Here is a 121,896-nt window from a genome sequence, read left to right on the forward strand (position 1 = left end):
CATTCATACTTTAGAGTCCAATTCACCTGAGCTGCATGTCTTTGGACTGTGGGAGGAAGCCAGAGAGCCCAGAGGGAACCCACGCTGACACGGGGAGAACAGAGTGGGAATCGAACCCTTGCCCCTCTTGCTATGAGGTGACAGTGCTAGCTACTAAACCACCGTGCAGCACATTATATGTATTATTTATACTAAAAAGACGATGCTACTTCGTCCATAATCCTATTCAAAAAAAAGTAGCTATTTAACATGCACTTTGTAATCTTACATGCCAAGTAACCAATTCAAGATTTTCCTTCATTGTAGTTGTCTTTCAGCGGCCATACGAGTCTTCATGGCATTCATTATTTTTGACTGTAATGTGTAATATTAATATTTGTAATATGTCTTGCATTGAATTATATCCGGATCTTTTTTTAAATTCATTGATATAGAGAAAAAATGCCAGTAGTCTGGCTGAGGAGGGATACCTTATGAAAAAGGCATCAAATATTTTTGGATTCAATCGAGACGAATCTTCACACCTGGCATCAGAGATGTCTCTGGAGTGTCCACCTCATTGGATTGCATTTCCACGCTCATGCAGAGAAACATGTTTTTATGAACCAGGACCTGTGCTCAAAACGAACACAAGACAGACCTCTACTCTTGGCTACCGCTATTTTGGGCTTTTTTAAAGCTTCCTGGCACCTATGAACTAACACCTACTCAGTCACATTCACATTGCACCACATCTGTGGCCACATGTGTTGTCCCTGGTCACCGGGAAATGTGGCTCACAGAATTCAGCCCCAGTGCATCCTAGTGGCTACATTCACACCTGATATAGAGCTGTTTACTTGAATGTTGATCAATTAGGACACATGTTGGTGCTTAGTGTGACTCTCTGAGGTGTTGGATAAGCAATAGTCTCCAGCTTGAAAGAGTGTAGATGTGCAAGAATGGAAAGAGTGTGGAAATGAGGGGGATTACAATCTGGGAGGATATGAAGGAAGAAGGACAGGAAAGAAGACAGTTGTGCCCTGAGGGCCAGGTGTGACCTCAAAGGGATTATGAGAGAGATGAGAGGGAAACAAAATGAGGATAGAGCTGTTATAGATGGTCCATTTGGGATGGAAACATTGACATGGGTCATGGAACAGAAATTACTCAGAGCAGAAATACTGTGCACATAACTTCAAATGAATTCTGGGTTTGATGGAAAGCAAAGATATTTGGTGTTCACAAAGCAAAGTCAGCGAATTGAAGACCCCCATACCAACAACGGTGGTGCCCATGACAAAAGCGCTTCAGGGGGTTTGGAGGAGTTGGCAGCAGAGTCCGATGCACTTCTCATAATTCCGATTAGAACTGACCCTGGGAAGACACTGCGTCCAATTAGGATTCACAGAGAGGAATTAAAAGTAAACAGCAGGGCCTGTCTGCTGAGAAGAGTTCCCAATATATGTGAGGAGAGACAGAGTGAGCCAACAGAGGAGGAGGACAGAGGATGAAAGAGGGGGAATAATAATCTCACCGTTGTGTTTCGAAGGAGGGAGGGTGGCAGGCTACTCTGTATTCCTGGCTGGTGGAAAAATACTTTGTTGAATCTGTATGTCCAACTCCCCACACACTGTCTCCCAGCAGGCCACGTCTCACATTCCCTGAATATGTTATCACACCCAACTCTACTAACCGTGTGTGCGTATGTCTCCTCCAGACATGTGCATGCACGTGTGTTCGGTAATCAAAGGAGATAAAGTGGTCACACTCCAGCGGAGAACTTACATACCTTCAAATGATTGTTTTATAAACCACACGTATTATCTTAAAATGTTCTAGTTCCATTTCCATAATAATATTCAACTTGCCATATCCATCACACGCAGCAAATTACATCTTGTAGGTTGTCTTTTAAAATCAAAATGTAAATCCCTTTAATAAAATAAGTTTACGGCATTCTATGTAGCCTGGGAGAGCTCTCAGGTTCCTTCACACGTTCACAAGTCTACGTTCATCCCACCTCGGAGGCCCATATGTTATGTCTACCCAGCCCCCTGACCGAGAATGCAATAAATAAATGTGTGTGTGTGTGTGTGTGTGAGAATGCTGCATTACTTTTATGTGTTTCCATTTGTTATTTGATGACACACAACACTGAATTATGTACACGTTTTTCAAAGTGCTGATTCAAGAATAAAAGCAATCTCCAGAGAAAACCGACTGTATTTCAATATGGCTGTCTAATGTATCGTGTGTGGCCCAAACAGGCTGAGGAGAAGCTATTATTATCACTGTTGATCAGAGATAACTATACGCTTTTTAACCTGGTTTTTCCGAGGCCAAGGACAGTGTGAAATAATTAAAAGTGTATAGACAGGAAGGGAAAATATGACAATAAGACTATATACTGTATGTATAGAATGAGAACATCTTGCCTTTTCTTTAACCTGATGTCATTTGAATCGGTTGCTCTCCTCTCCCAAAATATGAGATAACGCAACAACCGGAGACGAGACTATGGCCACGATGCAGCTCATTAATTCCAAGAATAAATCTCAATGTAATTCACAGAGCGCTTCACGTACAGAGATGTAAGTGCTAAAGATGTAAGAGTAATGTTCAAATATCATATTTGTATGTGCATTGCATCATTTATAAATGAGGTTTTAACAAATGTATGGTTGAAACCATTTGCATTATTTCTGATATTTCTTTCCGGGAAAGATTATGCATTAAAATAGATTATACTGTATGTGTAGTGGAGAAACGTGGCTCAGGGTATATGACTCTTTATCTCATACTTTGCCCTGTGGTGCATCTGGTTGGAGTCGACACTATGTTAGATCCCTTGCCTTAACAGTGAGTCACACACAGACATGGTAACATGCAAACACACACGCGCGGACATACATTAGCAAAGTGCGTGACTCCCAATATCTAATGTTTGTACCTGTTGTGGGAACAGATATCATGAAGTGACTGATGCATATGTAAAATGAGTATAGCACATTAACCTTTCCTTTATCTAGCTTCTGTCCTTTGGAGTCAAAGCAGTGAACCGGCATCAGATAGCAAACTGGCTAGTAATGAAGGGGATTTAGCAGAACTGGAGATATTGTCTTTTTTATTCTGCGCTTTCCCCTTGAGTGAGAATCAGCATGCAGGCAAATAGAAGTGGATCGCAATAGACAACAGCTCGGATTAATCATAATAATAATAATAATAATACATCAAATTTCTATAGCGCTTTTCATAATACTCAAAGACGCTTTAAATCATCTTGTGGAAGTGTGTGTGGATGTTTCAATATTTTTCTTTTCGAGATTCTATTTTAAGAGATACATTTGGTGCAGACATATCTGAAATGTCACTTGTTAAAACTCTGCTCCCAAAATGTAGCATTCCACTGTTGGACTCACAATGGTGAGTTGAAAGTTGATTAGAATTGATGGAGCAGAACCAGAGATATTGTCTTTGTTATTCTACGCATTCCCCTTAATTGCACTTAATTGATCCACAACGCAACTCCACGACTGAAAGTCCAGTCAGAGACGTGTGTTTATGTCACTGACATTCCCTTTCGCTCACTTGTGTTCAGATGCAGTTGCGGTACAAATGCTGGACATCCTTTGCTGTAGTTGCCCCCAAAACGAAGAGCTCTCAATAAACAACACGACTCCACAACACTCTGTTCCTCCATAATGTTTTCACCAGCTACCAAAGGGAAGCGACCAGCGGCTGAGCTTCACACTCTGACGTTTGCAACAGTCATCTGAAAAAGTCCTCTGTGAGCATTTGACTACTAGGGTCTTGGTTCCTGGAGAATTTAAGGAAGTTAATTTGAAGACACTGTTGTACTGTTATTGTCGAACTGTAGTGGTGCGACAGATCCTAAAATAATAGTATAAAAAAGGGGGGCAAATATAACTTTTAGAGATTTCTTGATTTCTTTTATATAAGATTATTTAATAAAATAATAAATAATCAACTATTGTGATTTTTTTAGAGATTAAATCTAATCTTTCCATTAGTAGTTTCAATTATGTATTAGCTGCTTAGAACTTGTGTAAACAGCTCATCGTTCATCTCTAATCTATTTAAATTGGTGATAAACTTGAATAAAGGTTGTTCGAAGGGGATGTTTCCACGACAACACGACATCTTCTACAAGATCACATGTGAACTCAACACGATAACGTTATAATTTACCTTCTTCTATAACTCATTTCAACTGAACGGAGCCTGAATGCATCACAATGTAACCAAACGGAACCTTCATTCGTTGACCATTAGCAGTGCTGCCATGGTTACCAGCTCTCCTGTTGATTCAAACACAGATTGGTTGTTTACAATGTTACTTTATGAGAGATCGGCGATGAGAAAAGCATGAATGCCGATGTCCTTATTGCATTTTTTATTGAATATTGGCAGATAACATTTGTTGGGAAAACTTTGGTTTTAGTTGCAGACACTAAAAAGCATACACGACCATATATGGACAGCGTGAGATCCCAGTATGCTTCTTCAGTAGTAAGGGCTTGTGGAATAGCTTTGGTTTGAACTTTTCTCTCCATCTCGCCCTCCAGATAAAACATGTGCTGTTATCCCCATATTGGAACGATATCCCATCTCCCTCCTCATAGCCAGCTAGTTTCTTGCTTCGACTCCTTCGGCCGGGGAACAAAAAGTCTAACTCTGGGCGCATCCTGTTTAGAGGTTTTTCCAGGCAGGCCCAACTTGCAAGAGGCCCCGGGGGTAAACACAGAACACGCTGGAGAGATTATACATCTCACCTGGCCTCGGAATTCCTCGGAGTTCTGCAGGAGAAGCTGGGAAACATAGCTGGGGAGAAGGATGCCTGGAATACCAAGCTAAGCCTGCTACCCCCGCGGCCTGGCCCTGGATAAGTGGTTATGATTGGATGGATATTGCTTCAGCACACGAAGAGTTTTATTTAAGTGGCATGTGTTCACTCAGTTTTGTAGCCATCTGCTGGCTCTGGTCTACTCAGATGCTGGCGTTTTTTCTTTATTTGGCAACTTTGATACTTGCATCTCAGATAAAGATGACTTCAAATGGGATAACGATAACGTTATCTCTCGAATGGGTATAGATCTCAGCATGAATAGCCATAAGGACTGGGTCCTTAAGTTCCTCAGGGCTTGTACATGACTGAATCCTGCTAATGGCAGTTTTACATCATCAAGAGGAAAAGATGTTCATTATGAAATGCAAATAATATGACGGACAGAATGTGTTGAATGTGGTGTTATAGATATAGAGATTAGCAAAAACCTAAAAATGCATTTCAGGAATAAAAGTATGGTAAGAAGTACACAAGGATGTTTTGTCTCAGTCGCTTTAGAATACAAATACTTAGGTTTTTCTTTTGATGCATTTCTGAATTATGAGGTTGGAATTGGGTACCCCGTTGACTCTGCTGCAAGCACACGAGGAGCGGCAAGATCATCATATAAAATGTTGTAATGATCTTGGCTATTCAATATAGTCTACTGAATGGATAGTGAATAAATAAGAACGTGTTTATGTTAAGTTAATCACACTTTCTCCATCAGGCAAAAGAACGTTGCTCAATCTTTGTGGCTGTAGATGCTGTACCCAACAGGACTAATGCGTGTTTCTTTACAGTCAGTAAAGCTTTCCTTCAGGTTTATCTATACGGCATAGAAGGTACATTGCACAGTCCATTAAGGTTGGGAGATAAATAAATAAAAACATTGAGGGGGAAAACGTAATGTGTGAGCTGTGTGATTTGAGTGAAGTGGACAGTGAATTCTATTTTTTGTTTGTATTCGCCAAATTATGATACATTAAATTACTTTATTACTTAAATAATAAGTTGATATTCCAATTCATCCAAAGTGGATTGTTTAGTTGTTATCTGTCCTGATTTATCCAGTATCATATAACACAACAGACAATGCTGGTCTGAAAAAATTGGATTGCGAAAGATTGTGACGTTGCATCTCTATTTTTTGTAAATGTATTGTGCATGGATGTGTTGGGGCCATTGTGGGCTGGCCATAATTATAAGCATGGCACAATAAAACTATTAAAAAGTATTAATTAATTCACAATATTGCCACTTGACATCCAACATCTCTCTTTCTCCTTCCCTCTGCCTCTCTCACTCAAAAATAATAACACAATTAAGAATGCCCGAGCTGACTGACTGGAACATGCTATTCATCTCCCCACAACCATGCTGTTTTATTAGCGTGTTGACGTTACTCAGATCCGTTCCAGCATCCGCACACAACATAGAGATGAAGAGTAAAGAGAAAGAAAGCAGCGAGGGACATTGTTTTCCTCCGATTGTCCTTAATATCCAGGAGAGGCCGGCTCTGAGAGCCACATTTCTGTCACTTACGTTTCACTAAGTGCCTCTTTCTGTCTTCTCAAGACTGTTATTTGCCTTCACCTCCACACAAACAAAACTCCCATTGAGGCAGAGCGCACAAGCCTCCGGTGATGTCATGATCGCCATGGTAACTATTCTCATGCCCCCCCCCTAACCCCCTTTCCCATTCACCCTCTTTGATACTTTAAAAAGCTCCTCCGAGTGACGTTCCATCTGCACACATACAAGCGACACTGTGCCACTCTAATGTTGCCAATAATTCCTGGGACAGGGTGATGTAACTTCCGGGTAATTTCCATACTGCATGTTTAAAAAGCAGAAAAGCATATTTTACTCTGTCATTGTCCTCACACAAACAGCTCACACAGGTGGTCACTCTGCAAACTGACACCTGCTCACTTGAGATTCATGTGAGGTTCCTTTTTTAGAGAGAACTGAAACCGGCTCGTGATTAAAAGCAGGACGAGGTAGTTTGAGGATAACCAAACAAAAAAAAAGAAGAAGGAAGACAGCTGCTGTTTAGTATGCATTTGTCTGTTGATTTATGAGGGAGGGATGAGGGAGGGGGCATTGGCCTCTGAGACGGATGAGATAGATAGGCAGTGGTGATGGATGAGGGACTCAGCAGTGGTGAACACTGCACAGATGCAATGATGGAGAGAGAATGGAGGAGAGGAGGCATATGCAGAGATATAAAACTATTTTCTTATGTTCAGTATCAGAAGCTTGATCCTGATTTGCATCAGCATTACCCAGCAGCTCTTGCTCGGTCTGGTCGATGGTGACGGTGGAAAATATGCTCATTCGCTTTCTGGTGAAGAGTTGGATGATGAACGCCAATCTCATGTTTGTACATTAAATATGAAGCAATATCCATTAGCCAGGTAGCTTAGTTTGGCTTAGTGTACATACAGCTAGCCTGCTCTTTATGAATGTAACACATTCAGCCTACAGCGCCTCTAAAGCTTCCGTTAAGATATATAAACAAGCAAAGTTTCATCATTTTTTCTGCCGTATAAAGTTTTTGCTTGTAAAATGTATATCAGCAATTTAACTTGCAATTATAGCTACCAAATAAATGTAGTGACGTAAATATGAAACATATTAATAAACATTTCTTTCTGAAATTTAGTGAAGTATCATTATAAAGTCACATAAAACGGAAGTGCTTTATGAAAGTACAAGTACTTCAAATGGACTTTAAGTACAGTGATGATGTCAATGTTATTTTCCGACCCTGTACTGATGAACATATTGTGATGAGCAGCATGGCGTCGTGGTCAAAACCTTTCTGGGTTTGGTATATTTAATAAGTCAGCCAGGGCTGTGAGGCGACTTGTGCGCGTCACGTCCACTGGAGCCGGTCGGAGTGAAGACCTGCTGGCTCACACAGACTCCGTTATTGCGTAAGGGCACAGGTTTATTTTTAGAGAGCGCTCCCAGAGGAAACGCCCACTTTCCTCAACCCCAGGCTTTGGCCCAGTTGTGCTGGTTCCACCATGTGGGAGGAATATGTCACGCTGGTGTATTGCAAATGATTGATGTGCTATGACCTGTTGGCAGGATGTTAGTGGGGTTCATGACCGAATGTGCTCTGATGGACCTCAATAATTAAACCACATCATACAACTGACAACCATATTGTTGCAATAGGTATATCATAACATATTAACAAGCATTCACCTGTTTTTGTTTCTGTTCTTTCTTATCAAAGACCGGGTCATGGCGACTGCAGAGCGGTCATTCAGAGGTCGGGTCTTAGCGGCCGTAGTCATATCGCATGTGTAATGAGATGGGGGACATACACCGACCTGGTTAGCACAATTGTGCCGCAGTTATTCCCGATGTATGTAGATGTGGAATATGTATTGTTTGTGTAAATCGAAATGCTTTTAGGGAGATCAGAAACATAGTATTTAAAACAATTTACAGACGCCATGCGAGATGTTGGCAGACACAAGACAGAATAACCAGGAGAGCCAGGAGAACGAACAGTAGACAATTGCAATGAACAGACAGAGTGTGAGAGACACTCTAAAGGTGGAAGAGATGGGGAAGGCACACAGGATATAAACAGAGTCAGAGGGAGGCGATTCGAACACACGCAGAGGCCGACGATTGAGGTGGCGGCCAGCCAAGGGCCATGTGAACAGAATCCAAAATCCAGTCATGAAAAAACGAAGGCGCATGTATATACAAAATAAATGTACGTTCCTCACAAGTTCAGAAACAGATCAGACAATTTGTCGCAAGTGTGATGCGTAACATTTGAGTGGCACAACTCCATCCATTAACTGAATATCTCTTTTAAACAAACACAAGCGCATTCCCAGTAATGACAAGTGTTTCCGATACACATGCCCAGTTCAGTTCAGTACATCTCCCTCTAGCATTCTGCAGCCTGTGTTACAGACCGAGTCTCACAGCCTTTTGATCAGCCCTCTGTCAAAGACTCCCCCCCCCCTTACCGCACCGCTCAATGGTCCCCTTGTTCAGAACCAGTGCCCTAGAAGTGAGGCTGTGTGGAAGCAGCATTTTAACGTGTTCCTTTGTGCATGAACAGGGATGGATGTGGAATGATGGCAGAGTGATGAAAAGTAACAAGGAAGCCAACGGAGGAGCGGTCGCTTGGGGATTGGTCCTTGTGAACAGTCAGCGAGGATACAAACTCTGCAGAGAACAAGCAGCAGCCCCCAGGGACGAAGAACCCGAGAGGGGGAGCACGTGAAATAATCATTACCTATGCGGTTTCAGATCAGATTAATATCGGCAATGAAAAGTGAAAAGGCATCACAAAAAAGGAAGTACAGTGGAGATGTGTGGAAGAGAAAGATATTTTGTGTTTTACGAGTGAGTGCTCTCTGGCTCAACTGTGGGTCATGGGACAAGAGGGAGAATGGAAGGATGGAGATGGAGTTACCTTGTTTGGGAGCTTGGGATGCGAATGGGTCGATGACAGGAGGGTGAAGAGGAGCAGAGAGGAAAAAGCAAATATTGGAGGAAGGACATTGTCTTAGTTTCTGGGATGCTGATGACGCCAGATATTACTGTGCCCATTGGGAATCAGTAGTGAACATTATGCTGTTTCGTTTCTTGAACATCTGCATCCTGTGTACAAGCTGCTGGATCCTGTCATTATGATGTGTGTGTGTGTGTGTGTGTGTGTGTGTGTGTGTGTGTGTGTGTGTGCATGTGACCTGCTTTACCTCTCCCCTGAAACGAGTCTGTTTAATGAAACTCTACAACTGAATAGACTAAATGTGCATGCACTAGTAAACACCTACACACAGTTTTAATGTCATATAATTAAACAAAACATAAATGCTGTGCATACCACCCTGCATCTCAGCGTCTCAAATAACATATCAGTTGTTAGCTGTTAGCTGTTAGACGTATTAATATACAACACCACTGCCATGATGCTCAGGGAAGGGAACATGTGAGTGGCTTTGATAACCTCTGGTTGGAAGACGAGGATCCCATAATGACAGGTTACCCTCAAGGACAGTGGAGGACCAGAGGGATGAGGCTTAATTCCAAGTTGCCCACAAAAAAACACAAGAGCTGATACAATCAATACCAAATGGGGCTTGGAGCTAAAAATAAGTGCGGCCAAGCAGCGGCAAGGTGACATATGACCACCGGAAATAAGAAGAGGGACAACAATAAAGGGAGCGCTTAGTGATCTGACCAGGGCTCGATTCACATCTGGACATCCAACATGCGGGACAAGAAAGCACTCCATGCACCACCAAAATAAGTAACACAAATTTCCTTCCTAATAATATGTGTCAGATGAATTGGTATATAGACTATGTTATTATGAATCTGCTGTGAATGAAGACTTGGTGAGACTTTGCAGAGTGCAAAAAAACCTCTATAAATGAATATAGAACCATCTATTTGAATGTAATTGGAGTTATAAATCTATCTTGGCTTTTCCAGGATTCATAAAACAGCTTCCCTCGTTTATGTGGAACCATCTCTTATATTTCATGTGCTGTGTGCTGTCATACATTTTTATGACTGAAATTGTCTCAGTCTCCCTCTCGCTGTTGATGAGTATCATATTATAGCGAGCAGATTACATTTCAATCTTTTATTACACCTACGCCAATACATAGAATAATAACATAATCAATTAATGCACATTGGACCAAAGGTTCAAATGTGGTTATGATATGAATCTTTGCTCCTCAGCTTTATTTGTTTTCTTATCATTATTGGATTGCTGACATGGTTAGGCTGATGGATTTGTTTCCCCCGTAATTTCCACAAATGATAGATTATTCATAAATGGATTAAAAAACAGACGTAAGTGACACTAGTTGCCATCTAATTATTTAAGATTGGGAGGAGACTTTTGAGTAGCATCTGAAGTACTTTCCTAAAAAAACGTAACCCATTCCAAGTTTGAACTCAACTTTACTCAGCCATCAGCGATTCTGCCCACTGCCTTGTTCCAGCTGTGTTTTTCCTCTGGTCCCTCCAGGGTATTGCCTTCAGCTCCCACAGCTCATCCGGGATGCCGGAGCCAGCCTCGGGTGTGCAGGACGGAGTGGTCCCTCCTGCACTTCATCCAGCGCTGCTGGCTGGCTGCTCATCCCAGACTCGTCACCTTGCTGCATGGAGCTGCTAAAGGAGGTTCACTCCATACAATCCCTGTGCTGCGACCCGGTGCTCTCAGGTACTGACTTTGACAGAGCTTATAGTTAGAGCTGAATCAGGTTCACCTGGTCCAGCCCCTTGATATGCTGCTATAGGCTTATAGCTGCCGGGGGACGTTTTAGGATGCACTGAGTACCTCTCTCCTCTTTTTTCTCTCCTTAAGGATGAATTTTCATCTCTCAATCACACGTTACTAACTCTGCTTTCTCCCCGGAGTCCTTTTGACTTCACGTCTCATGGGGTCATCGGACCCTATGAGACGGCATAGATCATATCTGCCTGATGGATCATCGAGGTCTGGGTCGTGGAATTCCTGCTACCGACTACGCCACTGTCCTGTTGAGACTCCGCCCACTGTTGAGACTCCGCCCACTCCTCCTCCCCACCGCCATCTGCCTGATGGATCGTGGAGGTCTCCATCGTGGAATATGCCTACTCTGAACTATTCATACACTCTGTCATAGTCATTGAATGTATTTTAACTCTAAATCTGTCCTTCTGTACACATTACATCTATTGCACCTGTCCATCCTGGAGAGGGATCCTCCTCTGTTGCTCTCCTGAAGGTTTCTTCCCTTTTTTCCCCCCTGAAGGGTTATTTGGGAGTTTTTCCTGGTCCGATGTGAGGTTTTGGGGCAGGGATGTCTATGTGTACAGATTGTAAAGCACTCCGAGACAAATTTGTAATTTGTGAAATTGGGCTATACAAATAAACTGAATTGAATTGAATTACTTCCTCCTTCCTTGGTGGGAACCTGGTGAGCTATTCCTCTGTATACTGGGATTTTCTTTCTCCTGCCTCTGCTACAGCACTCACAAAAAAATCACTGTGTAACAAGGTTATGCAGTGTTGGACGATAAAGCAGTGACACAAAGTTAACTTTGCACAGCTCCAATGAGTTGTGTTGAGCCTGTGTGAGTAGACTCCCCTGCAACATGGTATTTAAGTATACTCGCGTAAATATTCTCACCGAGATGGACATTGTTATTTACATTTGTTCACTTATTGGTCGAACTTTCCATTATTATCTGTTAACGCTGTCTTGAAATAGAGACCAATAAACAAACAATGTTAAAAAGTAGTTTAAAGTTTGAAAGTGTTGCCTTATTGTCCACCATCAACATGTCAGCCAGGTTCCCATCTAAATGCAGCACGCATTTTAAGTGCTCCAGTTGAATGCTAATAAACCGCTGCAGAAGAAGACACATTTCCTTTTTCCCTAAATCTGTTTACATTCAATGTTGTTGTTGCATTTTGCTTTTATTGATACAAAAAGGTTTCAAATAAAACCTTTCTATCAAATGTTCTGCATTTAAGGGTTCGAGATTAAAAATGAGAATAGATTGAAATGCAGCTTTTGACCTATTATTCTGTTGTGGACACAAAACAGCAACAGCTTAATCCAGATGAGCAGCAATATTAACACACTCCTTATATGCAATGTCAGATTTGAGTAAATTATCTAAAATCTCCATCTAATTTTCATGATAATTTAAAGAAGATTTACCGATTAAAATGTTTTAAAAAGATGTTGTGACATCTGCTTTTGATAGTCTGTATTCATACTGTGAAATATGAAACCAAAAACTACTTTCAAAACCGGCAAGGCTGAATATTGTGAGCTGTTCTTAGAGACTTGGTGGTCTAATGAAGTGCCGGCTTCTTCAATCTGGTGAAAGGAAAAGATTGTCAGTAACATTTACTGTTGCCACAGTTACAGACACAGGGTTCATGTCACCTTGTGGAGGGTCACGTCAAAATAATATTTTTCCTTCGTTACATATTCAGCGAGGTAAATGGTCGAGATGAACATCACAGATTCAGCAACAGGCTTGAGGAGAAATATCTCATGCAGAAAGAAGGGAGAAAAAAAATCATTCTCTGTTAGCTGCTGCTGATTTTAGGGATTTCCAAGTTATTTCCCAGTGCTGTGTCTGAAAGACAACAACCTCCCCGTGTTCATTTAGAGCCATGAAATGTCAACCTACACCTTTTGAACAGCTGCTTTGAGCCAATTCAATTACTCTCTTTAAACACACACACACACACTCGCAGTACCACATGCCAATTGCTAGAAGTGTGCGCTAACTAAAGTGATGTTTGATGTTCAATACGGCGTCCTTGGTGGCAGGATATTTTGGGGTAAAATAATCCGCCCTGTGGTGTTGCATCACGGGCTCCCAATGTCATTCTTCCTGGAGATTATTTAATTTACTGCTTTTGCCCGGCCCGATCACTTATTACATCACAGTCCATCTCCAAGGACACGGACATGCATCCCGTTAGGTGTGTTACTCCGCCGTGTGTTCTGTTACTCGACGTGTGTGCCAGATACACGAGTATTTGCATGTGCCACTAAATGTACAAAGTGACTCCCACGCCGCCGCTTACCGACCGACATTATTACCCTTTTCCATTACACCCTCACTAGAAAATGTATCTTCTATTTACTTTGTTACCACAGTGAGTGAACAACGGCAACGTCGACGGCCTTTGTGCCGAGCGGTGCCGATCCCCTTTAGTGGCAGTGGCACAAGATTGAAGAAGCCGGCACTTCATTAGACCACCAAGTCTCTAAAAACAGCTCGCAATATTCAGCCTTGCCGGTTTTGAAAGTAGTTTTTGGTTTCATATTTCACAGTATGAATACAGACCATCAAAATCAGATGTCACAACATCTTTTTTAAACATTTTAATCGGTAAATTGTCTTTAGATCATCATGAAAATTAGATAGAGATTTTAGATAATTTACTCAAATCTGACATTGCATATACAGAGTGTGTTAATATTGCTGCTCATCTGGATTAAGCTGTTGCTGTTTTGTGTCCACAACAGAATAATAGGTCAAAAGCTGCATTAAAAAAATTAAAAAATAAAAATACAGGCCTCATCACTACACTAAGCGTACGAAAATCGACAAGGCTGTAAATGTCAACATAATGTATTAACACCATATTCCCTGTTCAGTGGATTTCCTCTCCATACGGTATGAAAGGACAGCGTGGTCAGGCCAGAAAGGGGAGATCGTCCCCAGTGGAGGAGAGGTAAATGCTGAGTCATTCTTGTCCCCCAGCTGAGAAATTCTGAACATATAATCAATACTTCAGGGCATCAGACAGCACCGTTCTCTTGCTTTGTTAAAATGCCAACAAGGCACCTGAGGAGGGGTCTCACTTCTGACCCCGCCGTGCCAGGTTTCCTCAAGCAGCCCCTGCAATGTACTTCTTCTGAAATAATTATTCTGACAAATTGGTGTTGGATCGAAATATTTTACAAATCATGTAACCGCGATGTAAACAGAGGGAATGATTATGTTTTCATTAGCACGGCGTGTCTAATGTTGCAAAGTTGCAGTTTTTTGGGGGGGGTTTTGGATGTTATTCTGAGAAACCCACTCATTACTTTTGACTGCCATGCCTTCATACTCAAAGGAATATGTAATCAACGTGTTACATAAACCACTGAGACTTACTGCAGACACACTGAATAGTAAATAAGGCTGCTTGCATAAGTAGCAACATCCTTTCTGGACACAGGCGTTCACCGTCTTCAATGACACTGTTTCTTTCTCAGCATCATGCTTCTACTCAGACAAATGCATTGTAAGAAGACTCAAATCCTGCATTGTGCACGCTGTATGTTTCAATGTCACGGACATGTGTTCCTGTCTCAGTGAACGCAGTGGTAGCAGATGCCTCAAATCAAATAGATATCTAACAAACAAATACAGTTCAAATTGTTACCACTGAATTCATTAGCGGTTATTTAATTCAGCTCGTCTTCCTGATCCAACGTTAATTCTGACCTAAAATGTCACCTGTATACTCTTGCTAGAGGGTATCAAGTGTTGGCCTGACGTTATGCTATCATCAAGCCACTGAGCATGCAGCACCCATGTGCACCTTTGGGGAATCTAATATATTATCCTCACCCTTATCTTTTAATTGTCGGTAATGACAAAAGACAAAAAAGGAAATTAGCCTTGTTTTTATTGTTGGTTATCTCTGTGGTCGTCTACTAAGTGCTCATGTTTAACTGTGAACTGATGCAGGCCCAAATAAAGGACGCTTCTGTATCTGTGCTGGGGGGCCTTTTAGGAAGTGACCCTCCGCCACACATCCTGTCGACTGAGATATTCTGTGTGTGGAGGATAGAGCTGCAGCTCAGGCCGATGCCATGTTTGGATAAGGAGGAGAAATCTGCAGACCTCCACATTCACACAATAGAGTCTTTGAATTCATGCAACACCTTAGACCGGGTGGGACCCGTTTTTATTACTGAAGTTATGTGGCTTCGATTTCCATCCCCAACCTGATTAAGAGATCTCCAGAGCTGCGTTGTTTCTATTTAGCCAGCTTTTTCAGAGTCAAACTTAATTCGTATTCCTAAATAAATAATTGGAAAACAGAAGTGTTCTCATCTCCATAAATTAAGGCATGGATCTCTTCAAGACGCATCGCCACTCAGCTACGTTTTCAAGCAATGTTGTTGTCCAATTAATGTCAGGCTGTGCACAGTGCTGCTACTAGAAGCCCTGAGGGGGCAATCGGTATCATATCTTTGCTTATTTCTCTCTTTTTGTCCGGCCAGACGCCAGCCTGCAGCTGCTCTGCTCTTCTACAGTCAGTTGATGAGTTCTTGTGCGCGGTAGCACTTGTGTCCTGACACTTGACTGAATAATCAAAAGCAACACATTTCACTCCGTCTAAGAGTGACTCCTCTGGCTGCATTTCTCTACTACACTTTCCCCTCAATTTGGAATGTCCAATTACCCCGCCCACAGCACAGCTCACCCCACCGCAGGCCCGAGGAGTGACAATGATTAGCTTCACCAGACAGATGGAGGCCGTCTTCCCCAAGAGGAACCGCGGTAAAGAGCAAATGTTTAGGTTCAAGGGACAAAGCCCTCTAGTGGCCACAGTCATTCGGATGGAAGGAAACAAGCGACGTGATGTTGTTGAAGAGCGACTAAGTCTGCAAAGGGTCAACAGAAAGTCAGTCGATGTTGTCTTTAATTAGTATGACCACGATCATTTCCCCTGCCTCAACCTTGTGTGTACTGTTGTAACCATAACAACAAAGCCTCTTATCAACAAAGATATAATCTTAACCCAAACCATCTCACTTATTTCATCATCGTCTTTTATCATTTATTTTTTAACAGTGATTTATCAAATTTGTTTAAATCACAAATAAATAATGTCTTCTTGCAGATATACTTTAGTACATAGGGGTGAATAATGATCTCTGTATTGTTCTTCGTGTGGCCCAACAATATGTTCTGTCTTCTAATTTGGAGGTCTTCTACAACATAACCAACTCTTTCTGTGCAAAAACAGTCAATGTGTGCAGAAACAAAGACATTGGTGAAGTATCTTGATCTGTGAAATTCATCATAAGCTCATGTTTTCGGACCACAGGCGTGTCCTTCACTCTCTAAAGTTGTTTTGATATTTATCCGTCTCCATCTTATTCTCGTCTTGCTGCTCGTGTCTGCTCCAGCAGAGTGTACGCACCATTGATGGACGCAGTAGTTACTGTGTGAGGGTACTGACATTTCTGTTGAGACATCAAAACAGCCAAAGAGAAAGAAAACTGCATAAATGTATAATGTGTCGATGTGTATATTGTGAGTGTGTGCTCAGCAGCCTCTGTTATTGCATGAATTGGTAATGTCACCGCTGTCACCCTCGCTCAGTGATTTACAGTTTCAGCATTAAGAGAGGTGTCAACACCAAAAACAAATGGTCCAGGAGTTAATACGCTGGCGTGCACAACATACGAGCTGCACTTTCAAGGACAAAGTGTTCTGCATGCATTAAAACACTTTTTAATGAGAGAATGTCTCTCCAAAAGTGAACACAATGGAAAAGTTCAGAGCTATAATTGAAACCCTGAAGCAGAGACAACATTACAAAATAACCCACAGGATGCTTTGGGTTATTTTGACTCTTGATAAGGGATGGGAAGGCAGACCGGGCGAATTGGTGGTGAAAGCAAATAGAAAGATGGCTATTTCCACATTTCATCACCTTCGTTTGTGCGTACATGCGCACAGCAGTTGTGCAGCCAGGGACACACAGAAGCAGACACACACATTGCATTTGCAGTCAAACACACACACACACACACACACACACAGACATTCTCTGAGTTCCCTCCTTGTCTTGATTGCAGCTGTAGTTCTTTTGGCAGTGACAAAGGTTGAGGAGTGTTAATGTTTCACTCACTCTGGCAGTCTATCTGCCAAGTTCCTAAAACTGCACTGTAGGGCGTCCTGGAGAGAAAAACTGCTTGTGCAAACACAACCTCTCTCTCCCTCTCGGTTTCCTTCCTGACACTTTCAATATCTGTCCCTCACAGACTGCAATATGTTCTTTTGCTGCCTCATTTTCTCCTCCTGTCCCCTAAAAAAAGCACATCAGCTTGATTGAAACTGCTGAAGCCTAATTCAGTGACTGCTTTCATTCACTAATACTCGGATCAAAGCTGAAAAGCATTTTATAGATTCAGAGTGTTTTTCCTCCTTGGGCACAATGTCTCAGCATTCCTCATGCACGTCGACCTATGTGGTGAGACAGGGTCAAACCGAGTTCCTGTCAGGCCTAAGGCGGTTCTGTCAGCCCACCTGAGTCCTCTTCTTCTGTTGCTGGGTAGAAGCACATCTCCACCCCTCGCTGTGATTGGTCGATGCAGTCTTGGTGGCCCCACCGCTTGGAACGCTGACGTCTCCACTGAGCACAGCCTTCTGTCACAAACAACTGCTCTGCGGCCAGTTACTTGTGCTCTGTCGGCTGCTAAAGTTAGAGAACACATCGTTAGGTAATCTGATCTGACATCTGTCAGTAAACTCTCCTCAACAAAATGTTAAACCGAGGTTAACTTTGCTAATAGTTATTGTCCCTCCTGCTCCATCTCTCTTTCCATTAGTTTTCAGATACTTTAACTTGTGTATAAAGATTTATATTTAAAGACAGAAATGATTTTTACTCTTTACATATAGTCTTACTTTCTTGTTGTATTCAGCAACAGTGTAACCAGAGAGACAGACAACATGACCCTCTCAATAACAGCCCCTTGACAGAGAGAACATGGTGCTGTGAGGAGAGTTAATCATCCATGGCCTCTGACATGTCTTTCAATATGTTCGTTTGTCTTTTTGCTCCCTCGGGAGTCAGCTGGAGAGAGAAGGCAGTGTGGTGGGGTGGTTTTATTTTGACTTTCGACATCATCCACCCTCTTCTCCCAAGCCTGCTATATGGAATAAAGATAAATGAGATTGACAACATTTAAATGAAGACAAATGATGTAGTGACACACACCTCAAATGAAGGTGAAGTCTCACGTTGGTGTTGTGTGGAGGATACACTGCATCACTCTTGCCTTCTATAACTGGTGATTAACTGTTGAAGACAAATCCAGCATGAGAAATGTACCAGCTGCCACACACCACACTGCGTTCATCCTCAGCTGCTGAGCTAACTCTGTTGGTACAGAAATGACAGAGTGGTTGGGATGTCGTCCAGAAATGTACTTCAATTGAAAAAATAATAAAGCATTCATTGCTGGAGAATCATATACATCCTTTTATTCATAAAAATAAGAAATGCTATAGTGTAAAAACACTTTATAACAAGGTTAAGTTCTGAAATAAAAATATGACTGAATACTCCTATATATTCAGTCTTAATCTGAAATTGAGCTCTTATAGTTCAGCATAGTCCTTATTTACAATGAGCATTGCCAGTGTAGAGTCAGCGTCAAACATTACCATGCAAGCTTGAGGGCACGGTCATGTGTGCACGCTGCTTTAAAATATTTATAAATTGAGAGGAAACAGCCGCTCATGAGAGCAACAACAACACTTTTTAATAAACCATTTCATGGCAAACATTTTGTCAGGAAGAGTACAGGTGTAACATCTGTGTTGCCGCTGATCCACCTCAGTGCCAGTACGCTCTGCCGTGACCAAGACAGTACGCCGGGGCTCAAAGCTGATTGGAATGCAGCCGTTGTTCACGGTGTTAGTTACACGAGTGTTTGACAGATCAAAATGTGTACAAATTGGCAAAATCTGTGACGGGGGCTTCGATTCAGGCCGTCTGCTCCCTCTCGACTCTACTGCTCTGATGTTGACCATCAACTGGACAAATCTGTTTGACCTCGGGTGCACCCAGGTGTGAGATTGCATAATGTAATCCCCCCTCAAACAGCAGCTAGTCCTGCCGTATGTGCGGGGCTTCCAGAGAGATTAATTTCTGTGAAAGAGGAGCGTTCCTGTTGTAAATCGGTGGCTCGGTCCTCTGCTGAGTTTATGCCATCTGCCCTCTCCACACTCAAAGAAATGACTCATTGGATGAACTCAATTAAATTGTTGGCAGGTTTTCCATCCAATAATTATATGCAACTCCAACTCAAATTTAGCACATCAGTGCAATAAAATGTAATTAAGTTAGTCCAACTCATTTGTATCAAATACATCTAAAATAAAATAATGATATTCATTAAATTAAATTAATTTGTGTTTGTCCAACTCAAAATATAAACTAACTATTTTTGTAATTGATTTATTTAAATGTATCAAACAATATTTAAATGTGTCACCTCTAAGAAGGGCTTGAATCGTTTTTGTGAGTGTAACCTAAATAAATCTAATAAATGAAAGTATTCATACATTTTGCATTCAATATAAATATCTTCGTTTTGTAATTGATTTATTTAAATGTATCAAACAATATTTAAATGTGTCACCTCTAAGAAGGGCTTGAATCGTTTTTGTGAGTGTAACCTAAATAAATCTAATAAATGAAAGTATTCATACATTTTGTGTTCCACCCATTCACTATAAATATCTTCGTTTTGTAATTGATTTATTTAAATGTATCAAACAATATTTAAATGTGTCACCTCTAAGAAGGGCGTGAATCGTTTTTTTAAGTGCATCATGACATGCAACCACCCATCTCACCTCAAATACTCTTTCTTTCATCCTAATCCCTCGTGCTCTATCTCTAATTAGTTGGCATGACTATCTCGGCAATCTGTGGGGGTTTTCACGGATGGAAATGGAGTCTGCTTGTTGATGTTAGTCTGAATTCTAATCTCTCAAAATCAGGGCAGTGTTGATTCGAACAACTGATAATCATGTTACATCACTCTGTAAATGGATGCATGTCATCTCGGCCCTACCACATAAACCTCTTTCCACAAATATAATCATTTCTGGAACAACTCGTTGTTGGTTGGATAAACACCTGGATAACGCTTTTATTGCTTTTTCTCTTCTTATTTTTCTATCGGTGTTGGCCTCTAGGATGCAGACGGTTTGGTTGCATTGTTGTTTACTGACGTGTTTAATGCATGCTGGTTCAGGTCAGTGTTGAATGTGACTTTTAACTTTATGTCCAAAAACAAAAGAAAACAACGAATGAGAAGTGACGGGGCTGTCTTGGTTTGTCCTCAGGGAGATGAGGAGACAGGAAACAAGGACACACACCATCTCTCTCTTATTGAGCATGCATGCTTTCTAAGAGAAACTAGTTTTTTTTAACGATTTGTCTTGTGCATTAACAAATTGCTAAAGTCCTGAAAATAAAGCGTGCAACAGCTCGGCAAATACTGAATCTGCAAATCTAACATTTGAAACAACATGAAGCCGGATCTGTCAAACAAACAGGGCAAATCTGTTTGGAACAAACAGTCACAAAGGATGAATGAAAAACACACACATCTCCATCATATTTTGCACAGTGGCCAGTGCACATGTTGTTGAGTCTCTAAAACGGGGAACTGGAGAATCATTTGATGGGTGAGAGAAAGTGGGATTCAACACGTGAACCTAATTGTAGTAAACATCCTGTTTAAATGACTTTGATATTGATTCTTGATATTCTTTAATGGTAAACAACTACCTTATTGTGTCATGTTTGCAATTTCATAAAGATAAATCCTTATCATTTTACCTTTATGGTAAATAACAGCAAGGGCTGCAGTTGGCTTAACATTTTCATGTAAGTAGAAGTTGTTCCCTGCTGGTACGTGTTCTGCTTCCCTCCTTAATGGGCCTCCTTCCAAAGGGCGCTGCATCACTTGACATGACGCTGGCGTGCTCTTACCCATCAGCTAACATACACACATAGACACACACACACACACACACAGAAATAGGCTGCCAAAGTCCTGAAGCGAGGGTTGACAGTGTGAAAGAGGGAGGTGCTGCTTCAAGAACCAAATGATCCTCCGGTCTTCCTCCTCACCTCCCTGCACAAAAACAGGGTAAATAAACTCCCCTGGGAGAAAACCTTTTCAAAGATATATGTTCAGATATTGCGTGTGTGTGTGTGTGTGTGTGTGTGTGTGTGTGTGTGTGTGTGCGTGTGTGTGTGTGCCTGGGCTGTCAGCATGCCAATGTGACATCCTTCCAGGCTTTGAGTTGATCCAACAAGAGGACAGGAGCAGGGCAGTAGACGGTGGTACAGAATACCTTCATGTTTAATGTTATCCCATGAATTACATAGAGCCATGTAATGCAGAGAAACATATTTGTTCTAGACGACAGGGAGGTAAAGCCAGCATTCAGAATCAGCTTAGACATTCCTCTCCCTATGTTTTATTCATCATGGCGCTCGCTTGTTATTCTATGAGACAAGGGAGAGTGTTGTGAAAGTAACTCTTGAATCATTTGATCTCTTGCTGTAAGAAACGGCTGCCCTTTTCTTTTGATGGCAGCTCATTAAAGTTTAGGGAAGAATCACATTTATGAGATTAATGAGGAATAGATGACACGCATGGGAGAACATACAGGGATTTCTCAGCCATCAACAGCAGGCAAGGTCAAAGATCTGGAAAAATCCACATGATTTTCCAGGGCCGCTCAGGGAAGGGTCACCGCTGTCTTATCACAGGTCGGAGCAGACCGCACCGCTGTGCCGTGACCGCAGGAGTACACTTTGGCTTCTCCTCGCTCCCTCCCCTCCATCCATCTCTCCTTCCCTCCCTCCCTCTATCGCTTGACCTCCTGGCATCAGGCAGCATGCTCCCTTTCCATCTGCTCTTATTCTCAAGCAGAGGAAACAGTGGGGGACAGATGGATGGTTGGAAAAGTCAACATTTAGGTCAGCAATGAAAGCAGCTGAGTATCCTTTTTCAGCATTAGATTAACAGAAAGCCTCAGCACTATACACTATACATGTAATACAAGAAATGAAATGGATGGAGGGGAAACATAGCAATTTAAGGTCCCGTTTCAAAAAAATCTCTGCCATTTGTATTGCAAGCTTATTGTTCTTTAAGTCCAGATGAAATGAGCTGGATACTTACTCAGTGTTATTAGACACGTCTCCTATCTCCTGCATGCATGAGAAATGTCAAAAACAACATGCTAAAGTATGCAGTCACAGCCCACCATCATATTGATTGCCTGTGGCTTTTCATATTTATTCACATTAAAGCACATTCCTCATCTTAATGCCACCCGTCATTTTTCATAATTTAATCTCAGAAAGTGGCTTTTTAGGCAACGTCAGCCTAATGAAGTTGCCCCGATTGAGCGTGTTGACGGGCCTGCATTGCTGGAATTGAAAATCATACATATATATAAGCTGAACATATATGCGATCGATGTGAGTGTGTGTGTGTGTTTGTTCATATGGTGCTTAATTGATGTTGCGGTACGCGAGGCTGAACTAACAACGCTTTGAAGTGTACAGCATGTACTGACGATTGTTTGCCATAATCATTCAGTGTGTGTGTGCTGAATGGGAGTATGGCAATTGTCTTACTCTGATGTCAGAGACACAACCTGGCAGTTTAATGTCTCAATTAATATGTGCAGTTGAAGTGATCTGAGTGAGAACACTGCCCCTGGTGGTTTCTTGCCCCTCCCTTTCATATTGCCCAGCAGCCATAGAAATGTAAATCAGTTTAGGTGGTAAATATATTCGCAGATTGCACATCAAGGGATTTAGAATTCACATCTTTGAAGGGATTGTCAGAGGTTCAATTTGCCACGTTTGTAGGTTGATCAAAACATAACAAGATACGTGGAGAAAATGAGCCTTTCAGACTTTGCTTTTGCATAATTAATTTAGTGCTGCCTGTTTCTCTTCACCTGTGCAAAGCCTCAACTGAAGCTCAGAGGACAGAGACCAGGTCGGGCTCTTTAAAGTAAAACATGAGCGTACTGCTGAGAACATACATGCAATGGCTATAAGTCAGATTTCTTTAGAGTCTCACAAATCAAGTCTCTTCAATCTGCTTAAGGCTTCTTGGTGCAAACTGGCAAATAACTCAAAACCAGTGCAGGACTTCAGTCCCTCACTGTGGGACGCTCCATCCTTTCATAAAAGCAGTGACTCCTCTCGCCTCCTGCCTCTTTAGATGGACAGGTGAGGGTTTTCCATTTCTAGTTATGCAAAGCCAGCTGTGACTGTGCAGCGTTGTCATGGCAATATAGATAGTGAAGAAATCCAGAGCTAAGAATATCATGCAGAGGCTTTGTATTTTATTTATTTTTAAACTAAAAGCAAACTTGCATTTCCTTGTTTTCATCCAAGTTTAGGGGAAAACAACAAAGTCACAAAACTCCTCCACACATAATGATTAGACTGCCTCGATCACAATAAAGTCCAGTGCTCTATTGTGTGTGAGTGTGTTATCTATGTTGGACTGGTTTGTTAGCTCTGGTTTTGTGACATCTGTGGTGATATGCGGTCATCACTGATCACATGGCAACAGTGTTAGCACAATGTTGTTTTGATGCACTGAACCCCAAACTAACAGCATGCATTGTTTTACTGGAGCTGATAACACCACAATAAATAATGCAGCACCAAAACACAGCAACATGAAAGCATATCTGCACTGTCGGAATACATCAAATAATTTATGCTTAGCATCCGTGATCTCAGTAAATGTTACAATTAGTGGCTAAAATCAATGCATTATATATTAGCAATTCTTAACATTACTGCTTCTACACCAGCGGCCATGGAGGAACTGCATTCCACTAAACTCATTTTCAGAATTTAAATTGAGATTTGATTTAAAAAGTATATATTTATATATTTGTTTGGAGGAAAATAATAAAAAGTAGAGTCAACATATTTCATTCCACTTGAATAACCACGAGATGCTCCCCCAGCTGAACTCAGAGCATCAGTGGGGAAGCAGATGGGGGTTTGAAGAAGCATTCAACAAACCAGGAAGCTGGTGCTATGAATTACAGCTTTCATCATCAATCAGATCAAACACATGCAGAAGCCGTTTTTTTCATTTAAAAGTCAATAGGAACAAAAACAAATTGTTGGGATGCTGGACAAGTGTTATTATGTTGTTTTCTTTCCTAAACAGCCCTCAACACGACTCCCGGTGATGATTCTAGTCATTTATATGAATTTACTTTGACTTTCCTGGAGCATTTAAATGACTTTCACAGTGTCATAAAACATCATCATTATCTATCGTCATCATCATCATCATCATCTACTTGAATGCAGAGACCCATAGAAGACATGCACCAGACACACGGTTGTTTGTGCAAAGCCGTAAATGGATCATGGGAGACACGAACGGCTTAGGTATGATGTGAAACTAATATTCAGCTTGTCTTTGGTGTCATGAAAGCTTTCAACGTTTCATTCTGAGCCAAAAGTCGACAGGGTGTTCAATATAGAGAACTAACTGTTATTCCCAGTGCTCAAGGTCTGATTTAACTTAAAGTGAATTTGCCACATGAAGCTATATCACTTAAAAAGACATTTTCTACTATGAAGTTATACATGTCTAGATAAAATCTAGATGCAGTATAAAATAATTTGGTTCGAAAGTCACTATATGTTTCGTCCATTTGTAGCAGCGATACACTCTGATGGGAACCTGCAGTGAGGGCATGATGAGCTGACTCGCCGGTGGACATATATTACTCTTCCATGCTCTTTGCACACCAACTCTGATTCATATTAGTGCCATAAAGCACGGGGCGAGGGCACTTTTCGACATGGGCGGCATAAATCCCACAGTACAGAGCTGATAAAAAAAAATGCTGCTTACACAAAATAAAATTCATTTTTAAACACTGCTTTTTGTTGTTGTTTATCTCTGAACTACAGCTGTGACCAAAGTCCCAGGCACTGTTGAACCCATGCTTGTGTTTTTAGTTGTTGTTTTTGTTTTGCGTTAGCTCTAGAGTATGCAGCAAACGGAGTCTGATGACAATAACACAAAGCTAACACGGTGACCTTCACGGTATTACGGCGTGTCCATCCAATCTTTCAGACACCGTCATAAAGCACACACTGCTCTGACACCTCAGGGTGCGAGGTGTCGGCGCAAGAGTTATTATATGCTGTAAAAAAAGAAGATCTAAACATGACTGACTGTACACTGAGCAGTATGTTTATGTTCTATTACCCAGGCTTCACCCTCCAGCCACGGACGTTATCACATCTGCGTGGGCTGAAATTGAAATTGACCCTGAAATGGACACAGTCAGTCGATGCTGCAGTGAATGCATGGATCGAAAATTACTTTTCTTTTCAGACATTCTGTCAGAGACACTCACTCATAACTCGGCTGGTAAAAAGTCAATAAAATCATATGTTGCAAATTCATACAGTATGAAGAGTGTCCAAATATTTCATGTAATGGCCTCTATGCATCTGCCTCTTTCATTATGTTGCACATCTCAGCACACCAGTGTTTGATCTCACAACAGGGTGTACTCCATTGAATGTGCTTAAATTAACAACTCCAGCAGTAACGTCACACAAGTTATTTCTCAAGTCACACACGCTGGAGGGAGAGTAAAATAGAACCTGCTTTCTCTGTCAAGATATCTAATCAACGTTTACCCAGTAAAGTCAGGAACACTTTAATCGCTAATGTAATTTTGCTAATGTTTGCACTGTGCCCAGCGTCGGTCAGACGGCATAAAATGACCCGCGTTTAGATTAGGAGGCATGGTGTCAAAGAGGTGGAACCTGATAGCAAGAATGCTCTTTGCATAATCGCATTACATTGTACATTATTAGTTTTTTGTTATGGTATTTCTTTCCAGTATGGAAATAATATCACCACCCTATTTGATCGGTGATCAAATATAAATGAAGAAGAAGAAGAAGAAGAAGAAGAAGAAGAAGAAGAAGAAGAAGAAGAAAGAAGAAGAAGAAGAAGAAGAAGAAGAAGAAGAAGAAGAAGAAGAAGAAGAAGAAGAAGAAGAAGAAGAAGAAGAAGAAGAAGAAGAAGAAGAAGAAGAAGAAGAAGAAATGACTGAATATCAATAATACACAAATGTTTTTTTATATATATCCTGCTTGCTTCTCACCTTGAGTATTTCTTTAAACCATCATTATATTTCCTCTTGGCAGTTCAGGCATGAAGAAGAAGAACTGCGTAGGCTGATTCTAGCCGGGTTTCTGAAGCAACAATAAACTGAATTACAGCTAATATGCACTACATTTAGAGACGACCGGGTCATGGCATTTACTGATGCAGTGACCAACCTCCTCCCCCTCATGTTTTCCTCGTCAACACAGCACATAACTGCAGACTGTCTGCAGCAAACAAAATAAGTTAGCAGGGCTGCAGGAGCAAATGTTCTTTATGGTGATTAATCAACAGTCACTTCACTGGAAATGTCAAATGTGTACAGTATTCTTTTGGATGGATGACTTTCCAGCATTACATTTGCAGCATTTGTCTATCACACTTGCATAGTGTTTCATAAATGTGTTAATTTCTGCTAAAATTATCCTCACATGTTCCTGTCCTTCCTCAGAACTGTACAATTAATCCATAAGAGTAAGATATGTATTAACAGTAAGCACAACTGTGATAAAGAGGAAAAGAGAGTGTCAGTTAGTGTGTATCCCATCCTTTCTTTCTTTTTTATTCCTCAAATTCCCTTCTTTGGCATGAATATTTGCTATTTTTTTAAAAGAAAAATGAATGAGAAGAGCTTGACAGAAAAATGGAACCAGCAAAGCAAGAGAAAGAGATCTGTTGAGGGAATAGCAATGAAAACCAGAAAGGTATGATGCTGAAGAGAGGAGAGGGTGAAGGGGAGGGAGAAAGAACGACAGATTGAAGGAAAGAGAAGATGGGCAAGATGCAGCTGTCAGAGAAACTCAGCACTCTTTCTGCTGATGATTATTTCTCAAGCACCCTGGCACACTGAGGGCGGATGGAGCGTGGTCGTTAATAGCTCTGATGGCGCCTCCCAATGTGTAGTGACCCGGCACGTTCACAGGTCAAACTATCGGCCAACAACCCGCATCGCCTTCCTTACAAATGAGTTCCTTTTATATGAGCAATAATATATCAATGTTCTGCGATCATGCCTGACCTGCAATCTGCAGCAGGACGGCGTGGCGTTTTGTATTTTCTCTGTTTTTTTTGCAGGATGCATTGTTGAATTTGAATCAAATAAAGTGAATGTGTTTGAGACAGAGCAGAGCGAGCAGGAGATATGGCATGGCTTTCTTTTTCTTATCTCTTTTGTTTTTTTCTCCCGCTCTTTCTCTTCCACTACAGCTGTCGTTGCAGATCATTTCTCATATCCAAGAAGCATACAGATGTTTGCCCAATGGTGCCTCACATTTTTACAGCATTTCATGTTTCACACAATGTGCTGGTCTTGATTGAATCTCCTCCATGCATAACATTGTGAGTTGTTTTGGTTGAAGAATAATGTGCTCTTTGGATTTCCCCAAAAAATGTCTGCAGGGTTCATTAGAATGGCGCTCAGTTTGGCCGCTATGGCCTAGACCCCCGGGCCTTCGTGAATGTTAAAGGCTTCTTTACGTATCAGAAATATTGGTAGGAAGAGTCGATAGAGAATGAAAAATGTATGGACAGAGACTGGCTAGAGGGGTTGAGATGCAGCGGCCTCGTCTCTGATGCAGAATGACAGGATTCAATTAGAAGCAGCATGTTTCTCGAGTGGGGAGGTGATCATCGGAGGTCGCATGCTGTTGAGATTTCTTCCATCCTGAAGGAACTGATAATGATTTTCTCACTGCGAGTATTGATAGTCAGCACTAATTCATTCAGAGCGACTATTCAGTATGAATGCCTTCAAGGATCTTCATTTATTGTGGATTTTAGCATGACCTGCTGCATTTCTTTCTTTTTTTAACACTTTACTTTTGTCTTTTCACCACAGACAGAACACATTCATACAGGAAAAGAAAAAAAACAACAACAGCATGAGAAATGATAATAAATAAATAAAAAAGGAGTCTGGTTTGCCCTGTCCTCTCAAAAGCTAAATATAAAGATAAATCCTGAGAAACAATCAAGTGTTCTTATCTTGTGTTATCATTGGCGTGTAAACATCGTCCATTTCTCCCACTTCTCCCGACTTTGTTCCACTTGCAGCATTTCTTGTAATGCGAGAGGCCACCAAAATCCTTTTCAGAAGAAAAAAACAGGACTTGATGTTCACTGTGATGGATTGTGAGTCACGCTTCAATTCTCTGCAAGTTGCTTCTGGTACGACAGGAATGTAAAGCATTGCGCTAAAACAGTAACACATCTAAATCACCGTGGTGTCCTTTGGGAATTGGGCAGCAGCAATGTGAAGTGATCTTTAGCAAATGAGCTAAAATAAGCCAAAATCCAGGACACGGCTGTCTTTAATGCTTGTCAGCAGATTTTAAACAAACAAGCTGTGAAAGACAATATGACCTCTCTGAGCAGAACCAGCGTATCAGAACACGACGTATACATTATTAATATACAGCGCTGCTGTGTGTCTCTGTGTGCAGCAGCATAGGAAACAATTACAGGAGGGCAAAGTTGTCGATAGCCCCAAGTTCTCTGTTACACTTTCTATAAGATCACACTAATCTCACCCTTTCCTTCACACATCTGCTTTGTACGCACTATACTAATAACATCCAGTTTAGTTTAGTTTAGTTGAGTTTATTAAGGATCCCCATTAGTCTACACCGTAGTGGAGACTATTCTTCCTGGGGTCCAGGCAAAATAACATTACAATACAATACAAATACATAAAATGCAGTATAGCATGATCAATTATCACAAAAACATTTAGACTTTGAAAACAACATTTACATTAAAAGTAAAATAATAATACCCAAATACCTTAAATACCTAAAATAATAACCTAATCTACTGTAATTTCCTTTCTGATTATTTCTGCCTTAAGTTTCCTTTCACATTTATTTCTTGTGAGAGTCACATATGAGGGGAGCACATTCCAGTATGCAATGGCTCTGTACATTACTGATTTCTTAAGTGCATTTGTTCTGGGTAGAGGAAAAGTAAAGTGACCATTTAGTGCCTGTCTAGTATTATAAGTGCTCCTTATTCTCCTTGTATAAGCTTGAACTAGCTTTGGTTGCAGAAAAAGTGTCGAGCTGACCTCCATCTACTCCCACTGGGGGTTCACCGTCTTGCCTGGCAGAGCCGCTCTCTAACTCTCATATTCTTAGCCCTGCAGCTAACTGGTTCCCATGGCCCGGAGCGATCAGCCTTGATATTCATACCCGAGCAAAGCTACACTCTCAAGCTCCCGTCTCCTCAGCCGCGAGCCAAAAAGGATGTGACTGGTCAAATACTCTCGACAGCAGAACTACCTCAGCCGAGCGGCTGATTGATACGGGTTGATGTGCGAGTCCCTAGTTCCAAAAATCATGTGCAACCCAAACTAAAATCAAGAGCTAGTGGCCACCCGGCACACATAGAATATACACTTTGACTCACAGTGAGTGAGGTGTTGCTCTTTAACAAACACTTCCACCCACAGGCCTGGTATTTAAAATTCACACCGCTCAACCTTCCTCTCTCACTTCTTGATGCTGTGCAGCAGCCGCGTCGAAAACAATCTTCTACCACGGGAATTAATTAGAAGGGTCTAAATCGAGACTCCAGATTCCTTTAAACATACATCGCAGAATGACAAAGTCTGGCAAAGAAGCATGAGATGAGGTGTGAGTTTACACAAAGACACGCAGACTTAGAGTGAGACAGAAAAAAACAGAGAGGGATGTAAAAAGAGTGATGAATCAAAAAGGTTTTAGCATTATTAAGCTCATTAAAAAAAAAAGTAACACACACACAGGTCTCAACGCGACGTTAAAGCCACGCCTCATCTCGTGATTGATAATGTAATATTAGCTCTGATATCATGCCGCTGGTTCTCGATCAGGCTGGCAGAGCAGGACACTGAAGCACTATATTGCACAAACCAACTGGAACATCGCTCCTGCGATGTAAAAGAGAAAAAACACTGTTATGCAACTTAAATTGCTGGGTCGGCATTGTGAGGAGCAGTCACATTCAAAGCTCAAAAACGGTTGAAAATGTGTTAATGGTGCCCACATTCCCAGAAAGGTAGAGTGTCCCTCGGGGTTGGCACAATGTCCCCTACACCTCACTGCACACAAAGTTTCTCAAACTGGCATTTTCACGCCCAAGCAGCGCTCCGTCACTAAAAGGGCACGTGCACCACAGAGAGAACGGAGGGACGACACACTGCCGTGTCCCCACTGCCAAGCAAGACGCTCTCGTAATAGGACAACAGCGAAAGCCGCCATATTTATTTAAGATAATTGAGTTTGTAACATGGTTATGAGAATGAGATTTGATCAGATGGAATATATATTTTGTGATAACCTCTGGCTGTTAGCTCGGGGCGCACAAACACTAAATGTGCCCAGACACTGCAGAGTCACACATGCATCAGTCCATATCACATTTCTAAGATAATCAAATGTAAGTCTATCTTCAGCTATTAAGAATTTTCACACACATGAAACAGAATCTGACCATTTTCAGCTCCAGACACCCGATAACACCGATGTGACAGCGCACCGCGTTGCTTTCCAATCGATCATCAATCTGTTCCTCGCAATCCTTTTACGAACCCTCGCAGAGACCTCAAGGTACTATGTCACATAAAAAATGTCGCCACACACTGAAATGCGATTCTCCCCTTTGGCCAAGATGTACAGGTTCTTCACCTCAACCTGTCATAAAGGAGACTGATGTTCTCGTGAGGCGTCCCAGAGGTCAGGCAGCCATGTTGCACCACTGCGGTCCAACCTTGGCAGAGACATTAGTACATTTAATTCCTCCTCTCTGTCTTTTAGTTGTGTGTACAGCGTCCAGTAAAACCCAAGAAGCCGTTGTTACTTCAGCTGTATTTCATGAGAGATTCATTTAGTTTGACATGTACATACGGGTTCACGTCCCTGGAGGGAAGGTTTATGAATTGGAGTTTCAGAAAGATTGTATCTCGAAATTGCAACTTTGAAGATGCGCTTGGTTTCGCAAGAGTTGTGTGTAAAAGAAAAGAAGAAGAAAACACCTGCAGGAGTTTTTGTGGGCTGTTTATTAAAGAAACTGAATGTCAAAGAATATCAAGAGATTTGGAAAAGGATTTTGCGCTTCCGTGTAATGGAGGTATGAAGACCAGAAGGCACAGGGAAAGAAGGCTGGATGAGAGCGGTGAAAGATAGAGAGAGGGGAAAAGACCAGAGTGAGACTGAAAATGACTCTGACAATGAAGGAGAGAGAAATAAAAAGGGAAGATAGGTAGGAGGTGCAGGGGTACAGTGTGAGTGAATACTTCAGGCCACGAGCTGACAGGTGCCAGAAACATGTCACAAGATGATTTATTTCAAAAGAAGAGGCGAAATCACTAAAACTATGACCTATTTCTCAATTATTTTTTAAACTCAAGATACTAATCTCAAGGGACGGTTTTATGAACGCTTAGAAGATAATGTTACATCAGCACGTTGTTTTTGTTGTGCCGTCCTCTGTGTACAATGTTAATTATATTCACTATTGTGACTTCTCAATGAAAACTCTTGTAGCATAGCAACACTTGTGTAAGGCCTTCAACGTCGAGCTGGACGTGACGCAAATAACAACACAAACGCATCCAGCACAATCTGTTTGCTACTACTTTATGTTGAGATATATTATATATTGATATATGCATACATGCATAAATACATATGTACATATATATATATATAGTTATGCATGTGCATACATTTTTATTTATGTTTGCTAACTGGCTGAGAAAAACTGTCCACTGCAAATCAACAGTGACCTTTTACCCACATTTATTGATTCTATGCTTCATTTGAAGTTGCTCTCTCTCTCTCTTTCAATTAAATCAAATTCAATTCAATTAAATTCAATATTTTTTTTATTGTCATGCATGTTGCAAAAGACAGTATTGCCAACAACATACACATGTACAATTTATACAGCTAGGTATTAATAATATAACAGAGTAAATTACAGTAAATGAGTGAAAAGAAAACACAGTTGTGTTTCTTGACACACAATAAAGGATACGTTTGTGTGTTTTCATATGGGTGTGCGTGTGTGTGTGTGTGTGTGTGTGTGTGTGTGTGTGTGTGTGTGTGTGTCTGAGCCGGTTTAAGAAGTTTCTCTCTCTCTCTCTTTCTCATATACCCTGACACTTCAAGTTGCTATCGCTGGATGGAGGTTGTCATGGGAACACATCTTTGACAGTTTTCTCGGCTCATTCGCGGGAAAAACAAAGAAACTCACTCAGGAGGCGGCAGACGTTCAGGCATTGGACGGAGGGAGAGGCATCAGGGCTGAGTAGAGGGGCACGAGAGGCAGCGGGGGCTTCAGGGACAGTGAGATACATTTATACTGTATATATTGCACTGCCGATGGTCAGTGACCCTCAAACATTTTGATCTGGTTCCTCAGGTCTCTGAATTAAAACAACCCAGATATCATGTTATCATGTTCAATGCACCTTTTTAATGGCATGCCATCAGTTTAGGGTTTGTCACAGATGGATGCCATGCTTGTCGTGTGCGTGCAGCTGGAGTCAAGAGGTGGCGAACCTCCCTTATCAACGACTGGAGACTCGCTGCGACCAGTTTCCAGGCAACCAGAGGAAACTCCAGGAAGTTGCTGGTGCTGGCCAAGAAATAGTCTGGCACATATTCTCTCGTTAAACGAGGAATTATATGAATTAGACAACCAATACATAACGTGCTAATTAGCGACCTTGCCTTCTAAACCGATTGTGTTCCCTTCAGAGTCTGGCCCGCTGTGTCCTCTTTGTTTCCGCGCTTTGTCAGAAGCTCAACGAAGTTAAAGCCAGATGCTGAATCCAGCAACGTATTTACAGACGCGAGAGTGTCTCGTCTCACTCCCGGTAAGATAAGCAAATCGTCCTCGTATATTGTGGCGCTCTCACAATAAATTAATTGCAGATTCTGCTCCCATCTGTCGGGTTGTCTGTCTCCCTGTCGGGGATTTATGACTCTCTCTCACCACGAGCCTTCCAGTGCACAGCAGCAACACGTGCTCATATGTGTGTGTGTGTGTGTGTGTGTGTGTGTGTGTGTGTGTGTGTGTGTGTGTGCGTTGAACCTATACCAAGACTTGTTATCACATTTTTACGATAGCTAACCTTTACTGACTTTTTATGGCATACTATGCTTTTTTATGGGATACTATACTATGATTTATGACTTTTTGAAGGAATATTCTGATATAAATGTATAATAACTTGTTTTTTGGGATATTACACAATGACATTTTAATAGCATGTGACATTGAGGTAATTTCTTGACTTTTTCAGATCATATTATATTATTACTTTTTTGCATTTTAGACTATGCCTTTCTTAATAATAATTATAACCTTTTAATTATTTTGCATGAAAGTAAACTACTATTATTTTATTACTTATTTTTTTATGGCATATTATACATACTTTTTTTTATTACTTTATAGCATCTAATACCATGACCTTCTGAACTACTTAGTTCACAATGCCATTTTAATAACTTTTTTATGACATACTGTACGAACTATTTGTTGTGTGTTTTCATGTCATATTATACAATTACTTTTCATTAAGACATGCTATGCTGTAACTTGTTCTTGACACTTCTGGATCCCTCTTGTGTAACATCTAACACTGCAGCCACATCACAGACGGATTCATCATGAAATACACAGTATTTACCCAGAGTGCCAGTGGATTACCTGCTGGATTACCTCTGCAGGTGCAAACACTCTCTTCTGTGCCAGCGAACATTCACGGAATGGAAATTGAGGCGGTGATAACAGTGAAATCGATGGACAAAGCAGTTTCGAGGCTGACTACTGGAGGATGGGCGCTACCATATACCTTTCCATTCGGTCCTGTGAGCATCTGAAACACAAACTGTACATGTTTTCTGAGCCATCAAAAAAGTGCATGTAGACTAGCAGATTATCTGCTATGCCTACAGCCTTCTGCTCAATATGAACCATAATGCACAGGAGGGTGGCAGAAATATGAACACGTTAAAAAGGGAGGTATTACAAGTAGCTGTGAGTGGCTGAGGGAGGGTGAATAGTTTGATATGTTTGTGCTTCATCAACAACAACAAATGCTGAATACGTCATGTGACTTTTGACTGACAGAATACCATCTGTGAGATATGACACACATTATACCTCTTGTGCCTCCAGTTGGGAGGTTTAATGTGACAATGAGAAGTCGATTAGGGAAGACATTGTTTGCAGAAGCTCAACAAGATGACCCCTGAAAAGTAATGCCACAATCACAACAAACCTTTGATATGAACACAGATAGTATCAAATATATTCGGCATTGTTCTCCTCGCAATTCACAAGCGCCCAATTATCTTTTGTGTGTCTTCCAGTTGCCTTGACATCGCAGTAACAACTAACCTCGCAGCATCAGTCCTGCGTATCTCTCTGTGGCGCGGCGAGGACATGGACACATATTGTTGAGGCAGAATCATTCTCAAAGGTGTGAACATAAGACGATTGGCCTTTCTCTCCCGCACGTACCAACCTCAACCCTTTTGATTGAATAAATACTCCACTGTGCAGCAAAAAGAAGATGACACGTTCGTGAACCCCAGTTCTTGCCTGTTATTATAATTATCACTAGAGCTCTAGTATAGTAATTATATTTATAGTAAAACAGCATACACAGAAGTTACCACCCTGAAAGGATTCGTGAGGTCACATTAAATGACAGGCATTGTATTAGTTGCTCTTATGAACATATATACAAATGTAATTAGTCATCTCATTAATCATGAAATATATCTCTCAGAAGAATATAGATCATCTATACATTATTTCTTTAAATGAGCAGCATTTGATGATATTCAATAAACGTAGTTAAACTATTAATGTGTCCTGCCTTTACACATATCGGAGATCATAATGGCAGGTACTCAGTCAAGAAAATGTATAAATACCTTTTCTTTCAGTCATTACATAATATGATCTTGATATTCAATGAATTGTTATGATCAATACTTGTTCATGCAGTTATTTAGGAAATTTGGATTTACAGCTTATTGGAGAACATATGGTCAAGGGCCAGGAACATAATGTATTCATTAGTCTGTTTTATGTCAAATTTAGCCCCATAAGTTAATAATATTCAAGCTCAACCAGAAAATGATGAGTTGAGAGCTTGAGAACCCAGGAGGATAACACCTCAGTGAGATCGAGACGATATTCGGGATTAATCAGCTATTGATGACTTCAAAACAAACCTATCCTCTGTAAGATGGTCACTTCATACACACACATGTACACACACACACACACACATTTCTGTAGATAAAAGGAGAATGTGGTCTGTTCCGTCACAAATGAATAAACATGTCCGTATAAACACATTTAACACAACAAGACAAGTATGAACACACAAACAGCCTGCACACAGAAAGCCGTCAGCTGCTTTTGATGATAGAAGATGTCAATATTTTCCCGAAACCTCACTCCAGGGGTCTTCGGCTAAGCGTGACTTGGGAAGGGGGCCCATGGAAAAGGTCAGTGCAGCTCAGAGCCAGTGGAGACCCATCTAAGACAACAACAAAGGATCAAAAGCTAGGATGTAACCCACCAGTCAAACCTGGCGGGGGAGCATCATGGAGGTCTGCGATGGAGGAGATTGATGATGAGATGAGACGACACGGAGAGGGTGTGGTAGAAGAGCGTGAAGGAGAAGGAGAGACGCTGTAGACATGAACACTGGGAGGGCAGCAGATCCCTGATTGTGCCCTACGCAGCAACCCTCCCACAGCCCCTCCGTGGGCACATTGTGTTTGACATAATGCGAGGCACAAATCACAACCCATGTTTTGCTATTTCCCCTTTCACGGCAAACGATCTGAGACGGGGAAGTAGACGCCAGTGTTAAGCCTTCCAAAGTGACACACGTCTCTGCAGCTATTGTCACTCCACTAATTTGTGCAGTCCGACTCCCACACTAATGCAGTTAGACTGTGGCAGGTGATAAATGACTGGATACGGAGAGCAAGAGGCCGGAAGCAGTGCGAATACTTCCTTCTTGTTGAGGGCTGAAGTCCAGACAGTTATGTTCCACTCACCTCTGTTCAACCATGTGTATTTGCATAAGCGTGTATGAAACAGTGTTTCAGAAGGAACATTGAGAAAAAGATTATTCTGTACAAATGGAACAAGGCTGCTTTAATTGAAGTGTGAATGTCAGCACGCCAACATGCTGCCTGACAATGTTAACATGCTAATGTTGTGGTGTGACGTGCACCCTCTTATGGCAGCGTCTGAGCATGCAAGGCTCAAATTCATTGCAGAGCAGGGTCTACTCTTTTTTTAAATTTCCTTAATCTTTGGTGAATTAGCAAGTCTATGTAGCATTTAGGAATGAAAATCCTTATCGACCAAGAAGTTCCCACGCACAAGAAGTGGCTCAGCTCTCTTGTCTAGATGTGTGCGTGATGGCAGAAGATATACATACATCTCAAGGGTAGCATCCATGTCAGAAAGAGTCGTCTACAGAGTGCCTGACAGCTTAAAGGGCCTCTTCAGACAGAAAACCACTGCCAGCCACAAGAATCATAACATCATAGAGAACGTCACTCATGGTCCAGTTTCTGCCTGAATGCAAGAATAACACAATAGTACAAAAATAAATGACAGGGAGAAAAAGGGAGGAGGAGAACTATAAGAGCCGTATGCCTACGTCATCGATGAAAGAGTAACCAGACCCTCGGGGCGGAGGGGATAAATAAAGGAGCGAGGAGTGTGGGTAAAATTACCCACACTCCTCGCTGCTTGTGGGTGCCTGTCATGCGCTAGCTCGGCAGTAGTGTCACTCACAAACATAAACACACAAGAGTATGTAGAACTGCACACACATACTGCAGGTGCTTACTTATTAAACCAGATATATGTTTACACACACACACACACGATTCTTCATATAATCGTGTAATAATTCATACTACACTGCAGCGATTACCAATGACTGCCTTTCACACTCACTGATAATCTATTTCTTACTCCCTTCATGTTCCCTGAAGTTACAGATGCTGTAAAAAGAAGAAAAAAAACTCAGATAACATTTAAGTCAAACTTCACCACGTAGACAGAAAGAGGGCAGCAGGATGTACACGTTTCATTTATTTCATTCCACAAACTGAAAACTTCTGTACTTCAAAAGTGCTACCTAAGTATAGGAAAGGAGACAGGGAGAGAGGATCTAACTGGTTTGCACCCTTATATAACCTGTGCCCCACTGCGAGCCAGCACGTAGTGTCACACTAAACTGTGTCCCCTCTTTCAACTCTGGTTCAGTCCCCTAAGCACTTTGGACATGCTTGCTATAGATAGGCATCCACACTGTTTAAGATTTGAACTTGAAAATTCACTGGTTGGTCTTGAACTTTTAAAAAATCTATAATTATTTATTTTTAAGTAGCAGATTTGTGTGAAAGGCACAACCTGGCATAGTTTATACTGCAATTCATACTAAGTATGGTCTGAAACAACTTGCTAAACATAACTTAGTCACTAGCGTCAATTTTGTTTACTGCCAATCTCGTAAATCTGGAGTATATAAAGTATCCAGAGTCATAATTCTCGAGGTACCCACGCTTCCTAAAGGCAACGTAGTTGAAGCAGGTCCTCAGCCTTCTTTGTTATGCTGTCACTCATGATACCACGCCCATGTAGTTGATACCACGCCTATGTAGTTGATACCACGCCTATGTAGTTGATACCACGCCCATGTAGTTGATACCACGCCCATGTAGTTGATACCACGCCCATGTAGTTGATACCACGCCCATGTAGTTGATACCACGCCTATGTAGTTAATACCACGCCCATGTAGTTGATACCATGCCTATGTAGTTGATACCACGCCTATGTAGTTGATACCACGCCCATGTAGTTGATACCACGCCCATGTAGTTGATACCATGCCTATAGTTGATACCACGCCCATGTAGTTGATACCACGCCTATGTAGTTAATACCACGCCTATGTAGTTGATACCACGCCCCTGTAGTTGATACCACGCATATGTAGTTGATACCACGCCCCTGTAGTTGATATCACCCCCTGTAGTTGATACCAAGCCCCCCACGCCACATCCCTGGCAAAAGAAAAAAAACTGAAAAAAAGATTTTAACCTGAAAAATAAGATTCAAAACTGTAAAGAAAGAAAAATAAAAGTTGAAAATATAAAATCTGATACTGAAAAAAAACTCCAACACACTCAATGCTAATGATCTAATATGTGAGTATATCTATGATCTCCCTCCACAGGCCTTCATTGAGAGTCATGCTTTGGAATCATACAAATATATACACAGAAACTGTTCATTAGATCATGCAGACACTTTAGCTCAGTGGGGTAAGAGGGCCGTCCTGCAACCGCAGGGTTGTGGGTTCGATCCCCGCTCTCCCCATTAGTTGCAAGTCGAAGTGTCCTTGAGCAAGGCACTGAACCCGCAGTTGCTTCCACACACATAAACACACACACTGCACACACATAACTAAGGATGGGTTAAATGCAGAGAACTAATTTCCCCTTGGGGATTAATAAAAGTGTATATTCTTCTTATTCTTCTTATATCACACACACCTCTCTTCTTGTTTACCAAGCCTTTCAGCTGCACTACCTGCAGGGGGAACCCTGTTAATTTGTAGCAGATGCATCTCTTCCCCTCTCTCCAGTGTCCTCTGGTGGGCCTCTTCTCGTTCCCTTAACTCTGTTGACTTCCTCCCTTCTCTCACTCTCTTGTATTTCTCACCTTCCTTCATCTAGCCCCCTCCACCACCAGCTAAGAAGCCAGGAGACTTGAAACTCCCCTACACATACACACACACACACACACACACTGCTATGTGAACATGCCACAGGCATCCTTGAATGCATTGCAACTATCTATGAACCTCAGCCCATGGAAGCTCCCATGAAAATATAAGGTACCACATGAAGCTGTTATACAGAAGAGAACATGTTCTCTTTCACCGAGGAGATTCTACCCCCGTCTTCCCTTCTCTGACGTTCCTCTCGACCCTGAGATCACAGAGTAACAACACGGTGGATCTGACAGCCTGTGTTGCATCTCACTGTTGAGACACCAGCACGTTTCATCAAACTCAGCAAACATGCACAAAGGGGCTTTAGCTTTTAGTGAGGAATATATTTAATGTAATCACAATAACAAACAGAGAGAAAAGCCCATCATAACATTTGACTTTCATGAGACGGAGAAGGACAGAGAGACACAGAGAAGGCACCGGGGAGTGGTGTATGACAGGTGAACCCTGCCTCCATCTCTTGGGGCCTGTTGGGTTTCTTTGAATGTCATCTGCATATGAGTAAAGCTCCACACTAAACAGTGAGCCAAATGACCACAACACAGCAACCCGAGCCATCCCTTTCCTTCTGCCCATCCCTGCTAATTGAAGATAAGTCATCCATCAGATTTGAAATTCTTCTTCTCCATCTTTAATACTTGTGTCTATGAAACAAATTAAGATAAGGATGAGAAAGTTTAAAGCTAACCTCTTAAGCATTGCTTTTACTGAAAGTCGGTAACTGCCACCATTGAAATGACTTCTTCACTCTTATTCATTGAAAACAGCTACAGACAGGAAGTTTGGATCAGCTCATCATCACAGCTGTAATGCAGCACAATCCTGGCATGTTGGAGTCTGAAGAATCCCCCATCTGGGTGACAACAAACTCTGTGACGTCAGAAAGCTCTTTGTATGCCTGAGCAGGGCTCGCTGTCAGCCCCCGCATGGCTTACGAGGAGGAGGAGGAGGAGGAGGAGGAGGGAGGCCGAGGTAGGATGGAGGGACAAAGAGAGAGACTGAGGTGGGCTTTACGCTGTGATGTAATGTCATGGAAACGGTTGTGTGGGGTGATGCTGCATCCTGCAGGAGCATTGAGCAGCACAGCCTCCTGCTGGCCGAGGAAAAGACCCCATGAGCAGAGGTAAACCCAGTAGAGGGCAGATGGCGTGCAATGAGTACTGCTGCATTGCTAAACCCTCATCTAGACTGCAGGTTACAGTAAATATGTTAATGTGTAAAACTGAAAAAACGAGGAATAACTGTCTCTAGCTGATCGTCAAAACAAGTGAGCAAACTATTCCCCCTCCCCCGATGTGTCTCTGGTCAGCTGTGGGCTGGTTCAGAAGAGTGAGCAGGCAGTCGAAAGTATATCTGCTGGCAGAGATAATATCCAAACTGTGTCCAACTGTAAAATATGTTTCTGTTGCTATCTTTGATTGTTGATGGTCAGGAGGAGTGTTTCCTTATCTTGAGCATCGACAGCGTTTGTTCGATGAGCAAATGGCAAAATACGTCCTGGAGCTTCAGGGTATCATTCGTGTCGAGGGGATTCACATTTTTATAATTTCTTCGGTTCTTCACATGAGCTGTAAACAGACAAATGGAATAAACCACACAGATTTCAATGTGGTGACCACTGTGGGACTGAGAAGACGCTTCCGCTTCCTATGTTAGAAAATAGACCTACAGCACCATCTAGTGGTTATATGATTACACTAATTATGCTTTAAAACAGTGAGCATTAAATTGTCACTCTATGGTTGATACACTTGCATATCTTTCATTCTAAACTGAATATTTGTCATTTAGCCATCTTTAACGATGCATTAAGTAATTGGATGGATTTTAGTAACTGCAGCATAGAAACCAAAGGACACACAGTAAAGTCTCATACACACACATATACAGGACTGTCTCAGAAAATTAGAATATTGTGATGAAGTTCTTTATTTTCTGTAATGCAATTCAAAAAACAAAAATGTCATGCATTCTGGATTCATTACAAATCAACTGAAATATTGCAAGCCTTTTATTCTGATTTATTGCTGATTATGGCTTACAGCTTAAGAAAACTCAAATATCCTATCTCTAAATATTAGAATATCATGAAAAAGTATACTAGTAGGGTATTAAACAAATCACTTGAATTGTCTAATTAACTCGAAACACCTGCAAGGGTTTCCTGAGCCTTACTTACTTGGTCTGAGGAAATATTAAAATTTTATGAGATAGGATTTTAGAGTTTTCTTAAGCTGTAAGCCATAATCAGCAATATTAAAAGAATAAAAGGCTTGCAATATTTCAGTTGATTTGTAATGAATCCAGAATGCATGACATTTTTGTTTTTTAAATTGCATTACAGAAAATAAAGAACTTTATCACAATATTCTAATTTTCTGAGACAGTCCTGTATATGTATGTAGGTATGTATGTATGTATGCCGCTAGAGGACAGAGTGAAGAAAGCATATACTGTAGGACTGTCCTGAAAACCTGTCTTCAAATCTTTAAGTATTCTTTATATTTCATATTCCTGAATAAATACGCAACAACAAAAGTTGCAAAACTATTTTTGAGTTTTAGTCATTTTCAGTAAATCTGCTTTATTTAGATTCAAAAGTCGCCTCAATCTGATTGGTGCACAGAAGGAAATAGCACGTAGGAGCTCCTTACTCATCGTAACAGGCTGATTGAGAGCATCGGCTTTTATGGCCTGAACACACTTTGCTTCATCTTTCAGTGGAATTTCTTTTTTTATAATAATCAGACGCAAAAATAACAGAAACGTGTCCATGAAATTGAGTTTAATAGATTGTTAAAAATAAGGCTATGATGCTGTTTTAGCAAACATTGACCAGGAGGAACCACGTCCAGAGAACGAGTAAATGTGACCAGTCTCTGAAGTACAGATGGACATACAGTGAGCATACACACACACACACACTTCAAATCAAACACACATGAACAATCTGCGTCTTGCATTCGCTCTCCTACACATGTACTGTACACACAAAGACACGTATAGACATCCACCCCACCCAGAACGGTGGCAATAATCTTATTTAGCTGAAAACTGAGCAACGTCCTCTTAAAAAAACAAAAAAAACATGCATAGCTTAGTACATGAATGTGTTGTTCTAAAAACATTAAGTTTGCACACTTTAATTTCATGGTTTATCAAAAATGTCCAACATGATGACATTCATTTCTTTTATTTGACCATTATTAACAATCACGTAAACTCATTGGACTATTTTGTTTACAATAGCCTCCCAATTTAATTAGCTCATGTAGAAAGTTACATTCTGAACCGAGATGGCTCGTTGACAAAGGAAATAAATACTGGAATGGCAAAAAACAAAATAGAAGTTCCTATTTTGTAATGGATTGAAGACCAATCTTGGCCCAACTTTTCAGATATAAAAACAAATTAAAACACCTGCTTAATATTGGTATCCTGTGATCTGTTACAGTCATCAATACTTAATAAAAGTGTCTCACATGAATTCAAAATTCAATTCAAAAACGCCCTAAAATAACCAAAACAATGACAATAATTGCCTTCCAGGCCTCAAAATGTATTTGTAACAACAAAAGGAATGAAGCGATCAGGAGAGACTCCCTTTAGTGCATTAGAATTAGTCGGTGAAACAAACACGGATTCCCTTCTTCAAGCTTATTTCCCAAAAGGGCAACGCAGTGAACATGCATACCCTCAAATTATTAGATTCACGAGACGTTTTTTTGTTGGAAAAGATGAAAATAATAAAAATCGGGTCAGTTTCACGGGGCTTTTGGTTACTAGGGTGTGACACATCGCAACGGATATTTTTGTACATTTTGTTCCCTCCAGTCGGTGAGCGCGCAGTATGGCCGGGTGCATTACTACGGGTGTTCTTCCAAACCTCAAGCGACTAACATTTCACATTTTAAAGTGCCAATGAGCCGAAGCAAACAGGAAGCACCGAGACACAGACAGATTTCCTTCACACGACTTGAAAACGTCCGAGCAGACACACACATACACACACACACAGACACACATGCAGGCTTATGCTAACCTGTAGTACAGTACGCCGGTTCTTCTATTCAGTAGCAGGACCCAAACTGCTGAGACATTTATTCATGTTATAAAACATAAACCTGTGGGGAATAGGGCTCAGTGGTAATATGAACACAGCCTCCTACAACCTTTGCTGAATAAAAGCACATTGAATTAACCACTGCTAGGTGCAAATAGCTTTGCTAGGTGCAAATAGCTTTTCTAATAATCAGACCATACAGTATGGTAATTGGTCTCTGGTCACACATTCAATAAATGTAACCTTTTAAAAATGTTGGATAAGTTTTGACTTGTGAGGAACATATTCTGACACCCAGCCTTAATGCTTAATATAATAAAAAACACTCAGTGACTGCATACGCGCACCTGATGTTCACACACATACAGACATGTGGTTTTACAAATGTAAAAGTCTTATTTGTGTCGTATAAAATATACTTCTGCTCCTTTTCAATGACTGCAAAACTGCTTCAAGCGCTTTTCCCTTTTATATTTCCCATCTTTTTAGCATTTTGGAGACCGACTTCCATACATTACCTGATCAAACTATGCCCTCAACATCCAGTTAACTCGGCCCGTCTCCATTGCACACCAGCTTTCCAACATGCAACCCAGCAGATGGGAACACGTGGACGGATTCTTAAAGTTAACATAAACTGCACTGTATCTAATTCAAACTCACAAAGAATAAACTGTACAAAACATGGACTAAAAATAATTGTTGTTTTTTTACAAAGTAGTAAACTACCCAAGCATTAAGAACAATCAATAATATCAAATAAAAAACTTTGAGAAGGACATGCAGCTGTTTGGTGGGCGGCCCTGGCGTTGACACAACAGTCTTGTTTTCAGTCATGGGCGGTTGCGACCTGCCACACAATGAGGTGGCTCTGCTCGGCCTTGGTAGGAGGTGACTGCTGGCTGGCCGTTGACTCTGATAAACCGTTCAACTCACCGCCTTCATCGCCTGAGGAGGAGGAGGACGATGAGTCAAACAAACAGCATACCAGGCGGGTCACAGGGAAGACATGTTGGGCTTTGAAACCGCTTTAAAAGTTCCATTGTGTACGATTTGGCTACAGGAATCGCTGAGGTTGCAGATTGCGACCAACTTAAACGTCTCCGTGTGCAAAGCCTGTAGGAGAACTACGGGGGCCACAAGCAAATGGCCCCATCTAGAGCCAGTGTATGATTGGTCTGTTCTGGACTGCTGTAGCAGCAGCAGTGCAACATGGTGGACTCTGGACCTGCTGCGTATGTAGAGACTAACGTCTCATTCTATGGTCACAAAAACACAATGATTCTTATTTTCAAGTCATCACACGCCGAATAGAATGTACTTATTTCTATTATATTCCAAATCTACCAATAGATCCTAAATGCTATACATTGGCTATTTTAACCCTCCTGTTACCTTTACATTTACTAACATATTTTACCCTCGGGGTCAATTTGACCCCAGCAATTAAAATCTCCAGAAAATTAGAATTAATATTATTTCCCAAATTTAAGTGTGAGGTACTTTATGTTTGTTTGTTGACTACCTAAATAGCCCTTTAAATATATAAAAAAGTTGATATTTCTTATATGTTTGACACAGTGAAAAACAGCCTGGGGTCAAATTGACCCTAAAGGAACACCGACATTAAACATTGAAAGGGGTCAAATTGACCCGAAAGGTAACAGGAGGGTTAAGTGAGACCGTACAGGAAGCGGCTGCATTACTTTCATGTGGATTCAAATGTAGTCGTTTATATTTTGCATGTGTTATTGTTGTGACACACTCACCCATTCTGAAGTCAATGTAGCCTTCGCCTCCGCTCATGACCAGGTACGTGTTAGGCTCAGAGGTGGCTGCGTCTGAGAATTCAGATGGAGGGTCGTCAGAGCCTGAACCTGCACTGCCTGGAGGGGGCATCGCCTGACCTGTGACAAAAAGATCATTGCAGCTCTACATAAATACCACAGACATAAATGGTCGTTTGTCATATTACTAACATACGGTAATTGTACCCAAACTTTCTCTGGTTTCATGGATATTCATCTTGCAGCATTTGTCACCATTTCTGCCACTTCATCAACAGGTGCCGCTTACCTGGCACCGTGACAAAGAACTTGACAGCATCTCGATGTCCATGGAAACACAGCTGGGCGTGGGCCATGGAGCAGTACGGCACAAAGCTGCCCTGCACGGCGCAGTCTGAGCCGTCGTCCCCGTAAACCCGTACAGCGCTGCCGGGACGATTTGGCACGATTCCCGCCGTCTTGTTGGCTGCAGAATACAAACAAAATGAATAAAAGCTACAGATGTCACATCGTGCTTATTATTCTAGTTTGGCACAGAAAGGTCAGCGGTGAGCAAAAGACAAAAGGTGAGGTCAAACAATCAAATCTTGGTCTCTGACAAAAGGTTGAAGTAGAAACTGCTTAAAAAATCATCAGTGCATACACACGCATACACACACACACTCTCAAGTAGAGGAGGAATGCAAACCGTCTCTCAGAGAAAGCAGTCTGAGGGTTCAAATCAGTTTGACCTCATTGTTTTTGAAAACATCAATAGAGCGAGACACCCAAGCAAAAGAAGAGGGGAGTATATATATATATATATATATATATATATATACACGTCACATATATATATAAATATATATATATAAGCAGTGTCATGTGAGATACAAGGTGACTGTAAGACCTGTATCCATGGCAACCCAGTTTTCTTTTATTCAACAAGGAGCACCTGTGTGGTAACAATGGCTGCACTGTCTGAGAGAAATCTAAGACACAGATGCAGAGTGGGACATGAGATGCATGGCAGCCAGGATTTAAAGTCAAAGAGAGCTTTTCACTTGAAAAAATGGTTTTGGGAAATTCCCCCATTTTCTTTTTTTGCTAAGAGCTTGATGATTGATACCACTCTCCTCTCTGTACGGTAAACATGAAGATACCAGTTAGCTTAGGTTAGCACACAGACTGGAAAGCAGCCAGTCTTGTTCCAGCCAAAGACAATCACATTCCCCCACTGCCGTCTCTAAAGCTCACATATTGTATCCGCTTAAGATTCGTGCTTTGATGTAGCCTCACAGAACCGAAGTTCAGCGTGTGTCATACCTTCAGACAGCGGGATGGAGACGATGACGCCGTTTCCTGTCCCTACCCAGAGTCGGCTGCAGGACACCACCAGAGCTGTGATTCTCACAAAGGAGAAGCCCAGTTTACCCGTACCTGCAAAACACAAACACACGCACACACACACATGCACACACACACACACACACACACACAGTCAGAGAAGGATTCCTAAGAGAAGGGACTCGTTGTAGGCGGAGTAAAGTGTGCGTACCCAACATCTTGCTGACGTAGGGCTCGATGTCCACGTCCTGGAGGTGCTGGTAGGTGTGGGCGTGGAACAAGCGCAGAGTTGAATCCAGTCGGATGGACACCCAGATGCCGTCTCCAACCCAGGCCAGCTGCCGCACTTGGCTCTCCTTGCGAGGATGAGCGTCAAACGACTTCTGCTCAGACATGAGGGAACGAGGCGATGCGACGTTACAATATTATGGAAATGTCAAATGTGACCATAAGCCATGTTTTAAATAAAGGTTATACAATATGTTGTTGGTTTGGAAAACTCATTTGCATGTCATTTGATCCCAGCTTTACCTCTATCCTCATGGCCTTCGGCTGGATGACATAGATCTTGTTCCTGTAACCGCACCACACCTTGTCATGGACTACTGTCATACAGCGGATGGAGTGGTGAGGCCGGCCCAGATCCAACAGGTGGTAGTTGGTTAAATCCCACTGACCGTCTGCATGGGAGAAACAAAAGCTTGAGAATCTATGATCTTTCGAGATAACCATCCAGCAGTATAAACACTGTACCAAATATTAAACATCTTCTGATATTTTCCTTATAAATTGATAAAACATTTACAAACAACAGAAATATGGTCACAATGAAGGTGCGGTCCATTTAAATTCATACGAAAAATTTAATTAAATGCAAAAACTGGAATTAAATTGTTCTGAATTCTGCACGTCCAAACCAGTGTTTTTCCACAGCGAGTGCCAAGCCACAGACTCACCAAGGCTTCTGTGAAAGATTGCTAATGTCCCATCAGCCAAAGCCACCAGGATTCTCCCTTTAACGTGCCTGTAACAAGACATGAACACACTCTTTTTTGAACACTTCTTCCGATGGGTATAACTCTGGAGCTGGTGTATGTGTGTGTGTGTGTGTGTGTGTGTGTGTGTCCTTGCAGAATTACACAACTGACTTTGTACTCACACTATGCTGAGGATGGAGTCTTTCAGCTTGATGGCATGGAGACACTTCCTCCATCGAGCCACAGACGAGTGCACATAGAGACTTAAGAGGGAGAGACAGAGAGATGAAAAAATGCTGATCAGAGTGCAGCGCTGCCGACACGAGACAAATAGAGCTGCTGAAAATACATTTGCTCAAACTAAAAGAAACATCAATGGATAAAAACAGGCATGATCTTCAGTAATGTCATAAACAATGCAGTAAATGCTCACACCAGTGCACATTGTAGGTGTGCGAGTGTGTGTGCGAGTGTGAGTGCGTGTGTGTCAGTCCTTATGTGTTGCTGCTGCCCTCTAGTGGCTGTTATCCTGCTTACCATCCATTCTGAGCTCCCAGCCACATGGTGGGAAGTGCGCTGCTCATCCTCAGGACTTCACCATCTGATGGGTCCGAGTCTCCTGGAAAGGAAGTCTCGCCATCATGTCCGCAGCCCCTGGATCACAGAAGGTAGAAAAATCATCATCAATGCCCCCGTCATAAGAAAACTGTAACACCGATTTCTTTAAATAGCAATGTAGTCCGGGTTGTTCTTGTTGACATTTTCTAAATAAGCTAAATATCCGATCAATGTTTATTTCATATGTATTGTCTAACAGGGGAGGAAACACTATATACTTGTTTTTTATGTATAATAATAAGTCTATTAGTAGTATACACAGTTTGTATGGTTCCGGCACATCGGCTCTTTATAGATGGTAAAAAGAAAAGAAGGGAGAGACACAGTCACCTCGTTTAAGAGTAGACTTAAGACCTTCCTCTTTGACAGAGCTTATAGTTAGGGCTGAATCAGGTTTGCCCTGGTCCAGCCCCCCTTGATATGCTATAGGCTTATAGCTGCGGGGGGGACGCTTAGGACGCACTCTCCTCTTTTTCTCTCCCTTTTTCTCCTGAATTCATCTCATTTCATCTCATCATCACCACGTTACTAACTCCTTTTTCCCCGAAGTCTTGACTTTACGTCCGATGGGGTCACGCATAAGTGAGACGGCATAGATCCCATCTGCCTGATGGATGGTCTGTGCTCGTGGGAATTCCTGCTGTTGACGCTACCACTGTCCTGTCCTCGACCCCGCCACCTCCTCCATCTGCCTGATGGTCTGCCTGATGGATCGTGTTCATTATGATGAAGGCTATGATATATTCATACTATTCATCTGTCATATCATATGAATTTGTCCTCTTTAACTCTCTGTCCTCTGTCACATTACATGCATATTACCCTCCCTGTCCATCCCTCAGGATCTCTTCTTCTTTCCCCCCCTGTCTTCCCCTTTTCCCCTGAAGGGTTATTGTTTTTTTTTGGGGCGAGATGGTGTGAGATGAGGTTTTTGGGTGTGATGTCTATGTGTAAAGCACTCCGAGACAAATTTGTAATAATTGAATTGAATTGAATGTGAAACTGACATAAATACTCACTTAAAAAGCCCACTTGATCATAAACTACTGAAGCTATTTTTGTTTTTTTCTAACTAAAAGTTCTGCATCGGGCATAACATTACTTTTCTAGTTATCTAAAAAATATTATTTGAGATTTGCACCTTGAAAAACCTTTAATAAAATAAGAGATCGCACTTCTGCATATATTACTATATACTAAACTCACCAAACAATTAAAGAAGAGTTAAATAGAAGCTCATTGCTGACCTCTGAGTGTGAGCAGAAGGAGAGTCTGTGGGTCCCACCCCCAGTGGGTCGGTGAACACATGCTCCGTGTAGATTCCTGGCTGGTTTGGATCCGCCTCCTGGTCCTCGTCTCCTTCTTCGCCCACGCCAGCGTTCGCCTCCGTTGCTTCCGTTGCCTCTTCTGCTGTAAGAACGCTGTCTTCTGCTGGACTGGTCGTTGTGGACAGCTCGACTGTGGGCATTGTGGATCACAGGGTTGATCAGAGAGTACGCGAGGGATACGGGAAGGTTGGGGTGGATAACCTCCATCACATAGATGGAGCCTCCTGGTGGCCACCGTTGTGTTTGATGCTCGCAGTATAACAAATAAAGACATACTCTATTCAAGTATTTTTTCAGCAGGAGACTACTGCACCTGAGCTAGCGATGCCGCTGTGCTCAGCCGGCTGATCCGCGACACCTGCAATGGCTGTATGGGGAATGGCGGTGGTCCCCTCTGCTGCCATGGCACCGTCGCTGCCTGCTGAGCCCGCACTGGCCACACTTCCGGCCAGTGACTCCACGTCCCCTTGGCTAGCCTCAAGGTCTTGGGGTACATCTTCACCTGCCGAGTCATCCGTCTCCAACACACCTGTAAACAAAAACATTCATGAACTAGAATGGGCCCTCAGTAGAGCGTATACCTTCGCATATCACACGATTGGGCATTGAATTATGAACATTTTGGCATTAGTAGCATGCCAATTGTATACAAATTGACCGCGCTATGGTAAAAAGAAGATTTTGACCTTTTCATGACATTGACCTTGACCTTTGACCCGATTGATCCCAAAATCTAATCAAATGGTCCCCGGATAATAACCAATCATCCCACCAAATTTCATGCGATTCGGTTTAATACTTTTTGTGTTATGCGAGTAACACGCATACAAATAAATAAATACACGGCGATCAAAACATAACCTTCTGCATTTTCAATGCGAAGGTAAAGATGCAATCATGCATGACGAGGACAAAGGAAACTACTCATCCCCAAACCAACCATGTGCCCACTCAGCCTACCTGGCACGCTGGCTATGCAGACGACGTGGGTGTTGCAGGCGTAGAAGCTGTCAAGTAAGTCAGAGGGCTGAATGGCGTCCAGCACCATGACCTTGGTGGAGGATTGGGTGCTGGTGCACACCCACACCCTACTGGATGTCTCTTCCTGAAGGACCAGCTCCTTCTCCTGCTCCCCCTTCTCCTGATCCTTATGGACAACACTTAAATCAGCCAACAGCCTCCACAGACACGAAGCCAAAAGTCGAGGAACTCACTGAAGAGCAATACCTTGTCCATAATTAACTTACTCTTACCTTACTCTCTTGCTCTAACTGGTCCAGACTACTCTGAGAACCCTTTGTCTGTTTCATGAGCTCCGATAATGTCTTTCCCCCAGACAGGCTGACCCCTGCAGCACACCACAGCTGGGGAACAGAGAGAAAAGACATTGTGCGTTTCACATTTTATTTAACATTAAGAAACACAGTCTGCAGTTTATATCCGAGTGGTATCTAGGTATTGGCTTATTTACCTTCATAGAAGCATCTTTCTGATCCAGAGGTCTCAAGTATACTGGTACCGGTAGGTTAATTTTGTTCTCCACTTGTCCACCATTTGCCACCTGTCGGGGAATAACCAGCACATGCAAAACAAACAAGTTTTCACTCAAATGTGGACAGAAAGGCAACACAGCTTCAAGGTTCTCTGTAACACTCTGCACACGGTGACCATCTGCAGTCGTGGTACAGTCAGCAGAAAATGTCTTGGAGCTGTGAACGGTTTTTCAGAAGTCTGACACCAAATGTAATCCGCCACACAGATACGAGGTTCAAATGAACCATTGGTCCAGTCGGCTTTGAGGTCATATTTAGAGGTGGCTTATATTTAGGAGGGTTGCAGTTGTCTTAATCTTGTCTGAGGTTGGACCCACATAAACATGCACATACACATTTACAATGTTAATTTTTGTGTCACTGGTTCCTTGACGTAATCTCATGGTTAGAATTGAGAGTCTTAATAATTATCACGTGAAAAAACTGCCATATGTCCTCTTATTTGTGTCCTCTTCTAACGTCCTACCTTGTATTTGCTGGGCAGGCTCCAGCCGTGTGCAGTGACTCGCCCATCCTCCTTCTGCATGTGGGCCTTCACTTGTCTGTACTGGGCTCTCTTCTGCTCTTTACGCGACGGCGAGCTGCACTGGTCCTTCCTGCAAGAAGAGCAAAGAGAGAGAAATGTTATCAGCTTTCGGATACATTGTATACATTGTATACATGTACATTATTGCAGGCCATACGGTGAAAATAATATTACTACCAATATTTTTGGAATGAGTCATGACGGACATCAAACACAAATGGAAAAACAAACCGTCTAATGATAAAAAATAAAATGTCCAGTCATGTTGTATGTTTGGTGTTTTGTGTTCACATGATCCCTTTGAACAAATACACCAAACTCACAGTCATTGACTGTGTTACTCACTCTTCATTAAGGAAGTCAAACGTCTTCGACTTCTCGGTTGGGAACTGGGAGAAGGTGCTGCTCCGCTTCACCATGCTGCCCGGGGCGCTGTATTTCATGTTGGAATGGGACTCCACCTTCTTTATAGCAGGGGAACTGGAGGAGGAGCTAAACAGTCTGCTGAAGCTGCAGGTGGCAAAGTTACAGAAAGCGAAAGAGGGTAACAGAGCAGACAGGAGTAGGGGAAAAGCAAGGTAGGGGGTCACCAACCAAACAGACAACAAGGACACCAACGTTTACTGTGACGTAGAGCATGCTGGGAGTCGAGAAATAGCCGAGCATTGGACGGCCAATGGGCATTGAACATCAACCCTTTTTAAGCATGAACCAAATTATGTCTTCAGTACCAGGTATCTTAAGTGTCACGTGAGTTGTATACTTAAGTAGAATCAAATCATTCAGCATGTTGAGCAAAAAGTTTGAATAGAAACATCAGTTCCAGAAAAGCAACAAAAAAAATATCTAAATTTCTCAGCGATTATATTTACTATACAATGTTGAAAACAGTCCATTCAGTACATGAACACATAGCAGACTGAACGGGAATAACTGAATGTGTCTCCAGTGATATATGTTGTTTTTATGTGTGACTATTGTGCTGAACACGAGGCGTTTGATCACCGCTTAACATTTTCAGTCAATATCTTGTTGATGTCTACTCCAAATGAGCCGGATAAAACAAGGACAACACATGTGCTACATCTGGTAAAATGATCCTACTGATCTGATGGTGCAACCTGACTTAAAACAGGCATGTACATGTATTTAAGCTGCAGGGGGAACTCTGTCACTCTTAAGCTCCCTGTGAGCCGACAGAGGAGGAAAACCAAGGCACACAGCAGGCAGGAGACAGGAGAGCCCGGGAGCACAAGGAGAGTCACGTCTGAGCAGTTTGACATCTGATGCATCGCTCGGAGAGAAAACATTATGGATAAAGACACATTGAAGTAGAATCTATATGTAATGGAGGAGCAGTTCTGTGTCGGTGGAGGGAAAAAGAGAGGTTTGGCTGGGGGAAGGTTTATTAAACCATCTTTACCTAATGCTGCCAATTCAATTGCACATCCCAAGAAAAGAGAAAGAAATGTATTTGAATAGTTGAGAGAAAATGTCACAGCAGTTGACCTTTTTAAGTTATTACAAATGCCCTGACGAAGATAGTAAACAAAATAAATACATTTGGGAGGACTTACAACTGCCAGATGCTGGATTTCTTTTTTTCCGAGAGATTTGGATTTTCTCTCGAGGCCCTAAAAAGGGAACGAGATGATATCACGTTAGCTGTTGACAGTTTGAGGATGTCCAAACTGTCTTTTACATTAATAGGATGAAATCTGCTACATTGTTTAGTTGATATGTCATTATGGTATTCATCTGTTTAGAGTGTGAAACACCTAAAACTAAAAAATGCTTATGTTGCATAAGTCTTGTCTACAGCAGCAACGCAGTCTAAATTCATAAATTCATAAGAAATAATATACCAGTGTCACATGGTCATGCTGTCATTTTTACAGATTATGGATTTCAGCTTTATGAAAAACAACAGACATCATTCTCACAAGAGGACACTGGGATTACGTTTGTACGGGATGAATATTAACTACGAGTGAGAAATACTTTACCACTGCCTGGTACAATTAGTGACAGCCAATGAGATACTCCAACACTAACCTTAATGTAAACAACAACGTGGTTATGCACAGGTGTTGATTGGCAGCCTGTTGTTCTGTACCTGATCATCTCCGTCCACCGCACAGCTTCCTGCAGCTCCATCAGTCTCTCTTTGTACTGGTTCCTCTCCATCAGCACTCTGGCCATTTCCACTCTGGTGAAGCGCTTCCTCTGGGCCGTCGGCACGTCACTCTGTGGTAGCACACAAATAAGACCCACACGTGACCACTCAGACATAGCTACGTGTTGACAGAAACAGGACAAACATGCTGTGTACTGTGTGTGTATATATTATAGACACAGAAGGTCTACTGTTTCAGACATTGAGCAGAATACTCACATCTTCTTCATCTTTAGTTTTGTGTTTCACTTCCTCCATCTCCAGTCTCACTCTGGAAAAGACCATTTATTACACTTTCAAGGATATAAACCGAATGAAATCAAATCGTGTTGCTGTGTTCTGTTGTTAGTCTATCATGATTACAACACGGACAGTAGTTGACCGACCTTTTGAGCTCCTCCTCCATCTCTCTGCTCTTGTCCTCCATCGTGGTCTTGGCCTGCAGCACGGCCTCCATCTCTCCCTCCAACATCTCCTTCTCACAGGTCAACTCGTCCACCTTCAGTATCAAGTCTTTGTTCACCACGTTCAGAGCATTCCTGGAGGAGGCGGGAGCATTGCAATGTACTTGTTAAATACTGCCGGCACTTTTTTTTAATCAGAGACAAAAGATTAAGTCGATATCACATATCAAAGTCATGTAAGTAGACTATGTGCTTACTTTGTCTCAAGCAGCTGTGAATTCTCCTGAATGAGATTTTCAACTTCCCGGCCCATTCCTTCACAGAGATGATGATGAAAGAGTTGTGTTACATAAAGAAAAGTTTAACAACAAGCTAAAACAGTGAATACATAAGGACTACAGACTGAGATGCAGCACTGTAAATAATTCTTACGAGGGTCAAACACAACGAGGCACTACAAAGGATGTGATCTACACTGAACAACAGTACGATAAACTACCACAGACACACAAACCCACAGCACATGTCACAGGAGAAGGATGGGTAGAGTGGATGGTCTTACCAATCAAACTAAGGTCTGAGAAAACCATGCAATCCAAGTCAGGCGGAAAGAACGAGGAGGAGAGAGAGAAATGGATATAGTTTGAGTGGAATGATCAAAGTGATGAAGGAGCCAGAGCTAAACGAGTAGCTGTTGACTCCACAAGCAAAAGATGCTGTTAGGCCTCTAAAGCTAGTTAATACAACAATTGTAGCAATACAGAGAAGGAAAAACAGGAATATACAAGGGCCAAAAAAGTAATTCAAGCTGGAAAAAGAAAAAAAGTTAGGCCAACAAAGGAAGCATTGAACTCCATCATCCATGCATCAAACTCTGTCCAAAAGTAGGCGGCTTAAAAGATGTAAACGGTGCATTACTGAGCCAACTGTATGTCGTCTGATATCAAACATAAGGAAGAAGAAGAAGCTGTGAGCGGTAACGAGGGCGGATATGGCAGAAAGTGACTTATGAATAGAGGTCAAGGACATTCACAGAGTAATATGGAGCTAAGGAAAGGTTTGAGGTCATACACACCAGAGTACTCCACTGGGATTATGGACAAAAGCCAGAGGATGAGACACGGGAGAGAGAGAGGTGATGTTAACACTGTGCAGAACAGCTGGACCAAAGTGGTGAAGCACTGCAGCAAACAGCAGGTGTTGGACTCACAATGGGTTTGAAACAAGTGCGATCAGTAGAGCAACAGTTGCTACTAAACAGAGCAGCAGAGTAGAGCGCCAATAAAACAGCTTTATGGAAATATGTTTTTTAAATATGGATAGACAGGAGCTAAGACAAGGTGAGTTTTAGCTGGGTTGCCTATAGTTTATTCTGAGGGAACAATACAGACTAAGTCTAAATTAAATTATTGAAAGTATAACTTCTTGTTTTATATGTGTTTGTTTTCTTAAAATCAGGTGCAATAAAATCAAAACATTTGTTCGATTGGTTCCTGTATCATTTTTTTTAATGACCTGGAATGACATTCAAACAAACTAAACATATTTGACCTCTGAAAAGAAGGTATGTTTTATTAATAAAATGTCCCACAGGTGGAAATCCTGAGGGAAGATAACAATAAGAATGACTTCTACTACAGTAATTAATACAGTAATGTTGGTTCAATTGGTTATTGTTGGTGGTTTCATTTGCGGCCAAAAATTACAATCTGCTGGGGATTTTGGGGTGGGGTTTAGGATAGAGGGCCTAAATCCATTGGCCATTTTTCCAATCTGAATATTATGTATATACCCGATAGAGATAATACAATGTAATGGACACCTGTGAGCAAATTACAAACTAAAAATGTTCCATGGCCATGGTATTATTCACTAATAACATGTATAAGCTAAATCTTCACACAATATGCTAATCATTGGACACTCTTCCACAACAACCCATTACATCATGTGAATACTCAAGAACCAGAGGAGGACAGCATGGCGTAATCACTCCAACAACTATTAAGTAAATTCAATGAAATAAAGACATTTCATATCAACTATTCCACCATAATCCAGATGAAATGTATTCAGAGTATCTGACAGGATCGCTGCTACTTGTTCCAACGACAATAAAGGAGTTACTCACCCAGCAGGTCGGCCCCGTCATCCACATCCCCAATCATCCCAGTGCCTGCAGAAGACAGCTCTTCAAACAGGGAGTCTGTGTTTCGGTCAAATGCCATGTTCTCAATGCCTTTAGTAGGAGTACTAGTAGAAGAAGAAGAAAACAGGAGGTGATGCTACGCTACCTGGAGAAACATTGTTTACAACTGGCCTGGTAGCTTTTTACTACCTGCAGGGTTTGAATCCAATGAGATCCATGTCCAGCTCAGGGGTGGTCTCAATGATGTCCTGCACATCTGAACTCTCCTCCTTTTCAGGCAAACCTGCGTTGTGCACAGCACATGCCAAAGTAAAAAAAGAGAAAAAGGATAATGTATGTTAGTCCAAATCTGAAAAAACTAGGATGTTTTCACAATTAAGTAATACACAAAGTATTTATTTCAATGACACCTCTCCAACACAAACACCATATGTCACACTCTTGTCTAGTATACTGTATGTTTAAAAGAAATATGATCGTCATTAAGACAGCCGACTATTGAGGTGATTCTGTGACCTTACCCACGAGTATGGACCTGGTCCCCGGGGCAGCCTGCACCTCTGTGCTCTTACTGTTCCCATCTCCCTTCTCCATGTCGGAGGCTGTGGACATTGTGACTGACTTAGAGCCAGCAAGGTCCGACAGCTCATCCTGTAATGAAACAAACCTTAAATACAGCAATATTACAGATATATATTAAAAGACAGGGGATACAATTAAATACTGCAAAAATGATAAAGATCACATGTGGGCCACAAAGATAACAACAGCAAAACAACAGCATAACAACACAGTTGACGATCTAACAGGTTAACATGGATGGACAGATTGAGAGAGCTAATCACAAACTAGAAAGGGTTTACGACATACACGACATGCAGAATAACAGAAGTCCAATTCCCTTCAACACAACAATTTGAAAATACTAAACTACAGGGAATTGTTTTTTTTTCCTGTGAAATTGGAGTGTGTTAAAACATCAGGAAATCTAACGGAAATACTATGAATTAACACCAAAAAAAGAAGAAAAATATCCTTGCAACACTAAACAACGTTGCGGCTAGAGACTGAAGACTTTTCCGATTAGATGCAGAGAGCAAACATGAGCAACACAGAGCGAGCACACAAACACTGACGAGGAAGTTCACACAGAGCGACACCGACTGCAGGGGGCGGGGCTTCACACAACATCAACTGAAATGAAACATGGCCACAATAGGAGCTGCAATTCTACCTCCAGTACACAACACAAACCCACACAATATTCAAAAACTCAACACAGTTGCGAAGAAACTGCACGGAGACTGAAAGTATAAATCAACTGCACGTTAGAACGTTTGGCACAAATACAGCATTAGAGACACTATTCGTATGTATGACGCTACGTTATTGCACAATGAGTGATAGAAAATGTGAGTTCAGTTGAAGATCTGCATGAATGAAGCAAGTTCACAAAGAAGGATATAAAAGTATAACAAAATATAAAAGTCATGCTCTGGTAAAAATGCTAAAAATATGCTAAAAATATGCTAGAAATACGCTCAAAATATAAGTCATGCAATGGTAAAGAACAATAGTGACCAGATGCAACCACGCTGTTGATTTTGAAAGATTCATAATTCAAATAATTCACCAATTCCATCCGTGACACAGCTGACGGTTGTGTGCACTTAGATTTTGAAAAGACCCCAAACAATGAAGCGCTCACACAGGACATGGTTGCATGCAGCACGATCGAGCGCAGGTGGTCTGTGAAGTGAGGGTCTGTAAATGCACAAAGTGAGAGGCGACGCTTTTGAAATGATGAAACGGCGTAGTGGGGGGAGACTACTGAAGCCCACACACACGCAGACACAAACACAAACAGTGTGCTGTCCACAGCCAACGCGGGCGTGCTGATGGCAATTCCGCCAGCTGCCATTTATCCAACTACCTTGCAGTCATCTGCCAGTGAATTCCCCCAAGGAGAGTCCTGCGCACTCTTACCCTCCCTTGGCTTTGGGGGGTCGACAAAGTCCAACTGCTTGGGGAGGGGGGGAGAGTAAGAATGAAGCTCACATGTGCAGAAGCAGTTTCGATGAAATGCAGACGCAACAAAGTGTGCATGTGAATGGATCAGTGCTATCAATTGACTGTGTGTGTGTGTGTGTGTTTGTGTGTGTATGTGTGTGTGTGTAAATGTGGTGAGCTTAAACAGTAACCTGTCTAGTTTAGACCACAAGCAATAGATAATTGTTACTCAAGTTAATGAATCATTTCCTGTATATAATATCCTCATAGAATCTATGTTTTACAATAAGTGAATGATGGTAACATTTTGAGTATTAAAACAAGTAGTTGATGCAACCATGTTCATCTGCTTTTCTTTATCTTGTGTTGGTCACATTGAGCTATTTTGGGGTATTTTTCACAATTTTCTGACAGATATTAGTAGTTTGCCATCCGACCAAATCGTTTCTTTGGTCCAACCGACAGCCAAGATGCATACACGCTGTGATTGGACTGATATGAACTGCAGAAATCTGAACTGTCAATGTGTCAGAATCAGAACTCCTCAATTTAGTTTTCATGTTCAAAGGTTTAGTCTTCAGCCCCTTTAACTGCTTTGGAAAGGTCCCGTTACATTACATAAAAAAGCTGCGATTAAAAAGAATAGTTATGCCAACTTCAAAGACAATGGGATGCCCTTATGGTGGATGGAGGTTAGATCATGCCTGGCGTGCTGCATATGCACCTCATTAACCTGTCGTTGCTCTTCATTTGAGGCACCGCCCACTAACGTCAATAAATATCACATCTCTGTTTAACTCTAAGAGCCTGTCTGCATATCAAAGCCCCTCATGTTCAAAAGAGTAGAGCTCAACAATAACCATCCTGTATGACTGATTACATAAGAACTCATCACATTGCAGCTCGCCTTTCTCTCCTGCAGTGACTGGCGGCGAGCCATACAGTGGCATCACGCCCATCATGCATCACGCCACAGAGCTGATGTCCCACGTTTAACAAAGACGCAGCAGTTAGATGAGTTAACATCACGTCACCCTCCAGGTCCTAACCACCACAGACACAAACATAACCTACACACCAAAACGTGTTGAGCACCAGTCAGTTTTACCCATGAACAGCTTCATTTCATCCGAGTGAACATAACCACAATAATATCGATGTTAGAAGAATGACTTAAAGATGAACTGAAAATCAATAAAAATACACATCATACAATAAAGCTCTGGATTAGGATTTTCACCTGCATTCATAGAAACTATCTATTCTGAATATGGATATTCCTACATGTAACTGCTGCACCGCGAGAAAGGACACGTTTGCATATTCGTCAATGGCTTCAAAGGAAGATGTCTGAAAACAGAGATGGCCTTGTCAGACGCCTACTCAAATACGCTTAGGCACGCCTGAGCCTCATCAAAGGTTCCTTATTTATAAATAGATCCAAAGCCAAAACTCCTCCATCTTCCAGCTTTGGCCGAAGGACTAGAACACTCCAACAGGAAAAGGGATTTTAAACGATCATATCATCCACATTTAAGCATTTTGTATATGGTTGACACTCATTTTGAACAAAGAGCTAAAACGCTGAAAGTACACTTTAAATGACCATTTGATCATAATTCACAGTGTACATATCATATCATCAGGTAGGATAGCCAGAAACACAAAATTCTGCCTTGTTGCATTTTTGCGTTTGTAATCCATAGATTACTTGTCTGTCACTACCATACACATCATGTCTGAAGCTCATTTTATTAATCCCAACATGATTCATCAACCTGATATCGGTAACCAGACATGACTTTGTTCTTAGAAGAAAAAACGCACTTCATGAAGTCATTATTCTTCACCTACAGGGCTTAAAGCTCACGCGAATGAGCCATGCACACGCCTACCAGCTGTTGGACGCTGGGTGGTGGAATCTCCAGCCCTCTGTGCCCGGTGTCTCTGCCCTGGCCTGGGAGTCGGGGATGAGCACCGACGCTCCGCTGGGTGATGGGAAGATCCCCAAAGAGAGAGGCCGCTCTCTCCTGGATGGAAAAAATAAAAGCTACTCATTTTCTCAAAGGTCTTGTTGAACCACTAAGTGTTTGCTGTTGTAGTGTTTTGAATTGCAGGTACTTTTATGAACCGATTGAATATTTATAAAATAATGTAAAATATTAAGAAAGGGAGAATATGTGAAACTATGAATGTTATGTTCATGCTCTTTTTGCTCAAAGTTCATACAATAGCATAAGTGAAATACAGCAATATGGTTCCTGATGTATAATTGCGAAAATACACTTTACGAGCCCTCAAAGTTCAGTCCTACTTTTGTTCATACAGACTTATTCACAGATTTATCTGCTGTGTTAAGATAGAGTTTTTCCTGGGGGAGCTCTCGTGCGTCTCTAATACAGCATTCTTCTCATAGAAGAATTATCGTAAATATTCAAGTTGTAATTTAAAGTGGGAAAATTATATATTTATATATATATCTATACATATATAGATATATATCTATATATATATTCTTACATACATATATATATATACATATATATATACATATTATATTCTCTGAAAACTTAGTATTTATTCTCATCGACCAAAATGCGTGCTGCCTGATGTCTCACATCAAATCAAAGTTGTCATGTCTCACATCAACTGTACCCAAGCTGCTTCGTCCAATGCACTAAACCCAAAGATGATGGTGCATTATCAATGCACAGCATATTAATAAATATATTAACCAACTCTGTAAATCATACTGCCGACTTGATCAGGGTTTCCATCATCTGGTAATTAGCATTTCTGTGACATATCTAAAAAGAACTCCCAAACAACGTTTGAATTGTATTAAATTAGGCTAAAATAAGATTTCCACATATCCTAAACTTAAAGTATCTGTCGTCGTCTTACCTGACTCGAACGACTGCGCTCGACTCTGAAGTCTCACTTATCTGCTGCATTTTTATCCTCTCCACATGCTCCATATAGTTATGGATCATCTGCAGGAGTCAAACCAAAGAGCCAGAGGAAACTCGCCATCAGCGTGGTTAATGATACTAACGTGACAATAGTTCCTTCCTCGTCCTTTCTCTTACCTCTGAGTGTCGCTGATGGAGGGAGTTGTATTCTTTCTTGACCTCCACTTCCCGTTCCTCTAACCTGCCAACTGAAACACAAAACGACGCTGCTCAGTATCAGGAAGTCAATTGACGAGGCATAAGGCAAAGATAACACGTTGTCTATGAGCGAATTGCAAAATGAAAAAGATACAAAAAACATGGTATATCTTGTTTGGACAAAAACTGTAAAACAAATATGTCCCAGGCTGTTTCTTGCCTGGTTCCAGTCACTTCCCAGTTGCAACTGCTCAGAGCCAAGAAATAGTCCATACGACGTTAATATATATAAAGATCTTTAGAGTTGCTCGTCTTTACGCTAAACTACAATACGCAGCTGGTGGCGGTAGCTTCATATCTACTGTACCGACATGAGAGGGGCCTCGACTGTCTGAATAATAACAAAACTATGTATATAAAATAGACATAGACATTCATTTGTACATCATAGTTATAGTACATTGTAAATTATTGAACATATAATTGTTCATAACCCGCTTGCATAACTGTGCCTCTACCAGGCATTACAGGGGGTAATCCCACTCAAATGGGTTTCAATGTTGGTCTGATTTATGAAGGGACAAAAATACCTAATCCCAGAGTCGCGCGTCAGGTCTAGCCTAATCCACACAGAAAGCTCCTGCCACACACGGATAGATGGCATAAAGGCTGGATACTATCAATGAGAGCGGCTCAAGCTTCTCATGTTGTATGATGATCGACTAACTTTGTGTGTATTCTGGCATTCCCGGGGGATGAAGACATGTAGAAGTGCGGAAGGCTATACAGACACTAATCACGGGGGAGATAACTGAGGACCGAAGTAATCCCTCCTGTGTGTTCGCATTAAGTGCTATTCGAGTTTGGCAAATTACTGGGTGGCTGAACATTAAGCCAATGATATTGTTTGAATTAATAACTGTTTTCCTAAAAAGACAACATCAAAAAAAGACAACACTAAAGAAGTGCCAACAGGGTAATGTCCCTGGTCTCCGTGGGAGCTGCATAATTACACTTTAAAGTCCATTAAATATAGTGTGTCATAAATCTGCTGGGAAGCCAAGAGGGTGAGACACATGTCTATATATATATATATATATTTTCATGATCAGATTGTTGGATGCCTTTTGACAGGGCCTCCCCGATAGCTCAATTCTCCTTTAAAAGAACGCTGCATATCTCACAACTACTCGCAAACATCAGCCTGGATGTCTGATCTGACTGTAAAGATAAAATGAGCTTCAAATGTCCCCAATGGGGGTTCAGAACAGAGAGGAAGAAAACAAAAGGTGCCACACAAGTGAAAATAAAGACAAGACCAAAGTAAGGACAATAGCTTGGAAAGTGTCGTGGCCCATCATCAGCTGTGGACTCTGTCCTTTATACCTCAGGACGTGATGAGCTCAGGTGCTGCAACATACAGTCATCAAGGAATGATTTACTATTCGCTGGGAGAGGCCGAGAGCTGATTGAACCCGCTGATACGTTCCGTAGAGCGTGTACATTCAAGGATTTCCCATTTTCTTGATGCAAAGTAAACATTACATTTAATTTTCAAGAATTAACCAATTATTGAGCTACTTGCGTTTGCCTTGTTAATGCTTCTGCTAAACGTTAGATATAAAATAAATTCATATTTTCTCACAGCTTTGTGTGGTTGAATGACTCACTTTAACCAGCTGTGTTGCTTTGCCACTACATAGCAGACCAGTCACACTGTGAATCAACGCTTTCCAACCAGACCGAATGTGAGAGCCAATCACTCTCCTTCCATTCCATAATCCACCAATGAGATGGCCGGTAATGCATCGCCGCATTAGGAGGACGTGAATAACAGAAATCCTATAATCCCTTTACTGTTAGTTACCCATGGCTGAGACATCAAACAAGTGAGAAAGATGATATGAAGAGAGCAGAGGAGAATAGGGAAATGCCTCGTACATGGGAACATACGGGTAAATAAAAGATCATACGACTGAGTCATAACTGAATGGTCATCTGAGTGAATGGATGCTTCCACGTGACACAATGGAAAAGAGTGATTGTGAGAAGCGTGACATTCATAATATATCCTCCAGCTCTGTGAGTATGTCAGTCAGTGTGTGTGTGTGTGTGTGTGTGTGTGTGCTCACTCTGGTCCGCGTAGTTCTTGATCTTGAGTTCCAGTTGCCGCGAATGGGACTCCATTCTGTTCACATGGTTCTGGAGGTCCTTCTTATCCTGTTCATGCGTGTCCTCAAACTCAATGAACTTCTACTCAGGAAGGCAGACGCACACAAAAACACACAGAAACACACAAAAACACACAGAGAGGTCAGATTCACAGGCACTTAATCCCAAACCCATCATAACCCATTGTAGCCTGATGCTTCTTAAAGGGATAATCAGGTTCTTTGCCATTTCATAACATATCAGAAAAAAACTATGATAACTTGAACTAAATGTGCTATTGATGTTACTGAAGGTAACGCACACCTGAAACTGTTCATGTTTTAGCAACTTGTTCTATTATATGCAACATATAAGTATTATTAGATTAATAATGTATTTGGTATTCGACACAGAGCCAATTGGATTCATTACATTACATTACATGTCATTTAGCAGACGCTTTTATCCAAAGCGACTTACAATAAGTGCATTTCAACCTAGAGTACAAACTAAGAACAACAAGAATACAGGAAGTAACATTTCCTCAACATAGTCGAACTACAAAAGTACCATAAGTAAGTGCTATCTAAGTGCCACTGAAGTGCTAATCTGTGTTTTAATCCAGATATAGTCGGAAAAGGTGTGTTTTCAGTCTCCGACGGAAGATGTAGAGACTTTCTGCTGTCCTGATGTCAGTGGGGACTTTGATCCACCACTGAGGAGCCAGGACAGCAAACAGTCTGGATTTCGAGTGATTAGCTCGAGGTGCAGGAGGCACAAGTCGATTGGCTGTTGCCGAGCGGAGCGAACGTGCGGGGTGTACGGTGTGACCATATCCCGGATGTAGACGGGCCCGATCCGTCTAGAGCACCGTACGCCAGGACCAGTGTTTTGAAGCGGATGCGAGCAGCCACCGGTAACCAGTGGAGAGAGCGGAGGAGCGGAGTGGTGTGGGTGAATTTCGGGAGGCTGAAGACCAGTCGAGCTGCTGCATTCTGGATGAGCTGCAGGGGTCGGATGGCCTTAGCAGGTAGACCAGCCAGGAGGGAGTTGCAGTAGTCGAGGCGTGAAATGACCAGAGCCTGGATCAGAACCTGCGCCGCCTTCTGAGTAAGAAGAGGACGTATTCTCCTGATGTTGTGCAGCATGTACCTACAGGAACGTGCTGTCGCAGTGATGTTGGCCGTCAGGGAGAGTTGACTGTCGAGTGTCACCCCGAGGTTCCTGGCAGTCCGGGTAGGGGCCAACACAGAGCTGTTGAAGGTGATAGTCAGGTCGTGGGTGGGGGAGCCTTTCCCTGGAAGGAATAGTAGCTCAGTCTTGTCACGGTTGATCTTCAGGTGGTGAGCAGACATCCACTGAGAGATGTCAGTCAGACAGGCAGAGATTCGTGCCGCCACCCGTGTTTCGGACGGTGGAAACGAGAAGATCAGTTGGGTGTCATCAGCATAGCTATGGTAGGAGAAGCCATGCGAACGAATGACAGAGCCGAGAGAATTTGTGTACAGAGAGAAGAGGAGGGGACCCAGGACGGAGCCTTGAGGAACCCCAGTAGTGAGAGGACAAGGATCAGACACAGATCCTCTCCAAGTTACCCGGTAGGTGCGGTCTTTAAGGTAGGAAGAGAAAGAGCGAGTGCAGTGCCTGAGATCCCCAGGTCCTGAAGAGAAGAGATCAGGTGTCAAATGCTGCAGAAAGGTCGAGAAGGATAAGGACAGAGGAGAGAGGCTGCTCTAGCAGTGTGAAGCTGCTCAGAGACAGCAAGGAGGGCCGTCTCTGTCGAGTGGCCGGCCTTGAATCCAGACTGGTGAGGGTCAAGAAGGTTGTTACTGTGGAGATAGGAGGACACTTGGCTCAAGATAGCTCGCCCAGAGTTTTGGAGAGAAAGGAAGAAGAGAGACCGGTCTGTAGTTGCTGACTTCAGACGGTCGAGCGTGGGTTTCTTCAGGAGAGGGTTGACTCGCCTCCTTCAGAGAGTTAGGGAAACAGCCAGTTGAGAGGGAGCTGTTAATAAGATGGGTGAGGAAGGTCAGAAGGTCAGGAGCAATAGCCTGGAGAATGGGAGACGGGACGGGTCAAGGGCGCAGGTGGTCGGTCGGGCGGAGGTCACCAAGCTAAGAACTTGATTGGGAGACAAAGGGGTGAAAGAGGAAAGAGAGGGGGATGAAGAAGTTAGTGTTGGTGAGGTGATAGAAGATGGATTTGTAAAGGAGGAGCGTATGTCGTCTATCTTGTTTATAAAGTAGTCGACAAAGTGGCTCGGCAAAAGGGTGGAAGGAGGAGGGGGACAGGGGGGATCAAGGAGGTTGGAAAAGATAGAGAAGAGTTTTTGGGGTTAGAGAAGGAAGACTGAATTTTGGTCAGGTAGAACGAGCTTTTGGCTGCAGAGATAGAGGAAGAGAAGGAGGAGAGAGATTGATAGAAGAGCAAGTCTTCCGCTTGATTCGATTTGCGCCATTTTCTTTCCGCCGCAGGGTGGCTCTCTCGGCGCACGAGTCCGACAACCACGGAGCCGGAGAGGATTTCCGAACCGGTCGGGTCTTAAAAGGACAAAGAGAATCAAGAGATGAAGACAGGGAAGAGAGGAGAGTGTCTGCGGCAGAGTTAGGATGCATGAGTGAGAAGCAGTCAGTTGAGGGAGAGCAGATAGGACAGAGGAGGCAAGAGAGGAGGGACAGAGGTGCGAATGTTGCGGCGTACAGGTGCAGAGTCTGTAGATATGGGTGGGTTGTCAGTACCAGAGAGCGAGAGAGTAAGAGATGAAGAAGTGGTCAGAGACATGGAGAGGAGTCACAGTGAGGTTAGAGGTAGAGCAGTTTCTTGTGAAAATGTAGTCAAGGTGGTTGCCGGCTTTGTGAGTAGGAGGGGAGGGACTGAGTGAGAGGTTAAAGGAAGACAATAAGAGTAAGAGATCACATGACTTCTCTGTCTGGATGTTAAAGTCACCCAGAAGGATGAGCGGGGGCCGTGTTCATGAGTTCGATAGGAGGACGTCTAGCTCGTCCAAGAAATCTCCCAAAGAACCAGGGGGACGGTAGAGAACAACAATGTGAAGTTGGACCGATGAGTAACGGTCACCGCATGAAACTCAAAAGTCAGTGGGATAAAGAGTGGAAGCGGGTAGGGACAGAAACACCATGTGGGTGAGATGAGTAAACCTGTACCTCCACCCGACCAGAGGGTCTGGGTGTGTGGCTAAAGGAGAAGGCAGAGGAGAGAGCAGCCGGGGTAGACGTGTTGTCTACTGTGATCCAGGTCTCAGTGAGAGCCAGGAAGTCAAGCGACTGCTCCACAGCAAAGCCAGAGATGAAGTCGGCCTTGCGGTTGGCTGACTGACAGTTCCAGAGGCCTCCTGTGACCAGGTGCTGGGTGTGAGTAACGGGTAGGAAGGATAACAGAGGAGGGTTCCGCACATGAATGAGCGAGTCCTATAGTAACTACGAGTAGAGATACGCACAGGTATGGAAAAGACACACATATTCAAAAAATGGGGAAATACTCAGCCACCCCGAAGACTCTAACGGAAGACTCCTATGTCTTTGTCCTCCGAGTCTTGACTCCAACGGAAGACTCCTATGTCTTTGTCCTCAGTCTTGACTCCAACGGAAGACTCCTATGTCTTTGTCCTCGAGTCTTGACTCCAACGGAAGACTCCTATGTCTTTGTCCTCTAGTCTTGACACCAACGGAAGACTCCTATGTCTTTGTCCTCCCGAGTCTTGACTCCAACGGAAGACTCCTATGTCTTTGTCCTCCAGTCTTGACTCCAACGGAACACTCCTATGTCTTTGTCCTCCGAGTCTTGACTCCAACGGAAGACTCCTATGTCTTTGTCCTCCCAGTCTTGACTCCAACGGAAGACTCCTATGTCTTTGTCCTCCGAGTCTTGACTCCAACGGAAGACTCCTATGTCTTTGTCCTCCGAGTCTTGACTCCAACGGAAGACTCCTATGTCTTTGTCCTCCGAGTCTTGACCCCAACGGAAGACTCCTATGTCTTTGTCCTCCGAGTCTTGACTCCAAGGGAAGACTCTATGTCTTTGTCCGAGTCTTGACTCAACGGAAGACCTTCCTTGTCCTCCGAGTCTTGACTCCAACGGAAGACTCCTATGTCTTTGTCCTCCGAGTCTTGACTCCAACGGAAGACTCCTATGTCTTTGTCCTCCAGTCTTGACTCCAACGGAAGACTCCTATGTCTTTGTCCGAGTCTTGACTCCAACGGAAGACTCTATGTCTTTGTCCTCCAGTCTTGACTCCAACGGAAGACTCCTATGTCTTTGTCTCCCCAGTCTTCGTCCGATGAGTCACACTGACGCTTACAGCTGACGCGAAAAAACCCCACCCGGGCCCGTTATGAGCCCAAGTTAGTGCCACCTCCAGCCGCGTTGACACCGCCCCTTGGCTTTTGGTATTCAAATGACACTCAATAGAAACCAGGTGACGATCGTCCAATCAGTGAAGATTCAGGTGTCGGAACACAGGACACACCTCTCTACCAAAACAACTCCTTAAAACAGGACAGACTAACAATCTAGCAGCTTTAATCAACAAATACAACAGTAACTTTAGCAGATAAAACTAGTTTAAAGAAGATACTTAGCAGGATCCAAGTAGTCAGTAGTCTCGCCTCACAGGTAGAAAATGCACACTGCAGACTTGGCCCGGGAGATCTTTTTAAAGACACTCAGCCAGCCACGTTGACACCGCCCTTGGCTTTTGGTATTCAAATGACACTCAATAGAAACCAGGTGACGATCGTCGTCCAATCAGTGAAGATTCAGGTGTCGGAACACAGGACACACCTCTCTACCAAAACAACTCCTTAAAACAGGACAGACTAACAATCTAGCAGCTTTAATCAACAAATACAACAGTAACTTTAGCAGATAAAACTAGTTTAAAGAAGATACTTAGCAGGATCCAAGTAGTCAGTAGTCTCGCCTCACAGGTAGAAAATGCACACTGCAGACTTGGCCCGGAGATCTTTTAAAGACACTCAGCCAGCCGCGTTGACACCGCCCCTTGGCTTTTGGTATTCAAATGACACTCAATAGAAACCAGGTGACGATCGTCGTCAATCAGTGAAGATTCAGGTGTCGGAACACAGGACACACCTCTCTACCAAAACAACTCCTTAAAACAGGACAGACTAACAATCTAGCAGCTTTAATCAACAAATACAACAGTAACTTTAGCAGATAAAACTAGTTTAAAGAAGATACTTAGCAGGATCCAAGTAGTCAGTAGTCTCGCCTCACAGGTAGAAAATGCACACTGCAGACTTGGCCCCGGAGATCTTTTAAAGACACTCAGCCAGCCACGTTGACACCGCCTTGGCTTTTGGTATTCAAATGACACTCAATAGAAACCAGGTGACGATCGTCGTCAATCAGTGAAGATTCAGGTGTCGGAACACAGGACACACCTCTCTACCAAAACAACTCCTTAAAACAGGACAGACTAACAATCTAGCAGCTTTAATCAACAAATACAACAGTAACTTTAGCAGATAAAACTAGTTTAAAGAAGATACTTAGCAGGATCCAAGTAGTCAGTAGTCTCGCCTCACAGGTAGAAAATGCACACTGCAGACTTGGCCCCGGAGATCTTTTAAAGACACTCAGCCAGCCACGTTGACACCGCCTTGGCTTTTGGTATTCAAATGACACTCAATAGAAACCAGGTGACGATCGTCGTCCAATCAGTGAAGATTCAGGTGTCGGAACACAGGACACACCTCTCTACCAAAACAACTCCTTAAAACAGGACAGACTAACAATCTAGCAGCTTTAATCAACAAATACAACAGTAACTTTAGCAGATAAAACTAGTTTAAAGAAGATACTTAGCAGGATCCAAGTAGTCAGTAGTCTCGCCTCACAGGTAGAAAATGCACACTGCAGACTTGGCCCCGGGAGATCTTTGTAAAGGCACTCAGCCAGCCACGCTGACACCGCCCTTGGCTTTTGGTATTCAAATGACACTCAATAGATACCAGGTGACGATCGCTCATTCAATCAGTGAAGATTCAGGTGTCGGAACACAGGACACACCTCTCTACCAAAACAACTCCTTAAAACAGGACAGACTAACAATCTAGCAGCTTTAATCAACAAATACAACAGTAACTTTAGCAGATAAAACTAGTTTAAAGAAGATACTTAGCAGGATCCAAGTAGTCAGTAGTCTCGCCTCACAGGTAGAAAATGCACACTGCAGACTTGGCCCCGGGAGATCTTTTTAAAGACACTCAGCCAGCCACGTTGACACCGCCCCTTGGCTTTTGGTATTCAAATGACACTCAATAGAAACCAGGTGACGATCGTCATTCAATCAGTGAAGATTCAGGTGTCGGAACACAGGACACACCTCTCTACCAAAACAACTCCTTAAAACAGGACAGACTAACAATCTAGCAGCTTTAATCAACAAATACAACAGTAACTTTAGCAGATAAAACTAGTTTAAAGAAGATACTTAGCAGGATCCAAGTAGTCAGTAGTCTCGCCTCACAGGTAGAAAATGCACACTGCAGACTTGGCCCCGGGAGATCTTTTTAAAGACACTCAGCCAGCCACGTTGACACCGCCCCTTAATCAACCGAGAAAATAAATCATGAAAAAAATGATTAAAATAGTCGAAAACATGCCAAACATTCTCTGCTTACAGCTTCTCAAATGAGAGGATGAACATGGTATCTGAAAATCTGGGAAGTTGTGATGAGCATTTTTTTTTCTCCAATACATTTCATAGAAATAATTGATGCATTAAAACATATGAGCAGATTAATCAATAACGAAAATAATTGATAAGTAATAGTTGCAGCCATATACACAGTGCATTACACAATAGCACAGAAGACCTGTGACACTTTGACAGCGTAACTTTCTAGAAATATTAGAGGGGCAGGATTTTGACTTAAGGGTTAATTGGGAAATTCCAGTTCCTCCCAGTTTCCTTCGAGGCGGCCCTCTGAGCGGGAGGGTGAGCATCCACATCCTGTCCAGCTGAGCAAGCCAAGACCCTAATGTGGCTGCCCTTCCTCTTCCTCTGGATGCAGAGTGCTACTGTAGTTTGACGTACAAACCAGTGTTACAGTCTGCTCGGCAGCCTGGTATTTGGTGCTTGACGACTGAAAAACTAAAATATAATTTGTTCAGACTCAAGGACAAATTATCTCAAGATTAAACTCATCTCATTCACATGGAGCACTATGCCTGCTGCAAAGGTGAAGTGGCCACTACAGAGTTTTCACTCAGGGTTGCCCAAATCATAAGTTCAACAAATGTGCAAAAGTATTTTAACAGTTAGATAAATAATACATAATAAAATAATGTTGAGCTGAAGTGTGGATATATGTAAGAACTCTCAACAGCAGCAATCCTTGAGTATGACCATACATGGTCATACTTTATTGCAGGTATTTAAATGTCTAAATGAGGCAGGGTAAATCAAACCAGTAGCTGATAACTCGTGATGCAGATTGAAGGTCTAGATACCCGTCAGAAAACAGCAGCAGTAACTCGGGTATGAAACCAAGAAACAACTGGAGAAGACTGTGAATTATTTTTAATGATCTGAACAGGTGGCTAGATGCCTCAGACTTAATCAAAATCAATGCAATGTCAGTCATCAGGTACATTTAATTTAAAGGCTAGGTCTCCAAATTAGAGGACAGAGGATTGCACAGAGTCGGGAGGAGGATGATAGGACTATCTATTTTGCATTTGTGTAAAATTGATTTAAAAGCAATCAATGGCCAAGCAAGCAAAAAGTCTGAAAACTCAAATCTATTTCATCTGGAAGAAGAAAGTCTGCGAGAATGTGACACTTAAACCCAAGTTGGTAGAATTTCCCTTTGGCTCGTGTCTGAAGGATCACATGACCTGGAAGTTATACCGTGCTGCCTCTCAACAGACTCAGCGTGTACCTGCTCCTTGACTTCCAGGGCAACGGTGCAGGGTGCAGTCATATTGCCAGTGTGAAGGATGTGTATGAGTGTGTGTGTGTGTGTGTGCCTGGCTGTCACACTGCTGCACTGTCAATGTGTGTGCAGAGGGGTCTATGTGTCCACAGCAGACTGGGGCCTGTGTCTCTGCTTTGCATGCTGGGACAGACGGTCTGAGTCATATCACGTTTCCCTTCAATTCAAAAGCTCAGGGGAGAAGGGAGGCAGATTCACACATTTAAACCACACACGTCTTAGACATTATCCCAGCCAATACACAAGAACACACACACGCACACATACACACACACACACACACGCCATGTTCGTTGGCAATGTCCAACACGAATTAGTGACAGCTTTTGCTTAAACATTCACGCATTTTTATGCTAAATACAAACTTTGTGGTGAACTTTATTTCATCGTTGTTCACTTAAAAGGGCCACTCCACCGATTTTACAAATCAAAGTAAGTTCACGTCACGCGGAGCACGACTGCCTCAAATTGTCTCATTTATAACAAATGTATAACAGAAAGACTGTTATCAACGGAAGGTATGGCGTTTGGAGGGGTGGGCATTGAACAGGCATCGAGAGTCTCATGAGAAATGCATCAAGTACTGTTATTATGGGAAATTTAGAATTGCATTGTTTTTGCAGCTTTCTGCATATGTGAACTAATATCTTAACGTTATACATAGCTTAGCTTCTTTCTTTTTTCATGTGTATCTCACATGACCAACAACCGTATGGAAGTATACTACTGGTCATTACTTGATAAATAGCAGATATTTGCAAACCAATGCAAAACATGCAATATAGTGAAAACTGAGGTGAAAGAAGATGATGAACAACTTTCTGTAATTAATTGGAGTTTCAGTGAGTTCTGTCTCCGGCGCAACTTAAGGCCCTGATGGGTTTATATGTGACTGCATCCTGAATACAATGTACAGTTTATGTGGCCTAAAGTATCCGATTGAGTCATTATGTGGGTGATGCATGTGGCTAAAGAGCTTTGCACAGGGGGGAAGGTCGGAGCTGATGACCTGCTGGCAGTAACTGGTTGGTGAAGGATCTTAAATACAGTAAAATAATCACGTTTCATGTTTTGAGTGTGTCCGTCTCCATCCTCTTATCACTGGGATCTTTATTTTTGTTTTATGTATGTTTCAGTGATGCCGCCAAAACGCTGAGTCACTTCACCTGCTGGTTACTCAGTCAGGGTCTCACAGGGCTCAGATGTGACTTCGTCACGTGATGCAATAGGCTGGCTGTAGATGGATTTGACAGAGGGGTGCTGATGTTGTTGTGAAGACGCCTTTGCTGGAGCAGAGGGTTAAAAGTCCCACCCTCGGAGATGCAGTGTTACGTCACTGACCGTCCCACGATGACACACGGCTCATACTAACACCTTAGCCTTGACACCGCCTTGTTTACATCCCCGACGAGCCCCGTGGCAGGACGGGCGGGATGCTGCCCAGGCCACGTGTCCAGGTCAATTCCGCTACAAAAGGGATGCTGGGAGGGCCGCCTCCACCTCCACCCCCCCCCCCACACACACACACACACATGGATCCATCCCAGCACCATTCAAACTCACCTCCTCCGCATGTTTCCTCAGCGCCTTCTCCCGCTCGTACTGGGTGATGAGCTGCTCGTTGTCCTCCTTCAGCAGCTCCAGCTCCACTTCGTGCTCCTGGTTCTCCGCGAACACCGAGTCCAGGTTCTCCAGCACCGCCACGACCAGCGGCATCAGCTCCTTCACCACGTCTTCGTCGTATTTCCCGATGAGCCTCTCGAACTCGCGGTAGATGGAGTTGGCCAGGCCCGATACCCGCTCAGACATCATCGCTGATGTCCCCGGGTCGTCCTGGTACACAACTCCGTCTTCCAGCTCCATTTTTAGTCCTCTCTTTCAGCAAACGGGGCCGGGTGTGGGTCGCTCCGCGTTACCCCGCCACTATGAACACCGCTATCAGCGTAATTGCAAGCAGCGTTTCATTAAATAAACGTAACGTTACACATGGAGGACATTACACGGCTGTGCGACTGCGATGCGAGAAAGGCTACGTGGATGTCTTCCTCTTTTTCCCTCACTTGTCTCATGTTGCCTTCAAATGCTTTCCTGAAGCTTCGGACTTCTCAGTTTCACTCGATCACCGAAATCACAGTCGGACGCATCTTGAATCCACGAACATGTTTTTGATCTTGTGGGAGTACAAATCATATTGTATATCACGATGTTATAGTAGCGTGGCACCTGCATATATTTTGGTGCTGCAACACTATAATGGAGGAAACTACAGCGGAAAATACTTACGTATAATGTGTTGTATTAATCTATGTCGTTATACTTTTACAAAAAGTGACATTTGCATGACATCTGCTGGGAGTTTATAAGGAAACACGAGCTCTCCCGTCCTATTGGTCTTTTTGTTTTTGTCATCGAGGTGGCCTTATAATTCTGATGTTTCCGACGGCACGTGAAGCCATCATCACAACAGCTGACTTGTTGACCAGATCGCGTGATGACGTCACGTCGGGCTAACAACGTAGGATTATTTGACAGTCTGAAAAAATTTCACGGCGTAGCAGGAGAAACAAATAACTCAATCAGACACTGAAAGAGATTCTGTGAAGAAATGACACGAGAACATCATAAGCTTTACACATTTGGTTCGAGGAAATGTAAATTATATACAAACATATATTGATTTCATGAGTAACTCCTTTAACACTCCAGACTCAATTGGGTCACTTTTACAGTGAATCTCAACATAGTTTTATTAAAAAGTGGCACTCTGGACCGAGGTGAAATTACTCCAACAATAATTTGGTTTTATGTGTCACCATATAAGGGGCCAATTCGCATGGATCACTTCAAATGGATTGCAAGACAAGTTAGTGTATGGAATAGAGTAGAAAGACTCAAATAAAGAGGAGACTAAATACTAATTTCTGTATTTATTGTGGTTTAACCTGAACAGCAATAGCTCAATGATTCAATAGCAGGTCCAGACATTCAAATAAAACAATAGATACAGCATGTAAGAGCCTGAGCCGACTTCAAAATAAGAACACGTCCACGATCATGTAGGGCCATTTACATTAATTCAATCAGTTAGTCGGTCTGTCGAAAATCAATAAGTGAAAAAACGACTAAATACATAACACAATGTTTCAACTCAGTGTCACTCAGCAATATTATGACATCCTTATAATAAACTGGGTATAAGAAGTGGAAGTAGTCCCTGTGACATCACCGGTTTGTTTGAGAAATATGGTTTGGAATCCTCAAGTTCAGTAGTCGTTGTTTTGTCCTTTTGTGACACAAGAAGGTGGAGCTGAGTAGAAAAAATATTCATTATAGGAAACCAAAATTGTTAAAAAGTACTTTCACTGTTAAAGGGTTGGAGTTTAAGATGGAAACACAACTCTCAGATAATACTGTGGTTGTCACGGTCAGGGAAAAAGACAATTGGAATGGACCCAAATGCAGACACAGGGAGCATAAGAATGATAAATGGTGGTTTTAATAAAGAAATATCCCAAAGAAAACTTACTTAGCAGGTAAATCCAAAAATTAGTTACTGAACAACAACCATGCAACAACCACAACGTATGTGCAGCAACAAGTTGAAGTGCATTGTAATACGAAATATATAAATTCTGCAATAATATACGTTAAAATTAACATAAAAAGTAACCCCAATCCACATTATTATTGAAAAATATATTTTTGTTTTCATGATTTGATCATAGAAGGTTTGTCTGCAGCAGTATAGAACTACAGGTGGTTGAGAAATTCTTCTCCAGAGTCAAGGATCCGTTTTAGTGCGCTCAGTATCACTGCATCAACGTCATCCTCTGTGTCGACCTCTGAGTGGTAGTTCTTCACGGGAAAGATAAAGTTCGGTGGGAAGCCCAGCATAGCACTCAATTTGTCCATCTGAATTTGAAATATAAGAAGTGAGTGTTAGAATTTAAAATGTTAAGCAAAATTGTATTAATTTGAATAATAACTCTACAAACTCATGCAATCCCTGATGGAAACATACCTTTTCCTTTAGGAGCTTGCTCTTGTACACGTTCCTTAGATTTGTTTTCACCTCGGGGCAAACGTCATCAATTTTGGTGAGAATTGCCACTTGGGGAATCCCTGCCGATTCAAAGCAGAATCCAATTCAATCAAATAAATGTTTTTCAGGTTATTTGATCCAATTTATGAACCCATAAAATTAAACCTTACCCATGTCTGACGCTGCTAGTCTCACTTCCCTCATCTTTCTGAGATTTGTATCACCCAGTAGATCTCCTGTGCTGGCATCGATGACACAAACCAGAACATGAACTTTGTCCTCCAGAGTGGGCTCCATGTTGTAGTTTGGATCATCTTCTGATATCACAGAGTGAGGATCAAACTGGAGAAGGAAAAATCAAATCAAAGAATAAAATGAATCTATCTTCACGTAAGTAAAAGATTGTATTACTGAAACACATCAAACAAATTCAGTAATTAGTTGGACTGTACATTGTAACCCTCTTTTATGTGCCCCTTCATGGCCAGTTTGATGTCTTCCACACAAACTCCTCCATCAGTTCCCTCCTCAAGGCCCATGGTGTCAGTGAACACAAAAGGGTAAATAACCCCTGGTTGTTTGTAGATTTTGTAAGTTGTGTGCTGTAAAATAAACAAAACAGTGCAGTTTTAATGACAATAATCTCAACCTGTTGACAAATGTCTACGAGACGGTTTGTCTCATTGGTTTCATTACAACTAGTACTGCATATGTATTCGTAGGTATACACAAGAATGTAATAAATCATAATACTAGCTGAAAGAGTTGTTTCATTTCATGAAGTATTACAGTGCATGACATACTTCCTCAGATAAATCCGTGACAACGGACTCATACCTTTCTGGTGAAGCCCTCTTGAGCGTTGGTATCTGTCAAAGCTCGACCAGTAATTCTGCCTTGCAAAACACTTTCCACAGAGTTGATGAAGCTGGACTTGCCAGCACCAATAGGTCCATGAAGCAGAACTCTGAGCTGTTTGACTTCTTTGTTTTGAGGCTGATATTTTTTTACCAACTGCAGGTCTTTCTCTTTATGGCTGTTCAATAAGGAACATTATTATATTTCATATTACAATGCACTTCAACTTGATGCTGCACATATGTTGTGGTTGTTGCATGGTTATGACAGACATCTCTGTAATTAAACCAACATGTTACTTAATCTTAAAACAAAACAAACAATGTCAGGAATAGAGACAATCTCATAAAAGGAATGTGTGTAGTTGCACATTTTTAGTTTTAAATAACTGTTGAAGAAAAGACATTAAACACCAGAGGCACCATAAATTAAACACACCACTCACCCCCATTGTAAGATCCTCCAGTCTTCCATCAAAGCTGATAAATAGAGTGCACACATGATGTCATATATCCAAAGTACAAATAATCAGTTTTTTGTATACATGTATCAGTATTTTTGAATTTGACTGTGTGCATGTTTTTATTTACAACTTGTTATCTACTCGCCCCTCTCTTTCACAGTCCTGAATAAAATGAATGTGCAAAGTAATCTTCTGATTTACAGAAGTTTAAACAATGTTCTGAAATATTTGAGTATCTTACGCCAATAAGTCAGTGATCTCCACATTGCAGCCATGGCTAAAAAATAAAATAAGGCAAAATGTAAACAAGGAACATTAAACATTACATTTTACCAAAAACAAACCAAACTCAACAGAATATTTGAGGCTTCATATTTCAGAATATTAATTAGTAAATTCAGACATTGATTGTTATAACCGGTAAAAAGGAAATCGATCCAAATGAAGAAATAGAAAACAATAAAACTAGCGATTTCAAGAAGAGAAAGTGAAAGTAGAAAGATCAACCTTCAAGAAAATTACATCATTGGGTAAACATCACACTAGTTCAAGACGACGCTTTATTATTTTTGTTTCATTTCATAGAAGCTTTTTAAGCAACGTTTCCCAGAATAAATCATGAATCAAAACAATCTTACCTCAGCTGTTGTGCCCGCAGGAAGAAGTAGTGCTGTCAACCAGCCTCCACTTTGATAAAACCCTGTCTAACAAGTTGTTCCGCAGTCCACGGAGAGGTGTTACTGTAAGAGCGTGCACCGACTTCAAAATAAAAGCACATTCACGAACATGTAGGGCCATTTTACATCAATGAAGTCAGTCAGTCTCTCTGTCTGTCTGTCACTTATATATTTTTTATTTTCAAAGTTTTGAGCGAACATGTACACCACTGAAATGATACGGTCACAAATGTCAATTCGCTTTATCAGCTGAAAGAGGCATTAACAAACATTGTGGTACTTAGATAGATAAATGATCATTCACAATACATGTATACATTCTAAACCAAATAAATAGAACATGTAATAATAATAATAATAATAATCATTTATTTTATATAGCGCTTCTCAAGGCACCCGAAGTCGCTTTACAGAGTTCAGAGTCCAATAGTCATACACACACACAGTCATCCCAGTGGTGGTAAGCTACATCAGTAGCCACAGCTGCCCTGTTGATATAAATCACATTACAGTAGTTTGGGGAGAGTTTCAACTTCAAAGTTGCTCTTTGACCCGTTCTTAAATCATGTGTCAACATGACACTACTGTTCTTGTCTCGGTGTATACACTTCTCTTGGTCATGGCTACGTTTTGCGCTTTGCCTTTTGTGACGCCCCTCTGGCTGGAGGCGGGGTTTGCCAGGACTTCATGTGTTGCAGGTGCGGAGGAGGCGGAGCATCATCACAGCCGGGAACAGCTGACGCGTCCCCGGAAGCTTTTAAGAGCTGTCATCAGCAGTCGTCGGGGTGGCCGGGAACCTTCGTACTATGATAGCGAGAATAAAGACTGTTACTCCTGTTAAACAACCCGGTGTCTTCCTCGTCTTTGTCGTGGCCTAAGAGCCGGGCCGTGACACTTTTCTCTGGAGCGCGTGTTGACCTCCGAGGATAAAGATTGAGCCTGTAAGGGTTCAGGAGGAGCACTGGAGATTGGAACAAACAGGGGAGGTTTAACAACGTTGTCACATGATATGCAGCCGTGTCTGTTGAACAACGTGGAGTCACTTTTTCTTTCTTTTGTTGTCATCCAAACGACTAGAAACTACAGTTTTTTTTAATCCTTTATCCGTCCTTCCGTCCGTCCGTTAACAATAAATAAGTGAACAAACGACTACATTATCGCCTGCAAATGGTATTTCAGAGTAAAATGTAATTCCAAGTGTGTGAATACTTAGTCAAACTTCACCCATGGCTGGAAAAAGAAAATAAGGCAACATATAAACAAGGAACATAAAACATGACTTATTCCCACAAACAAACCAAACGTGAACACAATATTTAAGACTTTATTTTTCAGAATATGTATTTGTAACTTCAGAAATATTGTAAATTATCACAGATAAAAATCAAATCAATCCAATATAATTCAAAGAAAACAATCAAACTAGCGGATTCAAGAAGAGAAAGGGAAAGTACAAAGCTCAACCTTCAAGAAGATTAAAGAATACCATTACTTTTCACTTGATCCAAAAAAGTGTCCAGACAGAAACACAAATGTAATTGTACGTCTGTATTAATGTAACTATACAGTGCATACCGTACGTCATTGAAGTGTAAGAGCATTGGGTAAACATCAAAGTATGTCTGTAAAGTGCCTTAAAGTACAGTTCAATATGTTTTGTTCCCCCTTTTTTTTTATTAGAATCTTTTTAGCCAAAGTTGACCAGAATAAATCATATATTAAAAACAATCTTACCTCAGCTGTTGTGCCAGTCGTGCTGTTAACGTTGTTCCGGAGAGGCGTTACTGTAAGAGCGTCCTTTCAGTTTCCTTTGAATCATGTGATTTAAAATAAATGTATTTTAATGCCAGTCTGTGTAAAGATGCCCTTCGGATGTGTAACACATTGACAGAAAGTTCCTTCACAATGCATCACTCTAAATGTTCAGTAATCTTGGTCACCAATGGGTCCAACAGTAAACTACAGAGATGCTGTGGTGACAAAGAATGTCTGTAAGCTGCAAACTGAAGTACCATGACAGCACACTGACTCTATGATGAATTATGAAAGCATATATGTTATGTCCAATAAGATTGCAGATTCTGAATGAAGTCAGATGACTTTATCTTTGTGTGGAAAAAGACTGCTGTTCCCTGTACTGTCAGATTTCCACTTCAACCTGCTAGTTGAAAGGTCTTCTCACCTGCTCATGCAATTGCAGTGCCAACCTCTCCCTCAGCCTGTCTGTACTCCCCACATGCTTCAAACGGACCACCATCGTCCCTGTGCCCAAGATCACCAAGGTCACCTGCTTGAATGACTACCGCCCGGTAGCACTGACCTCTGTGATCATGAAGTGCTTTGAGCGGCTGGTCAAATCATTCATCTGCTCCTTGCTGCCTCCCACCCTGGACCCGATGCAGTTTGCATACCGGTCCAACCGGTCTACAGACGATGCCATAGCCCTGACCACGCACACCGCCTCACCCACCTGGACAAAGGGAATACATATGTGAGGATGCTGTTCATTGACTACAGTTCAGCATTCAATACCATCATCCCTCCAGACCTCGTCTCAAGCTCGTGGACCTGGGACTAAGCACCTCCCTATGCAAATGGGTCTTGACTTCCTGACGGGAGGCCACAGGTGGTGAGAATCGGTGACCGCACCTCATCTACAGTCATCACCAACACAGGCACCCCCAGGGCTGTGTGCTCAGCCCCTCCTGTTCTCCTTGTTCACACATGACTGTGTAGCTACGCACAGCTCAACCTCATTGTCAAGTTTGCTGATGACACAACCATTGTGGGCCTCATCACTGGCAATGATGAGTCAGCCTACAGAGAGGAGGTTGCTACCCTGACTACATGGTGTCAGGATAATAGCCTCTCTCAACATCAGCAAGACAAAGGAGATGATTGTGGACTTTAGGAGACGGCAGGTGGAGGAGCACGCACCCCTGTATATCAACGGTTCTGCAGTGGAAATGGTCAGCTGCTTCAGGTTCCTCGGGGTCAACATCAGCAACGACCTCACCTGGTCTGCTCACACAGACAAGGTGGTCAAAGCGGCCCGGAAGCGCCTCTTCTTCCTGAGGAGACTGAAGAAGTTTGGCATGGATTCAGTCATCCTCACCAATTTCTACAGATGCACAATAGAAAGCATCTTGACTGGGTGCATCACAGTGTGGTATGGGAGCTGCACAGCCAAGGACCGCAAGGCCCTACGTCGTGTGGTCAAGACTGCGGAGTTCATCATCGGTAGGGAGCTCCCAGCCCTGCAGGACACATACCGCACACGATGCCTCAGGAAGACTGGCAGGATCCTAAAGGACTGCCATCATCCAGCCTTCAGCCTGTTCACCCTGCTGCCTTCTGGAAGGCGGTACCGTAGCATCCGGTCTCGCACACAGAGACTGGAGAACAGTTTCTTCCCGAGAGCCATCAGGCTGCTCAATGGACACTGACACACGATCGACACTTTTGCACTCGACACTTTTGCACTCGACACTTTACACTCGTCACTTTACATACACTGTCACTTTCAGCCTGTACTTACACTACACTTTCTATTGCACTACCTGCTTTCACTACCTGCTACTCCCATTTGTCTGTAGTTTAGTTATGTGTATTATATGTTAGTATTATGTTCAGAGTTCTTGTACAGTGTGTATGTCATGTTATATTATGTTCGGCTATGATAGTTGTTGTGTGGGGCCTTGTCCTAAGAATTTCAGTGCCCAGTCTGACCCTGTGTCATTCTGTGTATCTGACAATAAAAGACTTGAAACTTGAAACTTGAAACCAATACTTTGCCTGTGACCAGAAAAAGTTGAAAGGTAAAGTTGAAAGCTGAAGTTGAAACAGTTGTACATATTGGGGCAAGGAAATAAGTGTCCATAGTTAGGGAATAGGATAAGGTATAGTTAACATATGAGGGGTTTCCAATTACCCTGGGTATAGTCTTAGAAATTAATGTTGAAATGCGTATTTTGTAGTAGTAGCTTCTAAATCAGGTTTACAAGCTTGGGTATTGCATCCATTCGCCTGACTCCACAGGACACGTGTGATAAAATAAAATGCAAAATTAGTAAAAAGCCTCCATGGTCCATGGGACAAATCTTGTCAGTGACCTTGGGCATATCGAAAGAAAAGGTTTGTGAATGATGGAGCGGTGAATACTTAGGGAGTGTGTAAAAAAAGCTGCTGTTTTTATGTTGAAGGTATAATGCTTTGAAACGTCTGCATAAATCCCACCTATGCTTGTTTCCATGAGTTATGGCCATTAACTCACGTTCGCCCTGACCTGTGTGTGTGTTGCTTCAACGTGCTCGATAAATAACTGTGTTCTCACCAGAGAAGAAAATATATGTCAGACCCTTAAAACTAGGGACCTACTTTATTAACTAAATAGATAAGATATAAATCTAGAGCTGAAGATGTAGAATAATAAGAAATAAAGGTTCAGCTGGGAACTGTTAAGGATATATAATTATATATAAAAACCAACAGGCATTTTGTAAATGGTGTGTGCGTTATCCAATAAACATAATTAAATTAATGAATAAATAAACAGTAATAAAAGAATTAATGTAATGATTAAATGAAATACTGAGCGAAATAATTTTATGAATGTCGATCCTGTGGGGACCTTGTGGGGGATCTGACCACGTGTCAGTCGGGACTGTGAGCTGTCATCACTGGTGAGCAGAGAAGAGAGAAGAATCCTTTTCTTCGATTTAACCACGGTTAAAATTATGTATGTATTGTCCTTATAGTCTGTGTAAATAAGCCATAAAGAAGTGTTATGTGGTTTATAGCTTCCATGTGTCAAACAAACGCGAAACCAAAGTCAACTCTCCGTGGGTTTGAGACTCAAAGCAAGCCGAAAAATAGATTTCTTTTTTTAAAATATGACATTCAGATGATCATACCTATAAAAGTGGTACCTGTGGAACTGAGAAGTTGGACTAAAAACAACCAGATAATGACAAGAAAAGGGCTCGCAATAAGAAATAGTAAGATACTTTGCCTGTGTCCAGAAGAATATATCATCTTAAAATTTAGAAGTTGTTGGACCGTTATTAGATACATCACCAAGCCTCTAATCCATTGAATATGCTTTTAATCGATGACCCTTGGACGTGATCGGTTGACCTGGTGCACAACGGTGTTGAGCCTCAACCGAAATCACAGTCGGACGTCTCTTGAATCCACGAACATGTTCACTCTTGTGGGAGTACAAATCATATTGTATATCACGATGTTATCGTAGCGTGGCACCTGCATATATTTTGGTGCTGCAACACTATAATGGAGAGGAAACTACAGCGGAAAATACTTACGTATAATGTGTTGTATTAATCTCTGTAGTTATACTTTTACAAAAAGTGACATTCGCATGACATCTGCTGGGAGTTTATAAGGAAACACGAGCTCTCCCGTCCTAATGGTCATTTTGCTTTTGTCATCGAGGTGGCCTTATAATTCTGTTGTTTCCGACGGCACGTGAAGCCATCATCACAACAGCTGACTTGTTGACCAGATCGCGTGATGACGTCACGTCGGGCTAACAACGTCGGATTATTTGACAGTCTGAAGTATTTCAAGGCGTAGCAGGAGAAACAAATAACTCAATCAGACACTGAAAGAGATTCTGTGAAGAAATGACACGAGAACATCATAAGCTTTACACATTTGGTTCGAGGAAATGTAAATTATAAACAAACATATATTGATTTCATGAGTGACTCATTTAACACTCCAGACTCAAATGGGTCACTTTTACAGTGAATCTCAACATAGTTTTATTAAAAAGTGGCACTCTGGACCGAGGTGAAATTACTCCAACAATAATTTGGTTTTATGTGTCACTATATAAGGGGCCAATTCGCATGGATCACTTCAAATGGATTGCAAGACAAGTTAGTGTATGGAATAGAGTAGAAAGACTCCAAAAAAAAAGAGACTAAATACTAATTTCTGTATTTATTGTGGTTTAACCTGAACAGCAATAGCTCAATGATTCAATAGCAGGTCCAGACATTCAAATAAAACAATAGATACAGCATGTAAGAGCCTCAGCCGACTTCAAAATAAGAGCACGTCCACGATCATGTAGGGCCATTTACATCAATTAAATCAGTTAGTCGGTCTGTCGAAAATCAATAAGTGAAAAAACGACTAAATACATAACACAATGTTTCAACTCAGTGTCACTCAGCAATATTATGACATCCTTATAATAAACTGGGTATAAGAAGTGGACGTAGTCCCTGTGACATCACCGGTTTGTTTGAGAAATATGGTTTGGAACCCTCAAGTTCAGTAGTCGTCGTTTTGTTCTTTTGTGACACAAGAAGGTGGAGCTGAGTAGAAAAAATATTCATTATAGGAAACCAAAATTGTTAAAAAGTACTTTCACTGTTAAAGGGTTGGAGTTTAAGATGGAAACACAACTCTCAGACAATACTGTGGTTGTCACGGTCAGGGAAAAAGACAATTGGGATGGACCCAAATGCAGACACAGGGAGCATAAGAATGATAAATGGTGGTTTTAATAAAGAAATATCCCAAAGAAAACTTACTTAGCAGGTAAATCCAAAAATTAGTTACTGAACAACAACCATGCAACAACCACAACGTATGTGCAGCAACAAGTTGAAGTGCATTGTAATATGAAATATATAAATTCTGCAATAATATGTGTTAAAATTAACATAAAAAGTAACCCCAATCCACATTATTATTGAAAAATATATTTTTGTTTTCGATCATAGAAGGTTTGTCTGCAGCAGTATAGAACTACAGGTGGTTGAGAAATTCTTCTCCAGAGTCAAGGATCCGTTTTAGTGCGCTCAGTATCACTGCATCAACGTCATCCTCTGTCTTGAACTCTGAGTGGTAGTTCTTCACGGGAAGGATAAAGTTTGGTTGCAAGCCCAGTGTAGCACTCAATTTGTCCATCTGAATTTGAAATATAAGAAATAAAAGTGATGTGTGAGTGTTAGAATTTTAAATGTTAAGCAAAATTGTATTAATTTAAATAATAACTCTACAAACTCATGCAATCACTGATGGAAACAAACCTTTTCCTTTAGGAGCTTGCTCTTATACACGTTCCTTAGACTTTTTCTCACCTCGGGGCAAGCTTCATCAATTTTGGTGAGAATTGCCACTTGGGGAATCCCTGCCGATTCAAAGCAGAATCCAATTCAATCAAATAAATGTTTTTCAGGTTATTTGATCCAATTTATGAACCCATCAAATTAAACCTTACCCATGTCTGACGCTGCTAGTCTCACTTCCCTCATCTTTCTGAGATGTTTATCACCCAGTATACCTACTGTGTTGGCATCGATGACACAAACCAGAACATGAACTTTGTCCTCCAGAGTGGGGTCCTTGTTGTACTTTGGATCATCTTCTGATATTTCATAGCGAGGATCAAACTGGAGAAGGAAAAATCAAATCAAAGAATAAAATGAATCTATCTTTACGTAAATAAAAGATCATATGACTGAAACACATCAAACAAATTCAGTAATTAATTGGACTGTACATTGTAACCCTCTTTTATGTGCCCCTTCATGGCCAGTTTGATGTCTTCCACACAAACTCCTCCATCAGTTCCCTCCTCAAGGCCCATGGTGTCAGTGAACACAAAAGGGTAAATAACCCCTGGTCGTTTGTTGATTGTGTAAGTTGTGTGCTGTAAAACAAACAAAAAAGTGCAGTTTTAATGACAATAATCTCAACCTGTTGACAAATGTCTACGAGACGGTTTGTCTCATTGGTTTCATTACAACTAGTACTGCATATATATATATATATATATATATATATATATATATATATATATATACACAAGAATGTAATAAATCATAATTCTAGCTGAAAGAGTTGTTTCATTTCATGAAGTATTACGGTGCATGACATACTTCCTCAGATAAATCCGTGACAACGGACTCATACCTTTCTGGTGAAGCTCTCTTGAGTGTTGGAATCTGTCAAAGCTCGACCAGTAATTCTGCCTTGCAAAACACTGTCCACAGAGTTGATGAAGCTGGACTTGCCAGCACCAGCAGGTCCATGAAGCAGAACTCTGAGCTGTTTGACTTCTTTGTTTTGAGGCTGATATTTTTTTACCAACTGCAGGTCTTTCTCATTATCGCTGTTCAATCAGGAAAATTATTATATTTCATATTACAATGCACTTCAACTTGATGCTGCACATATCTTGTGGTTGTTGCATGGTTATGACAGACATCTCTGTAATTAAACCAACATGTTACTTAATCTTAAAACAAAAAAAACAATGGTAGGAATAGAGACAATCTCATAAAAGGAATGTGTGTAGTTGCACATTTTTAGTTTTAAATAATTGTTAAAGAAAAGACATTAAACACCAGAGGCACCATAAATTAAACACACCACTCACCCCCATTGTAAGATCCTCCAGTCGTCCATCAAAGCTGACGAATAGACTGCACACATGATGTAATATATCCATAATACAAATAATCAGTCTTTTGTATACATGTATTAAACGTATCTTTGAATTCCACTGTGTGCATGTTTTTATTTACAACTTGTTATCTACTCGCCCCTCTCTTTCACAGTCCTGAATTGAATGTGCAAAGTAATACAGAAGTTTAAACAATGTTTTGAAATATTTGAGTATCTTACACCAAGAAGTCAGTTTTTTCCACATTGCAGCCACGGCTAAAAAATAAAATAAGGCAAAGTGTAAACAAGGAACATTAAACATTACATTTGACCAAAAACAAACCAAACGTCAACAGAATATTTGAGGCTTCATATTTCAGAATATTAATTGGTAAATTCAGACATTGACTGTTATAACCGGAAAAAGGAAATCGATCCAAATGAATAAATAGAAAACAATCAAACTAGCGCTTTCAATAAGAGAAAGTGAAAGTAGAAAGCTCAACCTTCGAGAAAATTTACTTTTTTACTTTTCACTTGACTCAAAGAAGTATCAGGACAGAAACCACAATGTAATTGCACTTCTGTATTAATTTAATGAAACAGTGCATAGTACCATACCGTAAGTCATGCAATCATAAGATCATTGGGTAAACATAGTTCAAGATGACGCTTTATTATTTTTTTTTTCTTTCCTAGAAACCTTTTAAGCAAAGTTTACCTGAATAAATCATATATTAAAAACAATCTTACCTCAGCTGTTGTGCCCGTAGGAATAAGTAGTGCTGTCAACCAGTAGTTGTTAGGGTTCCTGTCTGCTCCTAGTGTGTGATTCCCTGTCTTGTTTCCCTTCTGTCTGTGTGGTGTTGTCTGTCTATAGCAGTGGTCCCCAAACTACGGCCCGCGGGCCGGATCCGGCCCGCCTCCCCATTTGGACCGGCCCCCTGAACAATACCAGAGACGCGTTCCGATTTATTATTTTTTTCACCTGGCCCGCTGCCGTTGAGATTACAGTGAGACGCGGAGAAAATGTGGAGTGGTGCTCTTCGCAATAGAACATCTTTGATGGGACGTGTCGCGTCTCGGCCAATCAGCGTTCAGATGTCCACAGCGTTTGGGAAATTAGGTTAGCTTGAATGTCATGGTGTGTTCACACCGGACGCGTCGAAAAAATTCTCGACGCGTCTGACGCAGCAGTCTCGACGCGCGTCGAAAAAAAAGTGTGTTCAGACCAGACGCGTCGCGACCGCAGAGTACTTCCACTTTTTAGTGGACTGAGCTGCACTCCCACTGCGCTTCTCGCTGCTCTCTCTCTTCTTCTCTCTTTGATACGTGTCTCTGACTTTTCCACCTACGGCGGCAGATCTCCTCTGCCATGAAACACATATGCCGGTGTTACACCCCTACTGGTTTTCAAACCTACTGGTTTCCCTGCGCGTGCGTGCGTTGTGTTCTCTTAACATCTGCAGCGGGGCTCTGTCTCGCTCACCAGATTAGTCACACATTCACAAACATATTGCTGGAGATCTTCAAGCCACCGTTCATATCCATTTCGGCGATTACGATTGTATAAGTGAGCAGTGCATCACAGCCACGGATGAAGAAATACATTTTAGAAAAATAAAAATAAAAAGATCGCCCGACCTGGTTTCGATCTCTTTCACGCAAAAGGAGTCTGCACTCAAAGACATGCAGTCTGTGCGCTGCGCCACCAGATATTAGTTTGAAGTCAAGTAATTTATATATTGATCCATTAAGTGACATTTCTTATGTTTTCATGGGAACAGTTTGGTCGAAGGGATCTGGAACAACTGGTTACCTTGAGCGGATATTTACACTTTGAAACATGTTTAGCGATGCTTGTTCGCAACGCAACAACCACACAATACCGCACACAGGTGAGCACATTCTCACTAGCACCCCCGCTGGCCCTCCAGCAGACAAGGCAAACGTTATGTGGCCCTCTTAGGAAAAAGTTTGGGGACCCCTGGTCTATAGTATCCACCCCCGGTTTCCGCCCACTGCCACGCCCGCTTCCATTGGACCAGCTGTGTTGAGTTCGGGTAATCACCAGCAGTGGTTATAGGGACCATGTCTTTCTCTGGCTCACTGTCAGGTCGTTCCGGTAAGACCAGTTGTTCATCAGCAGCGCACAGGCTCGGTTGAGTTTCCCTCCCGACTCCACAGGCTCGGTGGAGTTGCCCTCCCGACGTTGGAGTGAGACTGCCAGTTCCCCCGTGTTGAGATTTGTTTGTTTGTTGTTTTTTGGTTTTGTGAATTCAGGTTAATAAGATCCTGAATAGAATACTGAAGCTACTGTGTTGCGTGCGTTTGGGTCCTCCACAACACTCATTGCATAACAGTAGTGCTGTCAACGTTGTTCCGGAGAGGCGTTACTGTCAGAGCGTCCTTTCAGTTTCCTTTATATCACGTGATTTAAAATAAATGTATTTTATTGCCAGTCTGTGTAAAGATGCACTTCGGATGTGTAACACATTGACAGAAAGATCCTTCACAAGGCACCACTCTAAAGCTTCAGTAATCTTGGTCACCAACAGTAAACTACAGAGATGCTGTGGTGACAAAGAATGTCTGTAAGCTGCATACTGAAGTACCATGACAGCACACTGACTCTCTGATGAATTATGAAAGCGTATATGTTATGTCCAATAAGATTGCGGATTCTGAAAGAAGTCAGATGACTATCTTTGTGTGGAAAAAGACTGTTTTCCCCTGTACTGTCAGATTTCCACTTCAACCTGCTAGTTGAATGGACTTCTCACCTGCTCTTGCAATTGCAGTGCCAATACTTTGCCTGTGACCAGAAAAAGTTGAAAGGTAAAGTTGAAACAGTTGTACATATTGGGGCAAGGAATTTGTAAAAAGCCTCTATGGTCGATTGGGACAAATCTTGTCAGTGACCTTGGGCATATAGAAAGAAAAGGTGTGTGAATGACGGAGCGGGTGAATACTTAGGGAGTGTGTAAAAAAAGCTGCTGTTTTTATGTTGAAGGTATAATGCTTTGAAACGTCTGCATAAATCCCACCTATGCTTGTTTCCATGAGTTATGGCCATTAACTCACGTTCGCCCTGTGTGTGTTGCTTCAACGTGCTCGATAAATAACTGTGTTCTCACCAGAGAAGACGGGTAAATAAATATATGTCAGACCCTTAAAACTAGGGACCTACTTTATTAACTAAATAGATAAGATATAAATCTAGAGCTGAAGATGTAGAATAATAAGAAATAAAGGTTCAGCTGGGAACTGTTAAGTATAAATATATATATATATATATATAAACCAACAGGCATTTTGTAAATGGTGTGTGCGTTATCCAATAAACATAATTAAATTCATGAATAAATAAAGAGTAATAAAATAATTAACGTAATGATTAAATTAAATACTGAGCGAAATTATTTTATGAATGTCGATCCTGTGGGGACCTTGTGGGGGATCTGACCACGTGTCAGTCGGGACTGTGAGCTGTCATCACTGGTAAGCAGAGAAGAAAGAAGAATCCTTTTCTTCGATTTAACCACGGTTAAAATGATTTATGTATTGTCCTTATAGTCTGTGTAAATAAGCCATAAAGAAGTGTTATGTGGTTTATAGCTTCCATGTGTCAGACAAACGCGAACCCAGAGTCAACTCTCCGTGGGTTTGAGACTCAAAGCAAGCCAAAAAATAGATCACTTTTTTTTTAAAAACATGACATTCAGATGATCATACCTATAAAAGTGGTACCTGTGTAACTGAGAAGTTGGACTAAAAACAACCAGATAATGACAGGAAAAGGGCTCGCAAGATGAAATAGTAAGATACTTTGCCTGTGTCCAGAAGAATAAATCATCTTAAAATGTAGAAGTTGTTCGACTGTTATCAGATACATCACCAAGCTTCTAATCCATTGAATACGCTTTTAATCGATGACCCTTGGACGTGATCGGTTGACCTGGTGCACAACGGTGTTGAGCCTCAACCGAAAGGACATGCGGTGATTCCACTCTGACAAACTGGGCACCCACTTTCAAGAAATAGGTGGGGGATTTTTTTTAAATTTAATGTCAGATAAAACAGTTAAATAAACAAATTCCGTTGAAGGAGTAAACACCTCCAACAACCGGACATGTTGCAGTTAACGATGTCTGTCAAAAGTATCATCACACCACCTTAATAAATATTTGTATGACATCATCATAATTTCTTATTACAGACAATGTGTTTTGTGAGGTCACAGTGACCTTTGACCACCGAAATCGAATCAGTGTTGCATAAAGTGTAAGACACCCGCCAACCAACCGGTTTCACCACTGGACCAAATGAGCGTCTAGTCAGCAGACAGCTGGAAACAATTGTTTTTGTCATTTTTATTTCCATGATTGTTGTTATAGGAATTACAAATGTTTCACTGCATGTTGGATATAACACAGTGTTAGTTGTCGTGTTGAGTGGAGCGAGTGAGGTTATACAGATAATAGGGCTGTGAAACGATTAAAAATTTTAATCAGGTTAATCACAGGTTTCTGTGGATTAATCATGATTAATCACATATTACCGATATTCTCGGTATATTTTGTGAGAACATAGAGATTTATGACAAAAGACGGATACATACACTACCGTTCAAAAGTTTGGGATCACTTAGAAATGTCCTTATTTTTCAAAGAAAAGCATTGTTTTTTTCAATGAAGATAACATTAAATCAATCAGAAATACACTATACATTGTTAATGTGGTAAATGACTATTCTAGGTGGAAACGTCTGGTTTCTAATGAAATATCTCCATAGGTGTATAGAGGCCCATTTCCAGCAACTATCACTCCAGTGTTTTAATGGTACATTGTTTGCTAATCGCCTTAGAAGACTAATGGATGATTAGAAAACCCTTGAAAACCCTTGTGCAATTATGTTAGCACAGCTGAAAACTGTTTTGCTGATGAGAGAAGCTATAAAACTGGCCTTCCTTTGAGCTAGTTGATTATCTGGAGCATCACATTTGTGCCATACCCTGTGGGCAGCGCTTGATTGGAGCCAATGTCCTCCTCCAACAGGACAATGACCCAAAGCACACCTCCAAATTGTGCAAGAACTATTTAGGGAAGAAGCAGGCAGCTGGTATGCTGTCTGTAATGGAGTGGCCAGCACAGTCACCAGATCTCAACCCCATTGAGCTGTTGTGGGAGCAGCTTGACCGTATGGTCCGCAAGAAGTGCCCATCAAGCCAATCTAACTTGTGGCAGGTGCTTCAGGAAGCGTGGGGTGACATTTCAACAGATTACCTCAACAAATTAACAGCTAGAATGCCAAAGGTCTGCAATGCTGTAATTGCTGCAAAAGGAGCATTCTTTGACGAAAGCAAAGTTTGAAGAAAAAAATTAATACTTCAAATACAAATCATTATTTCTAACCTTGTCAATGTCTTGACTATATTTTCTATACATTTTGCAACTCATTTGATAAATAAAAGTGTGAGTTTTCATGGAAAACACGAAATTGTCTGGGTGATCCCAAACTTTTGAACGGTAGTGTACATTTATACATTCTTCTATACAATGGTGCTGCAACTCAGCAGTTATTTAGCAGTTTTCTTCCATATGGAACATTAATACATCTTCATCTTAAACAGAATGTTTAACCCTCCTGTTACCTTTCGGGTCAATTTGACTCCATTCAATGTTTAATGTCGGTGTTCTTTGGGGTCAATTTGACCCCAGGCTGTTTTTCACTGTCAAACATATAAGAAATATCAACTTTTTTATATATTTAATGGGCTATTTAGGTAGTCAACAAACAAACATAAAGTACCTCACACTTAAACTTGGGAAGCAATATTAATTCTCATAATTTTCTGGAGGTTTTAATTGCTGGGGTCAAATTGACCCCGAGGGTAAAATATGTTAGTAAATGTAAAGGTAACAGGAGGGTTAAACAGAGCATTTTTCTCTTGTTTGTCAACCATTAACTCCACCATGATACAATCTAAAGGCCTCTAGTCTTCCTCTAGCAGCTGCTGAGGCAAACTGACTGTGTGGGTTTTCTTCATGAACTGGGCCGTGATGAAAGGGACGGCGGGGACACCGCTGCAAAGCTGAAACCTCACCGGCCCGGACACGGGGACAGATTGACAAGTGACTTTTCTTTTGCTCGGTCCCGATGCGCGCGCACGGAGCTCTGTGGCGCGCGAGACGGAGATCGATAAGTGTAGATGCGTAGAGACAGAAATGACATGCTGCTGTGGAGATACGATCAACAACAGACGTTTAGTTTAATAAAAGAACAAAGACGTGCGATAGAGAACATGTCAGGGGGCGGGCCAATCTTTTTAATGTCATGCGATCTACCAACACTACGCCGCGATCGACTGGCAGGTCGCGATCGACGTGTTGAGACCCTGATCTACAGGAAGTAAAAGTCGTAACAAGGTTTCCGTAGGTGAACCTGCGGAAGGATCATTACCGATGAACAGACCGTCTGCATGAGAGCGGACAGAGTTCAGATTGAAGTGGTGTATTGGAAGCTCATTTTGCAAGCGCCTTTTTTTTCGTCCCGATGTGCGCACACCAGCATCCGAGCTCTGCGGCGCGCGAGACGGAGATCGGAGTCGTGTTAACGCGACACTAGAGACAGAATGACATGCTGCTGGAGAGACGACCAACAACAGACGGATTGGAAGTTCATTCGCATGCGTTAAAAAAAATAACTAGTTAAACCTGTAATTTAATTAACTGAGTTAACGCGTTATTTTTCACAGCACTAACAGATAAGCATTGTGATATTCTGCCACATAGTTAATTTTACATTCGCTTGTATATGTAGATGACTTTTTGGCAAGAAGGACAGTGATGCTCCACATCTTGACAGGAATCCACGCAGAACGGGATAAAACAGCAAAGAAAACACCTGGAGGTGAAGACAAAGATAATTGTGAACTTCCAGTTAATACCAGTTTGTAAAAAACAATTTGTTTGTACTTTACATAGTTTCTCTTTTCCTTTTAATGAGATAGAAATTAGACACGTTTATAGCCGAGAAATGTTTTTTTACCCAAAAAGGGTGAGGCCCCCACAGATGGCCCAGGTCATCAGGCCGGCGGTGTGCTCGGTGCTGGTGATCACAGTCTGCTGGCAGTGGGGACACACAGTTTGTCCCGGGACATCATGCAGTGCCGGTGTTACTACCAAGTGAGTCACTGAGGATGAGAAATGTACAGCGCATCAAATTTAGGATTCATCTACATATTCTTTAGTATCCATAATCACTTGTAAATGTTAAACATGTTTACTAAAACCTGGAAGTTAGTACTTCCCCTTTTTGGGAATAACTAATTCAGTTTTTTTCTAATGCAGTATTTAATCATATGTGTAACTATTGTGGCCAGCAAGTCAGACATTTCCTGTGGTTTTCAGTAGACTTTCCAGTTTTAAATGTCATTACCAGATTTGAGGATACAATTTACTGAGTGAACTGACTCAGACGCACCAGCAGAGGCTGCCAGTAGCACAGCAACTGTAACTTGATAATGAGCTTCTGTTTTGTTTCTGTCTTTCGAATTTCTTTGCCCTGTAATTTACATTATTAAGGCATCCAGACATTGAGGGTTTGATGGTATATGACAGATTAGATTGTTCCCATTGTGTTTTGTGAAAAGGTCAGCACTATAAACAACAATACTTTAATGTGTATAAGATAAGAGATAAGATAAGATAACCCTTTATTCGTCCCAGTCGGGAAATTTCAGGATCACAGCAGCAGGTGCATCTTAGAGCATTAATAAAATATAACACCAAACACAATAACAATACTAAAAACTAAAATACTAAATATACAGAGGAAACTAAATATACAAGGGGAAACAAAGTAAAGTGCTGAGTAAAGTGTTTAGTTTGCCAGCATCTACAGCGATCTACTGCAGTTTGTTGTGCAGTTTGTTGTGCAGCCTGACAGCAGCAGGAAGGAAGGACTTGTGGTATCTCTCCCTCAGACACCGAGGGTGAATCAGCCGGTGGGGGGAGGGAGATTGCAACACATCTTTCATGTTAGACGTCTGAATTTCATATGATCTGCTCCTTACTCGTCTTTTGCACTCATGCATCAAAAGAAGAAACGGTAAACAAAAGCTGTTCATTGTGCACGAAGGCTAAAAACGGGCTATTCTTCTGATCAATTTGGAGGGAAACTGCAGAGTGTGCCCACTGACTTTGCGGTCTATGTAATCTCATTTCACACACTGGAACGAAAATACTATCATGCTCTGAGATGTGTGTCCATCGATGCATGTTCACTCAACGTCTCCCATTGATTTGAGGAAAACAATTTCAAAGACGTGGTTAATAAAGCATAAGAAAACCCTACAAACTACTGAGTTATGTTTAGTAAAGAACACCATGGATTAGCTTAAAATGACACATACAAAATCTAAACTAAACAAACATGCAAACAAAAGTACTTTGTTAGCTTTAGGCATCTAAACTACTCGCTTATGTTTAGGCAACACAAGTACTTCTTTCACATGGGACACAAACGGCAATCTCTTGTATGAAAGTGCACCCGATTATCCATCACCCTGATCGTCTCTCATGCAAAACTATGCGCGTACACATTTGACATGTATTTGTAAAACATTTAAAACAATGCTCTTACCTATTGTGCCAGGTGCAACCATGGCCGGAGCAAAAGGAACACCTGGTAGACAACACAAAGATATTTCCATAAAACACCTTGCATACAAGTGCATATGCTTTTTTTCTTACAGTAAAGGCTTACGTAAACAAAGGTCCATTTATTTGAAAGAAAAATGGTTGAAATATTGTTGTTAGGCCGTAGATGGGCAAAATGAACTTCAGGTAAGAGTATCAGACACAGACCTCCCTGATACGCAGCAGGTGGAGGCGCTGCAGGAGAGAAGCCCGGCTGAGGGTACATCCCTGGCTGCTGGACCCCATAGGTCATGGGGGGCCCAGGGTACGGTGGAGCGGACTCGTGGGGTGGGTATCCTTTTTCCATCTTCAGAAATCTTTTCTGCATGAGAAATGCGTATTATTATTTCCTTAAGTTGATTCACTGGTTTTAAAGTTATGAAGCAAAAAGTGTGGAAAAGCTTGTGAAGGCTTATTTTTAATAAACTACATTTGGTATTGTAACAATGCATGCATCAACAGTTTATAGATTTGGTTACAAATGCAGCCAGAAACAATCAAAATGATTTTAGATGAGCTAAGGCATAATTGACACGCAACATGTTACTGTAGTTGGTTAAGATAAGCTCATTTAATCTAATCTTTTATTAACTGCTTTATCGATAACAGTGCATGACATGTTTATTGTTATGCACTGCTGTGTTGGCCCCTACCCTGACTGCCAGGAACCTCGGGGTGACACTAGACAGTCAACTCTCCCTGACAGCCAACATTGCTGCGACGACGCGTTCCTGTAGGTACATGCTGCACAACATCAGGAGAATACGGCCTCTTCTTACTCAGAAGGCGGCACAGGTTCTGGTCCAGGCTCTGATCATTTCACGCCTCGACTACTGCAACTCCCTCCTGGCTGGTCTACCCGCTAAGGCCATCCGACCTCTGCAGCTCATCCAGAATGCAGCAGCTCGACTGGTCTTCAGCCTCCCGAAATTCACCCACACCACTCTGCTCCTCCGCTCTCTCCAGTGGTTACCGGTGGCTGCCCGCATCCGCTTCAAAACACTGGTTCTGGCGTACCGTGCTCTGAACGGATCGGGCCCCGTCTACATCCGGGATATGGTCACACCGTACACCCCGGCACGTTCGCTCCGCTCGGCAACAGCCAATCGTCTTGTGCCTCCTGCACCTCGAGCTAATCACTCGAAATCCAGACTGTTTGCTGTCCTGGCTCCTCAGTGGTGGAACGAGCTCCCCACTGACATCAGGACAGCAGAAAGTCTCTACATCTTCCGCCTGAGACTGAAAACACATCTTTTCCGACTATATCTGGATTAAAACACAGATTTGCACTTCAGTGGCACTGGGATGGCATTTATTGTGGTGCTTTTGGAGAGAGGGCGAGTGCAATCACTGGCACCGACAACTCAGTGGCAACTCAGTGGCAAGTGCCAGACTTGCCACTGACTTGCAAAGATAATGTATTTTTTTAGACTTACTTACAATATGCAATACGATATTGCTGTACAATACTGCTGTACTATATTGAATATTGTTTTGCTACTACTACGTTTCACTTCGTAATATATAACACTTATATTCCATGATATGTATAATGTACCCGCCTTTCTTTAATAATAATAAAATATATAATTAATTTTTTTACCATGTCATACTGTTATACCTCCATGAAATTCTACTTTGAGGAGATGCCACTGTTAGTCTAAACTTTAGACTCTAAAGTTTAAGCACTGGCACTCAGTGACACTTGCCAGCACTTGCCAGCAGATGCCGCAGCTAGTCAAAAAGTGCCACTACTAGTGAAAAGGTGCCACAGCTAGTCAAAAAGTGCCACTACTAGTTAAAAAGTGCCAGCAGACGGAGGGTTGGCCAGGCGCGTCTGCGCAGTGACGAGTCTGCAACGACTCAGTGAAAAGCTCCACTGAAGTGCCCGGACAGCGGAAGAAATCACTTTCATGATCACAGAATGGAGGAGCTGCGGTTTAGCTAGATAGATAGATAGATAGATAGCTAAAATAGCTAGCTCAATACACAGATATATATATATATAATTAGTGTCTTTTTGAAGACACTTACTTACAATATGCAATAAGATAGTGCTGTACATTACTGCTGTACTATATTTAATATTGTTTTGCTACTACTACGTTTCACTTCGTAATCTATTACACTTATATACCATGATATTGTAACGTCTCGGACGTTATGGCACTGATGACACGGCGACGGGACGACGTTATTAATCCTCCCTTTATTGGGCATCCACCAACACAGACAGCGTGCTCCTCTCGGCTCAGCAGCTCGAACGTCAACAACAACGGTTCCCGTCCACCACCCTTAACTCCCGTTATCCGACAGGTTAACCCCGCCTCCCCTCTACTCCGCCAATCACAGGCACGCCCCCTCGACCAGCACGCACGGTGCCACACTGATTGACAGCCACTTCACAGGGTCGCTACAATATGTATAATGTACCCGCCTTTCTTTAATAATAATTAAAATATATATATATATATAATTTATTGTTTTACCATGTCATACTGTTATACCGCCATGAAATTCTCCTTTGAGGAGATGCCACTGTTAGTCTAAAGTTTAAGCACTGGCACTCAGTGACACTTACCAGCGCTTGCCAGCAGATGCCGCAGCTAGTCAAAAAGTGCCACTACTAGTTAAAAGGTGCCACAGCTAGTCAAAAAGTGCCACTACTAGTTGAAAGGTGCCACAGCTAGTCAAAAAGTGCCACAGCTAGTCAAAAAGTGCCACAGCTAGTCAAAAAGTGCCAGCAGACGAAGGGTCGGCCAGGCACGTCTGCGCAGTGACGAGTCTGCGACGACTCAGTGACAAGCTCCATTAAAGTGCCCGGACAGCGGAAGAAATCACTTTCAGGATCACAGAATGGAGGAGCTGCGGTTTAGATAGATAGATAGCTAAAATAGCTAGCTAGATACACAGATGGATATATATATATATATATAATTAGTGTATTTTTGTAGACACTTACTTACTAAATGCAATAAGATAGTGCTGTACGTTACTTCTGTACTATATTTAATATTGTTTTGCTACTACTACGTTTTACTTCGTAATCTATTACACTTATATACCATGATATTGTAACGTCTCGGACGTTATGGCACTGATGACACGGAGACGGGACGGTGCCACACTGTGATTGACAGCCACTTCACAGGGTCGCTACAATATGTATAATGTACCCGCCTTTCTTTAATAATATATATTTTTTTTAAATATATATATATATATAATTTATTGTTTTACCATTTCATACTGTTATACCGCCATGAAATTCATCTGCTGGCAACTACATTCATCTGCTGGCAACTACATTCAACTACATTCATCTGCTGGCAACTACTGGCAAGTGCCAGTAGTTGCCAGTGAGTGCCACTGACATCTGCTGGCAACTACTGGCAAGTGTCACTGAGTGCCAGCGTCGCAAGGGGGATCTCGCCCCGACTGTGCTTTTGTGGTTCGAGTTGAGGAAGTGTTGCTTCCTGTGTTCTTGTTGTTCTTGGTTTGTACTCTAGGTTGAATGCACTTATTGTAAGTCGCTTTGGATAAAAGCGTCTGCTAAATGACATGTAATGTAATGCTCCATTCACCGAGCCAAATTCCATGACGAACTTGGCAATAGACAGTTCTGATTCTAATTCTAATAAAATAACTAGATATTTTGCGTGTAACTCGTCAATAACTAGTGCAGTAAAATGTACAATAGCATGCCTCTGCTCTGAAAATGTAGTGATGGCATCAAATGGAAATACTCAAGTACATTAAAAGTACTTCCAAATTGCACCGAACCACAGTACTTGAGCAAAAGTACTGAGTTACTTTCCACCACTAAGTGTATTTGGGCAACAGAGCTGGCGTTTAAAAAGCTCTTTGCTCTGATAATGTTGCTTTGTACTTGTCCACATCCGTAAGAGCCTCTGTCGGTGAAGCAAACCAACATGCGTTATTGCTTTGTTTTGAAAGCCGAAACATTTTATACCACAATGTATGCTGATCAGTCTCAATAAACCCACCCAGTCCCACCCTGACTTCCTGGCTTCACTACGCATGTTCTTTACATTTGTGTTTTAAAGTGATGGAGAAAAAAGAAGGTCAACTTCCACATACATACACTCAGCTGATTACTTTCACATTGTCACATCAGTTTGAATTGAGATTTACCTTCCTGTTACTTGAAATAAAAACTAAAGGTACCCACCCTATCTGTTGGAGCCTGGTAGTGAGGCAGGAGGAATCACGATGAAGCCACTGGAGACGGAGAGAATATAGAAGGAGGTATTTCCTGTTTTTCTTCAAATGTAATGGAGGGACTATGGTCAGCTTCACGATGCTCCCTCCCTCTTTCCCCTCCCTTTGCCTCCATGTGACTGGGTGGGTCTTAAGAATATGAACAGAATAAATATTACAGTGTGTGTTCAATATTGTACAAATAATGGTCAGTACGGCAATAAGAGTTATGAATACAGAACTCGGCGAAAAGAAGAGCGGTGAGCCGAGCCGGATCTTTGCCGAGAACAAAGTATTTATTGATCTAACATCATTGCGTCATACTGTTGTCTCTGTGTGTCAGTCAGCAATCCTGGAAAAATCTCATTCAATACCGCTCACTGTGACTGAGTATTTGATCTAGATTCTAGATCAGTGGTGCCAGGGTTATGGCCTGCGGATCGGACTCGGCCCGACTGTACGTCACATCCGGCCCGCGGGAGATAAGGGGAGAATTTTATTGTATTTTATTTTTTATCCATTTTTTGGGGGGGATTTATTTTTGGTGGAATCTGTCGACTGCACGTCACACCCGGTCCGCGGGTGATAAGTAAGGTTGGGTACCGGAAACCGGTGCCACATTACAACCGGTAATACTCGGACCGAAACGCAACGCACATTTCGGTGCTTCTTTCCGGTGCCTGAGCCGATTGAAATTGAAAAAAACTATTGTTGTGAACTTCTCTGGTGACTCCGCCCTGTCAGCAGGTTGCGAGCCTCTCATATTTAAGTTTGACAGCGGAGGCTGCGCCGTGTGTGACTGCGTGAACCCGTGTGGAGCACACCAGCGTCAGGCTGGACGACGGGGAGACCGTCACCGGTCCCCCTGAACACGGGGAGACCGATGATGACGAGCAGCCGGAACTCAGATTAGTACCGGAACGTTGATTGCAAGTCTTGCATTCATAAAAGTAGCCCAAGAAATAATAAATTAGCCATTATAACTGTAAATAACCCAATAAAAGGTTTATTGTTTTGTGTTGATTGCCTTATTTTGTATCTTCTTTATTGGTGTTGATGTATGCCTTTTTATATTGTTTTAATGGTTTTGTATATGTTTTAATCTACTTCCGGTTTGAGCTACATTTGACTTTTATTTTGAAATGTTAAAAGGAAGCGCACCTTTATTTTATGTTAATATATAAACTTGACGGTACGGCTAAATGTTACGGACGGATGCGCATTTTATTTAAAGTTTGATAGTTTTAATGGACCCGTATGAGGCTAACGCTCTTACGGTGGTGACAAGGTGGTATTAATTCAAAGGATTTGGTTCATGTTTATACAACGGAAGAAAGGAAATAAAGAAGTTCACCAGCAGTAAAGTCTCACGCCGATTGATATACGGGGATCCGTTACAATAACCATGTTTAAGCTAGCTCGTAGCTTGCGCGAGCTACGAACGTGACAGTCTGCAAGCAGATGTGTTGATGTACAGCGATCCCGGCTGTATACCCGGTGTTACCGGGAATATAATGACGGAGGAATAAAGACCGTGGGGCATCACTTTGTTTCAGTGTAACTCTCGCTGTCAGAAGCAAAACTTTATTTGTCACGTGTCATCTTCAGTACCTCTGATTGGTTGTTCTCTTTGTCCATCAAAACAGTGACAGGATTAACCCTATAAAGTCTGCACATGACAATACATATCACATCATACAGGACTGTCTCAGAAAATTAGAATATTGTGATGAAGTTCTTTATTTTCTGTAATGCAATTAAATAAACAAAAATGTCATGCATTCTGGATTCATTACAAATCAACTGAAATATTGCAAGCCTGAAATTCTTTTAATATTGCTGATTATGGCTTACAGCTTAAGAAAACTCAAATATCCTATCTCTAAATATTAGAATATCATGAAAAAGTATACTAGTAGGGTATTAAACAAATCACTTGAATTGTCTAATTAACTCGAAACACCTGCAAGGGTTTCCTGAGCCTTGACAAACACTCAGCTGTTATAAATCTTTTTTTGTACTTGGTCTGAGGAAATATTAAAATGTTATGAGATATGATTTTAGAGTTTTCTTAAGCTATAAGCCATAATCAGCAATATTAAAAGAATAAAAGGCTTGCAATATTTCAGTTGATTTGTAATGAATCCAGAATGCATGACATTTTTGTTTTTTTTATTGCATTACAGAAAACAAAGAACTTTATCACAATATTCTAATTTTCTGAGACAGTCCTGTATAATGGAGAACATATATTGTGGATGTTAACAGTCTGATATCCGTTGTTTGTCAGTGCTCCATGATAACGGCTTCTACAGGGAATATGGCCGAAGAGGTTTTTAATGTCCTCATTGTGCGTTAAAAAAAAAAGTATCGGTTCAGGCACCGTTTAGGCGAGACTGTTGAAATGCTCCGCGTAACGTGACAAATAGTCCGGCGAGTGACTCACGCGAGTACATTTAGTAAAGCAACGCAAGGGTTCGCCTCTCCTCTGGCGTGAACGCAGCATGAAGGAGAGCGAACAGACCGCAGTCCGCTGCAAAAAAAATGACCTTCAGAATAAGAGCACAAGATTTTTTTCCTCCCTTTTTTAAGAAAAGGCATCATATTTATTTCATGCCGTCGCGGGCCACATAAAATGACATGGCGGGCCACATTTGGCCCGCGGGCCTTGAGTTTGACACGTATAATCTAAAGCAAAAGTAGTGGAATAAAATGAGTTTGTATAAGATTCGGTCTTTTCTGCAGCTCGTTAGTTTCAGTTTTGTTTCTCAGTTATGTTTTCAATGGAAACATGACACACTGTTTCTCAATACTGGATAGTCCTTATATGTTCCTCACACACTAAATGAGTCTGGATAACACATTTACCGAGGACAGTCAGGAGGGGGCTGAGCGCACTGAGAGGTCACAGGACTATCACGAAGACATGACCCATCACTTCAGGAATGCACTACGCTACAGGCAGCCATGCTGACATGGTTTCAGGCCGACATGGGAAGAAAATGCAGGGGAAATAAATGTCCATTTAAAAAATGCGGCTACTAGAGGACGGCAGAATTGCAACATTATTATGTTTGGTTCCAGGTTTCGTTTCTTCCTTCACAGAGAGAAGAGTGTGAACATGTAAGGACTCTTCAGCGGGAGGACTACCAGAAGAACAAAGCGTCTCTCATGATGCCACTTGCATCCAAGAATGTTGGCATGCTGACAAGTTGCTCTTTATTATATGTTTTTCTGGATCAGTTACCAGCTTTCATTGTTGTTACTTAGGTACTTGGTTATTGATTATTGAAGTATCGCAGGCAAATGTGTTACGATTTTTGACTGCTCGAGTTGTGTTTCCGTGTGCTTTGCAACATTGTTCTCTTTCTTCTGTTGTTGTTTCTGCTTTGTATAAGTAAAGTAAATGGTATAAAATAGGGATTTCATGACTGCTGTGTGAAGATCATTAATCAAATTACTATTTGCTTCAATTATATCACTATTTCATACTTGTGAAGTTGCCCAGAAAAACAACATTATGGCAAGACTCATGTGTTATCACTGGCTGCAATGAAACTATTATAATAAGTAATGATAACAACAGGAAAACAGACTGGACTGAACGTTGACCTTAAAGGACCCATATTATGCCCATTTTTCCACAAGTTGATATGGTTCCTTGGGGTCTTAATGAAATGTTTGTAACATATTTTGGTCAAAATACCACAAGAATCATTTAAAACAGCACCCTTTTTACCCTGTCAAAAACACCTCCCCACAGATTAACCTGTTTTGAGTGCCTGTTCCTTTAAATGCTAATGAGCCCCCCTCTCCCCCTCTCCCCTCCCCCCTCCTCCGCGAGATGCGCTCGCCTAGCTGCTGCCTGCCTACTGCAGATGAAGATACCGTCGTGCAACCATATCGTTTTGAACCAGAGTCAGATCCTGAACAAGAAGAGGCTCCCGAACAAGTTCGAGAAGTTAGGGCTCAACAGGACGTTTCTGAATGTCACTTCTACATTTTGTTTGTTTGTACATTGGCTAAGGTCTCACAGTCTTGTTTGCGGGTTTGAGAGCATAGTGTTGCTAGAGATTCGAGTACGTGAATAGTTTGTGCATGTATGAGTATGTAGCAAATACAGTGTGTTTATATAAGTTACTGTTTGTGAAAGTGTTTGTGTAAATGCAAGTAACGGGAACGCCATAAAGATATAAATGCTACATGAGTAAAGTTCCATCTGTAAACTAAAGTGTTATTTGACAACAGTAAGTGACCAAGCAGGGGCGGGGGTAACGTTTTTACCTCCATTAATAAGCGTTTAAACCTTGTTTACTTATTAAATAGTTGTATTTGATGACTTATGACTTATTTGATGACTCATTTCTGTAATATGAACACAACTTTCAAATAAACTTTACCTGCAAAGTTGTGGTGGGGGGCGGTCCAAGGCCATGTAGCCAGACTCCCTACATGGGCGTGCTTCAAAATCTACGTAGACGTTGGTGATGATCCCATTTAACGCACTCAAGCATATCGTTTCTGATATAGAGGAACCACAACAAGCCGCGTGAGTTGTTTTTTTCCAGCGTTTTTGTGTTGGGAGACATGCCAGATACCCAAATTAACATATAGAAGGACTAAAAAAGTGGAATTTTCATAATATGTCCCCTTTAAGACGAAGCAGGAAGTATCATCACTTCAAGCAGGAAGTATCATCACTTCAAATCAATTCACTTTATTCCAGATTATGGGGGGGGACGGGGACGTAAAAAGGGGTATCATGAATTATCTTTTGGTCGGATTTATGCAGACATCAAAACAACTTTCAGTAATGTAATTCATATCACATGACAACACAAGAGCATGGACGTTATACGTACCTACACCCAGCAATGAGCTGTAAACAGGCGCTTGTTTGTCAAAGGTGCTGGTGGTCCAAACACTTGTTGTTGTAACTCTGCTTGACAAAAACAATTAAAATAGAAGAAGGATGATGATAAAACATGACTGTAAAATCTTTATTTTTTTAACTAAACAGTTTTCTTGTCTTTTTATAATACTATAAATAACTTTAAGAAATACTTTGGAAATGTCAAGTCAACAATGTTCAAGTCATTACTTTTGTTGAGGTAATTTAATTTCTTACTCCCTTTGTTACTACTGACTTTGGAAAATAGAAGTACAATAGTAAAGGGAAATTCAGTGTTGTACTTTTTGTACTTCTTTTGTCATAAAGGCAACGTGTGTTTTATACGAGACAAGAAGATATCAGGAAACAGTGAGTCGGCTATTGTGTTGACAAAAGCGGAACAACCAATGGCAGTTGGGATGGCGGCAGTGCAGAAATTGTTAAATTGCTTTTACATGGTTTGTATTATTGCTTCGATTTGTATACAAGTAGTTCTTCAGGGGCTTTGTCAAAGGAATCATGTCGTATGTTTTTAGTTTTCTCCCAAAATGGAGAAAGCATTAAACGGCCATAAGTTGAAATGCGTGAGGTGGGCTACAAAACTATTTTGTAGTACTAGCTTCTAAATCAGGTTTACAAGCTTGGGTATTGCATCCATTCGCCTGACTCCACAGGACACGTGTGATAAAATAAAATGCAAAATTAGTAAAAAGCCTTAATGGTCCATGGAACAAATCTTGTCAGTGACCTTGGGCATAGAGAAAGAAAAGGTGTGTGAATGATGGAGCAGGTGAATACTTAGGGAGTGTGTAAAAAAAGCTGCTGCTTTTATGTTGAAGGTATAATGCTTTGAAACGTCTGCATAAATCCCACCTATGCTTGTTTCCATGAGTTATGGCCATTAACTCACGTTCGCCCTGACCTGTGTGTGTGTTGCTTCAACGTGCTCGATAAATAACTGTGTTCTCACCAGAGAAGAAAATATATGTCAGACCCTTAAAACTAGGGACCTACTTTATTAACTAAATAGATAAGATATAAATCTAGAGCTGAAGATGTAGAATAATAAGAAATAAAGGTTCAGCTGGGAACTGTTAGGTATATATATACACTACCATTCAAAAGTTTGGGATCACTTAGAAATGTCCTTATTTTTCAAAGAAAAGCATTGTTTTTTTCAATGAAGATAACATTAAAGCAATCAGAAATACACTCTATACATTGTTCATGTGGTAAATGACTATTCTAGGTGGAAACGTCTGGTTTCTAATGAAATATCTCCATAGGTGTATAGAGGCCCATTTACAGCAACTATCACTCCAGTGTTCTAATGGTACATTGTGTTTGCTAATCGCCTTAGAAGACTAATGTCTGATTAGAAAACCCTTGAAAACTCTTGTGCAATTATGTTAGCACAGCTGAAAACTGTTTTACTGATGAGAGAAGCTATAAAACTGGCCTTCCTTTGAGCTAGTTGATTATCTGGAGCATCACATTTGTTAGTTCGATAAGACTCTCAAAATGGCCAGAAAAAAAGAACTTTCATGTGAAACTCGCCAGTCTATTCTTGTTCTTAGAAATGAAGGCTATTCCATGCGAGAAATTGCAAAGAAACTGAAAATTTCCTTCAGCGGTGTGTACTACTCCCTTCAGAGAACAGCACAAACGGGCTCTAACCAGAGCAGAAAGAGAAGTGGGAGGCCCCGGTGCACAACTCAGCAAGAAGACAAGTACACTAGAGTCTCTAGTTTGAGAAATAGACACCTCACAGGTCCTCAACTGGCAGCTTCTTTAAATGGTACCCGCAAAACGCCAGTGTCAACGTCGACAGTGAAGAGGCGACTCCGGGATGCTGGCCTTCTAGGCAGAGTGGCAAAGAAAAAGCCATATCTGAGACGCCAATAAAAAGAAAAGATTGGTATGGGCAAAAGAACACAGGCATTGGACAGAGGAAGATTGGAAAAAGGTGTTCTGGACAAATGAATCCAAGTTTGAGGTGTTTGGATCACACAGAAGAACATTTGTGAGATGCAGAACAGGTGAAAAGATGCTGGAAGAGTGCCTGACACCATCTGTCAAGCATGGTGGAGGTAATGTGATGGTCTGGGGCTGCTTTGGTGCTGGTAAAGTGGGAGATTTGTACCAGGTAAAAGGGATTTTAAATAAGGAAGGCTATCACTCCATTTTGCAACGCCATGCCATACCCTGTGGGCAGCGCTTGATTGGAGCCAATTTCCTCCTCCAACAGGACAATGACCCAAAGCACACCTCCAAATTGTGCAAGAACTATTTAGGGAAGAAGCAGGCAGCTGGTATGCTGTCTGTAATGGAGTGGCCAGCACAGTCACCAGATCTCAACCCCATTGAGCTGTTGTGGGAGCAGCTTGACCGTATGGTCCACAAGAAGTGCCCATCAAGCCAATCTAACTTGTGGCAGGTGCTTCAGGAAGCGTGGGGTGACATTTCAACAGATTACCTCAACAAATTAACAGCTAGAATGCCAAAGGTCTGCAATGCTGTAATTGCTGCAAAAGGAGCATTCTTTGACGAAAGCAAAGTTTGAAGAAAAAAATTAATACTTCAAATACAAATCATTATTTCTAACCTTGTCAATGTCTTGACTATATTTTCTATACATTTTGCAACTCATTTGATAAATAAAAGTGTGAGTTTTCATGGAAAACACGAAATAGTCTGGGTGATCCCAAACTTTTGAACGGTAGTTATATATATCTATATCTATAGATATAGATATAGATATATATCTATATAAACCAACAGGCATTTTGTAAATGGTGTGTGCGTTATCCAATAAACATAATTAAATTAATGAATAAATAAAGAGTAATAAAATAATTAACGTAATGATGATTAAATTAAATGCTGAGCGAAATCGTTTTATGAATGTCGATCCTGTGGGGACCTTGTGGGGGATCTGACCACGTGTCAGTCGGTACTGTGAGCTGTCATCACTGGTGAGCAGAGAAGAGAGAAGAATCCTTTTCTTCGATTTAACCACGGTTAAAATTATGTATGTATTGTCCTTATAGTCTGTGTAAATAAGCCATAAAGAAGTGTTATGTGGTTTATAGCTTCCATGTGTCAGACAAACGCGAACCCAGAGTCAACTCTCCGTGGGTTTGAGACTCAAAGCAAGCCGAAAAATAGATCACTTTTTTTTTTTAAACATGACATTCAGATGATCATACCTATAAAAGTGATACCTGTGGAACTGAGAAGTTTGACTAAAAACAACCAGATAATGACAGGAAAAGGGCTCGCAAGACGAAATATTAAGATACTTTGCCTGTGTCCAGAAGAATAAATCATCTTAAAATGTAGAAGTTGTTCGACTGTTATCAGATAAATCACCAAGCTTCTAAATCTAATCCATTGAATACGCTTTTAATCGATGACCCTTGGACGTGATCGGTTGACCTGGTGCACAACGGTGTTGAGCCTCAACCGAAAAGACATGCGGTGATTCCACTCTGACAAACTGGGCACCCACTTTCAAGTAATAGGTGGGTGGAAAAAATGTAATTTAATGTCAGATAAAACAGTTAAATAAACAAATTCCGTTGAAGGAGTAAACACCTCCAACAACCGGACATGTCGCAGTTAACGATGTCTGTCCAAAGTATCATCACACCACCTTAATAAATATTTGTATGACATCATCATAATTTCTTATTACAGACAACAATGTGTTTTGTGAGGTCACAGTGACCTTTGACCACCAAAATCTAATCAGTGTTGCATAAAGTGTAAAACACCCGCCAACCAACCGGTTTCACCACTGGGCCAAATGAGCGTCTTGTCAGCAGACAGCTGGAAACAATTGTTTTTGTCATTTTTATTTCCATGATTGTTGTTATAGGAATTACAAATGTTTCACTGCATGTTGGATATAACACAGTGTTAGTTGTAGTGTTGAGTGAGCGAGTGAGGTTAGCATTGCGATATTCTGCCACATAGTTAATTTTACATTCGCTTGTATACGTAGATGACTTTTTGGCAAGAAGGACAGTGATGCGCCACATCTTGACAGGAATCCACGCAGAACGGGATAAAACAGCAAAGAAAACACCTGGAGGTGAAGACAAAGAGAATTGTGAACATCCAGTTAATACCAGTTTGTAAAAAACTATTTGTTTGTACTTTACATAGTTTCTCTTTTCCTTTTAATGAGATAGAAATTAGACACGTTTATAGCCGAGAAATGTTTTTTTACCCAAAAAGGGTGAGGCCCCCACAGATGGCCCAGGTCATCAGGCCGGCGGTGTGCTCGGTGTTGGTGATCACAGTCTGCTGGCAGTGGGGACACACAGTTTGTCCCGGGACATCATGCAGTGCCGGTGTTACTACCAAGTGAGTCACTGAGGATGAGAAATGTACAGCGCATCAAATTTAGGATTTATCTACATATTCTTTAGTATCCATAATCACTTGTAAATGTTAAACATGTTTACTAAAACCTGGAAGTTAGTACTTCCCCTTTTTGGGAATAACTAATTCAGTTTTTTTATAATGCAGTATTTAATCATATGTGTAACTATTGTGGCCAGCAAGTCAGACATTTCCTGTGGTTTTCGGTAGACTTTCCAGTTTTAAATGTCATTACCAGATTTGAAGATACAATTTACTGAGTGAACTGACTCAGACGCACCAGCATCAGCAACTGTAACTTGATAATGAGCTTCTGTTTTGTTTCTGTCTTTCGAATTTCTTTGCCCTGTAATTTACATTATTAAGGCATCCAGACATAGAGGGTTTGATGGTATATGACAGATTAGATTGTTCCCATTGTGTTTTGTGAAAAGGTCAGCACAATAAACAACAATATTTTAATGTGTATATCAATGTAGATGGGAGGGGGTGGGGGGAGAGAGATTGCAACACATCTTTCATGTAAGACGTCTGAATTTCATATGATCTGCTCCTTACTCGTCTTTTGCACTCATGCATCAAAAGAAGAAACGGTAAACAAAAGCTGTTCATTGTGCACGAAGGCTAAAAACGGGCTATTCTTCTGATCAATTTGGAGGGAAACCGGAGACTGTGCCTACTGACTTTGCGGTCTATGTAATCTCATTTCACACACTGGAACGAAAATACTCTGATGCTCTGAGATGTGTGTCCATCGAAGCATGTCCACTCAACGTCTCCCATTGATTTGAGGAAAACAATTTCAAAGACGTGGTTAATAAAGCATAAGAAAACCCTACAAGCTACTGAGTTATGTTTAGTAAAGAACACCATGGATTAGCTTAAAATGAGAAATACAAAATCTAAACAAAACAAACATGCAAACAAAAGTACTTTGTTAGCTTTAGGCATCTAAACTACTCGCTTATGTTTAGGCAACACAAGTACTTCTTTCACATGGGACACAAACGGCAATCTCTTGTATGAAAGTGCACCCGATTATCCATCACCCTGATCGTCTCTCATGCAAAACTATGCGCGTACACATTTGACATGTATTTGTAAAACATTTAAAACAATGCTCTTACCTGTTGTGACAGGTGCAGCCATGGCCGGAGCAAAAGGAACACCTGGTAGACAACACAAAGATATTTCCATAAAACACCTTGCATACAAGTGCATATGCTTTCTTTTCTTACAGTAAAGGCTTACGTAAAAACAAAGGTCCATTTATTTGAAAGAAAAATGGTTGAAATATTGTTGTTAGGCCGTAGATGGGCAAAATGAACTTCAGGTGAGAGTATCAGACACAGACCTCCCTGATACGCAGCAGGTGGAGGCGCTGCAGGAGAGAAGCCCGGCTGAGGGTACATCCCTGGCTGCTGGACCCCATAGGTCACGGGGGGCCCAGGGTACGGTGGAGCGGACTCGTGGGGTGGGTATCCTTTTTCCATCTTCAGAAATCTTTACTGCATATGAGAAATGTGCATTATTATTTCCTTAAGTTGATTCACTGGTTTTAAAGTTATGAAGCAAAAAGTGTGGAAAAGCTTGTGAAGGCTTATTTTTAATAAACTACATTTGGTATTGTAACAATGCATGCATCAACAGTTTATAGATTTGGTTATAAATGCAGCCAGAAACAATAAAAATAATTTTAGATTAACTAAGGCATAATTGATACGCAACATGTGACTGTAGTTGGTTAAGATAAGATCATTTAATCTAATCTTTTATTTACTGCTTTATCGATAACAGTGCATGACATGTTTATTGATATATATATATATATATATATCTTTATTCCAGACTCATGGGTCCATAAAACAACAAATACAAATACAACAACAATATATAAAATACAATACGAGGACACCGGTCCAGCCATTGCAGCCAAAAAAAATCACTCGGGATTAAAAAACATACAAACATTTGTTCCATTGCTTCCAGAAACAAGACGAATACCTGGTATCACTCAGTGCTGGGTCAGCCACGGCTTTTATAACTACATTCTCTGAGACATTTAGTCGACATTTAAATTTATACATAAAATTCCTCAAAACAGCATGAAAAGTGGGAACATTCCGGCTCACAAACATCTGACTTGCGCTTGTCCATCTCGGAAGCTTGAGCAGGATTCTGAAGGCATCATTGAAAGCCACCTGCATCTTTTTCATTATCCCTTTACTATAACTGCACCACAGGTGGGCTGTATACAGAGGAGTACAGGAGGCTCGAAACAGAGCAGTTTTAACGTCTTCTGTACACATGTGAAATTTACGTGCCAGCATGTTGGCTTGTGCATACAGTTTGCAACACTGCCGCTGCACATCGTCATCATCACTGAGGTCGTTCCTGATGATGTGACCCAAATACCTGTATTTCTGAACCACATTTAGCTCCTGGTCTCCCAAAAAGAATGAAGGAAAATGTAGCTTCTGATCCTCCCTGGTTTTTGCTGTCATGATAACACTCTTTTTATAGTTGAACTTAATGTATTTTAACTCTAAATCTGTCCTTCTGTACACATTACATCTATTGCATCTGTCCATCCTAGGAGAGGGATCCTCTTTTTCCCCTGAAGGGTTATTTGGGAGTTTTCCTGGTCCGGTTTTGGGGCAGGGATGTCTATGTGTTAATTTGTGAAATTGGGCTATACAAATAAACTGAATTGAATTGAACTCGATATCATAGTGCACCCCATACCTTGAGCACACTCTGAGCAATTGCTGTAAGCCAGCACTATAGGGTGACAGGACCACCAAGTCGTCAGCGTAGATGAGATGATTAATGAGACTTTCTCCCACCATACATCCTGTCTTACACTTTTTTAACTCCTTAGAGAGGTCATCCATATAGAGATTAAACAGTGCAGGGGACAGTATTCCACCTTGTCGGACACCATTTGTCACTAGGAAGGGTGCAGATACACTCTTACCCCATCTAACTCGCATGGTTTGACGTGAATACCAAAAGTGCAAAATCCTAATCAAATATGGTGGCACCCCTCGCTCTTGTAATTTGACAAACAATTTGGAATGATTAATTCGATCAAAAGCTTTAGATGCATCCAGGAAACACATAAATACTGTGGTGTTATGTCTCCTGTACTTACTAACAACTTCCTTCAGTGCATATATACATAAGTCTGTGCTATGTTTACTTTTAAAACCAAATTGATTATCAGTGGTTAAGATGTAATCTTGAAGCCTATCTAAGAGGATTCGTTCTAATACTTTAGAAAGTATACTGGCCAGAGCAATTGGTCGATAATTGTCAATGCTAGATATTTTACCGGTTTTATTTTTGATTACTGGCACTAACAACACAGTGAGCATAGAATCAGGAAGTGCGTGCATTAAAAAACCAGAAAAACATACAGCAAGTAACACTGACAACCTGTTGCTAGCATGCCTCAGATGTTCTGCTGTTATTTGGTCAAGGCCACATGCTTTGTTCAATGACAATTTTTCAATAGCATACAACACTTCATCAGGTCTAATACACACACCAGCATCATTAGGAACATTACCTATATTAAATGTGTCACTCTTAACACTATTGAAAATGTCCCTATAGTGTTTACTCCACAGATCTGCAATACTGTCCGAACCAACTGCCCCATCAATACTGGATGGCAGAGGCGTCTTCATGTTATTGACAACTTTAACGTCTTTCCAGAAGTCAAGGGCATTATTCTGCTGAAAATGTTTGGCCATGGAGTTTGCCCTCATGGCCTGTTCGTTTCTTTTAATGAAGCGCACAGCATATTTAAATCGTGCATTTGTGTGTTTCTTGTGTTCGCACTCTGGACCATGTCTTGCTTTTCCTGATAAAACCCAGTTTTTAAAAGCTTCTCTAGCTTCTCTATGGAGTTCAGATACATATTCATTCCATCCTGGCCTAAGATTATGTTGTTTAGCCTTTTTTTTACAAAATGATTTGCTTATATTATTTAGACAAGTCACAATGTTATCATACATTACACAGAGATTATTATTGTGGTTTTGATTTTTACAGTTGATGTTGCCACACAGAATCGCGTCAAGCGGTATATCAATATTTCTGAGGCTCTTATCAGTTTGTGAATTGTAATACAATAAATCATCTTCTGTGAGCTTTGACCAATCTACTTTAAAGTGGTGTTCATGGTTATCATCATTACTGGTCAACTCAGGTAGACTCTCAACATGCAGTGTCATAGAGACAGGTATGTGATCTGCTGTAGCTCATACAAGATTGCAACCTCCTGGAGACAGTCATGAGCATCAGCTGTACATACACAGTGATCCAGCCAAGACGTTGTATGCCACGCTTCACTGGTATACGTGTAGCTATTTACTGGCAAGAGCACTTTGCTGGAAAGAACCAACTTATTATCTTGACAAAATTGCATTAGGTGTTGACCAAACAGGGAGTTATTATCTGAAATATCAGCGTTCATATCCCCCAAAATAAATATATTTGTATATGCACTTTCTTTGACAAAAGAACAAATAAAAGCGAGCCTATGAAGGTATTCATCCTCGTTTTGGTTACTTTCATAAGGGGTGTAAACATTTAAAATGACAAAAACAGTCTTATTATGTACAACTTTAATTGCTATGCACCAGTCCACCTCTAGCCTAATCACACTGATCAGGGGATCATACTTTTTATGCCACAGAATGGCGACCCCACCCGGTATTCTGCCACGCACTATTCTCTGGCTAAGATATGTTGTGGATTCTCCTGCCCCATGAAAGTCTGTATTGATAGAATTAAGTTTATCCAGGTCTTGTTTGGCTAAAAAAGTCTCCTGTATACACAATATATCAGCACTCTGCATTAAAGTGTCAATAACAATGCGTCGCGCTTTGTCCCCGGCGGACTGTCCTAGGCGCAAGCCACGCGAGTTATAGGACACAACTCTAATACTCATGTTTTCACAATCATAACTGCATGGCAGCAGATGTCCCAACATCAACATGTCCCTTACAGCAACACGTGTTATATATATGCTCCATTCACCGAGTCAAATTCCATGATGACTTTGGCAATAAACAGTTCTGATTCTAATTCTAATAAAATAACTAGATATATTTTGTGTAATCTGTCAATAACTAGTTCCAAATTGCACCGAACCACAGTACTTGAGCAAAAGTACTGAGTTACTTTCCACCACTAAGTGTATTGGGGCAACAGAGCTGGCGTTTAAAAAGCTCTTTGCTCTGATAATGTTGCTTTGTACTTGTCCACATCCTTAAGAGCCTCTGTCGGTGAAGCAAACCAACATGCGTGATTGCTTTGTTTTGAAAGCCGAAACATTTTATACCACAATGTATGCTGATCAGTCTCAATAAACCCACCCAGTCCCACCCTGACTTCCTGGCTTCACTACGCATGTTCTTTACATTTGTGTTTTAAAGTGGAGAATAAAGAAGGTCAACATCCACATACATACACTCAGCTGATTACTTTCACATCGTCACATCAGTTTGAATTGAGATTCACCTTCCTGTTACTTGAAATAAAAACTAAAGGTACCCACCCTATCTGTTGGAGCCTGGTAGTGAGGCAGGAGGAATCACGATGAAGCCACTGGAGACGGAGGGAATATAGAAGGAGGTATTTCCTGTTTGTCTTCTTATGTAATGGAGGGACTATGGTCAGCTTCACGATGCTTCCTCCCTCTTTCCCCTCCCTTTGCCTCCATGTGACTGGGTGGGTCTTAAGAATATGAACAGAATAAATATTACAGTGTGTGTTCAATATTGTATAAATAATGGTCAGTACGGCAATAAGAGTTATGAATACAGAACTCGGCGAAAAGAAGAGCGGTGAGCCGAGCCGGATCTTTGCCGAGAACAAAGTGTTTATTGATCTAACATCATTGCGTCATACTGTTGTCTCTGTGTGTCAGTCAGCAATCCTGGAAAAATCTCATACAATACCGCTCACTGTGACTGAGAGTGTTTGATCTAGATTCTAGATGAACAGAAATAAATCTTCCTGTGTTTGTTTGTATGTAAGACCCAGACTATTGATGTACCTATATCATCTATTTGTGCCTTTTCTTTCCAGCTAGACTTCTAGTTTTCTGCTGCAGTCTCAGTCGAACTCACTTAATGAGAAACATGTGTGGGTTTGTGATGGTGGTGGTGGTGGGGGGTGCAAAACCCCGCCCCCTTTCTTCCCACAAAAAAACTTTCCACAACTTTCTTTGCTGCTATAATCCTGTAAAAGACCATGTGTACAATCTATCCGCCTAGTTTTTTTGTTCATGATAGCAGAGGAGCCTTCTCGGGGAGAAAAGCTGTAGAGTGATTATTCACGGTGGGTTTTTTCTCGAGCAACATTACATGTTACATTACATTCAAGCCACAATTAAAGCTAAAGTAGGCAGTAAGTATGCGACGACATAATGTAATTCAAGGTTTGGGAGTAAACTAGACTTCTGGACTTATTCTTGGTTCTGTTTTTCTTTGTTCTGATGTTGGGCACTCATTGGTCATCCCAGTGAGAGAAAATGTTGTCAATAGTAGAGGTATACTCACATCTATAGCACTGTGAGCCTCGTGGCTACGGTGGGTATCCGTCAGACTCTCGGGGCAAGCAACCATTTCTCTCCATCTCTAAAGCTAACAAAAGTGTGAAGAGGATGTTGTTAACAGAGGTTTGATGAACTCATATATCTAAATCACATAAGGGTGTATGCAGGGCCTTTAAGGGTGTGTTGTGTGAGAGGAAAGTTACATTAGTTTTATTGCCGCATATTATACAAATTTAAAAACTCTCTCAATCTGTGAAGTGTCCCATTTCAGGAAATGTTGTACTTTCCCACAAGCACATTTTGTATAGAGAGGTCTCCATCGTGGAATATGCCTACTATGTTCTGTCCATCCTGGAGAGGGATCCTCCTCTGTTGCTCTCCTGAAGGTTTCTTCCCTTTTTTTCCCCCAGAAGGGTTATTTGGGAGTTTTTCCTGATCCGATGTGAGGTTTTGGGGCAGGGATGTCTATGTGTACAGATTGTAAAGCACTCCGAGACAAATTTGTAAATTGTGAAATTGGGCTATACAAATAAACTGAATTGAATTGAATTGAAGAGTGTGAACATGTAAGGACTCTTCAGCGGGAGGACTACCAGAAGAACAAAGCGTCTCTCATGATGCCACTTGCATCCAAGAATGCTGGCATGCTGACAAGTTGCTCTTTATTATATGTTTTTCTGGATCAGTTACCAGCTTTCATTGTTGTTACTTAGGTACTTGGTTATTGGTTATTGAAGTATCGCAGGCAAATGTGTTACTATTTTTGACTGCTCGAGTTGTGTTTCCGTGTGCTTTGCAACATTGTTCTCTTTCTTCTGTCGTTGTTTCTGCTTTGTATAAGTAAAGTAAATGGTATAAAATAGGGATTTCATGACTGCTGTGTGAAGATCATTAATCAAATTACTATTTGCCTCAATTATATCACTATTTCATATGTGTGAAGTAGCCCAGAAACACAACATTATGGCAAGACTCATGTGTTATCACTGGCTGCAATGAAACTATTATAATAAGTAATGATAACAACAGGAAAACAGACTGGACTGAGCGTTGACCTTAAGACCAAGCAGGAAGTATCATCACTTCAAGTCAATTCACTTTATTCCAGATTATGGGGGGGGGGGGGAGTGAAAATGTAAAAAGAGGTATCATGAATTAGCTTTTGGTCGGATTTATGCAGACATCAAAACAACTTTCAGTAATGTAATTCATATCACATGACAACACAAGAGCATGGACGTTATACGTACCTACACCCAGCAATGAGCTGTAAACAGGCGCTTGTTTGTCAAAGGTGCTGGTGGTCCAAACACTTGTTGTTGTAACTCTGCTTGACAAAAAAAATGAAAATAGAAGAAGGATGATGATAAAACATGACTGTAAAATCTTCTTCTTTTTTAACTAAACAGTTTTCTTGTCTTTTTATAATACTATAAATAACTTTAAGAAATACTTTGGAAATGTCAAGTCAACAATGTGCAAGTCATTACTTTTGTAGAGGTAATTTCATTTCTTACTCCCTTTGTTACTACTGACTTTGGTAATAAGAAGTACAATAGTAAAGGGAAATTCAGTTTTTTTTACTTTTTTTACTTCTTTAGTCATAAAGTGTTATGATTTGGAGTGTTTCCTGTTTTGTTTTGAAGTCCCTGTCTCGTTTCCTGTTTCCCTGCTCTTCCCTCCCTGTGCTTGTCTGTTTCATTCCTGATTGTTCCCAGCCACGCCCTGATTGTTTCCACCTGTGTCTCCACCTGTGTCTCGTTTCCCCAGTGTATTTAGCCTGTGTCTTGCTGCTTGTTCTGGGTCTGTTCGTTTTTGTTCCTGTCTGGTTCTTGTCCCTGTTCCTGTTAGTTTCTCTCCTGTTGCCAGACTGTGGTTCTGCTCAGTACCCAATTAAAGAAACCTTTTTATTTGAGAACTCTGCCTGCTGCGTTTGGGTCCAAACCTTGCTATACATAACATAAAGGCAACGTGTGTTTTATACGAGACAAGAAGATATCAGGAAACAGTGAGTCGGCTATTGTGTTGACAAAAGCGGAAACAACCAATGGCAGTTGGGATGGCGGCAGTGCAGAAATTGTTAAATTGCTTTTACATGGTGTGTATTATTGCTTCTATTTGTATACAAGTAGTTTTTCAGGGGCTTTGTCAAAGGAATCATGTAGTATGTTTTTCATTTTCTCCCAAAATGGAGAAAGCATTAAACGGCCATACTTTGATAGCCGTAGACTGGGACATGCATACAAGCACATACAAAAGAGAACATTCTCAGATAGGACAAAAGTTCCTCCAGGTTAAGTTGAGAACCCTTCAATTGTGTTTGTCTGCAGGTAAATCGCTATTCTAGGATTTGTGTAATGTACATGCCGCCATTGTTTATCCTGACAGAAGCATATTAATATGTTTGAGATATAGGCCTGCACTCTCTTAATGGTTTGATTTCATTTGGAAGTTAAATAGCTCATTCAATGTGGACATTTTCTAATTCAATTGTTAAAAGGTGTGTGTCTCACACTTACATTTCCAAATCCAGTGAAAGACTAATACCATCTCCTGTACTGTATTTCTCACATTTCTTTTCGCTGTCGCACCTCTTCAGCCTCTTGTAACACATTTTCAGATCTGAACTATCGATGTGTGGGCAGGCCGTTAAGTTAGCAAACATGGCGGATGACACATTCTGAAAGAGGATGTGTCACAAGGTGCAGTTCCCCTCGAACACAACTGCTGTAAAATATTTAAAATATGTGATTAACCATGCACACAACCGATAAGCAGACATATACTGCCCCCCTACGCAAACACTCTGTAGAACTCGTGCAAATGTTTGATTAGTGGCCATAATAGGGAGGTCTGAAAGGCCGGCGATGAGGGAGAGGCCAAAGATTTCACATTCACGTTACTCTAGTCACGAGAGGAGAGAACTGACGGAAACCTAAGAGCAATACAGGAAGAACGAATTAAATCAGCAAGGATCGAAGAGACGAGTTGGCGCAAAGAGATACTCTAATAGATATTCTATCCAGAACCACGTGATTACAATCGCCATGGTTACACTGGACATCAGGACGCTGGCGGTGCGGATACTGGAGGTGGTCTTCACCTGTATCTCCTTCAGCCTGGTGGCGTCGGTGGGCCACAGCACGAACTCCTTCTGGACGTGGTGCATGTTCACCTGGTGCTTCTGCTTCTGCGTCTCCATCCTCATACTGGTCCTGGAACTCACCAGCCTCAGCGCCCAGTTGCCCATCTCTTGGGATGACTTCACGACCGCTTTTGCCATGTTGGCTACTCTGATGGTGTGTGCTCTTTTTTTCTTTTTGCTCTCTTGTGATTTGTCTTTGACGGATTGATTTATTTTCAAACGTGTCGCAGATTAGTGGTGAAATGCATTATTGACCAGCCACTGACATTGCTGTCATTGGGAACGCGAAAGTATATTTTCTTTTGCATTTTAATCAAATTAAATGAGAACCCATTTCAAAATAATACACTTTGCGAGCTTAGAGAGACCATAACACACAAGAGCTTTTTATTCCCAACATAATGTAAACCTAAACAGACGGGTATACTCAAGGCAGCCAAATGCAACACTGGCTATAGCTCTGCAGTCTTGACATTGGATACACATTCATTCGGGTGGTTTTCTGTCGAGAGTAAACAGAGTAACTACAATGGTGCTCACAGTAGAGGGCAGATCTCTCCCAGGTGTGTCTGAAACAACCACAGCTTGAAATGAGGGAACAGTTAGACTGCGAGTACATCACATGTTTTAACAGATACGCTCTGGTTTTAATCCATGCAGATCTCTGCACCAGCTCTGTGCTCCGTGTCACGGGCGTAACCACCGCTTTGAGCATTGTTTTAGGCTTCAGGGTAACAATCAGTGTTGGGCAAGTTACTGAAAATTAGTAATTAGTTATAGTTACTAGTTACTTCTTTTAAAAGTAATTGAATTACTTTACTAGTTACTGTATATCCAAAGTAATTAGTTACTAGGGAAAGTAACTTTTAAGTTACTTTTATGTCTGCTTTTTTAATGTCATGAACAGTCAAACACAATAAACATATGTTGTAGACCTATTTATTGCAATCAACAGGGCAACCAGGCCTTCAAATCAAGCAGGAGTACAAAAGTCCCTTTTTTAGTTAACTTAATACAAAATAACTGTCTCAGTGATTTAACAGTGTTTTTTTTTTACCACATTAGGCCCAATGAAATAAAAGTGATTGGCCTACAGTATTAACACTAATTAAAAGAGAAAACAAAGGTGCCTTGAGGTGCTGCATATAATTGAGGGGGGGGGGGGTGCTAGTGAGGCGTGTACGTGCTGATCTGGAGTCAGTTTGGTAGGATTTGGGTATAAATTAATTATTTCATTTAAAATATGGATTTTTATTTAAAGATATTCATGTAATTTGCATGCAAAATAGGTCTACCCGAACCAAGGACACAAAATTCAACCAGCGGCAAAAACCGCGGACCTGGCAATACTGGAAGTGGCTGTCAATCACAGTGTGGCACCGTGCGCGCTGGTCGAGGAGGCGTGCCTGTGATTGGCGGAGTAGAGGGGAGGCGTGCCTGTGATTGGCGGAGTAGAGGGGAGGCGGGGTTAACCTGTCGGAAAACGGAAGTTACGGGTGGTTGACGGGAACCGTTGTTGTTGATGTTCGCGCTGCTGAGCTGAGAGGAGCAGCTGTCTGTGTTGGTGAATGCCCAATAAAGGGAGGAATAATAACGTCGTCCCGTCTCCGTGTCATCAGTCCATAACGTCCGAGACGTTACAATATCATTGCGCCACCAAGGTCCTGCGATGTCAGATCAGAAGCAGCTAAAGTAGCCTAGCTTGTCTTCTTGTCTGCAAGTGTTCATTTTTCACAAAAGAGAGTAACGCGAGTAACGAACTCATTTAAATTTCAGTAACTGTAACTGCGTTAGTTGATTTAAAAAATACTTCGTTACACTCTCGTTACCGCTAAAAGTAGTGGAATTACAGTAACGCGTTACAAAGTAACGCGTTACTCCCAACACTGGTAACAATAGACAAAATAATAACTGTGTGTCGGGCCGAGATGAAGACAATAAACTTGATGGAAAGCTTGTTTGATATCATGCTATGTATTCTATATGAGTGTTTACTGTTACGGTTTAAATACATTATGCTTCACAATTATCCACAATTTCACTGCTCGAGGTTAACATATAGAATGATTAATTCATAGCGTTTTTTTTGGTACTTTTCTCTCATACAGGTGCTGGCAACGTCCATCATCTATCCCATCTACTTCACCTGTTCTACCTGCGGCCGACAGATTGCTGCCAGCGTTACTTCCTGTCTGGCTTTCATCCTGTACGCCGTGGATGTCGGGCTGGCCCGGGCTAAACCCGGTGAGATAAGTGGATTCCTGTCCACAGTGCCAGGCCTCCTCAAGGTCCTCGAGGCCTTCGTGGCCTGCATCATCTTCATCTGCTTGGACTACAATCAGTTCTCCAGGTTCCCGGGGCTCCAGTGGTGCGTCGCTGTGTACTCCGTTTGCTTCATTTTCGCCCTGCTCGTCATCATTTTTACCATCTGCCGCCTGCTGACTCTCTTCCCCGCACCGTTTGACAAAGTCCTGACAGTCTGCAACGTGTTGGCAGTGTTGCTGTACATCACCGCTGTGGTCATCTGGCCGTTGTACAGCTTCCGGAACAACCCCAGACCAAATTACTGCAGGAAAGGGCTCATATGTCCCTGGGATAATTTAGTTGTTATCACGTTCATGACCTGTTTCAACCTCGCTGCGTACATCGCTGACACTGTTTACTCTTTTAGGCTGGTGTTTTTCATCAGCAGAACCTAAGTCGCTAGGACTCAAAGAATGAGAGCAGGAATATTGTCTCTCGTACAACTTGTGTGAACTGATGTGACCACAGCCATCTCAGTTGTAGTTGAGTGCATATTCCTGTTTGAATATGAATGAAATGTAATAAAAGTTTGGATTTACATGCTGACATCATCATGTCTATTATTTCAGCACTTTAGTAATAACTCACCATGATGAATGAATGACTCATAAATGAGCAATATGTTTAATGGTTGAACAGTCACAGTGGGACCTCCCCGAACCTTCTCAAAGTATGTTTGTAAAGGTGTGTCACAGTGTGCATACCCTGAAACACACAGCGGCTATAGGTAACAGTCCCACAACTCCCCGCCTGCTATTCTGCTCTGAACAGACCTCTTAGGGTGCATTCACCACAAGAGCAAGCAGAGTAAAGCCTTGTTTGCGAATCTCAGTCATAATGTGGGAGGTTACTCACATAATCTTTGACCAATTCAATTCAGTTTATTTGTATAGCCCAATTTCACAAATTACAAATTTGTCTCGGAGTGCTTTACAATCTGTACACATAGACATCCCTGCCCCAAAACCTCACATCGGATCAGGAAAAACTCCCAAATAACCCTTCAGGGGGGAAAAAAGGAAGAAACCTTCAGGAGAGCAACAGAGGAGGATCCCTCTCCAGGATGGACAGATGCAATAGATGTAATGTGTACAGAAGGACAGATTTAGAGTTAAAATACATTCAATGAATGTGACAGAGTGTATGAATAGTTCATAGTAGGCATATTCCACGATGGAGACCTCCACGATCCATCAGGCAGATGGCGGTAGAGAGGAGGGGGCGGAGTCTCAACAGTGGGCGGAGTCTCAACAGGACAGTGGCGTAGTCAGGAGCAGGAATTCCACGACCCAGACCTCAATGATCCATCAGCAGATAGGATCTATGTCGTCTCATAGGGTCCGATGACCCCATGAGACGTGAAGTCAAAAGGACTCCGCGCAGAAAGCAGACTTAGTAACGTGTGATTGAGAGATGAAAATTCATCCCTAGGAGAGAAAAAGAGGAGATAGGTGCTCAGTGCATCCTAACGTCCCCGGCAGCTATAAGCCTATAGCAGCATATCAAGGGGCTGGACCTGGTGAACCTGATTCAGCCCTAACTATAAACTCTGTCAAAGAGGAAAGTCTTCAGTCTACTCTTAAACGAGGTGACTGTGTCTGCCTCCCGGACTGAAGGTGGAAGCTGGTTCCATAAAAGAGGAGCTTGATAACTAAAGGCTCTGGCTCCCATTCTACTTTTTAAGACTCTAGGACAGGGGTGGGCAAACTTTTTGACCTGCGGGCCACATTCAGTTCTAAAATGTGACAGAGGGGCCAGGCCAGGAGCATTTGGACACGCAATGTAATTTATTAAACCTGGAGATTGCATCTGTTTTTTATACATTTCAATTTAAGGTGCAAAGTTAAAG

The 121,896-nt window shown here is 41.6% G+C and overlaps 6 protein-coding genes across 8 annotated transcripts; 1 reads left to right on the top strand and 5 right to left on the bottom strand.

The window, feature by feature from the left end:
* Positions 1–41,966: 41,966 nt before the first annotated feature.
* Positions 41,967–73,219, bottom strand: spag9a (sperm associated antigen 9a). Its single transcript, XM_056406925.1, has 31 exons — positions 72,920–73,219; positions 63,356–63,476; positions 61,203–61,273; positions 61,018–61,106; positions 60,009–60,143; positions 58,037–58,304; positions 56,625–56,754; positions 56,293–56,386; positions 56,086–56,207; positions 54,517–54,531; positions 54,212–54,269; positions 53,937–54,089; positions 53,770–53,821; positions 53,491–53,621; positions 52,952–53,008; positions 51,720–51,884; positions 51,315–51,444; positions 50,767–50,856; positions 50,549–50,659; positions 50,256–50,442; positions 49,609–49,824; positions 49,215–49,425; positions 47,887–48,003; positions 47,532–47,612; positions 47,329–47,396; positions 46,904–47,052; positions 46,584–46,755; positions 46,352–46,465; positions 45,336–45,512; positions 45,029–45,166; positions 41,967–44,207 (listed from the first exon to the last, which is right to left on the bottom strand). The coding sequence occupies exons 1-31, from the start codon at positions 73,217–73,219 to the stop codon at positions 44,089–44,091; spliced, it is 4,041 nt and encodes a 1,346-aa protein (XP_056262900.1). The 3' UTR covers positions 41,967–44,088.
* A 1,049-nt stretch (positions 73,220–74,268) lies between these two features.
* Positions 74,269–77,448, bottom strand: LOC130188776 (interferon-induced protein 44-like). Its single transcript, XM_056407254.1, has 8 exons — positions 77,358–77,448; positions 76,961–76,996; positions 76,702–76,735; positions 76,236–76,434; positions 75,851–76,000; positions 75,569–75,740; positions 75,378–75,478; positions 74,269–75,268 (listed from the first exon to the last, which is right to left on the bottom strand). The coding sequence occupies exons 2-8, from the start codon at positions 76,992–76,994 to the stop codon at positions 75,107–75,109; spliced, it is 852 nt and encodes a 283-aa protein (XP_056263229.1). The 5' UTR covers positions 76,995–76,996; positions 77,358–77,448; the 3' UTR covers positions 74,269–75,106.
* A 5,900-nt stretch (positions 77,449–83,348) lies between these two features.
* LOC130188732 (interferon-induced protein 44-like) lies at positions 83,349–87,694 on the bottom strand. Its single transcript, XM_056407200.1, has 8 exons — positions 86,577–87,694; positions 86,064–86,099; positions 85,816–85,861; positions 85,350–85,548; positions 84,937–85,086; positions 84,655–84,826; positions 84,464–84,564; positions 83,349–84,341 (listed from the first exon to the last, which is right to left on the bottom strand). The coding sequence occupies exons 2-8, from the start codon at positions 86,086–86,088 to the stop codon at positions 84,180–84,182; spliced, it is 855 nt and encodes a 284-aa protein (XP_056263175.1). The 5' UTR covers positions 86,089–86,099; positions 86,577–87,694; the 3' UTR covers positions 83,349–84,179.
* Positions 87,695–89,873: 2,179 nt separating this feature from the next.
* LOC130189240 (cell death-inducing p53-target protein 1 homolog) lies at positions 89,874–99,010 on the bottom strand. The gene is made up of 5 exons (XM_056407997.1): positions 98,719–99,010; positions 94,695–94,848; positions 94,471–94,512; positions 92,875–93,019; positions 89,874–92,730 (listed from the first exon to the last, which is right to left on the bottom strand). The coding sequence occupies exons 2-5, from the start codon at positions 94,831–94,833 to the stop codon at positions 92,625–92,627; spliced, it is 432 nt and encodes a 143-aa protein (XP_056263972.1). The 5' UTR covers positions 94,834–94,848; positions 98,719–99,010; the 3' UTR covers positions 89,874–92,624.
* Positions 99,011–107,178: 8,168 nt separating this feature from the next.
* LOC130188719 (cell death-inducing p53-target protein 1 homolog) lies at positions 107,179–113,799 on the bottom strand. The gene is made up of 5 exons (XM_056407187.1): positions 113,597–113,799; positions 109,382–109,535; positions 109,155–109,196; positions 107,873–108,017; positions 107,179–107,728 (listed from the first exon to the last, which is right to left on the bottom strand). Exons 2-5 carry the CDS (start codon positions 109,518–109,520, stop codon positions 107,623–107,625), a joined length of 432 nt encoding a protein of 143 aa, XP_056263162.1. The 5' UTR covers positions 109,521–109,535; positions 113,597–113,799; the 3' UTR covers positions 107,179–107,622.
* Positions 113,800–117,508: 3,709 nt separating this feature from the next.
* LOC130188858 (myeloid-associated differentiation marker homolog) lies at positions 117,509–120,595 on the top strand. 3 transcript variants are annotated; one of them, XM_056407395.1, is made up of 2 exons: positions 117,509–117,897; positions 119,852–120,595. In XM_056407395.1, the coding sequence occupies exons 1-2, from the start codon at positions 117,646–117,648 to the stop codon at positions 120,440–120,442; spliced, it is 843 nt and encodes a 280-aa protein (XP_056263370.1). In that variant the 5' UTR covers positions 117,509–117,645; the 3' UTR covers positions 120,443–120,595. The 3 variants fall into 3 exon arrangements, 2 of the variants coding, with proteins under 2 accessions (XP_056263370.1, XP_056263371.1); XM_056407396.1 differs by lacking the exon at positions 117,509–117,897 and adding an exon at positions 119,149–119,404; XR_008830662.1 differs by lacking the exon at positions 117,509–117,897 and adding an exon at positions 119,313–119,435 and having other exon boundaries at positions 119,852–119,930.
* Positions 120,596–121,896: the final 1,301 nt, after the last annotated feature.

Source organism: Pseudoliparis swirei, chromosome 23, assembly GCF_029220125.1.
Source record: "Pseudoliparis swirei isolate HS2019 ecotype Mariana Trench chromosome 23, NWPU_hadal_v1, whole genome shotgun sequence".
In the NCBI taxonomy this organism is placed as follows: Eukaryota; Metazoa; Chordata; class Actinopteri; order Perciformes; family Liparidae; genus Pseudoliparis; species Pseudoliparis swirei.

What these genes read in the sequence shown, in the direction of transcription:
- spag9a (XM_056406925.1), bottom strand. Translation starts at nt 73,219, where the DNA reads ATGGAGCTGGAAGACGGAGTTGTGTACCAGGACGACCCGGGGACATCA. An exon ending in CAGCGGCATCGCTAGCTCAG is followed by an intron (nt 49,426 to 49,608) that starts GTGCAGTAGTCT and finishes CAATGCCCACAG; the next exon opens with TCGAGCTGTCCACAACGACC. An exon ending in AATCTTTCACAGAAGCCTTG is followed by an intron (nt 47,053 to 47,328) that starts GTGAGTCTGTGG and finishes TCTCCCATGCAG; the next exon opens with ACGGTCAGTGGGATTTAACC.
- LOC130188776 (XM_056407254.1), bottom strand. Translation starts at nt 76,994, where the DNA reads ATGGCTGCAATGTGGAGATCACTGACTTATTGGC. An exon ending in GAGATCACTGACTTATTGGC is followed by an intron (nt 76,736 to 76,960) that starts GTAAGATACTCA and finishes TCTATTTATCAG; the next exon opens with CTTTGATGGAAGACTGGAGG. An exon ending in TGGAGGATCTTACAATGGGG is followed by an intron (nt 76,435 to 76,701) that starts GTGAGTGGTGTG and finishes CTTATTGAACAG; the next exon opens with CCATAAAGAGAAAGACCTGC.
- LOC130188732 (XM_056407200.1), bottom strand. Translation starts at nt 86,088, where the DNA reads ATGTGGAAAAAACTGACTTCTTGGT. An exon ending in GAAAAAACTGACTTCTTGGT is followed by an intron (nt 85,862 to 86,063) that starts GTAAGATACTCA and finishes TCATGTGTGCAG; the next exon opens with TCTATTCGTCAGCTTTGATG. An exon ending in AAGAGAGCTTCACCAGAAAG is followed by an intron (nt 85,087 to 85,349) that starts GTATGAGTCCGT and finishes TTTGTTTTACAG; the next exon opens with CACACAACTTACACAATCAA.
- LOC130189240 (XM_056407997.1), bottom strand. Translation starts at nt 94,833, where the DNA reads ATGGAAAAAGGATACCCACCCCACGAGTCCGCTCCACCGTACCCTGGG. An exon ending in ACCTGCTGCGTATCAGGGAG is followed by an intron (nt 94,513 to 94,694) that starts GTCTGTGTCTGA and finishes GTTGTCTACCAG; the next exon opens with GTGTTCCTTTTGCTCCGGCC. An exon ending in GGGGGCCTCACCCTTTTTGG is followed by an intron (nt 92,731 to 92,874) that starts GTAAAAAAACAT and finishes CTTCACCTCCAG; the next exon opens with GTGTTTTCTTTGCTGTTTTA.
- LOC130188719 (XM_056407187.1), bottom strand. Translation starts at nt 109,520, where the DNA reads ATGGAAAAAGGATACCCACCCCACGAGTCCGCTCCACCGTACCCTGGG. An exon ending in GGCTGCACCTGTCACAACAG is followed by an intron (nt 108,018 to 109,154) that starts GTAAGAGCATTG and finishes TCTCATCCTCAG; the next exon opens with TGACTCACTTGGTAGTAACA. An exon ending in GGGGGCCTCACCCTTTTTGG is followed by an intron (nt 107,729 to 107,872) that starts GTAAAAAAACAT and finishes CTTCACCTCCAG; the next exon opens with GTGTTTTCTTTGCTGTTTTA.
- LOC130188858 (XM_056407395.1), top strand. Translation starts at nt 117,646, where the DNA reads ATGGTTACACTGGACATCAGGACGCTGGCGGTGCGGATACTGGAGGTG. An exon ending in CCATGTTGGCTACTCTGATG is followed by an intron (nt 117,898 to 119,851) that starts GTGTGTGCTCTT and finishes TCTCTCATACAG; the next exon opens with GTGCTGGCAACGTCCATCAT.